The sequence below is a fragment of the Lontra canadensis genome, unplaced genomic scaffold, assembly GCF_010015895.1.
Source record: "Lontra canadensis isolate GAN:19392208 unplaced genomic scaffold, GSC_riverotter_1.0 scaffold210, whole genome shotgun sequence".
Classification (NCBI taxonomy): Eukaryota; Metazoa; Chordata; class Mammalia; order Carnivora; family Mustelidae; genus Lontra; species Lontra canadensis.
This window is the reverse complement of record NW_022631204.1, coordinates 1,053,118-1,179,606: the sequence shown is the minus strand read 5'-3', so window position 1 is coordinate 1,179,606 and position 126,489 is coordinate 1,053,118. Positions and strand designations below refer to the sequence as shown.

The window sequence follows — 126,489 nt, the reverse complement described above, 5'->3', positions numbered from 1 at the left end:
GAGTAAGGTTAAGCATCTTTCTAATGTTTCAAAGTCGCATGTATTTCCTTTGTGTGTCTGTGAATATAGGTGTATATTGCTCATGTCCTCTGCCTAGTTTTCTATTTCTCTTTTTCTTATTGCTTTGTAGAAGCTTTTTGTATACTAAATAGAAAATCAGGCCTTTGTCAGATGGGTTGTAATATATTTTCAGAGTTTCTCCTTTGGCTTTTGACTTTACCTTTATTTTCTATTTTTTTATTTGCATTTATTCTATGCAGCATTTTACTCCCAGGCCATAAGTTTTTGTTTCTTCAGTTTCTTCTGTGATACCTCTTTCTTCTGTGCAACCTCCTCTTCTGGTTTAGGAGCAATCTGCTCTGTTTCAGTAACGATCATCTCGATGTGGCCGTGACAGCTCATGTACAGGTTAATCGGCCATGAGGCCTGTACATTCTACACTGCATCTTGGGGGCTTTGTTCACCTGGATGTGCTCAATGACCAGAGAATCTACATCTAAACCCTTAAGTTCAGTTTTACTCTCTCATTTTCAAGCATGTACAGTAAAAACTCAGCACTCTTCTCGGGCCACTGACTCTGTACCTAGCCCACTCTTTGGCCTGGGCACACCTACCAACTCCACCATTGTAGTGAGGGAATGGCACACACTGCTTCTGCAAAGTGACGTCTTTCAGGTACTTGGTGGCTTTTTGGATATGTATACACTTGCCGGCCTGGGCAGTTCCATGTGTGTTATTAAAGAGAACACAGATTTGAACCTCTTGATTTGCATGATTTCATAGGGTTTTCTGGGTCAAGAAAATAGCAAACCATTTTCAGAGGCCACCTCAGGCTGTTTAGGGGAAGAGGAAGAGCAGTGGCTCCTGGGAGAATTCATGAGAACTCAATCTCCTATTTTCATTTTTTTAAGATTTTGTTTATTTATATATTTGACAGAGAGAGAGAGAGAGATAGCAAGTGAAGGAATACAGGCAGGGGGAATGGGAGAGGGAGAAGCAGGCCTCCCACTGAGCAGGGAGCCTGATGTGGGGCTTGATCCCAGGACCCTAAGATGATGACCTGAGCCGAAGGCAGATGCTTAACAACTGAGCCACCCAGGCACCCCTATTTTTATATTTTTTTAGTGGCCAAATAGGTATAACATGAAATTTACCATTTTATTTTTTTTAAGATTTTATTTATTTATTTGAGAGAGAGAGAAAGCACAAACAGGGGTTGGGGGGGAGGTTGAGGGTAAAGGAAAAGACTCCTTGCTGAACAGGGAGCCCAATGCGGGGCTCAATCCCAGGACTCTGGAATCATGACCTGAGCAGAAGGCAGATGCTTAACTCACTGAGCCACCCAGGTGCCCCATGACTGTGTTATTATTCTTTTTTATGTTAATGTGGTGTATCACATTGATTGATTTTCGTATGTTGAACCATCCTTGCATCCCAGGGATAAATCCCACTCGGACATGGTATATGATCCTTTTAATGTGCTGTTGAAATAAGCTTCCTAGGATTTTGTTGAGGATTTTTACATCCATGTCCATCAGGGATATTGGCCTGTAGTTGTCTTTTCTTGTGGTGTCTTTGTCTGGATTTGGTATCAGAGTGAAGCTGGCCTCATAGAGTGAATTAGGAAGTTTCCTCCTCTTCAGATTTTTTTTTTTTTTTTGGAAGAGTCAGAGAAAGACTGATGTTAATTTTTCTTTAAATATTTGGTTGAATTCACCAGTGAAGCCATCTGGTCCTGAGCTTTTCTTCGTCAGAAAGTCTTTACTGTTTCAAATCCTTACTACTCACAGGTCTTTATGGATTTTCTACTTTTTCCTGGGTTGGTTTTGGTAGATTGTGTGTGAAAGGGACATATTTGTTTCCTCTACCAAGTGAATACTTCTGTATTCCAACTGTGTGGGTGTTTTTCCCACACCAAGCAATTATCCATATCTCTCTGCAGACACCGAGTGTTCTGTAATTTAACTCGATTCTGACACTATCTCCTGGAGATAGCATTGTATCCCACAGGTTAAGGGCTCAGTCCCACAAGTCTCCCCCGACTTCAGATGCCAATTGCAAGTCCAGGTTGTCATCTGTGTTCCTGACTGACTAGCTACATATCGGGGGTCCCCATAACCCTCCTCCTTATATTTGATAATTTGCTGGAACAGCTCAAAAAACCCAGGAAAACAGTTAACTTACTAGATTACCAGTTTATTATAAAAGGATGAAACTCAGGAAGAGCCAGATGGAAAGATACAGAAATGTGTAAGGGAAAGGGTGTGGAGCTTACATGCTTTCTGTGGGTATGTTTCCCTCTCAGCACCTAAACATGTTCACCAGCCTGGGAGCTCTCTGAACCTCTTCAGTTCAGATTTTTATGGAGACTTCATTACATAGACATGATTGATTACATAATTGGCCATTGGTATGTCTCCAGCCTCTCTCCTTTCCATATTCTCTATACACATTGTTGGTTCTCCTGGCTACCATCACTCATCTTGAGGCTATCCAGAAACCATCAGCTACAAGTCTTATGTTTTATGGTTTTGTTCACGTTTTTCGTTTCTGCAATGACCAGTCTGGTCGTACTATCCATTACTGAAAATGGAGTATTGAAGTCTCCAATTTATTATAGAACTGTCTATTTCTCCTTCAGCTTTGTTAATATCTGCTTTATATATTTTAGGGTTCTGTTCTTATGTTTAAAATTGTTATATATTCTTGCTGGATCAAACATTTTATCAATATATAATGTCATTTTTTGTCTTGTAATCTTTTTATATTTAAAGCCTAATTGTCTCACAGTAATATAGTTACCCCTGTGCTGTTTTGGTTACTATTTTCATGGAACATATTTTTAAATCCTTTTAGTTTCAACCTCTTTATGTTCTTATGTTTAAAGTGACTTTCTTATAGGCAGCATATAGATTCTGATCCTCTTTTTAAAATCCAATTTAGGGGCTCCTGGGTGGCTCAGTTGGTTAAGTGTCTGCCTTCAGCTCAGGTCATGATCTCAGGGTCATTTTTAAAAACTCATTATTAAGCATGTGATCGAGCCCTGCATCGGGCTCCCTGCATGGCGTGGAACCTGCTTCTCCCTCTGCTGCGTCCCCTGCTTGTTCTCTCTCTCTGTCAAATAAATAAATAAATAATCTTAAATCAAATCAAATCAAATCTGGCAAGCTCTGCCTTTTACCAGGAGAGTTTAAACCATCTACATTTAATGTGAGTATTGATAAATAGAAATTTACTTCTGTCATTTATCTATTTGTTTTCTTTTTTCACACCTAACCCCCACCACTTTGGTAACTGTAAGTTTGTTCTCTATAACTCAGAGTCTGTATCTTGGTTTGTTTCTCTCTTTTTTTTTCCTTTGCTAGTTTGGTTTGATTCTTAAATTCCACATATGAGTGAAATTGTATGGTGTTTGTCTTTCTCTGACTTATTTCGGTTAGCATTATGTTCTCTAGCTCCATCCTTGTTGTTGCAAATGGCAAGATTTCATTCTTTTTTATGGCTGAATAATATTCCACTGTACATAAAAGGAGGGAAGCTGGTGAAAGAATAGGTGGCCTGCATTTCATCTGTCCCTTGAATTCAGTTAGTTATGTATCAAATCATTCTGAAGACCTGTGAATTCAACCTGAAGTCTAAAAAAAGAATTACTGCAATTCTTCAGATAGAAAAGTGACCACTTTTTGCAAGAGTGGTGAAAGGAGCCTTCAGGAAGCAAAGGCCACATAGAGAAACCTGAAGCAGCTTACACTGAACCTGCACCCCTGGCAAGGGGTGATGCAACTCCACCCAGGCAAAGACAACTGAGAATCAGTGCAACAGGCCCCTCCCCCAGAAGACCAGCATGAACATCAGTCAAATAACAAGTTTATGGATCACTCAGAACTGAAAAACTCCTGCGCTAGGGGAAAATAGTATATAGAATTTAGGGTTTTTTCTTATGAGTCTATTGTCTTTCAGCTTAAAATTTTCTTTTTCTTTTTCAGTTTTTTTCCCTTGGGAACTAGTTTCTCATTTTGTCAACTTTTTAAGTCTTTCTAAATTTTCATTTGTACATTTAATAGATATATTTTTCATTTTGTCTTCCTATATACATATATATATGTACTATATACATATATAGTTTTTCTTTCTTTATAATTTTGGGATTTAGTGTCTTCTAACAAACAGACCAAAATACACCCAGGACCAAGTGGATCACCCTGTTTTGTCCACCTGTGAGATCATAATCTCTTTTTCTCCCTTCTTCTTTCTTTTCTGTTTTGGTTTCTGAACTTTTCAGATTTGTCTACTGTGTATTTCAGTGGTATCATGGTAGATATTTTTTTATTTTGTTCCTTTGTTCATCTATTCTTCTCTGGACAAAATGACTAGAAGGAGAAATTCACAGTAAAAGAAAGAACTGGAAGTAATACTCCCCACCATAGATCTAATTGATATGGATATAAGTGAAATGTCAGAAATTGAATTCAGAATAATGATTATGGAGTTACTAGCTGGGCTTGAAAAAAGCATAAAAGACTAGAGAATCTCATAGTGCAGAAACAAAATCTAATCAGGCTGTAATAAAGAATTATTTAACTGAGATGCAGTCCAAAATGGTTGCTCTAACAGCTCGGGTAGGTGAGGTAGAAGAGAGAGTCAGTGACATAGAAGACAAAATGATGGAAAGGAAGGAAGCTGAGGAAATGATGGAAAGGAAGGAAGCTGAGGGAAGGCTTTGAGAAATCGGTGATACCATAAAGCAAAAGAGTATTAGAATTATTGGGGTCCCAGGTGCATGTGGGTAGCTCAGTCAGTTGGACATCTTCCTTCGGCTCAGGTTGTGGTCCTGAGGTCCTGGGAACAGGCCCTGTGTCCAGCTCCCTGCTTAGTGGGGAGTATTCTTCCTCTCCCCACTCGTGCTCGCTCTCACTCTCTCTCACTTTCTCTCTCAAATAAATAAAATCCTTTTTAAAAAGATGTTATTTATTAATTTGCTTAACAGAAAGAGACAGTGAGAGAGAGAACACAAGCAGGGGGAGTGGAAGAGGGAGAAGCAGGTTCCCCACCCAGCAGGGAGCCTGTTGCAGGGCTTGATCCCAAGGCCCAGGGATCATGACCTGGGCCGTAAGCAGATGCCCAATGACTGAGCCACCCAGGCACCCCAAATAAATAAATAAAATCAATTAAAAATAAAAAAAAGAACTGGGCACCTGTGTAGCTCAGTGTGTTGAGCCTCTGCCTTCGGCTCAGGTCATGATCTTAGGGTCCTGGGATCGAGTCCCACATCAGGCTCTCTGCTCAGCGGGGAGCCTACTTCCTCCTCTCTCTCTCTCTGCCTGCCTCTCTGCCTACTTGTGATCTCTCTCTCTGTCAAATAAATAGAATCTTTAAAAAAAAGAATTATCAGGCTCCCAGAGGAAGAAGAAAGAGAGGGATAGAAGATATATTTGAGCAAATCATAGCTGAGACCTTCTCTAAGCTGGGAAAGGAAACAGGCATTCGGCTCCAGGAGGTACAGAGAACCCCCCTCAAAATCAATAAAAATAGATCAGCATGCCAACATATAATAGTGAAGGTTGCAAATTTCATAGATAAAGAGAAAATCTTCAAAGGAGCTCAAGACAAGAGGTTCTTAACGGATAAGGGTAGGAACTTCAGACTGGCAGCAGACCTATCCACAGAGAACTGGCGAAAGGGCTGGCATGATATATTCAGGGTACTAAATGAGAAAAACATGCAGTCAGGGATACTTCATCCAGCAAATCTGTCATTCAGAATGGAAGGAGAGATAAAGAACTTCCAGGACAAACAGAAATTGAAAGAATTTGTGATTACTAAACCAGCCCCACAAGAAAATTTTTTTAAGATTTTATTTTTATTTATTTGACAGAGAGAGAGAGAGCACGAGCAGGGAGAGCAGCAGGCAGAGGGAGATGGAGAAGCAGACACACCGCTGAGCAAGTAGTCCAATGTGGGGCTCGATCCCAGGACCCCGGGATCATGACGCAAGCCAAAGGCTGTTACTTAACCAACTGAACCACCCAGGCACCCTGCTACAAGAAATATTAAAGGGGATCCTGTAAATGAAGAGAGACTCCAAAAGTAATATATACCCAAAAGAAGCAGAGACAATCTACAGAAACAAGGACTTTACAGGTAATACAATGGCACTAAATTGATCTCTTTCAATAGTTACTCTGAATGTAAATGGGCTACAAGCTCCAATTAAAAGACACAGGATATCAGATTGGATAAAAAAGCAAGACGCATCCATATGCTGTCTACTTGAGACTCATTTTAGACCTAAAGTTACCTCCTGATTGAAAGTGAGGGTATAGAGAACCATTTGTCAGGCATAACTGACAACAAAAGAAAGCTGGGGTAGCAATCCTTATAGCAGACAAATTATATTTTATTTTTTTAAAGATTTTATTTATTAATTTGACAGAGAGAGAGAGAGAGAGCAACCACAAGCAGGGGGAGAAGACAAGTGAGAGGGAGAAGCAGACTCTCCACCGACCAGGGAGCCTGATGCAGGGCTTGATCCCAGGACCCTGGGATCATGACCTGAGCTGAAGGCAGATGCTTAACAGACTGAGCCACCTAGATGCCCCAGATAAATTATATTTTAAACAAAAGACTATACTAAGGGATGAAGAGTGTCATACTTAAAGGGACTATCCAGCAAGAAGATGTAACAATTATAAACATTTATGCTTGTAACTTGGGAGCAGACAAGCATATAAATCCATTAATAACAAATTTAAAGAAACACATTGATGATAATATAATAATAGCAGGGGACGTCAACACCCCACTCACAGCAATGGATAGATCATCTAAGCAGAAGATCAACAAGGAAACAAGGGCTTTGAAAGACACACTGGAGCAGACGGACTTCACTGATATATACAGAGCATTCCATCCTAAACCAACAGAATACACATTCTTCTCTAGTGTACATAGAATATTCTCCAGAATAGATCACATACTGGGTCACAAATCAGGTCTCAACTATTACCAAAAGATTGGGATCATTCCTTGCATATTTTCAGACCACAATGCTTTGAAATGTGAATTCAATCACAAGAGGAAATTTAGAAGGAAATCATACCTGGACGTTAAAGAGTATCCTATTAAAGAATGAATGGGTCAATCAGGAAATAAAAGAAGAATTTTAAAATATCATAGAAACAAATGAAAATGAAAACACAACAGTTCAAAACCTCTGGGATGCAGCAAAGATGGTTCTAAGAGGGAAGTACATAACAGTACAAGCCTTTCTCAAAAAGTGAGAAAAGTTTTAAACACACAACCTAACCTTACACCTAAAGGACCTGGAGAAAGTAGAGCAAATAAAGCCTAAACCAAGCAGGAGACGAGAAATAATAAAGATTAGAGCAGAAATCAATGAAATAGAAACCAAAAGAATAGTAGAACAGATCAATGAAACTAGAAACTGATTCTTGGAAAGAATTAATAAGATCAAGAAAACCCTAACTAGACTTGGACACCTGGTGGCTCAGTCATTAAGTGGCTGCCTTCGGCTCAGGTCATGATCCCAGGGCCCTGGTATCCCAGGATCCCAGGCCCACATTGTGCTCCCTGCTAGGCAGAAAGCCTGCTTCTCCCTCTCCCAGTCCTCCTGCTTGTTTTCTCTTTCTCTGTGTCTCTCTCTGTCAAACAAATAAATAAAATCTTTAAAAAAAAACCCTAGCTAAACTTACCAAAAAGAAAAGATGAAGGACCCAAATTAAGAAAATCATGAATGAAAGAGGAGAGATCATGACAACACCAAGAAATACAAACAATTTTAAGAACATATTATGAACAACTATATGCCAAAATTAAGCAATCTGGAAGAAATGGATGCATTCCTAGAAACTTATAAACTACCAAAACTGAAACAAGAAATAGAAAACCTGAACAGACCCATAAAAAGCAAGAACATTGAAGCAATAATCAAAAATCTCCCAACAAACAGGAGTCTAGGGCCAGATGTCTTCCCAGGGGAATTCTACCAAACATTTAAAGAGGAACTAATACCTATTCTTCTGAAGCTATTTCAAAGAAGGAAAGATGGAAGGAAGGAAGGAAGGAAGAAAGGGAGGAAAGGAAAACCTCCAAACTGGTTCTATGAGACCAGCATTACCTTGATCCCAAAACCAGAAAAAGACCCTACCAAAAAGGAAAATTACAGACCAATATCCCTGATAGACATGGATGCAAAAATTCCTACTAAGATATTAGCCAATAGGATCCAATAGTATATTAAAAGGATTAGAGGCACCTGGGTGGCTGAGTGGGTTAAGCCTCTGTCTTTGGCTCAGGTCATGGTCTCAGGGTCCTGGAATCAAGCACCACATCGGGCTCTCTTCTCAGCAGGGAGCCTGCTTCCCCCTCTCCCTCTGCCTGCCTCGCTGTCTACTTGTGGTCTCTCTCTGTCAAATAAATAAATAAAATCTTTTTTAAAAAAGGATTATTCACCAAGACAAAGTGGGATTTATTCCTGGGCTGCACGGGTGGTTCAGTATTTGCAAATCAACCAATGTGATACATCACGTTAACAAAAGAAAGGACAAGAACCATATGATCCTCTCAATTGATGCAGAAAAAAATTTGACAAAATATAGCATCATTTCTTGATTAAAACTCTCCAAGTGTAGGAATAGAGGGAACATACCTCAAAATCATAAAAGCTATCTACAGAAAGCCCACAGCAGATATCATTCTCTATGGGGAAAACTGAAAGCTTTTCCCCTAAGGTCATGAACACAACAGTGATGCCCACTCTCACCATTGTTGTTCAACATAGTACTAGAAGTCCTAGATTCAGCAATCAGACAACAAAAAGAAATAATAAGCATTCAAATTGTCAAAGAAGAAGTCAAACTCTCACTCTTCACAGAGAACATGATACTTTATGTGGAAAACCCAAGACTCCACTGCAAAATTGCTAGAACTCATACAGGAATTCAGCAGTATGGCAGGATATAAAATCAATGTACAGACATCAGTTGCATTTCTATACACCAACAATGGGACAGAAGAAAGAGATATTAAGGAACCAATCCAATTTACAATAGCTCCAAGAACCCTAAGATACCTACAAATAAACCTAACAAAGAGGTGAAATACCTCTCGACTAGAAACTACAGAAGATGTATGAAAGAGATTGAAGAAGACACAAAGAGATGGAAGAACATTCCATGCTTATGGGTTGGAAGAATAAATATTGTTAAAATGTTTATGCCACTCAGAGCAATCTACACATTCATTGCAATCCCTTTCAAAGTACCATTGACATTTTTCACAGAGCTGGAACAAATAACCCTCAAATTTGTATGGAACAAGAAAAGACCCCAAAGAGCCAGAAGGATGTTGAAAAAGAAAACCAAAGCTGGAGGCATCACAATCCTGGACATCAAGCTGTATTGCAAAGCTGTGATCACCAAGACAGTATGGTTCTGGCACAAAAACAGACACATAGATCAATGGAACAGAATAGAGAACACAGAAATGGACCCTCAACACTATGGTCAACTAATCTTTGACAAAGCAGGAAAGAATATTCAATATTCCACATGCGGAAGAACAAAAATGGATAATTTCTTACACCATACACAAAGATAAACTCAAAATGGGTGAAAGACCTAAATGTGAAATAGAATCCATCAAAATCCTATAGGAGAACACAGGGAGCAATCTCTGTGACCTCAGCCACATCAACTTCTTCTTTTTTTTAAAAAAGATTTTATTTATTTATTTGACAGACAGAGATCACAAGTAGGCAGAGAGGCAGGCAGAGAGGGAGGGGAAAGCAGGCTCCCCACTGAGCAAAGAGCCTGACACAGGGCTCGATCCCAGGACCCTGAGATCATGACCTGAGCCGAAGGCAGAGGCTTAACCAACTGAGCCACCCAGGTGCCCCAGCCACATCAACTTCTTGCTAGACACGTCTCCAAAGGGAAGGGAAACAAGAGCAAAAATGAACTATTAGGACTTCATCAAGATAAAAAGCTTCTGAACAGCAAAGAAGCAGTCAACAATGCTAAAATGCAACCTAAAGAATGGGAGAAGATATTTGCAAATGACATATCAGATAAAAGACTAGTATCCAAGATCTATAAAGAACTTATCAAATTCAACACCCAAAAAACAAATAATCCAGTCAAGAAATGAGCAGAGGACATGAACAGACATTTCTGCAAAGAAGACATACAAATAGCCAACAGACACATGAAAAAATGCTCAATCAACATCACTCGGCATCAGGGAAATACAAATCAAAACCACAATGAGGGGCGCCTGGGTGGCTCAGTGGGTTAAAGCCTCTGCCTTCGGCTCAGGTCATGATTCCAGGGTACTGGGATCGAGCCCCCACATCGGGCTCTCTGCTCAGCAGGGAGCCTGCTTCCTTCCTCTCTCTCTGCCTCTCTGCCTACTGTGATCTCTGTCTGTCAAATAAATAAATAAATAAAATCTTTTAAAAAATCAGCATGTAAAAAGCCACAATGAGTTATCGCCTCACAGCAGTAAGAATGGCTAAAATTAACAAGTCAGGAAACAACAAATGCTGTTGAGGATGCAGGGAAGGTGGAACTCTCTGACACTGTTGGTGGGAATGTAAGCTGGTATAGCCACTCTGGAAATCAGTATGGAAGTTCCTCAAAAAGTTAAAAACAGAGCTACCCTATAACCCAGCATGTGCACTACTAGGTCTTTATGCAAAGGATACAAATGTTGTGATCTGAAGGGAAACCACCCTTGCATCCTGGGAGTAAATCCCACTTGATCATGGTGAATAATTAAAAAAAATTTTTTTTTAGTAATCTCTACACCCAATGTGGGGCTAGAACTCATTATCCCAAGATTAAAAGTCTCATACTCTTCTGACTGAGACAGCAGATGTCCCATGAATGAGCTTTTAATGTATTGTTGGATTCAGTTGGCTAATATTTTTTGAGAATTTTTGCATCTATGTTCATTGGAGATATTGGCCTGTAGTTCTCTTTTTTTGTAGTGTTTTTATCTGGTTTTGGTATCTGGGCTGTGCATGACTTGTAGAATGAATTTTTGAAGTTTTCCTTCCTCTTCTGTTTTTTGGAGTCTATTTATTTTCTTTATGCCTTATCTGCTCTATGCTGCCTTTGTTGGTAGTGTGCCATTGTGATTTCCTTCTTTCCTTTTTGGAGTATTTTAAAGTTATTTTCTTACTAGTTACCTTGAGGATTACAGTTAACATTTTAAATTTATAACAATCTAGTTTGAATAATAGCACCTTAGTGTCTTTTTAAAAAGTTTATTTATTTAAGTAATCTCTACACCCAAATGTGGGACTCGAACTCAAAACCCCAAGATCAACAGTCGCATGATCCACTGACTGAGCCAACCAGACACCCTAAAACCAGTTTAATTTCAATAGTATACAAATACTCTGTTCCCATCCCCATCTCTGCCCCTTCATTATTATTGTCACAAATTACATCTTTATACACTGTAGACCCATTAACATAGATTTCCAATTATGTTTTATGCATTTGCCTATGAGATCATATGGGAAAAATAAGTAATAAACCATACCAAAGTACAATAATACTGTCTTTTGTATTTACTTATATAATTGCATTTTCCAGTGTCCTTTATTATTTCTTTTAGCTTCAAGTTATTGCCCAGTTTCCCTTCAATCCAGCCCAAAATTCTCCCTGTAGCTTCTCGTAGGTTAGGTCTATTGGCAATAAACTCCTTCAGCTTTTGTTTTTCTGGAAATGTTTTCATTCATCCTTCATTTATAAAGGATAGTCTTGCTGGATGTAGAATTCTTGGTTTCCATTTTTTTCCTTCAGAATTTTAAACATATCATCCTACTGCCTTAAGGCCTACATAGTTTCTGAGGCAAAATCAGCCATTAATCTTATTGAGGTTCCCTTGTTCATGATCAGTCACTTCTCTCTTGCTACTTTAAAAATTCTTTTTGGGGCGCCTGGGTGGCTCAGTGGGTTAAGCCTCTGCCTTCAGCTGAGGTCATGATCTCAGGGTCCTGGGATCAAGTTCCGCATCAGGCTCTCTGCTCAGCAGGGAACCTGCTTCCTCCTCTCTCTCTCTCTGCTTGCCTCTCGGCCTACTTGTGATCTCTCTCTGTCAAATAAATAAATAAAATCTTTAAAAAAATTTTTTTTAATTCTTTTTTCGTCTTTGGGTTTCAATGACTTGACAATAATGTGTCTTGATGTTGAAGTTTGAATATGTCCTGTGTGGCATTTGTTCAGCTTCGTAGACATATATATTCATGTGTTTACTCAAATTTGGGACAAATTTGGCTATTTTTTAATGTGTTTATTTTTGCCTTCTCTCTCTTTCTTCCTTCTGGGACTCCTATGTGTACTGTGGTACATTTGATGATGTCCCACAGGTCCCTCAGGCTCTGTTCATTTTTCATCATTCTTTTTTCTTTTTCCTTAGAATAGATGATTTTAGTGGTCTCATCTTATTCTTAATTTTTATATATTTATTTGGCAGAGAGAGAGAGCACGAGAGAGCACAAGCAGGGGGAGCAGCAGAGGGAGAGGGAGAAGCAGGCTCCGAACTGAGCAGGGAGCCCGACATGGGATTCGATCCCAGGACCCTGGAATCACGACCTGAGACAAAGACAGGCACTTAACTGACTGAGCCACCTAGGCACCCCAGTGGTCTCATCTTAAAGTTTGTTGGTCTTCTGCCTTTTCATGTCTTGCCTCTTGTATGTTTCATGTTGGCCCCTGGTGAGTTTTTTCATTTCAGTTATTGCATTTTTCAGATCCAGAATTCCAGTTTAGTTCTTTTTTGTAATTTCTGTCTTTTATTGATATCGTCATTTAAAAAAATACATTGTTAACTTGATTTCATTTAATTCTTATCCATGGTTTCTTTGAGCTTACTGGATATATTTAAGACTGTTTATTTAATATCATTGGCTAGTAATTCCAATGTCTGGGCTTCCTCTTTCAAATCTTCTTTTCCCTGTGACTGGGTCATACTTCCATGTTTATTTGTATATTTTGTAAATTTTTTGAGAACTGGACATTTTGAGTATTACTATTGTGGTAACTCTGACATTTAATTCTCCACTACCCTGGGACTGATGAATCTTGCTTGTTGAGTCTTAGAGCCATCCATTTATGACTTTTGTGAACTCTTTTTGGAAAACGTGTATTATTTGTTGTACATGGGCACTGACGTTTCTGTTCTGTTATCTCTGAGGTCAGCCAGTAACCTGACAAAGATTTCTTTAAATTTCCCTGTCCCTAAAGGCGGAAAAGAAGCAAAACCCCTCCAAAGATCCAAGTACTGTTTCTTTAAATCTCTTGTAAGCTGCTTCAGCCCATGCGGACTGAAACAATGGTCAGCCTCTGTGCCAGCCTCTCAGCCCTCAAAAACAGCAAACCACATAATTCTGATACATGGAGGACAGTGCCTTTATTGCCCACTCAAGCTTCAGGAAGCTGCGCCAGGAACTGTCCCCTTATGTACCTGCCTCAGTGCTGGGGATAGCAACTGCTGGGTAAAAGGCCAACATTTCAAGCAATTTACCAAAACTTTATAAGCCTTTTTATCAAACTCTCCCATGGACTCTGCAGGAATTTAACTAGAGTCCATAGTTCCAAAATTGTTACTTTCAGCCAGTTTCTGCCAACTCAATAATTGTTTAGGAGGATGGCTGGATTCCTAGAGCTTCCTGCTCTGTCATCTTCCATGACATCTGGCTGGTATTATTCTACTCCTTGGAATTTATTACTATTTTCTTGTAGCCTAGTTCATGATCAATTCGGTAAGTGTTCTACAGCCTTTGAGAAGAATGTGTAGTCTATTTTGGGGTGCAAATTTCTACACAAATCTATTAAATCTGACAAATCTACATCCTTACTTAGTTTGGTTCTTTGTATCTGTCAGTCTGAGAATGGTATGTCTCCGGCCATGATTTTGTCTCTGTACTGTCTTGTATTTATAAACAGTTTTTACTTATGTTTCACTACTATCTTGCTCTGTATGAAAACTTCAATGACAGCTATAACTTCCTTGTTGGTCAATTGTGCCCTTTGACCAGTTTAAACAAATGGTGCCTTTCTTGCACCACTTAACACCCTTTGTCTTGAATTCTACTTTATCCTATATTAATATTCCCATTTCTGCTTTTTTAAAGTTTATTTATTTTGTTTATTAATCTTTACACCCGACATGGAGCTTGAACTCAGGACCCTGATATCAAGAGTTTTCTGACTGAGCCAGGCACCCCCTCCATTTCTGCCTTTTAAAAAATCCTATTTGCCTGATGAGTTTTGTTTTTTTTAAAGATTTTATTTTTTTTTTTTTTTTTTTACAGAGAGAGATCACAAGTAGGCAGAGAGGCAGGCAGAGAGAGAGAGAGAGAGAGAGAGCTGAGCAGAGAGCCCGATGCGGGGCTCGATCCCAGGACCCTGAGATCATGACCTGAGCTGAAGGCAGCAGCTTAACCTACTGAGCCACCCAGGCGCCCCTTGCCTGAGTTTTTATCCCTTTATTTTCAACACCCCTGTGTCATTTTGTTTTAAGTTTACCTCCTGTAAATAATAAATAATTGGATTTCTTTTAATTTTATTTAAAAGTTTCTGTTCATTTATTTGAGAGAGAGCGAGAGCAGGAGGATGAGCCAGGGGGAGGGGGAGAAGGACAGAGGGAGAGGGAGAGGCCTGACACAGGGTTCAATCCCAGGACTCTGGGATTGAGATTTGTGTTGAAGCCACCCAGGTACCCCTGGATTTTTTTTAAGTAGGCTTCGATGCCCAATGTGGGGGTTGAACTCATGACCCTGAGATCAAGAGTTGCATGCTCTACCTACTGAGCCAGCCATTGGATTTTTTTTAAAGATTTTATTTATTTATTTGACAGACAGAGATCACAAGTAGGCAGAGAGGCAGGCACAGAGAGAGGAAGGGAAGCAGGCTCCCTGCTGAGCAGAGAGCCCGATGTGGAGCTCGATCCCAGGACCCTGGGATCATGACCTGAGCCGAAGGCAGAGACTTTAAACCACTGAGCCACCCAGGTGCCCCAGCCATTGGTTTTTTTAAAAACTCATTTTTCAGGGGTACCTGGTGGGGCTCAATTGGTTAAGCCACAGACTTTTTTTTTTTAATTTGAATTCAAGTAATTAACATATAGTGTACTACTGGTTTCAGGGCTAGAGTTCAGTGATTCATCAGTCTTACATAATACACAGCGCTCATTACATCACCTGCCCTCCTTAATGTCTATCACCTAGTTACCCCTCCCCCACTCCCTCTCCTCCAGCAACCCTCAGTTTGTTTCCTATAGTTAAGAGTCCCTGGGGCATCTGGGTGTCTCAGTGGATTAAGCCTCTGCCTTTGGCTCAGGTTATGATCCCAGGGTCCTGGGATCCAGCCCCACATCGGGCTCCCTGCTCAGTGGTGAGCCTATTTCTCCTTTTCCCTCTGCCTGCCACTCTGCCTACTTATGCTATCTCTCTGTCAAATAAATAAATAAAATATTAAAAAATAAAAGAGTCTCTAATGGTTTTTCTCCCTCTCTGATTTCATCTTGCTTTATTTTCCCCTCCCTTCCCCTATGATCCTTTGTTTTGTTTCTTAAATTCCACATATGAGGGGTGCCTGGGTGGCTCAGTAGGTTAAAGCCTCTGCTTTCAGCTCAGGTCATGGTCTCAGGGTCCTGAGATTGAGCCCCACATCGGGCTCTCTGCTCAGCAGGGAGCCTGCTTCCCTCTCTCTCTCTCTCTGCCTGCCTTTCTGCCTGCTTGTGATCTATCAAATAAATAAATAAATAAATCTTTAAAAAAAAATTCCACATATGAGTGCAATCATATGATAATTGTCTTTCTCTGATTGACTTATTTCGCTGGGCATAATACCCTCTAGTTCCATCTACATCATTGCAAATGGCACGATTTCATCTGTTTTTGTTGAATGAGTAGTATTCCATTGTATATATATATCACATCATCTTTGTCCATTCATGTTGATGGACATCTGGGCTCTTTCCATAGTTTGGCTATTGTGGACATTGCTGCTATGAACATTGGGGTGCAGGTGCCCCTATCTTTGGGGTAAATACCTAGTAGTGCAATTGCTGGGTCATAAGGTAGCTTTTTTTTTTTTTTAACTTTTTGAGGAACCTCCATACTGTTTTCCAGAGTGGCTGCACCAGCTTGCATTCCCATCAACAGTGTGGGAGGGTTCCCTTTCCCTGCATCCTCTCCAACATCTGTTGTTCCCTGTCTTGTTAATTTGAGCCATTCTGACTGGTGTGAGCTGATATCTCATTGTGGTTTTGATTTGTATTTTCCTGATGCCGAGTGATGTTGAGCACTTTTTCATGTATCTGTTGGCCAATTGTATGTCTTCTTTGGAGAAATGTCTGTTCATGTCTTCTGCCCATTTCTTGATTGGATTATTTGTTCTACAGCTGTTGCGAAGTTTCTAAAGGTGTAAGAGAATATACAAGTTAAAAATTTTCCTCTCGGGGCGCCTGGGTGGCTCAGTGGGTTAAAGCCTCTGCCTTTGGCTCAGGTCATGACCCAGTGTCCTGGGATCGAGCCCCACATCGGGCTCTCTGCTCAGCAGGGAGCCTGCTTCCTTCCTCTCTCTCTGCCTCTCTGCCTACTTGTGATCTCTGTCCGTCAAATAAATAAATAAAATCTTTAAAAATAAATAAATAAATAAAATCTTTAAAAAAAATTTTTTCCTCTCACTGTTACTACCAAGCTATACAGGTTCTTTTTCTAGGAAACAACTAAAGTTATCAGTTTCTTACATATCTTATCAAAGATATTCTTTGCATATACAAACAAGTATTCCTAGCCTTTCCTTTTATTTTTTTCTTATTCAAATGATAGCATACCATTCTTGTGTTCTGAATCTTACTTTTATCTTAACAACGTATCTTTGATGTCATTCCAAACTATCCATTTTTAAGCCTTTTATTGTGGAAATTTTTAAACATATATAAAGGAAAAAGAATAATATAATGAACCCCCATGTACCCATCATCCAGTCCAATAATAATTAACATCCTGTTATTATTATTTTATATATCCCTTTCACTTATTAAGATTTCACTGGCATGTTTTATTTTATTTTAATTAATTATTATTATTGTTTTGCTGGAGCATTTTATTTTTTAAAAAATGATTTTTATTAACATATAATGTATTATGTGCCCCAGGGGCACAGGTCTGTGAATCATCAGGCTTACACATTTCACAGCAGCACTCACGATAGCCCATACCCTCCCCTTGCTGGAGCATTTTAAAGCATATTTTAGGCATCATTTTTAAGAATTTGGGCTCATTTTGGGCTCAGAAGATGAAGGCTTTAAAAAAATACAACCATAATACCATTATCATACTCAGTAAAATATATAATTTCTCAGCATCATCAAATACTTAGTCTGTGCTTAGTTTTCTGTTAGTATCTAAAAAATGTTTTGTTTCATGGTTGCCAATCTAAGGATATTTTTACTGACAATTTCAGAAGATCTGCCACTTCCACTCCTTGTTTCCCTTGAGTTCTTTTTCCTATTTGACACTGTTAACTATTCCTTACAACTTTAAAAGTTAGATATTCTTCTGTTCTAAATCCCTTTTTCAGGGTGCCTGGGTAGCTCAGTGGGTTACAGCCTCTGCCTTCAGCTCAGGTCATGATCCCAGGGTCCTGGAATCGAGCCCCGCATTGGGCTCTCTGCTTAGCGGGGAGCCTGCTTCCTCCGCTCTCTCTCTCTCTGCCTGCCTCTCTGCCTACCTGTGATCTCTGTCTGTCAAATAAATAAAAAAAAATTGAAATCCTTTTCTTCTATTTTCTCTTTTTAAAAAAATTTTATTGACATATAATGTATTATTTGATTCAAGGGTACAGGTCTGTGAATCATTAGTCTTACACAATTCACAGCACTCACCATAGCACATACCCTCCCCAATGTCCATAACCCAGCCACCCTCTCCTTACCCCCAGCATCCCCCATCTATTTTTTTCTTGGTTCCTCTATTTCCTCCTACCTTCATCTTTGAGGCCCAGTGTTAAAACTCTTTTTTCTTTTTCTCTAACGTCCTTTCTTTAAAAAAAAAATAGAGAGAGAGAGAGAGAGAGACCATGAGCAGGGGGAGAGGCAGGGTAGAGGGAGAGGGAGAGGGAGAAGCAGACTCTCCATCGAACAACACTGAGCCTGTTTCGGGGCTTGATCCCAGGACCCTGAGATCGTGACCTGAGCCAAAGTCAGATGCTTAATCAATTGAGCCACCCAGGCACCCCTAACTTCTCTTCTTTTAAGTAATAATCCACATTATTATTTCAGTTATCACCTTTGCTGATGACTCTAAAGTCTTTGTCTCCAGTCCAAGCCTCTCATCCAAACGCAGGTCCTCTAACTGCCTAGAGGACACCTCTGAATAAAAAAACCCTTTGTAAACTCAAAATGAAACTATCTAAAATGGAACTTATCTTTCTCTTCAAATAACTTTCTTCAGGGGCGCCTGGGTGGCTCAGTGGGTTAAGCCGCTGCCTTCGGCTCAGGTCATGATCCCAGGGTCCTGGGATCGAGCCCCGCATCGGGCTCTCTGTACAGCGGGGAGCCTGCTTCCCTTCCTCTCTCTGCCTGCCTCTCTGCCTACTTGTGATCTCTGCCTGTCAAATAAATAAATAAAATCTTTAAAAAAAATAAATAACTTTCTTCATTGTTTGATTTCTGATAATGGCAATTTCATTCTCCCTGTTCCTAATCTTAACATCCAAGTTATTTCTAAACTGTAATTCTCTTTCATCCCCCTTATTCAGTTAGTTAGCAAGTACTATTGAATCTTCCTTTGTAGTGTCTCTAGCTTCTCTCCAGTCTCACTGTTATTCCCTAAAACCTAATCACAGATGTTCACATACATAAATTAGCTACCATTCAGCATTATGCTAGAAATCCTAACCAATGCAGTGAAATGAGAAATCAAAATAAGAGATATAAATATTGGCAACAAAAGCTATAACACATAAAAATACAGGTAATGATCTCTTACACAGGAGAGGACCACAAAAGCACTAAGCATAAAAGAAAAACTTGAATATATCAAAATTAAAAACTTCTGCTATTTCAGAAAATGATACACAAGCCACAGAATGGAAGAAAGTATCATAAGACATATGTTTGACAAAAGATTTTTAAAAAGATTTATTTATTTATTTATTTATTTATTTATCTTAGAGAAAGAGAGCGAGCATGAGCAGGGGCAGGGGTAGAAGGGAGGGAGAAGCAGACTCCCTGATGAGCAGGGATTTCTCTATGTGGGACTCGATCCCAGAACTCTGGGATCATGACCTGAGCCAAAAAGCAGATGCTTAACCAACTGAGCCACCCAGGCGCCCCAACATTGTCAATATACTAAAAAATCATTTAGTTGCACATTTAAAATGGGTGAATTTATGATGTGTAAATTTTTACCCCAATAAAGCTGTTTTAAAAAAATAATTACCCATTTGGGCCAGCAATCACATTCATATTTCCCTAAATGAACTGAAAATTCACGACCACACAAAATCCTGCACTTAGATGTTTATGGCGTTTTATTCGTAATTGCCAAATCTTGGAAGCAACCAAGACGTTCTTCAGAAGGTGAATATATAAATAAATTGTGGTACATCCAGACAATACAATATTATTCACTAAAAAGAAATGAGGCATCAAGCCATAAAAAGACATGGAAGAATTTCAAATGCACATTACTAAAGGGAAACAGCCAATCTGAGAAGTCTACATATTGTATGATTCCAACTATATGGCATTCTGGAAAAGGCAAAACTATGGAGACAATAAAAAGATCCGTGCTTGCCAGCGATTGTAGGGAGAGGGGAATGAATAGGCAGACCACAGGGTTTTTAGGACGGTGTAACTATTTTGTATGCTGTTATAATAGTGGATATATGCCATTGTATATTTCTCAAAACTCATTGGATATACAAAACCAAGAGTGAACTCTAAGATAGACAGTGGACTTTGGATAGTAACAGTGTGTCAACATAGGTTCATCAGTTACAACAAATGTGCTACTCTGCCCAGTGTGGGATTTTGAGATAGCCTAGGCTCTGCCTCTGTGGGGTCAGGAGATAAATGGAAATTCTCTGTAATTCCTGTTTAATTTGCTGTACCTAAAACTGCTCTAAAAAATAAAGTCTATTGGGGTGCCTGGCTGGCTCAGTTGGTAGAGCATGTGATTCTTGATCTTGGGGTCGTGAGTTCAAGTCCCACGCTCTTGACCTTGGGGTCGTGAGTTCAAGTCCCACGCTGGGGGCAGAGCTTACATAAAAAAATTCTGTGGACTCTGAAAAACAATCTGAAGGGTTTGAAGAGGTGGGGAGGTGGGAGGTTGGGGGAACCAGGTGGTGGGTATTAGAGAGGGCACGGATTGCATGGAGCACTGGGTGTGGTACAAAAACAATGAATACTGTTATGCTGAAAATAAATTTAAAAAATGACTATAAAAAAATTCTAAATAAAAGTCTGTTAAAAATGAACCGTTAGGGCACCTGGATGGCTCAGTTGGTTAAGTGTCTGCCTTCGGCTTGGGTCATGATCCCGGGGTTTGGAATTGAGTCCTGCATGGGGCTCCCTGCTCCGTGGGGAGCTTGCTTCTCCCTCTGCCTGCCAATGTCCTGCTTGTGCTCTCTCTGTCAAATAAATACATAAAACCTTGAAAAATTAACTGTTTATAGGGCCTTTGGGTGGCTCAGTTGGTTGAGCATCTGACTCTTGGTTTCGGCTCAGGTCATGATCTCCTGGGTCATGGGATCGAGCCTTGCACCAGGCTCCATGCTCAGGGGAGTCTGATCAAAGATTTTCCCCCTCTGCTCCTCCCCCGACTCACGCACACACACACTCTCTCTTTTTCTAAAATAAATAAATCTTTAAAAAATTTAACTGTTTAGGGGCGCCTGGGTGGCTCAGATGGTTAAGCAGCTGTCTTTGACTCAGGTCATGATCCCAGGGTCATGGGATCAAGCTCCGCATCGGGCTCCCTGCTCAGTGGAGAGCCTGCTTCCCCCTCTCCCTCTGCCTGCTGCTCTGCATACTTGTGCGCGCGCTCTCTCTCTCTCTCTCTCTCTCTCTCTATATATATATATATATATATAAATTTAACTGTTTAAACAAAAAATAGTAACAGTGAATTGTGGGGTAAAAGTAAAATGCATAACAATAGTGTAAAGTCCAAGAAGAGAGAAATGGATGTACACTAATGTAAGTACATAATAACATATAACTCTACATGAAGTGGTATAATAACACTTGAAGATAGACGGGTAGGTTATGGTTGTACATAATAAACCTATAAGATGTAACAAAACAGAGATGTGAAGCTAATAAGCCAATAAGGAGATAAAAGTGAAATTAAAATAATATTGATTAATCCAAAAGAAGGTAGAAAAAAAAGAGGAAAAAGAGAACCAAGAAGAGATGGGACAAATGGAAAACAAGAGAACATAACAATTCTACATATGTGTGCATATAATAATAATACAAGAGCTTCAGAATACATGAATCAAAAACTGACAAACTGCAAGAAAAACTAGACAAATCTGCAGTTCTAGTCAGATTTCAATACCCTTCTCTCAGTAATCAATAGAACGAGGAACCATAAAATTAGTGAGGATACAGAAGAAGTGAACAATACTATCAACCAAATTGACCCCATTGACATTTTTAGAACACTCCACCCAATAACAACAAAATACATATTCTTTTCAAGTGCACGTGGAGTATTTACCAGGGTAGACCATATTCTAGGCCACAAAAAAAGTCTCAATGAATTCAAAACGGTCAAGTCATACCAAGTATATTCTCTAAAAAAATGGAGTCAAATTACACACCAAAAACCAAAAGATCTCTGGAAAATCCTCAAATATTTGAAAATGAAACAATCCACTTCTAGATGTCCCATGGGTCAAAGAAGGAATCAAAAGAAATTAGAAAATATTTTGAACCAGGGGCGCCTGGGTGGCTCAGTGGGTTAAAGCCTCTGCCTTCGGCTTGGGTTGTGATCCCAGGGTCCTGGGATCAAGCCCTGCATCGGGCTCTCTGCTCAGCAGGCAGCCTGCTTCCCTTCCTCTCTTTCTGCCTGCCTCTCCGCCTACTTGTGATCTTTGTCTGTCAAATAAATAAATAAATAAATAAAATCTTTAATTAAAAAAAAAGAAAATACTTTGAACCGAATAAAGATGAAACCACACAATAATTTATGGCATTCTGCTAAAGAAGTATTCAGGGGGTAATTTTTAAAAATATATTTTATTTATTTATTTTGAGAGAGAGAGAGCAGGTGAGGGCTGGAGAGAGCGGCAGAGAGAGAATGAGAGAATCTTAAGCAGGCTCCTCTACCCTCAGCGCAGAGCTTGATGTGGGGCTTGAACTCGTGACCCTGAGATCATGACCTAAGCCAAAATCAAGAGCTTAATCCACTGAGCCACCTGGGTAGGTGCCCCTTAGCAAGCAGTTTTTATACACTAAAAACCTATATTAGAACAGAAGAAATGGGGGCACCTGGGTGGCTTAGCGGGTTAAAGCCTCTGCCTTCGGCTCAGTTCATGATCCCAGGGTCATGGGATCGAGCCCCGCATGGGGCTGTCTGCTCAGCGGGGAGCCTGCTTCCTCCTCTCTGCCTGCCTCTCTGCCTACTTGTAATCTCTGTCTGTGAAATAAATAAATAAATAAAATCTTTAAAAAAAAAAAGAACAGAAGAAATGTCTCAAAAACAATGACTTCAGCTTTCACTTCAGTAAAAAGAAGAGCAAATAAAATTCAAAGGAACAAAAATAATGAAGATCAAAGTGGAAATCTGTGAACTAGAAAATAATAAAGAAAACCAGATTCTTGTAAGCCAGTATTCATAGCACCATTAGTCACAATAGTCAAAAGTTGGAAAAAAAACCCAAAATGTCCATCAATAAATGAATGGTAGCTAGAAAAGTCAAATTCATGGAGACAGAAAGTTGGTTTCCAGGGGCTGGAGGCAGGGGGAAATGAGGAGTTCTTGCTTAATGGGTACAGAGTTTTCTGTTAGAGATGATGAAAAAAGTTTTGGAAATATCAATGGTGATGCTTTGCACAACATTGTGAATGTACTTAATGCCCCTGAATTTTACACTTGAAAATGGGTAAAAGGGCAAATTTTGTTATGCAGTTACCACAATTTAAAAAAATAATAAGGTAACACAAAAAACACATTGAACTGTACGAAAAATGTTTTTTTTAAGATTCTACTTATTTACTTGACAGAGAGAGATCACAAGTAGGCAGAAAGGCGGGCAGAGAGAGTGGAGAAAGCAGGCTCCCTGCAGAGCGGAGAGCCGGAAGTGGCACTCGATCCCAGGACCTGAGCCCAAGGCGGAGGCTTAATCCATTGAGCCACCCAGGCGCCCGAACCGTACAAACATTTTAAATTTTTTATTTTTAAGCAATCTCGACACCCAAGGCAGGGGTGGAAATTACAACCGCGAGATCAGGAGTCACATGCTCTACTGACAGCTAGACAGGGACCCCTGAACAGTACAATTTCAATGAGTGAATTGTGCGGTATATGAATTTATATCTCCATAAAGCCGCTAAAAAAGGAGTGCAGACTGTATGATCCCACTTACAGAAAACTCCAGAAAATGCAAATTAATATGGTGACTGAAAGTAACCCTAATTCGCTCACTCCTTCATTTTCTTTTATCGCCTCCATTTTTTCCTAATACTTCAGTTTCCTGCCTGCCTCCTTACGTCAGGGCTGGTCTTGAGGAGGAAACTGGGGTCTGGGGAGGAAAGGGCGGCCTCACTTTGGCAAGGGAAAGAGGTGCCTTGGGGACCTCTGCACCGGGTAACCGTCTTGGGGGTCCGCACCTGGGGGCCGGATCCAAGTAATCCTCGTTAGTTACTCCAAGGGGTAGTCGGTCTAGAAGCCTGTGAGTCGCAGACAGTGAGGCTGGCGCTAAGACTCCACTTCCCAGGAGGTATCGGGGCACCCAGCGGAGGCTGCGCCTGACGACGGGGGCGGGACTCGGTAGCTGCCCGGATGTGGCGCCGAGCTCGCCGCGCCTGCCCGCCCCCGCCACAGTCGCGCTGGGAGGCTCTGCCCGCTGTAGTCAACAGCGGTGGAAGACGACCGGTTTTGCTTTGCCAGGTAATCTTTATGGAGACTCCCCGCCCCCAGCGCTCCCGCACCGCCCCCCACCTTTATCCCCCACACTTTTCGTGAGTCTGCCCAGCCCCGGAGGCTTGCGTGAGTCTGTGAGCCATTCCTGAGATGGAAGGCATTGGACGGTGGGGTGAGGTGTATGCCTATGGAGGAGACTAAGCCCGCTCCCGCTCTTGCTACTTGCGAATCCCAGGTGGGGCAGCGCTCTGTCCCAGGCTCAGGAGTCCCTAGGAAGTGCTGGAACCAAGTAGGCCTGGTGGTGAAGGATGCGAAGGAAGTGCCGAGCGGGCTTGTGGAGCTATTGCTGGGTCACTACCCCTGCGTCTCTGGTTAAGTTTCCAGTCGCGGGGTAGTCTTCCCCTGGCTCGGATTTGGGGAGTGTTCACATGGCTTCCTTCGGCTTCTAGAGTCCCAAAGCCTTTGGCTGGACCTGAACCAAAGAAGGCAGTCTCCGGTGTGAGAAAGCTGCCAGTGTTTAGTAGAGGAACTAAGTTGTGTGAGAGTAATAGATACAGATTGGGGGGTCTTCTGCTGAATTGTTTTGGTTCCAGAGAGTTACAGCGTGATTTCAAGTGCATTAGACTCAGACTTACCAAGAGGGTGAGACCTGGAGGAGAATGTGCTAGAAACAGTAATCCTTTGAGCTGCATTCTTGTCTTGACTGTTACTGGGTCTTTTACACTGTAAAAAGCTGTAGGTGATCCGTGACAGGACTCCATTGTGCTAGATCCCGAGGCTGAGGTAAACAAGCTTTTCTTATTTGCTTTCTTTTATGACCCCTACCTTCTCTCAGAGCTCCAAACCCTTTAAAAATACTTTTATTTTTAGTATTTTAAACCATTTTAAAATATTCATTACAGTAGTGTTAACTATATATGTATTGCTGTGCAGTAGATCTCTAGAATTTTTCATCTTGGCAAACTAAAACTTTCATTTTAAAGATTTTATTTATTTGAGAGAGTATGTAAGCCTGTGAACATGAGTGGGGGAGGGCCAGAGGGACAAGCAGATGCCCCATTGACTATGGACCCACCCCCCTTAATATGAGCCTCAATCCCAGGACCCTGAGATCATGACCTGAGCAGAAATCAAGAGTCAGATGCTTAACCTACTGAGTCACCCAGGCACCCTGCAAAACTGAAACTTTGTCACCAGTAAACAATTCTCCATTAGGGTGCCTGAGTGGCTCAGTTGGTTAAGTGTCTGACTCTTGATTTTGGCTCAAGTCATGATCTCATGGGTCGTGGGATAGAGCCCTGCGTCAGGCTCCATGCTCAGCAGGGACTCTGCTTGAAGATTCTCTCTCTCTGCCCTTCCTCCTATTCTTTCTTTCTCTCTAAAATAATTTTTTTTTTAAAACCTTCCCCATTTCCCCTCCTCCAGCCCTGGCAACTACCATTCTACTTTCTGTTTTTATGTGTTTGACTACTGTAGATACCTTATGTAAGTGGAATCATGCAGTATATGGCTGTCTATGTGATTTCACTTAGCGTATGTCCTCAAGTTTCATCCATGTTGTAGTGTATGAAGAGTTCCTTCTCTTTCTCTCTCTTTTTTTTAAGTAGGCACCATGCCCAGTGTGGGGCTTGAACTCATGACCCTGAGATCAAGAGTCGCATGCTCTACGATTGAGCCAGCCAGGTGCTCCAAGATTTCCTTCTTTTTAAGGTTGAATAATATACTATATATATATATATATATATATATATATATTTTTTTTTTTTTTTTTAATGTGTTCATCTGTTGATGGTCTTTAGGTTGCTTCCACCTCCTGGCTCTTGTGCATAATGTTGCAATGAACATTGGTGTACAAATACCGCTTTGAGATCCTGTTTTTAATTCTTTTAGATATATTTTTAGTATATTTAAACTTTTTAACTGTGGATAATTCCAAACATACACATAAGTAAATAACATATGCTGAACATGTGGGACATGTGGGCTGAGTAAATGAGTCAGGTGCTTGTACAAAGTAGCCCCCCAAACTTTGATAGAGAGTTTGCTATGGGTGAGGATGTCGTGGGTTTTGTTTCAGACCTGGGATGTTCTAGCTGCCCTTCATCATCTAGTCCCTCAGTGTGGCTTGAGTGCTCATCTGCAGACCATATAACCAGAAGGGTTAGTAGATATAAACAAGCAGAAACGAGTGTAGATGCCTTTTCCTAGTTATCGAGATGAGGAGCTGCGAATTTGGGGTGCGAAGTGGTCTTTGGGTCTAAGAGTTTGGTCTGGTTCGGGAACCCCCTCAGATGCACAGTTGTCCTGAAAGCAGTCACTTTGAACAGAGATGTTGGCTACTGGATGATAAAGGATAGCAGGCTGGGAAGGTGAGTTGTTCATATAGGAATTGCTACAGGAATTCAGAGGAGAAAGAAGTTAATCCAGACTGGGAAAATCAAGGAAGGCTATTCTCAAAGAATGTGCTGGTGACTTTACCCTTTTCTCATTGACCTTGTATGTTTGATCCTTATGCCTCTTCCTAGGTGGAAAAAGATAGGGCTGATGGTCAGTGAATACTAAAGATGAATTACACTCCGGACTTTTAGCTGTGGGACCTGTGCTAATGAAGGCTTTAGGTGGAATGCCTTGTGAGTCAGAATTGGCTCTGTGGGAAGAGAGCTACCTCTAGTGGGCCTGTGTGAAGCATACTCAGAAGGCCAACTTTTCTCTTTCCTTTTTTTTTTTTTTTTTAAGATTTAATTTAATTTATTTCTTAGAGTGAGAGAGAGAGAGACAGAGAGCATAAGCAGAGGGGAGAGGCAGAGGGAGAGGGAGAAGCAGGCTCCCCGCTGAGCAGGGAGCCTGATGCAGGACTTGATGCCAGGACCCCAAGATCATGACCTGAGCCAAAGGCAGACTCTTAACCCACTGAGCCACCCAGGTGCCCTGAAGGCCAACTTCTCTTTACTCTGACTGAAAATAAGATGTTTTGTTTTGTCTGTGATATGGGCCTAATCTAGACCTTAGCTGATATGACAATAGAGGGGCGCCTGGCTGGCTCAGTTAAGCGTCTGCTTTTGGCTCAGGTTGTGATCCTGGAATCTCAAGATGGAGTTCCACATTGGGCTTCCTGCAGGGAGCCTGCTTCTCCCTCTGCCTTTCATACTGCTAGTGCTCTTTCTTGCGCTCGCACATGCTCTCTCTCTCTCTCTCTCTCCCCCTTTCTCTCCAATAAATAAAGAAAGAAAAAGACAACAGGATGAGGGATGTATCTATTCCCCCAAATTCCTAAGGTGAGAAACTAATTGATTCTCAATTTTTAAAAAAGATTTTATTTATTTGAGAGTCGGGGGGAGAGAGAGAGAGCGAGAGCACAAGAGCGGGGAGGGTCAAAGGGAGAAGCAGACTCCCTGCTGAGCTGGGAGCCCAATGTGGGACTGGATCCTGGGACTCTAGGATCATGACCTGAGCCAAAGGCAGTCGCTTAACTGAGCCATCCAGGCGCCCTCATTTTTTTTTTTCCTATAATCAAATACTTATGACAGTTTATCCCCTTTCCTCCATGTTCCGACACGTGAAGTTAATGCTATCAGGATCAGGTCTGAAATTAGTGCAGTAGTTAAGCTAAAGGAAATGGAGTGCTCTGGGGGCACTGACAGGGTAGGGCGGTGATAGGGTTTTAAAATGGGATATAAATGTGGGAGCTCATAGTAAACACGCTTCTTGGAGGTCATCTATGCCTTACCGTTAACTCTCAAATGCTTGATTCCTGAAGAAGTAAAAGAGAAAGTATGGTGGTGGTATGACTAATGGTTTTGCTCAGATAAGGTAGGAAGGGATGAGATCTGTGGTTTGTCTAGCACTGTAATCACATTACAGAACTTTTGCCTTCCCCAGAACAGTACAAGAATTATTACGAAGTCATAGTAGTTTCGAATGCTTAATGAGTACTTTCTGTGTGACAGGCACTAATAAGTACTACACAAACATTCTTTCCCGTAAGCCATGGGTGAAGCGCTTGCTGAAGTCGACAAAGCTTAGAAAAAGAAAGGACTGGTTTTGGACTCCAGGTGGCCTGACATCAGAGCCTGGACTCTTTACTCTGGGAGGCTAAGTCTGACTGGTCTACCTTTCTCCAATTTTAGGACGTCACTGTCAGGAACAGGGATTGCTTTGCTGGGTCTATAGCCACAGACCCAAAGTCAGAGCCATATTTCTTTTGTTTCAACCTTTAGACCCTCCTTTCTACATCAGTGTGTTTTTTAAAAGACATATTTATTTATTTGAGAGGGAGAGGGGGAGAGAGAGAGAACATGTGTACGCATGAGCGGGAGGGGCAGAGGGAGAGAGAATTTCAAGCAGAGTCTGTGCTGAGCACGGAGCCCAATGCAGGGCTCCATACCATGACCCTGAGATCACAGCCTGAGCTGAAACCAAGAGTCAGATGCCTAACCGATTGTGCCACCTGGGTGTACCAACATCAGTGCTATTTTAAAAATTAGTTTCCATTTACTGAGCACCCACTATGTTTTAGCACCTTTGATAGAGTATAGCCAGACCTGACAAAAATAAAACAGAAATACCTATGTATGTGAATGGTTTTTAATCTTTTTGGGCTCACAGCCTTTTTAACAATCTGATGACAGTTTTGGATCTTCTTTCCAGAAAAATTCACTTATGTACCTACACATAATATCGCATACTTCAGAGGCGACTTCTAGGACCTACTGAAGTTTATCCTCTAGCAGTCCATGGACTCCATGGTAAGAACTCTTGTCCTATGTACTCTTTCTCAGCTGACTCTTCTGTGGTATTAAGGGGATGGTCAGTGGGTGGGGGGTCTTACCTCCTCTCTTTCTCCTCAGAGAGAAATGTTGGTAAAGCTTAGGCTCCCCAAATGAACCAAGCATCTGTGAGTGTTCTTTCTTTCTCTATTGCACTTAGGACTCCAAAGAAAGAATGCAGACAATCAAATGTGTGGTTGTAGGAGATGGGGCTGTAGGTAAGACCTGCCTCCTCATCAGTTACACAACGAATGCCTTTCCTGAGGAGTATATCCCCACCGTCTTTGATAACTATAGTGCCCAGACGTCTGTGGATGGCCAGATCGTCAGCCTGAACCTGTGGGACACAGCTGGCCAAGAGGAGTATGACCGACTGCGAACGCTGTCCTACCCCCAGACCAATATCTTTGTCATTTGTTTTTCCATTGGCAACCCATCCTCGTATGCCAATGTGAGGCATAAGTGGCACCCTGAGGTCTCCCATCATTGTCCCAATGTGCCTGTTCTGCTGGTAGGTACCAAGAGAGACCTGCGGGATGACATTGAGACAGTGAAGAAGCTGAAGGAACAGAGCCTAGTGCCCACAACTCCTCAGCAAGGCACTTCCCTGGCTAAGCAGGTGGGGGCTGTGAAGTATCTAGAATGTTCAGCCCTGATGCAGTATGGGGTGCATGAGGTATTTTCAGAAGCTGTCCGGGCTGTGCTTTACCCTGCCACAAAGAAGAACACCAAGAAGTGTGTCCTTTTATAGCTTTTGGGGTGCTATTTGGGGACTGCACCGAAGGGGGAATAAGAGGGATTCCTTTGATAGCATTGAACAATGCCAGCATGAGCCATTTGTCTCTTTTCCTAGAAACCCTAGACTCCAGGTTATCGGGCTTTTGAGGAACAAAGATAGCCTCGTTTGTACATGGTTGCTGTGAAGTTTGGTCTGAACCTTTTGGAGGAAGTTTGGGGGGAAAGGGGGAGAGAGAGAGAGAGAGACTGACTTTTACCTCTGAACTAGCTTTCCTAGCTGTATTTACCATTGAGCAAGTGCCTCACAGAAGGACAAGTTTCTACAGTTTCGAAAGCATTGCCTTAAACTTTCTGATATAGTAATTTTGGAAAATCATTTTATGTGTGACACCTGGGTGTTCCCAGTGTCGACATGTATTCTTCCCATTCTGGAGATGGGACATGTTTGCAAAAACGGTTAAGCAGCATTTCTTGAAGTTCTGGAAGATACTAATTGATGTTCCTTAACAAGGTTCTATGGTCAAGTAAGTCAGGAACCAGTGGGTTTTTTTTAAGTGTTTATTTAAATTCCAGTTAGTTAACAAACTGTGATATTAGTTTCAGGTGTACAATTTAGTGATTCAGCACTTCTGTACAACACGTGGTGCTCATCACAAGTGTCCTTTAATCCTCATCACCTATTTACTCCAGCCTCCCCCCTTTTGGTAACCAGTGATTTAAATAAAGCTGAACAGGTTCCTCTACTGGAGGGATTTATAACTTTTAGTAAGTGGGCAACATTTCTCAAATTTATTTCACTGAATTTTTTTTTTTTTTTTTGCTTCCACGCAACACCTGTTAACCTCTCTAGAAACACAGTTTCAGAGATGTTGGATTAAAAGGAACTAGAAACTCCCAAAGAGGCTGTGAAAAAAAAGCATAATGTGGTCCTGTTCTTTTTGTTATTTCCCTCTTTATGCCTTTGAGAGCAATGTTTATCAGCCATGGACTTGTTACTGGCTCCTCTTCCGCCCTTAGGTGTTGGGTTTGGCACTTAGTCATGGTAGCGCATTGGATGTGGGGTCTGATGGTCAGATCTGTTGTTAGATTATGATAGCACTATGGGCCTTGTGATGTGGAATTAATCCCCCATAAAGCTGTGTCCCTGGGCCTCTGTGAGGCGCCTTTTTTTCTGTCAGCCTCTGCTTTAGGGAAAGACCACTGAAGGTTAACCCCATCAACCAACCAACCAACCAACCAAAATATTCTGCCAGTCGTTATCAGGGAGTTGTGTGATTCTTCTCAGTGTCCTGCCTTGCTCTCTTCCTATTCCTCCCTCCTCTGTATGCGTGTGTGTATGTTTGTGTGTGTTTTCAGTCCTGGTTGCCTTTTGAGGTCTTTTAGTTGCTCAAAGAAAGTTGGAGTATATTGGATTTCCAGACCCTGGGGCTGTCAACATTGGTAGGGATTTTGCCGGAGTTGCTCAGTCTGCCCTGCGGTGGTAGGAGTCACATTCTTTACCCTACTAAGCCTGTTTCTCCTTATTCTTTCTAGTTGTACTTTTTACCTTCCTCCTTTGATATGGAAGGAAAACTTCCTTCTCCACCTGGCAGATAGTGGTTAACGACTCCACTGGGCACATATCCTCCTACCCTGTCAAAATAAGCAGTGGATCTTTGAGAGTTTGGGAAATGGAGTTAAAAGAATCACCTAGCTACTTCTGTGGCAAATGAAGTGTCTGTGCTTTGCTCTGGGGTGGTCTCACTGTTGCTCTTTGACAATATATGATCACATTAGAGCTCAGGTTAACTGAGCCTCCTGGACAGGGTTGCCAGGTAAAAGAGAGTAGTTTTTGTTTGTTTGTTTGTTTGTTTTTTTACAAATAATTTTTTAGTGTAAGTATGTACCATACAGTATTTGGGAATAGATTAAAAAATTATTTGCTCTTTATCTGAAATTCAAATTTAATGGGACATCCTGTATTTCTATTTGCAAAATCTGGCACCCCTATTCTTGGAGGATTGGAAAGCTGGAGGTCAGGCAGATACCAAGTATTGTTAGAAAGTAAAAGGTTACATAAGCTCACTGTTCCTCCTCCTTTTCTTCTGGTTTTCCTTTCCCTCACCATGGGCTAAGGTGTTCTGTTTTGCTTTTCCTGTATCACTGCACTCTCCTCTTCATACAGTAATTCATTGGTGTGTATTTCTACACCATCGTCTAAGGCTGTGGAGGATCCAGGGTGGATAGCATTGTCTGGTAGATGTCTTCTCAGTTTCAATGTACTGTATCTGTTTCTGGTGTGTGACCTAGGGCCTCCTGTTGCGGGGGCTGTAGGAGCTCTGTATGAACAGGGTGTTAACTGGAAGAGGGTGAGGGTGGCCCTCCTTAACTAAGGCCCAATAGCACTTTGGAAAGTGGGGGTCTATTATCATAGTGTGGGGACTGTAAGAGTCAGCTGGCCTGTTGGCAGGTGTACCAACTGCTGTGTTGTAGTCCCTGAGTTTTCTCATGGGCGGCCAGATGAAGCACCTATTGCTTGAGTGTGTTCCGGTCTCAGGATGTTTGGACTGATGCTGCCTGAGGTCCTTACGGACTTCATGGTTGAAAGGGGCTAGAAACATAGCTGTCACCTATGTCTCTGGGAACTTTCCATAGCTACTGAAATCTTTTTAACTGACTTTTAATTTAATAGTGCCTCCTACTCCCGCTTTGTCTGGGAAGATCTCAAATGTAAGCCTGGACTTGGTTTGGTCAAACTCGCATCCTTTAATGAAGGGAGGTGTGAATCATAAGTCTGAGAGTATTGTTTTGTATTGGACTGACTTGATGGTCCTACATACACTGACATCTTGATTTTTATACTTAAAAAGAATTTGTATGACGACTAACATGCTAATATCACTTTTAAATTGTTCATAATGAATGGCAATAAACTTTTCTGATTTCACTGGGTCTGTTGCTTTCTAAAAATCAAAGCAATTCCTCAACCCTCCTCCTTTGTTGAGTGGTTTCTAAATCCCTTTCAACTTGCAAAGGATGAAATAACTATAATTGTATTCCACATCACACCTACATGTAACTGTACTTATTTTTCTACCTCAGACAATCAGGGCAGGGAACTGTCTTCCCTGCTAACATCGATTCTCTTGTTCCTGCTGGTTTTCACTAATGACAGACCAGTTAGTTCCCTGTCGGCGATTTTTCTCACTTAGTACACTACATTCGGTAAACAATTATCACACTCCTATTGTGTTATAGGTATTATAGTAGTAGGGACTAGGGTTGTAAATATAGGATATAACATTTAATGTCCTTTGCCTCTTCAAGTTATTTCAGGAAAATATCTTTCTTCTGTTTGTTATAAAAATGAACTGATACTCTTAATTGTATATAGCACTGGTGCACTATTAAGTGACTAGTAAGGAAGAGCAAAACCATGTTGTTTTGTGTTGCTTTGCAAATAGCTTTATTGAAATATAATTTACATACCAAAAAGTTCACCCATTTCAGGTGTACAGTCTAATGATTTTTGGTAAATTTATTTACACAGCTGTCACCAAAATCCAGTTTTATTTTTTTAAGATTTTATTTTATTTTTTATTTATAGATTTTATTTATTTATTTGAGAGAGAGCAAACGAGCATGAGAGAGAGCACAAGGTGGGGAAAGGGAGAAGCAGGCTCCCCTTCAAGCAGGGAGCCCGATGTGGGACTTGATCCCAGGATGCTGGGATAACTGCCTGAGCTAAAGGTAGACACTTAACCAACTGAGCCACCCAGGTGCCTTAAGATTTTATTTTTAAGTAATCTCTGCACCAAAGGTGGGGCTAAAACTTACAACCCTGAGATCAAGAGTCGCATGCTCTACTGACTGAGCCAGCCAGGCACGTCAGCTAAAATCCAGTTTTAGAACATTTCTGTCACCTCAAAGAGATCCCTCATGCAGTGAATCCCTGTTCCCGGCCCCAACCCTAGGCAACTAGTTATCTACTTTCTTTTTTCTGAACATTTCATGTACATGGAATCAAATAATATGTGGTCTTTTTTTAATCAAGTAAGATCTGCACCCAACGTGGGACTTGAACTCACGACCCTGAGATAAAAAGTTGCAAGCTCTACCAACTGAGCCAGTCAGGATCCCCCAATATGTGGTCATTTGGAACTCACTTTCTCTGTTTGGCATAATGTCTTCAAGGTTTATCTCTTTTGCAGCACATATTGGTACTTTCTTTTGGCGGGGGATCTTTTTTTGACCAAACTTATTTTTATCTTGCAGAGAAGATCAAGAAAGGCTTTCTCCTCCACCCCACCTCCCTAATTATATTTATTGCCTCTCCCATTTTTCCCCTCAGTGAATTCTAGTTTAACTATATCTTTTTTTTTAAGATTTTTATTCATTTGACAGAGAGAGAGAGAGAGTACAAGCAGGGAGAGCAGCAGGCAGAGGGAGAGGGAGAAGCAGGCTCTCTGCAGAGCCAGGAGCCGGATGTGGGACTCGATCCCAAGACCCTGGGATCATGACCTGAGCCGAAGGCAGCCGCTTAACAAACTGAGCCACCCAGGCATCCCTGACTATATCTTTAAGTAAGATAATTGCTCTGTTCCTCAAAGAACCTTGGTCATTTGAAAGCAATCTAAAGTGTTCTTTAAATTCCCATAGTCCTATGTATCTTTTATTTTCTAGAGTACATACTGTTGAAATCAAGTTATATGTATAAAAGTTGTATGTATCTTTTATCCTCTATAGCACATAGTATCAGAAAGAAAAACCACAGGCCCAAAATGGATTCACTAAGGTTAGGAGCCTGAGATAGGTAAAACCAAGACTTAATACCTAATTAACAAGTGTTTCAGTTCCGCCAGGAATAGCCATTCAACATGCATTTTCCTGATCAGCACTAGGAAATTTACTCATAGACCCCTCTGTTCTCCTTTAGAGGGTGACCTTGCCTAAAACAGTGCTTTCTTTACTAATAATTTGGGGGGGGGGTGTTTAAAATTTACTTATAATCTCTACACCCAATGTGGGGCTTGAACTCACAACACCGAGATCGAGTCATGTGCTCCACCAACTGAGCCAGGCAGGCGCCCCTACTTCATTTCTTTTGATTGCTGAATAATATTCCTCTGTATGGATATACCTTATTTTATCTACTTATAATTGAGGGGAATATGGATTGTTTCTACCTTTTAGCTGTTATGAATAGTGCTGTTACGAACCTTTGTGTACAAGTTTTTTTTTTTTAAGGTTTTATTTATCTGACAGAGAACACACAAGCAGGGGGAGAGGCAGGCAGAGGGAGAGGGAGGAGCAGACTCCCCACAGGGACCCTGACGTGGGGCTTGATTCCAAGACCCTGGGTTCATGACCTGAGCCAAAAGCAGTTGCTTAACCAACTGAGCCACCCAGGTGCCCCTGTGTACAAGGTTTTGTATGGACATGTTTTCAGTTTTCTTGGGTATATACTGGAGTGCTGGAAATTGCTGGGTCATGTGGTAAATTTACACAAAACCACGTTTTGAGTCAAGAATAGCATCTTTAGGGGCGCCTGGGTGGCTCAGTGGGTTAAAGCCTCTGCCTTTGGCTCAGGTCATGATCCCAGGGTCCTGGGATCGAGCCCCGCATCGGGCTCTCTACTCAGCAGGGAGCCTGCTTCTCCCCTCTCTCTCTCTGCCTGCCTCTCTGCCTGCTTGTCATCTCTGTCTGTCAAATAAATAAATAAAATCTTAAAAAAAAGAATAGCATCTTTAGTATTTATAGTATGTGAAGTCCCCTTCCCCATTCTTTATTTTTTTAAGAATTATTTTTAAAAATATTTTATTTATTTATTTGACACAGAGAGCGAGCACGAGTAGGGGGAGTGGGAGAGGGAGAAGCTGACTCCCAGTTGAGCCAGGAGCCCGACATGAGGCTCGATCCCCGGACCCTGGGATTGTGACCTGAGCTGAAGTCAGATGCTTAAGTGACTAAGCCGCCCAGGTGCACCGTGCCCCTTCCCCATTCTATAACACTCTATCTACCTCTTGCTGGATCTGCTTTTCCTTAAGCACAAACAACTAAGAAGCAGTGTAAAGTACGTTTAGGGCGCCTGGATGGCCCCGTCAGTTAGGTGTCTACCTTCGGCTCAGGTCATGATCCCAGGAGCCTGCTTCTCCCTCTCCCTCTGCTGCTGCCCTACTTGTGCTCTCTGGCTCTGTCTGTCAAATAAATAAATAAAATCTTTTTAAAAATAAAGTGCATTTAGGGGCGCCTGGGTGGCTCAGTGGGTTAAAACCTCTGCCTTCGGCTCAGGTCATGATCCCAGGACCCTGGGATCGAGCCCCACATTGGGTCTCTGCTCAGCAGGGAGCCTGCTTCCTCCTCTCTCTCTGCCTGCCTCTCTGCCTCCTTGTGATCTCTGTCTGTCAAATAAATAAATAAAATCTTAAAAAAAAAACTCCACAGAGGGAAAAAATGATTCAAGTAATTTTTACACACAGTACATTATATATCCTTAATAGGATATAGTCTAAGGACAAAAATCTGCAAAGAACTTCTGAACTTTACTTAGGTTTATTGTTGGTAGTGGTATCCACCTTGCAATTCTGAAAAGAGTCAACATATGGATGTCGGGAACCAGAATTTTAAGAGAAGCAAGATAGAAATACGAAATGGGGAAAAGTGAGTGAGAACCCTGTGGTGTTGGACTTGAATTGGAAGTATTAGTATAAAACTCATTGTTTTAAAATTTGTTTTTTAAATGTAAGCTCTACACCCAATGTGGGGCTTGAACTCACAGCCCCAAGACCAAGAGTTGCATCCTCTACCGACTCAGCCAGCCAGGTGCCCTTTAAACTCTCTCTCTTTTTTTAAGCTCTCTCCTCTGGAAGGGCCTATAAGCGATGATGCCCCAGTTTCTAAATACCATTCCCCACTAAAAGATATCAGGGCTCCTTGGAGAAATGGCTTATATCACGTCTCGGACAGGGAATATACAGAGTAAGCCTAGAACATCTTGTGTCAAAAATCAAGGAAGTATTTCAAGACTAATAACACAGGAGCCAGAGTGAAGTGGGTCCCTCTGGACAAATTTGGAACAGTTTGAGCATCAAAAAGGATAATGATGGTGCTAGATTATGACACATTAAAATAAAACGGGAGAGGGGAGGTAAGACCAAGTTCTTTACTGAATAAATGCACTTAGTAAGTGTAAAAGGCATTTAAGAATAAGTCACCCTTCTGCACTCTCCCAATATAACTGATTCAGGCAAGAATCATTAAAGGATGCTAAAACTATTGGGCGAACATTCACACAATCTCAACCCCATTTACTAATTACAAAACGAAAAATGTGCCTTTGGGATGGAGAGACCTGGTGCTCAAATACAGCATCACCAAGAGTGACAACCTGACATTTGTGCCTTCTGATGCCTGGTAAAATATTTAACGTAAATCAATTTGAAGAAACAATCAGACGAATTCAGAATATGGAATATTTTCAAGACAACGTGCCAGGATTCTTCAAAAAAAAAATGTAGTATCATGCAACACAAAGAAAAGGCTGCTGTTTCTGGATTAAGACTGAAGGGAGAGTACTAAGTGCAGTGCAAAAACCTTCAGCGGATCCTGGACTGAAGTGTAAAATGCTCCAACTAGGACAACTGGGGAAATTTAAATACGAAATAAAAACTGTATGCTAAATGATAATGATTCAATGTTAATTTTTGAAGATGCAGTAACGATTTTGTGGTTATGTAGAAAACGTCCATTTTTAGGGCTGGAGAATCACATTTGGTTCTGAACCATTTGGTTCTGAACCTTTCAAATGGTTCAGAAATTAAAACAAAAATAAAACCTGTAATAATGTCAACAATTGTGAACCTAGCTTGAAGGGTCGGCTGTTCCTTTTACTCATCTTTTTCACACTTCCCGAAAGAAACCGAGGGGGAAGGGACTCCATTTCCCTGGGGAAATGTCAATTCAAAACAACTTGGATAGGTACTTCCGGCACAGTGCGATTTTTGGCCAGCCTCTCCTTCCGAGGCAGAAGCAAAGCAGCTTCTAATCTTTACTTCCGCGTACCACGGCATGGTGACCCGCGGTAACCAGGACGTAGGCTACGTGACCCAGGCAGCTCCTTCTGATTGGAGGAACAGCCGTGACACCTACCCAATGCACTGGGAATGCTCTTGCGCAGATTAGCAGAAGGGGGCGGGACCAAACATTTTCTTTGACCAACCGCTTTCCACATACCCAACCTCCTGATCCCTTACGGTCGAATCAAATGCCGTTAGTAAAGTAGTTCGCCTTTTTCGTAGGACGGCCGGTCTTTCCGGTTACGTCCCCCCACCCCCTCATTCCGCTTCCGGTAAGGCCTGGTGGGGTCAAGGAACCCTGTAAGTCACTTCTGGGCGACTAATGTTTTTATTTCCGGTCCATGGGACCAGGCTGGGATTTGCTGCTTCCCGTAGCCTCCGGTGACACCACAACCACCATCATGTCAGACACGGACAGCGATGAAGATTCTGCTGGAGGCGGCCCATTTTCTTTAACCGGTTTCCTTTTCGGCAACATCAATGGAGCCGGACAGCTGGAGGGGGAAAGCGTCTTGGATGATGTGAGGGGGCTGGCGTGGGTATAGGGTTGGTGGTTGTCGGACTGAGCGAGGAGAGTAGAGCCCCTGTGAGAGGGCGCGGTTAACGTAAGAGGAGAGGAAATGAGAAGAGGATGCTATCCTAGTAGAGCGTGCAGATCGTAGACTGGAGGCTCCGTTCTGGTTGGGGGTGGGAAGAAAGAACTGTAGGCAAGCCCTCGTAGGTCAGGCGCGCTGGTGTGGGTGGCTTTGGGGATAATGGTCATTCGCACAAGGCAGCCGGAAAATAGCGTAACCTAGTGACATTACATTTAAGCCGTTGCTATGAGGACTTGGGAGATTCTTGAAACTGCCTGTCTGACATCGTTGACTTGAGGTGGCTCTAGAGCAAGAGGACCTGTGACAAATCGTGTGGTTCAGGCCTCAGTTCTTCCAACAGCGAATGTTCAGACTATCTGGGGCAGACCCCTTCTGGTCCAGTGCACTTCTTGGGTAGTTTTCCCTGACATTCATGAAATTGTTTCCTGTGTCCAAATGAACCTTACCTACGTTCATTTAGATTCATTGTAACAAAGAGAAAATATTGATCAATATTTCTCCTCTGCATCACACACAAATACACAAAAGCCAGCAAAAAAAATTTCTTGTCATCCCGTCTCGAATCCCAGTGGCTTCACTTGCCTTAGCCTTTATTCAGAGAACTACTGTTCCATTTGTTTAGTCTTGATGATGGTTCTTTGATCTTTTCTTATTAAAGTATGGTGATGAAATTGGAATTAATATGTTGATAAAGATCTGATCAACGTGGAGTTTAGTGGAAGAGTTACTTTACAGTTCTGGAATGTGATGCTCCTTTTAGCACACTGCAGAGTTATATTTAATATGGATTTATAGCTTTGTGCTGGACCAGGGAAATAAGCCTTGTGGTGTGGGAAGCTTAGATTTAGTTGTTATCTTCAACTCTGGTGCTGTCCCTTTTTCAGGAGTGTAAGAAGCACTTGGCAGGCTTGGGGGCTTTGGGTCTGGGCAGCCTGATCACTGAACTCACCGCAAATGAAGAATTGACTGGGACTGATGGTGCCCTGGTAAATGATGAAGGTGAAGTGTGGGTCATGGGGAGTAAGGAGGGAGGAGGCTAGCCACCTGCTGTGTATGCACTTTTCAATGGGAATTATCTAAGGGAGTGAGAGTTACTTGGCCTTTGTTGAGATATACCTGCCCTCCCCTTTATCTATAGGATGGATCAGGAGTACAGAAGATGCTGTCGACTATTCAGACATCAATGAGGTAGCAGAAGATGAAAGCCGAAGATATCAGCAGACAATGGGGAGCTTGCAGCCGCTTTGCCACTCAGGTGATTCTTTAGTGTCATCAGTAGAGCATTCCAGTCATTTTCTTGCAGTGTAGTCCATTTTGTTTCTGTGTATGCTTTCTGCCATTGTTCCTGCTCTCCATCCTTTCCTTTTCTCTCTTTTTGTCAGCTTAGTCCCATGCAGCTCCTATCTTTTTTGTGTGTGTTCTGGGTCATTGTTACACTCGGGTGTTTATTCCTCATACTGGTTATTCCCAAATTCTTGGTGAATGCCAAGTAAAGATAATGTTTTCCTTATCTGGTATTTGAGGACCTACAGTGTTCATGGCACTGTTTTAGAAATTATTTGAACTCAGGGGCGCCTGGGTGGCTCAGTGGGTTAAAGCCTCTGCCTTCAGCTCGGGTCATGATCCCAGGGTCCTGGGATCGAGCCCTGCATCAGGCTCTCTGCTTAGTGGGGAACTTGCTTCCTCCTCTCTCTCTGCCTGCCTCTCTGCCTCCTTGTGATCTCTGTCTGTCAAATAAATAAATAAAATCTTAAAAAAAAAAGAAATAATTTGAACTCAGTCTTTGCTCTTAAGGACTTGGTAGTTCAAGGAGGATTAAGTATCTGCAATGTCCTATATAAACAAGCACACATATTTACTGGCTTAATGTTTATTAATCACTCACCACCTGTATGCTGACAGAATGCGCTTAGTGCTTGCTCCCAATATAGGTGTCTCTCCCTGGTGTAAGGTGCTACATATAGAATCAGAATCAGAGCTGGAAGGGGTCTTAGTGATTGTCTATTATTAACTTCATCATAGGAAAAGAAAACTTGGACTTTAATAAGATGTGGGACTTTTTAAAAAATTATTTAAGTTAGGTAGTGGCAGACCTTGACTAATTCAATAATTCAGGATATTAGACGTTTGTTGAGCTATAAACTGTGATAGTATGGTTCAAAGGTAGTCCATTTTCTGGTCTTGAGGAGCTTAGTTCTGTGGTCTGGAACCTAGAGCAACTGATCACAGTTCCTTTTTTCTGACTTGTAATTTTTTTATAACTTTTAATTGAGGTATAGTTGACATATATATAATTCATTGTTTCCACTGCCTTACCCTATCTCTCACTGCTTGACACTTTTGTATGAGGTTGCTCATTGTTTGTTCATTGTCCACCTCTTTGAATTAGATTTCAGCACCAGTTAATGGATTTGAGTGCTTATCATAGAGAGAGAATTAACTGTGCCACATACACAGGAGGTAACCCAGAAAAAATAGAAGATACAGTTCTCCCTCTCTGGGATATTATTATCATTTGGGGAAGATGGAATAAACAACACGAAGCATAATTACAACAAAAAGACAAGCCAGCTATAAGCTCATATTTCTGTTTAGAGTATTGTATTTCATTTCAACAGGTTGACAGAATATCTGAGACAAATACTATAACTATTATTTTTGAGCCCCCGACTTAGGCTAAGGGGGAAGTGTTAGCTCTGATTTCCAGGGAGTTTTGGAATTTTCAGGTTTTGGTTTGTTGTCTTGGATAGGAATGTTAAGAAAGAGGATGAGTGGGGTGTCCTATTTCGGTTTTATGAGCTGACCTCCTAGAAAAAGAGGATGCTGCATTTGGTAGTCTTAGTACTCTGGGATGCTCATTTCCAAGTTCTCTTATTCAGTGAGGGTGCCTTTACCTGTGTCCTGACTTCCTCCTTCTCTGCCATTGGCCCCTTCAGGTAGCTTGATTTACTAGGATTCTTCTTTGGAGTAATTAGAAGTGGATGGAGGTCATTAGAGAAGATGTCATGGAGGTGAATTTTGAGCAAAAGTTTGAAAGAGTTTCCTGGAGAGGAAGTAGCAGGGCATTTTGGTTTGAAAACATGGCTTCTCTAAAGGTTTAGATATAGAAATAAGTGAATAGTGCAGGGGGAATTGGCCAGCAGGTTTCCTTGAAAGGAGTGGAAAACATACCAGGGATAGAGCAATTTGATAACACGTGTATGTATGCCTTACTTGGGATTTGATGTCATAAAGGATTGTAAACCAAACATTGTTGAGTAAAGGGCAGGGTGGTATAATGAAAAGATAATGGACTTTGGAGTCAGAATAATAGGTTCAAGCTGCAACTCCATATTTAGTTTGATCCTGGGGAAGTTGCTTAGTTTTTGAAGCTTGGATTTATAATAATGCCTCGGTTTTCTTACCTGCAATAAAGGTGATAATACTTCATTAGTGGGTCTTATGTGGGAATTTAAGTTCAATATCACGGGGTGTGAAGGCACCTACATAGTACAGGGTCATGGTAGATGCTCTGTGTTAGTTGCCTTTCCTTCCTAAATGAAAATGAGAAGTGATACTTGTTGCTTTAGGGTTTTGATTAGAAAAGGGGTAAAGGGGCAGACTAACTTAGAAACTGTTCTTGCAGGCTAGATACAAAGTCATCAAGGTCTCGGGTAGGGTGACAGTTGAGGAAAATGCTAAGCAGAATTCAACTTGAGAGTTGCTGATAAAACTTCAGTAGGACTGGGTAAGTAAGGAAGTGCATTGAAATGAGTATAGGCTTTGTTCAGCCAGCCCGTGAATTCTGACTTTGTCATTTAAAACTGTGTGACCCTGAGTAAGTCATTTCACTGTCTCAGAATAATTCCTACTTTGCTGACATTCTTGGGAGGATTATAGATAAAACCTCTCCCACTTCCCCTGCTTGCATTCCCTCTCTTCCTGTGTCTCTCTCTGTCAAATAAATAAATAAAATCTTAAAAAGAAAAAAATATTTTTAATTTCTTTGTTTGAGAGAGACAGGGACAGAGCATGAGCAGGGGAAGGAGGGGTGCCTGGGTGGCTCAGTGGGTTAAGCCTCTGCCTTCAGCTCAGGTCCTGATCTCAGGGTCCTGGGATCAAGCCCCGCATTGGGCTCTCTGCTTAGCGGGGAGCCTGCTTTCCCCTCTCTCTCTGCCTACCTCTCTGCCTACTTGTGATCTCTCTCTCTGTGTCAAATAAATAAATAAATAAAAATCTTAAAAAAAAAAAAGGAAAGGGGGAAGCAGACTTCCCGCTGAGCAGGGAGCCTGATGTGGGGCTCGATCCCAGGACCCGGAGATCATGACCTGAGCTGAAGGCAGACACTTAACCAACTGAGCCACCCAGGCGCCCCTGAGTGGAAAGGTTCTTTAGGCAGCAGAACATGTGGTGTGATTGTAGAGGGGTAAATCAGGGCCAGACCTTCAGATTTGGGGTTAATCCTGAATAAGGGTGATTCTTGAGTTAGGGAATGGAGCTTGTGTAGAGGAATAAAAGCAGAGTGTTCACTATCAGGTGTGGAGTGATGCCAGAGGTTAAAGGTCAGTGGAAAGAATAACAGACTGTAGAAGGTAGATCAAAAAATGTGTCAAAGATTTGGGAAGTGGGAAGAGAGAAAGTCCAGTCTTAAAGGAAGCTGACAGAGAAGGAAGAATGTTAAATTCAGTTATGAGATTGAGCAGGATGAAAATAAAAAATCAAATAGAAGTTGATCAGGAGAAGGAACAAAGGTTTTAAACAGTTCTTGGGCACTCCCTATATTTCTGTATGAGATATACATAGTATTCTAATATTTGGTGATACTCTGTCATCATCTCTTTCTGAAGGCAGAACCTGCACCTCCTGCATGTTAAGAACACCACTTTCACGGAGTGCTTTAAATTCTTGTGTAACAAAGGAACTCAGGGCTGTTGTATGACATTCTGGATATTCAGAATCATCTTCCCGGTTTCATTAGATTATGATGAAGATGACTATGATGCTGACTGTGAAGACATTGACTGCAAGTTGATGCCGCCTCCACCTCCACCTCCAGGACCAACGAAGAAGGATAAGGACGAGGACGCTCTTACCGGTGGTAAGTAGAGACTATCTTTTTTTGTCCAAGGAACAAGTTCCATTCATAGATCTAGGCTTTTGGCATACTTGTAGGGAGCTATTAAAATTAAGCTGCTAGGAAAGGATACAGCTTCTGGAAGTGATTCATACAGTTTTCAAATGTTAATGTCAAAGGGAAGTTTTACTTTTTAAAATATTTGGCAACAGTATTTTAACAGGTACTCGAGGAAAAGTAGTTGAACTTAGTGGTTCTTAGATCTGGCTGCCCATCACAGTCATCCCAAGCCTGTTAAAAAATACATATTTCTGACTCTCACCCAGAGAGTCTGATTCTGAAGAGCTGGGTCAGAGCCCAGGAATTTCAGAGTGTTCTCCAAGTAATTGCTGATGCAACTGATCGGCATACTGGTATTTGGAAACTCCCTGTCTAGATGACTCTCTTTAAAATAAATGATTGAATGGGGAAGGCATCCTAGAATGTGCATAAATCAGAGAGAGCCAACTACCAGATTCAGAGATTTCCAGGGCAAGGGCTTTAGTGATCCTCTCCACCTTCCCTGTGTCGGCCACAGTAGAAACTCTGTCCTAGGCTAGGAGATTGCGGAATAGTAGTATTTTTGATCTCCTGTATTTTGAGAATTATGTTGACCAGAATTCCTCCTGTTAGAGTTTTAGCCATTTCTGCATTAGCGTGTAGGCTAAATAATATTTGATAACTTGATGTCCTAGATAATTTCATTATCATCCTGTGGGCTTAAAAAAATTCTTCAGTTTATGGGTCCCCAAACTAGAGATGATAAGGCCTGCTTGGTATAAAAAAGTGTCACATAATTTTGCTGTTGATCACATTCCTTTAATACATGTATAGAAAGTAGTAAATGTAGTAATAGTGTTTGTTTTTTCTCATCACAACCCTAGGGTACCGGGTACAAGGTGAGTTGGGGACGGTGGGAGATAATGAGTTGGAATGAGTTTTCTGGGTTGCATACTAGTGATCTGGGTGCTTGGAACTATATCCCCTGCCACTGAGCCATGCATATAGCCTAGAGTGGGTACTGGCTGAATCGGAGGAAGTATGCTCACAGTTACATGCCAAAGGGGTTTCTCTTCCTTGTTGCAGTGTCTGAGGATGGAGAAGGCATCATCTTGCCCTCCATCATTGCCCCTTCCTCTTTGGCCTCAGAGAAAGTGGACTTCAGTAGTTCCTCTGACTCAGAATCTGAGATGGGACCTCAAGAAGCAACACAGGCAGAATCTGAAGACGGGAAGCTGACCCTACCTTTGGCTGGGATTATGCAGCACGATGCCACCAAGCTGTTGCCGAGTGTCACAGAATTGTTCCCGGAATTTCGGCCTGGGAAGGTACTTTCCACGGAGAATGCCCATATTGCAAACCACTGACCTCTCCTAAATTCTGAGTTCTGTTGCTGAGATGTTGGATATAGAAAGGATAAGATGTAAAAGTTTTCTTATTCAGTGACACTGCATTAGGTCTGTTTGAAAAAGCTGTATGCATTGATGACAGTACATGTGATCTACATAGTTCTCATCAGAAATTGTCCTTGTTGTCTTAAAAGAACTAGTCCAAATTTTTAAGGGATGCTTCTTTAGTTTCTTGGTAGATGTTATAACTCTAAGTTGAGCACTCTTTGGTCCCTCCCCCACAGCCGAGTGGATCTCTCAGGGGAGTTTGTAGACCCAGATGCTGCTCTTTTCCTGTCTGATATTGAGTCTTTGAGCCTCTGTGTTGTAGGTATTACGCTTCCTACGTCTTTTTGGACCAGGGAAGAACGTCCCATCTGTTTGGCGGAGTGCTCGGAGAAAGAGGAAAAAGAAGCACCGTGAGCTGATCCAGGAAGAGCAGATCCAGGAGGTGGAGTGCTCGGTAGAGTCAGAAGTCAGCCAGAAGTCTTTGTGGAACTATGACTACGCTCCACCGCCACCTCCAGAGCAATGTCTCTCTGATGATGAAGTAGGCAAAATAGAGACCTGGGCTTGAGACCTACAGGAGGAACAAATGAGTTCTCCCTAGCTTATGTCTCAATGGGAAATGTACTTTAGCAGGCAGAGCCCTGTGCTGATTATGAACGAGAAATCGTGAGTCCAGTCTTAGTGGCCGTCCCTTCCCTATTGTAGTAGAGAAGTACTGTGGGCCAGAAGTGGGTGCTACACATGCTGGTGAATAGGAGTTTGAATGCTTTAGGCAGAGTGTGCCATGATCTAGCCCCATTGTTCCCATTCTAACTCCAGTTCTGTTGAAGAATCATCCTTGTAGTTCCTCTAACTTCCCTTCCTGACTGCGGATTCCCTATAGTCCTAGGACATCTGGGATCAGGAAATCCTCCTCTCCTCCTGCTTTATTCTGTTACAGATTACAATGATGGCTCCTGTTGAGTCCAAGTTTTCCCAGTCAACTGGAGATACGGATAAAGTGGCCGATACCAAACCGAGAGTAGCTGAGTGGCGTTACGGGCCTGCTCGGCTGTGGTATGATATGCTGGGTGTCCCTGAAGATGGCAGTGGGTTTGATTATGGCTTCAAACTGAGAAAAATGGACCTCGAACCCGTGATGAAATGTAGAATGTTGGAGGTAAGTGACACTGGTATGTAAGAAAGGAATCTGCGCCCAGGGCCCTTTCCATTTTACTTAACTTTGCTTTTCTGGGTGGGGAGTTACCGGGTAGGGTGTCTTCGGTAGGTTATAGAGGTTCTAAGCCTTGGGCTTGTTATGGTGTGTCACCCTGGCAGCTAGGCCCCGTCACAAGGATTCTGTCTGGGCAGTGAGTGCTGCGCTAGCCCAGGAGTGTGCAGAGGCAGGCCTCCCTTATCAGGTACTTCTTTCAAGTCAGGGACCATGTTTGATGTGTCTGATGAGGGATCTGGAGTCAGAACTTTGACCAGTGACCATTCAGGGATTTGTTCTTCCGTCTTCGTTTCTGTAGGATTTCAGAAAACTTGAGGAAAGTAGCACTGACCTTCTGGCTGATGAAAACTTCCTGATGGTGACACAGCTGCATTGGGAGGATGATATCATCTGGGATGGAGAGGATGTCAAACACAAAGGAACAAAACCTCAGCGTGCAAGCCTGGCAGGCTGGCTTCCTTCCAGCATGACTAGGAATGCCATGGCCTACAACGTTCAGCAAGGTGTGCTTTTGTGCCAGCCATATCTAGCACACTCCCTTCAGCTCAGTCATCCTAAGTGGGTTTGGCTGTGCTCTTTGTTGCTGCTGAGGGGCAGCAAAATGTTTTGGACCTGAGCTCCGATTCTAGTCCATAATAAGTTGTACACCATTAACAAGCTAGGGTGGACTCTGATTTCTCATCAGAAAACTGGGGAAACCACTTTGAAGTTGATGATATATCCAAACTAGACCAAAGTTTTATCTCTATGATCTACTTCCGTTTTCAGAGCTAGCCCCTTTGTCTTTATCATGCTAGAATTTGCTTTTTCTCGTCTTAAGTACGCAAAAAAACAAAAAGGGTATGGTCATGCTTAATGTAGAAAATTTTGAAAATAGAATACAGTGACAAAAATCACTGATAATCCAGCTATCCAGAGAAGATCGACTATTAACTTTTTGGTGTACTTTGTTTTTGGTTTTCTGTCTTCTCTGTGTGTATGTAGTTGAGTTCATTTCTGTAGGTAGTTTTTTGCATATTGTGCTTTTCGTTTGACATCATTATTTTTCTGTGTCGTTCCAAGTTTTTCATAAAAATGTTTAATGACGTGGGAAACTCAAGTGAGAAAAACAAAGTGGCATATATGATACCCTGTTCATGTAAGTGGGAAAAGAAAAAGCACACTATATAATTACAGAAAGCTGACTGAAAGGAAATGCACTATGGGATTTCACAGTGGTTATTTCTGGTTTGTGGAATCACAGCTTCAGTTTCCTTTACATGTTTCTGTATTTTCCTTCAGTTAACCTGGATTACTTTTATAATCCAGAGGAAAACAAAAATGTTTTAATTTTTAAGTCTAAGAGGTTTTTTTCCTTCTCTCGTTCTATCTAAACACTTTGCTGATTGCATAGTATTCTTATATGGATGTTTTCATAATTGACCAATAGTTACTGTATTTTTAATATATATTTTATTATCATTAATTGTTAGTATGTTTTACCATATCATCTATTACCATGATTTCTTTAGCCAGTCCCTTATTACACACACTTGGTTGTTTAAATTTTGAGTCTTATGAAAAACACTGCAGTGAACATTTTGTCTGCAACTTATTTTAAAATGAGAAATACACTGTGTGCACTAGGTTCCTTTTCAGTAGCCGCATGAATAACTTTACTAACATGTGCTCCTTTGCCCTTTGCTGGAATCATGATTGAAAGGGGCATAGGTATTTTGTCTGTTACTGAGTGTCTCCTCCTCTTCTGAGTAGGTTTTGCAGCCACCCTGGATGATGACAAGCCTTGGTACTCTATCTTTCCCATTGACAATGAGGAGCTGGTGTATGGACGCTGGGAGGACAATATCATTTGGGATGCTCAGGCCATGCCCCGGCTGTTGGAGCCTCCTGTTTTGACACTTGATCCCAATGATGAGAACCTCATTTTGGGTATGGTGTTGGCAGGGACCAGTGTTCCTTCTCTGTAATGGACAGCTTGCTGCTAATGTCAAGGGACGGGGGAAATCAGAAAGGTTGGGAAGGTCAAGACTATAAGCTTCTCGGGGGTGCCTGGCTGGCTCATTCAGTGGAGCAGGTGATTCTTGATCTCAGGGTCGTACGTTCCAGCCTCATATTGGATGTGGAGCCTACTTTAAAAAAATAAGTAAAGAAATGAAAAAGACTAGAACTTTCATGTAGCAGTTGAGAGAGCAGAGTTGTGGCTGTTTCTAGTATTTCTGTTTTGCTTAGGGAAAGCTTACAATGTAGGAATGTTGAAAAGCAGTACCTTTGAAATTCCAGGAGTATAGTGTGTTTAGTTAGAGGGAATCACACCTACTAGAAGTGGTCTGGGGTGGGATGAGAGATCTGATTAGGAAGCGCAAAGATACCTGTAGGAAATGTGAATCTTCAGGGATAGTATCTCCAGAGTGACTTTTGTTTCATCCTTAGAAATTCCTGATGAAAAGGAAGAGGCCACCTCCAACTCCCCGTCCAAGGAAAGTAAGAAGGAATCGTCTCTGAAGAAGAGTCGAATTCTGTTAGGGAAAACAGGGGTCATCAAGGAGGAGCCACAGCAGGTCTGTGGAGGGAAAAGGGACCTAGGGTGTTGAGAAGAGCAGAGAAAGGTAATGGAGGAGGGTAGTCTGACTAAGGTTTATTTGATATCTGTTTGATGTTCCCGTCATTAGAACATGTCTCAGCCAGAAGTGAAAGATCCATGGAATCTCTCCAATGATGAATATTACTACCCCAAGCAGCAGGGTCTTCGAGGCACCTTTGGAGGAAATATTATCCAGGTAAAAGTAACAATTTTTTCTGTGATGGATGGGAATCACTGCCTTGTTTTGATGGAGGATATGGGTAAATCTTGCCTAGGCTGGAGTAATTATTTAATTTGAACCCCGTATTTCCTGTCTTAGCACTCGATTCCTGCTGTGGAATTACGACAACCCTTCTTTCCTACCCACATGGGGCCCATCAAACTTCGGCAGTTCCATCGCCCACCTCTGAAGAAATACTCCTTTGGGGCACTCTCTCAGCCAGGTCCCCACTCAGTCCAGCCCTTGCTAAAACACATCAAAAAGAAGGCTAAGGTATGACTGAACTCTGGGTAGGAAAAAAAAAGCAGCTATAAAAGATGTTAGAGTACACTACACGTTGGGGAAATGGACATGATATTAGAGGATACTAGGGAATTACTTTTTTCTCAGATGTGATAGAATGTTACTATAGTTTATTTAGGAGAATGTTCTTATTCTTAGGGGTTGCATGTGAAAATATTTCAGGTGAAGTGTCATGATGACTGCAGCTTTCAGAAACGATTCAGGGGGCACCTGGGTGGCTCAGTTGGTTAAGCATGTGCCTTTGGCTCAGGTCATGATCCCAGGCTCGTGGAATCGAGCCCCATATTAGGCTCCCTGCTCAGGGGAGCCTGCTTCTCCTTCTGCCTCTGTCTGCCACTCCCCCTACTTGTGCACGTGTGCACTCTCTCTCTCTCTGTCCAATAAAATCTTTTAAAAAATGGTTCCAGCAAAATCTATGGAGATAATTTTAGTTAGATAGGGTAAAATATGAAGTTATATCTAGGCGGTGGGAGTGTAAGTGTTCATAGTTTCAACTTCATGGTTGAATATTTTTGCAATGAAGTTTAAAAAAAGGCAAGGCAAAATCACTTTTGGTGTCATTGTCTCAGAATGAACAGCATCAGTTTGTGGTTCTTGTCCTGTCAGGAGCTGAACTGTGTTCTCTTTGTTCTGGGCAGATGAGAGAACAAGAGAGACAAGCGTCTGGTGGTGGAGAGATGTTTTTTATGCGCACACCTCAGGACCTCACAGGCAAAGATGGAGATCTTATTCTTGCAGAATACAGTGAGGAAAATGGACCATTAATGATGCAGGTTGGCATGGCAACCAAGATAAAAAACTACTATAAGCGGGTGAGTCTCTGAGAAAACTTGTGTGTAATATAGTTGTAATGAACATCTAGCAATAGTCTGCGATTGTATATTATGTCTTTTCCATGCTGAAATGGTGTCTTTTTTGTAGTTAGTAATATTAGTAAAATGCTGTACTCAAGGAATATTTTGTGAAGGTCTATTGATTCTATTCTGTAATAGTAACTGGGTCTTTTGTGTTCCTTCTAGAAACCTGGAAAAGATCCTGGAGCCCCAGATTGTAAATATGGAGAAACTGTTTACTGCCATACATCTCCCTTCCTGGGCTCTCTCCATCCTGGCCAATTACTACAGGTGAGGGATTCTTTCCTGTTAACAACTCTTTCCTAAGGAACTTGACAGGTGAGGAGCTAGTCAGCCCAGAAAGAACTAAATCTAGTTGATTGAGGTACTATTTACATGGCAGGTATGGGAAAGAATCAGTATAATCCCCAAATGATTATAATCCCCAGACTTTCTTTTGATCTTTTTATTAAAACTGGCTCTAGTAATGTTATTTGTAAACTAAATTTGAAATTGTTTTTAGAAAACACACACTGGGGGATGGGACGCCTGGGTGGCTCGGTTGGACGACTGCCTTCAGCTCAGGTCATGATCCCGGGGTCCCGGGATCGAGTCCCACATCGGGCTCCCAGCTCCATGGGGAGTCTGCTTCTCCCTCTGACCTTCTCCTCGCTCATGCTCTCTCTCACTGTCTCGCTCTCAAATAAATAAATAAAATCTTTAAAAAAAAAAAAAAGAAAACACACACTGGTAAGAAGTCCAGCAACATCTGGGTGGCATACAGAAGTCAGCCTGGGATTAATAATTTAGTGAGTTAATTAATGAGTATTTAATTTGTGTCTGCAGAATTGGTATGTTTTCACTTGTTTAAAGTATCTCTGTTTTGTAGATGAGGTCAGTTAAGCTCAGAGATACTAAATGACTAATCTGACATCTTATAGTAAGTAGCAGAGTCAGTGTAATCTGAATCCAAATCCTATAGTTTCCCTACTACTGCCAGTGGGTAAAAAATTATTTTCTAATCCCGTTTGACATTCCATATTCTGATTTATTTATATTATTGGATAGGTTTTAGATGGCATTCTGGGGATGGAGAGCAAACAGGCCTGATTTCCCTTCTCATTAGTTGATGAAATTTCCTAGGGCTTCTCTGTATATAATTTTTGTGTTTTTACTTTTGTTAGGCATTTGAGAACAATCTTTTTCGTGCCCCAATTTACCTTCATAAGATGCCAGAAACTGACTTCCTTATCATTCGGACAAGACAAGGTTACTATATCCGGGAATTAGTGGATATTTTTGTGGTCGGCCAGCAGTGCCCCTTGTTTGAAGTTCCTGGGCCCAACTCCAAAAGGGCTAATACACATATTCGAGACTTTCTCCAGGTAAGAATGACAGATTAGGGAGGTCGGTTAGTTTGCACGTAACAGGGTATTGTGGATTTGGGGACACATCAGGAGAGCTCAAAATACATCAGGGCTTAGTAGGGGAAAGAGCCCTGGCGAGCACTTTTGTCTTCTGTTTTGCCAAATGAAAGACACTTGGTTTGTTGGACAGGTCTTTATTTACCGCCTATTCTGGAAGAGTAAAGATAGGCCACGGCGGATCCGAATGGAAGATATAAAGAAAGCCTTCCCTTCTCACTCAGAAAGTAGCATCCGGAAGAGGCTGAAGCTCTGTGCTGACTTCAAACGCACAGGTCATCATTTGTGACTAATTATTTGTTTCCCCCGTCTCTTTCCAAGAAAGGAATTACAGCTTTTGATGAAACAATAAGTATATTGCTCCCAGATTGAGAGAATGTTAGTCATCAAAAGAGGGAAGTAGTAAATCTTCTAATTATGGAGGCTATGATTGCTTTTTGATTTGTGCCTGCTAGGAAATTTGTTGGATGGTGGATGTCAGGAGGTGCAGGCAACCTAGTAGTGGGGCTTTTCTTCGGCGGGCAGGCTAACTGTGGCTAGACCTTCTGGGACGTTTGCATGGCCTGGTCTCGGTTCATTATCCTTGTTGCTGTTGGTGGAAGGGCCTTTGGAATTTGGAATGATCTCATTCTCTCTGCTTTTTCTAGGGATGGACTCAAACTGGTGGGTGTTGAAGTCTGATTTTCGGTTACCGACTGAAGAGGAGATCAGAGCTATGGTGTCCCCAGAGCAGTGCTGTGCCTACTACAGCATGATAGCCGCAGAGCAGCGACTGAAGGTAAGCACCTTTCCCTTGTGCTTGTGCCTGTGGGTTTGTTGCAGACAGAGGAGGATGTAGACTGGTGGCACTGGCCAAGAAGTGATGGTTCCTGGATTATGAACCAGTTACAGATTCGAGCTCTGAGGTACTCCGTGTCTGTTGGTTCTGAGGACGACTCCGGTCTAGCTAAATAGCAGTGGGAAGGCTTCATGAGGGAATGTAGGGCGTATTGTTCCATCCATTTGGGTGGCGACTTTAATCTTTGTTCTTTACAAGGCAGGTTCATACACAGGGCAAATACTTCTCGGTTGTTTTCCACAGCCTTCCCTGTGGGCTGAGATGGTGGTGCTGGACATGTGCTTTTAGAGAAGTACGATATCCTTCTTAGGCCCAAGCAGGGAAGATCTAGCCGGGATGAGACAGCACAGCTACACCACTAAGTTAGTGAGTCTGCAGTGATGAGCATCTCTACTTAGCTTCCTTTTTGGGCCTTAATAACCTACACATCAGCTGGCAAGTTCCCTGAAATGTAATATATCTTCTGATAGCCTAAGGATATAGAATGGTGACAGAGACAGGAAGACTTTACAGAATCCATTCTCTGTGCGAAAATGTACTTTGATATTCTGTACTTGGTACTTACTGAAACTTGTACTTTGTGTTTTCCAATTTGTTGACTGGTTTATGCTTACGTTTGTGCTCTTCCAGGATGCTGGCTATGGTGAGAAGTCCTTTTTTGCTCCAGAAGAAGAAAATGAGGAAGATTTCCAGATGAAGATTGATGATGAGGTAAGGCTTTACACTAGTTTTTTTGTTAATTAATTAATTATTTTAGAGAGAGAGAGCATGTGAGTGGGGGTGGGGGGACAGGTAGAGGGAGAGAATCTCAAGCAGACTCTGCCCTTAGCGTGGAACCCAGTGTGGGGCTCCATCTCACAGTCCTGAGATAATGACCTGAGCCAGAATCAAGAGTCAGATGCTCAGGGGTGCCTGGGTGTCTCAATGGGTTAAGCCTCTGCCTTCAGCTCAGGTCATGGTATCAGGGTCCTGGGATCGAGCCCCACATCGGGCTCTCTGCTCAGCAGGGAGCCTGCTTCCTCCTTTCTCTCTGCCTGCCTCTCTGCCTACTCGTGATCTCTCTCTCTGTCAAATAAATAAATAAAATCTTAAAAAAAAAGAGTCAGATGCTCAACTAACCAAGCCACCCAGGCACCCTGGCTTTGTGCTAATTTTTATTAGTATATCCCATTTATCCATTTTAATTTTTTTCCATTTATCCTTTAAAAAAAAACAACTTTATTGAGTTAAGATTGACATAAGTAGCACATATTTAAAGTGTACTATTTGATATGTTGTGATATGTGTTTATATCTGTGAATCCTCATAACAAGATAGTGAATGTATCTGTCACCCCCCCCAAAAGATTTTTTGTACCCCCTTTGGAATCTTTTCTCCTTTCTCTTCCCTTTACTCTGGCCTCTTTGTGCCCTGACAACCACACTGATGCTTTCTGTCACTATAGATTAGTTCACATTTTCTACATTTTTTAGATATGTGGGCTCATACAGTATGTACTTTTTTTTTTAACCGTGGTAAAATATACATAACAAAATTTACCATCTAACCTTTAAATGTACAATTTGGTAACGTTAGGTATGTTCACATTGTTATAAAACCAGTTTCCAGAATTCTTTTCATGTTGCAAAACTGAAACTCTGTTACCCATTAAATCACAAGTCCCCATTTCTTCCTCCTCCAGCCTCTGCAACCACCATTCTACTTTCTGTCTCTCTGAATTTTACTACTCTAGGTACTTCCCCTAAGTGGAATCATGAGGTATTGTTTTTATGTGACTGGTTTATTTTATCCAGCACGATATCCTCAAAGTTCATGCATGTTGTAGCATATATCACAGTTTCCTTCCTTTTTTAAGGCTGAATAACATTCCACTGTGTGTATGTACCACATCGTGTTTATCCACCCATCCATCGGTGGTGGTTTGGGGTGCTTCCACCTCTTGCTGTTGGGCGCAGTGCTGCTGTGATCATGGGTGTGCACATATCGCTTCAGGATTCTGTTTTCTGTTCTTCTGCATATAGACCCAGAAGTGGATTACTGGATCACATGATAGTTCTGTTTTTAGTTTTTTGAGCAACTTCCATACTTATTTTCTTCAAAGTAGCTGCAGTATTTTCCGTTCTTGTCAATGGCATATAAGAATTTCAATTTCTCCACACTTACGCCAACACTTGTTATTATTTTTTTGATAGAAACCATCCTAATGGATGTGAGGCAGTATCTCATTGTGATTTTGATTTGCATTTCCCTAATGGTTAGTGATGTTGAGCCATCTTTTCATGTACTTATTGGACATTTGTGTATCTTCTTCTGAGAAGGGTCTATTCAAGTTCTTTGCCCATTTTTGAATCAGGTTGTTTGGTTTTTGTTATTGAGTTGTAGTTCTTTATAAATTCTTGATATTAATCTCTCATCAGATACATGCTGTGCAAATACTTTCTGCCATAGGTTGCCTTTTTATTCTGTTGTGTCCTTTGATGCAGAGAAGTTTTTAATTGAGATACAGTCCAGTGTATCTTATTTTACTTTTGTTGTTTGTGCTTTTTTGGTTCCATATCCAAGATGTCATTGCCAAATCCAGTGTCATGGTTTTTCCTCTGTTTTCTTCTAAGGGTTTTATATTTTTAATTCTTTTTTTAAAACATTTTATTTATTTATTTGACAGACAGAGATCACAAGTAGACAGAGAGGCAGGCAGAGGAGAGGAGGAAGCAGGCTCCCCACTGAGCAGAGAGCCCAATGTGGGGCTTGATCCCAAGACCCTGGGATCATGACCTGAGCCAAAGGCAGAGGCTTTAACGCACTGAGCCACCAAGGCGCCCCTATTTTTAATTCTTATACTTAGGTATGAGACCTAAGATGGTCTTTGCTCCATTGTGAGTTAATTTTTATATATGGTATAAGGTAAAGGTCGAGCTTCATTATTTTGCATGTGGATATTCTATTTTCAGCACCATTTGTTGAAAGTATGTATTCTTTCTTGTCTGTCTTCTTTCAACCCTGTAATTATGTTGAGATTCATCCAGGTTATTGACCGTTTGTTCTTTTGTATTGCCACATAGCACTCCATAATGTGGATATTACCACAGTTTAGGTAATGGCCTATCAAAAGACATTTTGGTTGTTCCCAGTTTTTGGCTATTATGAATAAAGCTGCTATCAATATTCATGTATAAATCTCTGGACACATTTCCTTTTTTCTTGGGTAAATACCTAAAAGTAGAATTATTGGGTCATGTGGTAATTCTCTTTCACATTTTTTTAAAGATTTTATTTATTGGGGAGAGAGAGCATGAATGGGGTGGGGTGGGGAGAGGGAGAAGCAGACTCCCCACTGAGCAGCAAGCCCGACCTGGGGCTCAATACCAGAACCCCAGGATCATGAACTGAAGGCAGACACTTAACCAGTTGAGCCACCCAGGCGCCCCACTTTCAATTTTGAAGGAACTACCTTCCACAGTGACTGTGTTATTTTTACATTCTTACTAGCAATGTATGAGGGTTCTAGTTTTTCCACATCCTTGTCAACACTTGTTATTTTTCTTTTTTTTAATTATTACTACTTTTATGGCCCTCCTGTCAGATGTGAAATGGTCTCTTGCTGCTGTTTTGATTTGCATTTCCCTAGTGGCTAAGGGCGTTGAGCATCTTTTCATGTGCTTAATTTATCATACAGACTTCTTTCGTCAAGTGTCTGTTCATCTTTTTAATCCACTTTTAACTGGTTGCTTGTTTTCTTCTCATTGAGTCTTGAGAGAGCTCTATGTATTCTAGGTCCGACTCCTTTATCAGGTATGTGATTGCCGAAAATTTTCTCCCAGTCTGTGGCTTATCTTTTAATTGTTTTAACAGTGTTTTATGAAGAGCAGAAATCCAGATTTTCAGTTTTCTCTGTTGCTTGTGGTTTTGGTGTTGTATCTAAGAAATTTTTATCTAACTCAGGGATGCAAAGATTTTCTTTTATGTTTTCTTCTAAAAGTTTTGTTGTTCTAGATCTTAAGTTTAGATCCATTTTCAGTTAATTTTTATGTAGGGTGCAAGGTATAGATTAAGGTTCTTTTTTGCATGTGAATGTCCAGTTATTCCAGCACCATTGTTTAAAAAGTTGAATGACCTTTTAAAATAAAAATTTAGAACAAAAATCTGATCATATGATTTTCTAGCCCAAAGACTTCCTTTGGGTCCTCACTTCTTTTAGAAAGAAGTTCTGCACGTGCTTTACAAGGTGCTATGTGATTTGGGCCTTGTATATAACTCTAACCTCCTCTCATCTCCTGTCACTGTCCATCTTGTACTCAAGCTCTAACATACTGAAGTTCATTCAGTCCCCTCAGTTTCTTTCTGTTGCCTTCCAGGATTTTGCAACTGCTTTTCCCTCTGCCTAGGATATTTTCTTGCCACTCTTCTACCATCTTACCTTCACCTATGATTTATATTTCGTGGACGCTTACCCTGACTTCTGCCCTCAATCCCATCATACTGGCTCATTATTCTTCCTTTCTTTATGTACATGTAACACTTTTTACTTTCCTGTCGATGCACTGATTATGCAGTATTGTATTTGGTTGGTTATTTGTCTCTTTCTCACTAATGTGAGGTCCATGACAAAGTAGTGCCTGGCATGTAGTAGGTGTTCAGTAAATATCTATTAAATCAGTGAGTGATTGTAAATGAGGTCAGACAGAATGAGTTAAGAAGCTCATTGTGGTGGTGTTATGAGGATGGAGTGAAAAATGAGTGGATGTCTAAGAATTTCAGAAAGTGAGGATTTGGTCAAATAGCCTTCAAGATTGAATCTTGATTAGAGAATTGACCACTCTTTAGCTAATTGTGTATACTCTTAACTGGTCTGTGTGGACAAGCACATTCCTCTTGTCTTAATTTCCTGGTTATTTTGCGGGGTCAGTAAACACTATATTCAGGGTCCCAGGAGAGGACAGACATTTTTAACCAACCAGTTGCAGAGGTAAAATGGACCTGGGGTTAAAGCCATTACTTTGTAAAATGTGCTTATCATTTAATTACAGAATGTATTGGCTATTCTAAAGCAGCCATTCGAGCAATCGGGCAGTCAGATGCATCATCAACCTCTTTGAGCATCATGAGGGTGGGGCATCACTGTCTTTGAGAACTCTCAGTATATCCCTAGGGATATGGGGCCAAAGGGGACCACTGTTCCACAGTGTTCTCCTTATACTGGCTGAGATCTTGATTTTTGTTTAATATCATAATGTAAGTACTATAGAGGGGAAGAAGAGTAAGCTGAGTACTGGGCAGCTTTATATGCAACTATTGATCTTCGTGGATAATTTAAGAAAGCATCAAATCGTACATTATTGTAATTATTCTGATCTTCTAAGTATGGCTAGACGTAGAGCAAATGTTTCCCATAGCCCTTATAGCCCTTATAATCTTTTTCGTATAATCAGGTTCGTACTGCTCCTTGGAACACCACAAGGGCTTTCATTGCTGCTATGAAGGGCAAGTGTCTCTTGGAGGTGACTGGGGTGGCAGATCCTACAGGGTGTGGCGAAGGATTCTCCTATGTCAAGATTCCAAACAAACCGACACAGCAGAAGGTGAGACTGTCTGAAATCCTGGAAACCAGAAATTAAGGGAGGAAGAAATGGAGGTTAAGGAGTGGAAGTGAAGGGGTTGGGGGATGGAAAACACTTAAGTTGACAGGATGGCTTAGGCACCTACTGTAAGGAGTTCAGCTTATTACAGTTCTTGCCTGTTTTGTTTCATGTTTGAGGTAGGATGATAAGGAGCCTCAGCCAGTAAAGAAGACAGTGACAGGAACAGATGCAGATCTCCGTCGCCTTTCACTGAAAAATGCCAAGCAGCTCCTCCGTAAATTTGGTGTGCCTGAAGAAGAGGTGAGTGTGCAAGAGGAAAACTTAGTGTCCCCTAGGGTAGGGGGCCTTTGATAGAGGGAAAAGCTAGGGGGCAGATGTAAGGAACTATCTGGATAAGTTTGTGGTGTAGGTTGTAGTACCCTGGATCTTGGGCACTTTTTCAGGAGTTAGCTTTCCCCAAGCTTTCTGTTTAACCTGCTTTGGGTGGTGTTTTGGGTTTTGTTTTGTTGGGTTTTTTTTGTTGTTGTTTTGTTTTGTTTTTTTTGTTTTTTGTTTTTTGTTTTTTGTTTTTTGTTTTTTTGGTCTGGCTCTCTAGGTTGTGTGCCTTGGTTTATTTTTTTGAAATCTCTGATGATTTAGGTTGAAATCTCTGATGATTTAGGTGTATGTGTTTATCTCTCTCTCTCTCGTAGATTAAAAAGCTGTCCCGCTGGGAAGTGATTGACGTAGTCCGCACGATGTCCACAGAGCAGGCTCGCTCTGGAGAGGGGCCCATGAGTAAATTTGCCCGTGGGTCAAGGTTTTCTGTGGCTGAGCATCAGGAGCGTTACAAAGAGGAATGTCAGCGCATCTTCGACCTTCAGAACAAGTATGTTGTTCTAGTGCTGTAGAAAATCCAAGCTGGAAAGGGGAGGGGTCCCAGACACCATATATTATAATGAACAGGAGGTCACTTGATAATGTGACTAGTTGCCCAGGTAGCTGAGATTTCAGGGTGGTCTCTGTTCATAATACTGCTGGAACACCTGCTCCTTTCAGAGCAACTTGGCAAAGGTTTTGCATTGGCAAGATGTACTTTAGGTTCCATGGTAACTTTTGTGGCCTGCTTGGGCCTGGCAGTTATTCCAGTGGTGATAAGGGACAGTGAGTGTGGTTTTTTTTTTTTTCTGAAGGCTTACTGTGAGAGGATGGTAACGCTCTATTATTAAAAATGACCAGTGTGCTGTTTTATTTCTCAGGTTTTTTCTAGGAATTCTGAAAGAGTTGCTCTGTTACAGCATATTTCAGACTTGCCTTGTTGACAAAAGTCAAGGAAGACTTTGTAAAGCTGTTCTGTTAAGGCCCCCATGTCTTAGTGGATTTGGGTATTCCTTTTTAAGGTTGATTTTCCAAGTTCCTCCTGTTGCCTAATGCTGTATTTCTTCAGCTCTTTATACACTTTCATGTTTCTCTTCTTAATTTTCAACATCGTTTTTCCTTTTTAGAGTTTTGTCATCAACCGAAGTATTATCAACTGACACAGACAGCAGCTCAGCTGAAGACAGTGACTTTGAAGAAATGGGAAAGAACATTGAGAACATGTTGCAGAATAAGAAAACCAGCTCTCAGCTGTCGCGTGAACGGGAGGAGCAGGAACGGAAGGAACTACAGCGGATGCTACTGGGTGAGGGTAGTGGCTTCATAGACAAGAAAGAGAAGGATCGGAAAAGTGTAAATAACTGCAGACTAAGAACTGAGCCAAAGCTGGAGGCAGAAGAAGTAGCGGATAAGTATAGAAAAGCCTGTAGATGAGGTAGAAAGGTTAATGCAAGCTAAACTTGGAGGTTTTTCTGGGGGGCCCAGATTGAAGAGCTGCCACCGGCCCACTGCTGCCTCTGTCTGTGTCAGGCCTGTCCAAGCCAGGGCTAGCAGTGCCGTACGTCAGGTGACTTTTCAGAAGGTCATTCATCCTAGAGGCTAAGAGTTTTTAAAACTGATTTCATGGATAAATTTGAGGGGCTGCCCTTGAACCCTCTGAAATCATATGTAAAATTCTGTGCAAATGTACCTTTACTGAGAAGATCTGTGACTTTCAGAAGATTCTCAAAGGAGTCCTAGACCCTAAATAGAGTTAAAAATCACCAACCAAAAATTGCAGAAGTTGAGAGTGGGGATGATAAAGGCTTGAACTGATTTGGGGTATGGATTTTGGGAATGAAAAGGGTAAAAAATCAAGGTGACCTTAAGATTTCACTCCGGGTGTGCCAGAAAGATGGTACCTTTGATTAAAGTAATAAACTTCAGAGAAAGAAGCAGGTGTGAGAAGGGAAGTTGTAATATGTGGAGTTTGAGGTCCCCATGACACTTCCCAGTATAGACGTCAAGCAGGCAAATAAAAATTTGGATATAGATACTATCAGAGGGAGGATAAAGGCCCGAAGATGGATATGTTAATGACTGTTCTCACTCCCAGTAGGCTTTTCCTTCATTTCCTGCTCTGTAAAAAGCTTTGTGTAATTTTGTGTTCTGGCTACTTTGTAAAGATGTGATAAAGCCTTTGCACCGGGGCGGTCCTAGACCAGCAGTAGAGACATCACACAGGAGCTTATTAGGAATGCAGATTCTCAGGCCTCACCCCAGACACTACTGAATTGGAATCTAGTGTAATGAGAATTCTCAGGTGATTCCTCTTCATTCGCGTTTGGGTTTGAGAAGCATTCTCATAAGACTCTGGACCTGTGTCTGTGATGCAGTTTTCCCTCTTGGTGCTGGAGTGCTTTTCTTTAATGTGATCATCAACTACTTGCTGCTTGGGCTTTCTTCTCTTGCTCTTGAGAGGAATCAGAATACAGCTGCTATTTTTCTGTCCCCTCTAACAAACGTAGTTCTTTGAGTTCCTTTCAGAATTCCTCATACTTAAAAAATTGGAATGGGGCAGTGGTAAAATGAAGTCAGGAAAGGACAAATCAGTGCATTTGCCGGCTTGATGCTTTCTGTAGAACCATACAATGCTTTTGGTAAACGTACATACTTTTGTGGCCCATTGAACTTCGAGGTCTCCACCCAGTCTCAGGAAAATGACCATTTGGGTGGTAGGGGGAATGCGTGGAAATCTTTTTCTGCCTTGCAGCAGCAGGTTCAGCAGCATCAGGAAACAATCACAGAGATGATGACACAGCTTCTGTGACTAGCCTTAACTCTTCTGCCACCGGCCGTTGTCTAAAGATTTATCGCACATTTCGAGATGAAGAGGGGAAGGAGTACGTTCGCTGTGAGACAGTCCGAAAGCCAGCTGTCATTGATGCCTACGTGCGCATACGAACCACAAAAGATGAGGAATTCATGTGAGTTTGACTCCCCGCTTTCCAGTATAATAAGGAGGACGATGAAAGTGGTGGGGGATGGGGATGAGGGAGGTATGTGCTGGAGTTTTAGTGACAGGATTCTGTACAGCTGGAAGTTGGAAGTCTGTGTTGGTTGGGTACCTTTAGGTCTTGGGGTTTGGACAGAGCCAAATCACAGGGAGATATTTCAAATTTGCTTCAAAATAAAGGCATGTTTTCCATTCCACCTGGGTCCTTTGCTTTGTGGTTGGTTGGCAGAACTCTTAGTGATGACTCAGGACACCTTATTCTGAGAGAGGTGCTGCTCTGCACATGGAAGGCTGATGAGTAGGGGAGATGGGAATATAGGTAGCCCCTTTTATTTCTGTCTGGATGGATTATTTTAGTTCTGATGTGTTTAGCTATCAGGATGATTGTCTTTGGTTTAGCTTTGCTTATGGTCCTGCGATATTTCCCCCCTTGCCCTTCAGTCGAAAGTTTGCCCTTTTTGATGAACAGCATCGAGAAGAGATGCGAAAGGAACGGCGGAGGATTCAGGAGCAACTTAGGCGACTGAAGCGGAACCAGGAAAAGGAGAAGCTTAAGGGTCCTCCTGAGAAGAAGCCCAAAAAAATGAAGGAGCGTCCTGACCTAAAAGTAAATAGAATGTGGCATGATCATAGCTAGAAAGGCGAAGAAAGCATATCTCTGCCCATAGCTTTTGGCGTTGTCCCTGACTGGGAATGGGGGCGGTATTGTGGAAAGCTAGTTGAGTTGGTGTGGCTGCTTAGGTGTTATCATGACTAGTGTGACTGGCACTGACAACCTAATCTGGTGCCATTTGGTGTCATTTTATACTTCACCCGTTGGGAGTATTTCCTAGGGGTTGAAATGGGCTTGGGTGAGAGAGGTGTTTTTTGTTTTGTTTTGTTTTGTTTTGTTTGTTTGTTTTGTTTTTTTGTTTTTTTTTTTATTTGACAGAGAGAGATCACAAGTAGGCAGAGAGGCAGGCAGAGAGAGTGAGAGGGAAGCAGGCTCCTTGCTGAGCAGAGAGCCCGATGCAGGACTCGATCCCAGGACCCTGAGATCATGACCTGAGCCAAAGGCAGCGGCTTAACCCACTGAGCCACCCAGGCGCCCCGAGAGAGGTGTTTTTTACACGCACGCACGCGCACGCATGGGTGTGTGTGTGTACGTACACATACACATATCCTTTAAAAATTGTACATATTAGAAGCAACAGGGGGCGCCTGGGTGGCTCAGGTGTTTAAGTGTCTGCTTTCAGCTCAGGTCATGATCCCAGGGTCCTGGGATCGAGTCCTGCATCGGGCTCCCTGCTCAGTGGGGAGTCTGCTTCAGTGACCCTCCCCTGGTTCCTGCCTTCTCTCTCTCTCCCTCATTCTCTCTCTTGAAGTAAATAAAAACAATATTTAAAAAAGAAAAAAGAAGCAACAGGAAAAAAACTTATCAGTACAGGTTGCCTTCTGTGACTTAGGTAGGGTTCCAGATATTACTGTACATGTAACTGCCATGTACACCATAAAACGAGGCCACTGCTGTATAAAATGATAGTTGTCTCACAGTGTTGTTGGAGTAAGTGATATAATGCCTGGGAAGCACTTTAGAAACTGTAAAGTTCTTAGCAAATATAAACTGCTGGTGACATGTGCTGAGGTCATTATTTTCATGTTTCTTTGTTATATATGATACTCTATAAATGTGATACAGTATTGACCCCATTTTATAGCTGAGACTGAGGTCAGTTGCAAAACTTAGATGGAGACTTGGTATTATTGAGCCTTTTCCTTGGGCCTGGAAGCATTAACCCATGCTGACTGCGTGTGCTGGCGAAGGCAGCCCTGGGCTTCTGATGGACTTTCTCCTGCGCATTTAACATTTTCATACTCTACAACTGAAATCGAGAGTGGAAATCCTCTCTGTTTTCTTCCTTGCTTGTTTTTTTTTTTTTTAAATGTCCAATCTCTGGATTGCATTTTATTTTTAAGATTTTTTTAAAAATTTATTTATTTGACAGATCACAAGCAGGCAGAGAGGCAGGTAGAGAAGGAGGGAAGGGGAAGCAGACTCCCCGCTGAGCAGAGAGCCCAACTTGGGGCTCGATCCCAGGACCCTGGGATCATGACCCGAGCCGAAGGCAGAGGCTTTAACCCACTGAGTTACCCAGGCGCCCCGCATTTTATTTTTAATGTGTCATTTCCATTCAGGTTCTTTTGTCCGATGGCTTCTGGTTGAAAGGTGTCTAACAGTCTACGACAACAGTTCTGCGCCTGCCTTGTATGTGTTATGTAAAGCGAACGTTAAGCCGCCATTTACCTCTGACACATTGATACTTTTCCCTTTTGCAGCTGAAATGTGGGGCTTGTGGTGCCATTGGGCACATGAGGACAAACAAATTCTGCCCCCTCTACTATCAGACAAATGCTCCACCTTCCAATCCTGTTGCCATGACAGAGGAGCAGGAGGAGGAGTTGGAAAAGACAGTCATTCATAATGATAATGAAGAACTTATCAAGGTTGAAGGGACCAAGATTGTCCTGGGGAAACAGCTAATTGAGAGGTAAGAGATAGCAGGCGGGAAGTGCTGTGGGGAGATCTGTTGGAGGTTGATGCTAGCAAAGGGTGGCAGGGGTGGATGTGATATATATATGATATGTGATATGTACTGTGAAGTGGAACTCAGAGCACGGGGACTGGGATGGATTTTCCTCAGTAACTGTTGCCAGTAGTGACACTTACGGTCTTTTGTCGTGAAGCACTCCTCAGGCTTTCCCACTTGCCTTGGGGCATGTGACCTAACTTTTCCGGGTCTCAGTTTCCTTATTTTAACCAAATAAAACCACCCTTACCAGGGTAGTTATGAAGATAAAATGGCAGACTGTATAAACATGTAGTACAGTGCCTGGCATATCATAGGTGCTCTTCCTGTCCTACTTCCTGGCACTCCTCACACTTGTCAAGTCCCTAATCTCTGAGTGTTCCGATAATGGACCATCCCAGAAAGACTAAGGAGACGTACACTGTGCTTATCCCTGTCTCTTGTTCTCAGAGAATTTAAGAGATAATCAAGTGGAGAAGTTTTTAAATTAAAAGACATTTTTCCCTGACTTTTGAGTTTGAAAACTGCAAATCTTATCATTCCTCTAAAGTCACCAGCTTAACATTCGTCACATTTGTTTTGTCTTTATATGTCTGAAACTTTTTTTCTTGGCTGAACTATTTGGAAATAAGTTGTGGGCATCTTGATGTTTCCCTCAGAAGTTCTTGACCACACATTGTCTAAGAGTTGATATATAACAACATGATACTACCATTACACCTAAGAAAATTAGCATCAGTTCAGTAGTATTTAACATTGGTTCTTATTTAAATTTCTCCGGTTATCTTAGTGTCCTTTATGGCCTGTCCCACTCCCAATTCAGGGTCCAATCCCTGTTCAAACATTAAGTATTTTGAGTGTCTTTAAATCGAGAACTGTTCTCTCCACCTATTTTGGTTTTCATGGCATTGACTTTTTGGAAGAATTCAGGCCAGTTGTCTCCTAAAATATCCCATATTTCTGGATTTGTCTGATTGTTTTCTCATTGATTATGTTTAGATTAAATGTTTTTGGCAAGATTACTACATAGGTGATATTATGTACTTACTACACCACATCAAGAAGCACATAATGTCAGGTTTTTTCACTATTTTGATAATCTTGTTTAAGTGGTGATCCCAGAACCCTCTATAATAAAGGTATGTTGTTCCCTTTGTAATTAGCATGTGGGTGAATTTCCTGTTCCCTAGCAGTCTTTCTCTCAGTAATTGTAGCATCCATTGATGATCATTGCCTAACTCCGTTGTTACATCGGGGATTGCAAAATAGCGGTTTTTCTAATTATAGATTTCTTTCTACATTAACTGGTATTCTGTAAAGAAGAGCTTTCCTTTCCTTTCTGTTTGAGTATTTCTGTGGATTCTGAAATTCTTCCTTTTGTGAACTTAATGTAATATGATTTATTAACACCATTTGTAATTGTGATGCCCATATTGTCTTACATTTGACCTCTTAAAGCCAGATCCTGTGTCCTTTTGAAACAATCCTGTAAATCTTCGAGAACGTCTTTGCTTTCTGACACAAGATGTTCTAGGCTGTCCTTGAAATTTTCTTGTTTGAGACCTAGAATCAGCCATTTCTTCAAGGGGCCCTGGTTCCTTTTATCGGGGAATGGCATTTAGAACCAAGACCTAGGTGTTAGGTATGCTCATTGCCACTGAGATGTCATTGCTTCTAGGCTTTTAGTGGACAGAACTAGGAAATAAACACATATTGTAAGTCACATACCAAAACGTTCCTATCAAAACCTCCAGTTCAAATGATATCTACAGATTCTTCCTCCTCTTCCCCCATTCATATCTGCATCCTTTCTATGGTTTCCAGCATTAATATGTTGATTCATTTGCTCTGTCTGTACATCTGTTACACAGAATAGTTTGAGAATTACAATACCAGTACCACTAACAACAAACCCATAAAGTAGATTCAAGGTGTTTTCTGTCATTCGTTGTCCTTAGACTATATGCCACTGCAGTAGAACAGTCAGGGTATTATGTGCAAAGTATATTTGAATTCTCTTTTGTGTGTAACTTTTAATCAATTTGATACATACTTTTGTTTCTTACTGAGGTAAAATTGGTAGATACCATTGTGTAAGCTTCAGAGGTACAGTATTATGTATTGGTATTTATATACATTAGAAAGCGATCCCCACTGTAAGTCTAATTACTACTCATCACCAGATAGTTTGTTTTTGCTTCTATTAAGTTTGGGGCTCTTTTTTCCATTCTTGATGTAATTTATCAATATCCGTAATAGCCATTATATTTTGAGGCACATTAGAAAAGGAAAATTTAGTGTCTTGATCCCATACAATGGAAAGGAAGAAGGTGAATGGCCTTTTAATGACTGAGGGAAACTTAGACTATTTTTTTTTTCAAGCCAGTTTTTCATTTCTTCCTTGTTTCTATTATAAGTTTAGCCTCCTAGCCCTTGAACCCTAAGATAGAATGTTGGAGCTGGAAGCGTTCTTGAAATTCCTTTAGCCTAGTTCCCTTATCTTCCAAATAGGAAACTGAGGTTGTGGCTTGCCTAGTTCTTTATTAATTTGGAGATCCCGTGAGGCCGTGCCTGATCTGAGCCTGAGAGTGTGGATATCTGGCCTTTGGTTTGGCTTTTTCCTCCCCAGGCTCATGCTCAGGTACTTTGGACTTCTTCATTGTAGTTGCTTTTTTTCTGGGGTCTAGAGATAGGGACTGCATGCTATGCAAGTGTTCTTAATTACAGCGCAGATGAGGTTCGCAGAAAATCTCTGGTTCTCAAGTTCCCTAAACAGCAGCTTCCTCCCAAGAAGAAACGGCGAGTTGGAACCACTGTTCACTGTGACTACTTAAACGTGAGTATCTGCATTGCTTCTTTCTGACCAGATGGGGTTCTCATTGGTTCCTCCAACCCTTTGTCCCATGGCTCTGGCACAGCCTTAGATTCTCCCTTTGGCCTTGCCCTAAAAATAATGTGTACTGTTCATTACAAGATTCCTAAGCTATAGCTAGAAAGCATCGTGTGTTTTTCTTATCTAAAGAAGCACTCTGATTTCTTGTTTCTCCTTAGAGACCTCATAAGTCCATCCACCGGCGCCGGACAGACCCAATGGTGACATTGTCCTCCATTTTGGAGTCTATCATCAATGACATGAGAGATCTTCCAAATGTGAGTTCATCACGTTCATGTCTACAGTAGGAATGGCAAAGCCCTTTGTTCTATCTGTGATTTCAGATAGAGGATAGTAGAGTACTCGTAGGTATGTGGAACTCCTGATTCTTTGGGATGTAGTTTTTTGGGTTTATTTATTTATTTTGAATAGTTTAGTAGACGAAACAGACCTACCTGCTTCATCTAGAAAGATTCCTTTGAGAGTTGGTGGCCGGGTAGACAGATAAGATACGAGAGAGTCTTCGGGAGTTGGCTCTGACAAGTGTTCTTTGCTCACGGATAGTGCTGTCCCTTGTTTGCACAGACCTACCCTTTCCATACTCCAGTCAATGCAAAAGTTGTAAAGGACTACTACAAAATCATCACTCGACCAATGGACTTACAAACCCTTCGTGAAAATGTGCGCAAACGCCTCTACCCCTCTCGGGAAGAGTTCAGAGAGCATTTGGAGCTAATCGTGAAAAATAGTGCAACCTATAATGGTAAGAATCCCCTTTCAGATCCTTATTTGTCTCATTAGTCCCAAATTCAGACAAGATTGGACTGACTGGAAGGATCTACGATGTATGCATTTTGGGCTTACAAAAATCAGATAGTGCACGTTTCTGTCATTTAAGGTTGCTTCTTTTTAGTCCCACTTTTTAATGTATCCTTTGGAGAATTCGGAGTCTGCCTGTTGAAATGAAACAGTTGCAGGGAGATAAGTGGGAGGAAGAAGTGGACCTGATCAAATAGAAGGAAGAGACAGTGTGGATGGAACCTATGCAGAGTGTGAGCCTGCGACCATGTTGGCTATGTGTGAATCTTTGATTTGATCTATAGATTTGTTATAGGGGCTCTTATATGTTCACTTTGCTCCAAATCTGCAAGGAAGAAAGAAATCTGCTTTCTGTGTGTTAAAAGGGGAAACAGTACAGCTTCTGCATGTCAGGGATCAAGGTTTCTGATCTCCAATTGTATCCTTGTGCACAGGTTCATGTGTAAGTGTTGGGTTGAAGGGTATGGTTAGAGAAAGAATCCCATCCCTGCCACGTACTGATTAAGTTACCCTGGACAAGTTCTTAGACAGGTTACTGTAGACAGCCTCTCACAGCCTCCTCAGTTTTGTCATCTGTAAATGTGGCAATACCTAGATTCTGAGACCTTTTATAAGCAAGCCTGACCCATTTATCTAGTCTCCTGTCCAATGCCTGACTCCCATACCTACTAGAGACTTCTGCCAGATTCAACATTATATTTCACTAAATATCTTATGCCATTTCACTAAATATCTTATGTCATTTCTTCATGCACCTTGCACAGTCTTTGCCCTGTCTGGAATGCCCTTAGTTCCCACTGAAAAGTGGGAACATGCCCTATGAATTTCCATTCATATTTCCAGACCAATTCATATCATCTCTCCATGAAGACTTACTGCCCAGAATACCCATGAATTTTCTGTTGTTCTCGACAAAATTAAACCAACTTCTATGACTCTTAACTGTGTTGTATGTAATTATTTATGTGTCTGAATCTTCCATCACTTTGCAACTCCTGGAGAGACTATGTCTTATTCGTCTTTGTATTTTCAGGGCCTAGCAGAGTGCTAGACATACAGAAGGGAAGAACACATTTGTTAGGCCCAACTGTCATTCATATTACAAGGATAAATACTTATAAGTCAGACTGGGGGGTGCCTGGGTGGCTCAGTCGTTAAGTGGCCGCCTTTAGCTCAGGTCATGATCCCGGGGTCCTAAGATCGAGCCCCACATTGGGCTCGCACAGTGGGGAGCCTGCTTCTTCCTCTCCTACTCCTCCTACTTATGTTCCCTCTATCTCTGTCAAAAAAATTAAAATCTTTTTAAAAAAAAAAAAGATTGGAAGAGGAATGAGAAGGTGTTGAGAGTCCACTTTGGAAGTATAGAGTTGGGGTACCTGTGGGTCACTTCGGTGGAGATGTTAGCACAAAATTTAAAATCTAGGTTCTGACCTTGTTACAGCCTTATATCCCCCTCTAGCCCAGTCCTCTTTCTTCCTCATATATGTTGCTAGTAATAGCAATAGTAGCAGTACTGCCAGTGGCTCTAAGCATTTTACTTGCATTATTTTCTTTATTTCACCCTAAGAAATCTCTGAAGTGGGTACTGTTATAATCCTCATTTGACAAATGAACTGATAAGCCTGTAGTATTTTAATAACTCGACTAAGGTGGTCACACTGCTAAAAAGCAGCAGAGATGGGAATCCATTCTCACCTCACGACCCTGAAGCTGTCTTCTGCAGAAGTACTGGCTAGCCACCTCCTAATGGTTGGATCAAGGGGCCACATTCCAGAAATACCTGTTTATATAAGCAGCTTCATCTAGGTATAATTCACATACTGCATGATTCACACATTTAGAGCTGTCAGTTTCAATGTGTATTACCCATGTGGTAGCATGTGTCCATACTTCTTTCCTTTTTACTGTCACATAACATTCTGCTGTATAGATATACCCCATTTTAAAAATGGCGTTCATCAACTTATAGACATCTGCGTTATTTGTGCTACTTTTTGGTTAGTACAGCCAAATAATACAAATAATGCTGCTGTGAACATTTGTGTGTAGCTTTTGTGTGGACATTTGTTTTCATTTCTCTTGGATATATACCTAGGGGTGGAGTTGCTGATAACACACGGTATATGCTTTTTTTGAGAGACAGTCAAATTGTTTTCCAGAGCAACTGCAGCATTTTTAATCCTATCAGCAGTGTGTTAAGGGTTCTAATTTCTCCACATCCTTGTCAACACTTGTGTTACTATCCATCTTTTTTATTCTAGCCATCTTGATGGATGTGAAGTGGTATTATGGTTTTGATCTGCATGTCCCTGGTGTTCCACAGAATGGTGTTGAGCATCTTTTCCCCCCAGTTTTACTGAGATAGAATTGATATACAGCACCATATAAGTTTAAGGGGTACAGCATAATGGTTTGGCTTACCGTAGTGTGAAATGATTACCGCGGTAATTTTAGTAAGCCTCTGTCATCTCAGGCACAATAAGAAGAAAAAAAAAACTTTCCTTCTTCTGATGAAAGTCTTAGGATTAACTCTCAGTAGCTTTACTATCTATCATCCAGCAGTGTTAACTATGGTCCTCCTACTGTACAAGTACTCACTTCTCTTATTACAATTGCAAGTTTCTACCTTGTGACCACCTCACCCCAGTTTCCCCCTGCCTCTGATAACCCCAAGTCCAATATCTTTTTCTATGAGTTTGTTTTGTTTTTGTTTTAGTTTTTTTAAAGATTTTATTTATTTATTTGACAGAGAGAAATCACAAGCAGGCAGAGAGGCAGGCAGAGAGAGAGGGGGAAGCAGGCTCCCTGTTGAGCAGAGAGCCCGATGCAGGGCTCAATCCCAGGACCCCAAGTTCATGACCCGAGCCAAAGGCAGAGGCTCAACCCACTGAGCCACCCAGGCACTCTTTTTTTTTTTTTTTTAAGATTCTACACATGAGTGAGATCATAATGTTTTTGTTTTAAAATATTTATTTATTTATTTATTTGACAGAGAGAGACACCATAAGTAGGCAGAGAGGCAGGCAGAGGGAGAGGAGGAAGCAGGCTCCTTACTGAGCAGAGAGCCCGATGCGGGGCTCGATCTCAGGACCCTGCGACCATGATCTGAGCCGAAGGTAGAGGCTTAACCCACTGAGACACCTGGACGCCCCAGTCATACGGTTTTTGTCTTTGATGTTGAACACCTTTGCATGTGCTTAGAAGTCTCTTGAACTCCAGTGTATTTGGCACTCTTGACCACTTGATGCTCCTCGATACTCTCTTCTTTCTTTTCTAGGAGTACTTTCTCTAATTATTTCTGATCTTTTTCATTCTCATGACTTCAGCTACCATGTATCCACTGATAACATTATCTCCAGTCCATACCTCTCTTCGGAGCTCCATGCTCAAGTTTCCAGTTGCCTGCCAGACATGTCCATGTTTCATTGCCCTGCTGGCAACTGTTGATCTGGTTGCTTTATTTAGACTTGATGATATTACCATCCATCTGATTGTACAAACTAGAAATGATGTTCATCGTTAGTTCCACCCACTCTTCCCCACATTCATAGATCACTAATTCCCATAAATAAGTAAGGAAGTAAGCAAAGTCCCTTCTACAGCTTGCTGGAGCACATCCCCTTCCTTTTAATCTCAGTTGCTGCTCTTATTCTTGTTTGACCCCTTGCAACAGCTTCAGAATTTTCCCTTTGCTGTTTGCCTTAATTCACACTGTTGGTAGGGTAATTTTTTCTAAAACACAAATTTGAAAAAATTTTCGAGCATAAAATCGTTAGTGGCTTTCTGTCACCTATGAGACCTTTATAATGTGGCCCCTCCTGCCTTTCCAAGTTCTATTTCCTGTTTCTCCTCCATACATACCTGTGTTGCAGTTGTACCAGACTACTTTTGTTTCTGTTAACTTGCTTACTTTGTATCTTTGTATACTTTTTCTTCCCTCTGGAATGTCTTTCTACTGTATTGCCTACCTGATGGACCTCTACTCTTCATTAATGACACTACTCAAATGTCAGTCACAGCAAGCCTTCCTTGCTTCCCAGTATGCAGATTTAATTGTTGTAAAAATAGCTTACAACATGTTTCGTATGCAACCCTACCATATTTCATAGCAACCAGTGTATCCCCATGTTTGCACTATACTCAGTTTTTAAAAAACTTCATTATGGAAATTGTTAGGTATGTACAGAGGTATAGTAAACCTCAGCACACCTGTTCACCTGGTTCAACAGTTACCCTCATGGCCGATTCTTGCTTATTATTCAGTCTGTATTTCTAGACATATCATTTCATCCATAAATACTGCAAGCACTCATACTCTGTCTTGGCAGTGATATATTTTCATGTCATTTTCTTTGATTGACCCAAGAGCTAAGGTAGGAACTATGTCTTATTTTCTCCTTATTCTCACCATTGAGTACATCACGGACCATCATTAATCATTCATTGAATGAATAAACAAATGAATGCTAAATTAATTAGTTGCAAATAGAGTTGAGGTTTGGGGGTCTGGGGAACACTTACATGGACGAATAGAGGAAGATGGTCAAGCAGAGGATACTGAAAGGAAATAGAATTACTGTCTAGATGAAAATGTTTTAACTATCCCTATAATGAGCTTAAATTAGGGCAGCCATAAGTGAGGGCTGTAAGAAAGAGTTCAAGGATTTTCTGAAGCTCCTGTTACGGATTTCAAGGAAACTAAATAGTCCAAGATGGGATGGAGAATCTTTTATGACAGAGGCTGTGGATTAGCCATATGTTGGGAGTACCTCACAAACCATGAGTTGTGTAAACAAAAATTGCAATCACAGATCTTATATGCTAAGTGTGTAAAGATTATAAATCATGTCTTCATCTCCTAAGCCATCCTTAAACAAGATGTCATTCCCCGTCCATAGTATTACATTCAAGGTATTAAAGGTAGCAGTATCAATAGTAGTACTGTCGGATATGTATAAATAAAGAAGAGAGTTAAATTAGTTTTTTCACCCATACTATATATCTGCCATGTGTTAGCACTGAAAAATGGAGTTAAAACTGGTATATCCGTCTGATCTAGCAGCCAGGCTGGTGCCTGACACTTATTAGGTGTTTAAGTAAATGTGTTAAAAGTCTAAAGAGGTATTGGCAGCTCTCGTCTCCCATTTTTAATGGTCTCATCTCTTATTGTTCCTCTGTAAATTTAGGTCCAAAGCACTCACTGACCCAGATCTCTCAATCCATGCTGGATCTCTGTGATGAAAAACTCAAAGAGGTAAGATATTTAAAATGAAAGAAAGGCAGGGGCAACTGGCTGGCTCAGTTGGAAGAGTATGCGACTCTTAATCCCAGGTCATGAGTTTGAGCCCCATATTGGGTGTAGAGATTACTTGTGAATAAATAAAATGAGAAAGAGGCATGGAATTTGAGGGGGGCTGGTAGCAGGGTTGAGGAAGGAGAGAATGTAACAGAAGGAAGAGTAGCGAAATATAGGAGTAGCAAATCTTTAGTGTGTTAGAGGCTGGAAGGGACCTTAGAAATCTCATAATCCAATTCCTTCTTTTGTAAATGGAAAAACTAACATCCGTAGAAGAAAATTGCTTGCCCTGGACATCATGGTTATTAAATAGTGTGGCTAGGACTGAAATCTAGAACCGACATAACTTTAGAAAGGGCCAAGGAAAGTGAATTCCCAAGAAGTCACCTAGGGCTAAGAGACTGTTTCGGCAGAGAGGAATTTTAATTTTTAAAATTTTTAATTAAATTTAATTAAAATTAAAAATTTTAATTTTTAAAAGATTTACTTTAGAGAGGGAGTCGGGAGAGGAGCAGAGGAGAGAGGGACAGAGAGAATCTTAAGCAGGCTCCATGCCCAGCATAGAGCCTGACATGGGGCTGGATCTCACAACCCTGAGATCATGACGTGAACTGATACCAAGAATCAGACGCTTAACCAACTGAGCCACCAAGGCACCCCTAAAAGATTTTCTATATTCCATTTTCTTTTTCTTTAAAGATTTTATTTATTCATTTATTTGCAGTGGGGGGCGTGGAACACAGGGAGAGGGACAAGCAGATTCTGTGCCGAGCAGGGAGCCTCACATGGGGCTTGATCCCAGGACCCTGAGATCGTGACCTGAGCCAAAGGCAGATGCTTAACTGGCTGAGCCACCCAGGCGCCCCTGAAACAAATTTATTGGGTTAGATTCCCTTATGTAAAAGTCACTAATCAGCAATATGTTCAGTGTTTTTAGCAATAGTTTACAGCAGAAACAGTGTTATATTAAAACCTAACTTGGTGAAAATGTTTTTATTCTGAGACCCAAGTTATCAATTTCCAGGGATGTATATTTTTGGTGATCTACAAGAATAGAAGATAGAAAACTTAAACGAGTGGTTGGTACATCCCTTTGGATCCTTTAACTAGAATATCATTTCTCATTTGGACTTTCTGTCTACAGCTGAAGTTGAGAATTCAAAGTTAGGCTTTTCTGGGCAAGGGCAATAGACAACTGAACCATAAATTATCCATAAGTTTCTGCAGTGGTTACACCTCAGGGAAACCTCTTTTTCCTTTGCTTTGTTTCATATCAGAAAGAAGATAAATTGGCTCGTTTAGAGAAAGCTATTAACCCCTTGCTGGATGATGATGACCAAGTAGCATTTTCTTTCATCCTGGACAACATTGTCACCCAGAAAATGATGGCAGTTCCAGATGTAAGTAGTCTCTGCTAAATATTGTGAAGATAGCAAGGGAAAGAACAGTAGGATGTTCGTGTGTTGGGGAGTCTGGAGGGTAGTGTTTGTAAATTCAGACTGGCATATAATTTTATATATGCCTTTATATATGCCTTTTTACCGTATGACTGTTTGATTATTAAAATCAGAGGCCAGGAACCCGTGGATATAGAGAGATTTCTTTGTTCCTCTTGTTGAAAGCTCCTGAATATCCCTGGAAAGAAATTAGGATGACAGCTAATGGGAGGCTTTGGATTGAGAGGTGCCTCTTGACAAATGGCAGTTTATTTAATTATCCATTGTTTGTTGTCTTTTTTATCTATTTTTGTCTTTTACAACTTTATGGCATGGCTACCATGTTAACTGTATGTATCCGTTTTGGGGAATGATTCTCTCTTAGGAATGCTGGACTGAATTTCCTTTTGTGTTGTAGGCATATGTTATATATGTGTTAATGCTTTAAAATTTCTGGATGGGACTGGGGTATAAGAAGTTTTAATTGTGAGTATAGAGTAGGGGTTCTTCCTTAAAGGAATCTATGAACCGCTTAAGTTATAGACAAAATTTTGTGTGATTATGTGTCTCTGGGAAAAGGGTTTCATAGCTTTTTTGGGGAACCTTAGGAATATTTGTGACTCAGCGAAGGTTGAGAATCTCCAGTATAAAGAATGGTTTCCATTTAATTTCTCACGCTTTCTGTTTTATAGTCTTGGCCATTTCATCACCCAGTTAATAAGAAGTTTGTTCCAGATTATTACAAAGTGATCGTCAGTCCAATGGATTTAGAGACTATACGTAAGGTGAGTGATTTGATCTAAAATGTCTTTTTGGAAGCCAGTAGATTTGTACATATATCTGAGTCCCCTGGTTCTTTTAATCACAGAATATCTCCAAGCACAAGTACCAGAGTCGGGAGAGCTTTCTAGATGATGTCAACCTTATTTTGGCCAACAGTGTTAAGTATAATGGTGGGTATTTCTGCTTTTCTTCTCCTTTCCATCATTCTATTCATCCAGTGTTAGTTAGCATCATTAAAATTTGATTGCATGAAGTATCCTTGAACAGTACTTTGCTTTTTTTTTTAAAGTGGGCACATATTTTAGTGTGTTTTGTAAATTTTGTTAATAACTTTTAATGATAAAAATGCAGTGTGCATTTATTTTCTTATACTTTAGAAAGCACAGAAAAATGAGAAGAGAAATATCAAATGGATATTGCTTTGGGCTTTGAGCCAACACTGCTTCCCATAAGATGTGAAAATTCACCTGTCCTCCAGGCCCTTAGATGGAGCTTAAGGGAATGTGTGACTGTAGACCATAGTGAGCTTCCTCAGAGCATGGAGTTTTGGTCAGTGCACAAAGCGATAATATATGCCAAGCTAGTTACTTAACTTCTGTGCTGACTACTTAATCTACTGGTGGGAAAGACAGTCACTCTACCCACAAAATTCACAATCCAGCTGATGGAGGGAGGCTGTTAAATACAGCTTGACAAGCAAGGGCTGTATTAGAAGGATGTACAAAGTGCACTAAAGGAGATAAAGGAGCACCTTCACCTAAGGGTTAGGGAAGGCTTCATAAATAAGCTAATAAAGATCAGTTTTGGATGACTCACTTGTTGAGTAAACATTGAGCACCTAATACATGCTGGCTCTGATAAATGCTACAAATATAAAATCAATGTAGATATGATTCCTGCCCCCAGATTGGTTTTAGTTTATTTGGGGAAACAGAAAAGAAAATTTACAGAAGTATTATGCAAGATGTACATGTAGAGTGCCAGAGGGGACACAGAGACAGGCTGTTTAAATCAAATCAAATTGAAATTAGAGGAAACTTTCTGTAAGAGAGTTATCTTAAGCTGAATTCTAAAGGATCAGTCAGGGGGTTGCTAGGCAAAGAACGTGGAAGAGAAACATTCTAGGCAGAGAACAGCGAGCAGTATGTAAAGAAACAGAGGCCTGAAATTACATTATAGGCTTAAGAAACAAGTTATTGGGGTTGCAATTATGTGTCCATGTTGGTGAGTGACTCGTTATATGTAGAAGTCTCTAGGAGTCAAATCCTAGAGACCCTTGTGTGTGCTCTGTGTCGTGTTTAAGAGATTTTACTTTATCCTTTTTGGAAAGACAACTGAGGAATTTGGCAGTGAAATGTTGATCTCATATAATTCCTTAAGCAAAACAGAAGAGGGAGCTAATGTGCTATGGTGAGTGCTGTGAATTGTGTAAGACTGATGAATCCCAGACCTGTACCCCTAGCAAATAATACATTATATGTTAATAAAAGAAAAAAGAAAAAAAGAAGCGGGAGCTAAGGGCATTTGAGAGAATTGCCTCGCATACCGAAGTCTCAACTTAAAAATCCACGTGAGTGTGGCTGTACGTTTGCTAGATAGAAGAGACAGAGAATTTGGAGGGAGGTGGTGAAGGAAGGGACAGCCAGAAAGGCAGATGAGGAAGTGGGCATTGAGAAGAGAATGTTTAATGCCATGGAGGAATGAAAGAACAGAGCACTTCAGAGAACGATACTTGGCTAGAACTTATATATATCATTAAGGAAAGGTGGTAAGAAATGAGCCTTCCATTTTTCTTCATCCAAGGTGGTTTAAAAGATTCTGCTTTCTCCCTTGTGCTCTTCTTACTGCTCATCTGAAATTAGAGAGTGGAAGTGCCCTCTGTCAGGTCAGTTATATCTCCATTATTGTCTCCTGAAAAACACCTAAAGCTGTAGCCAGAATTCTGGTAAAAGAAGTATTGGGAGGCTCACACATATCTGAAAATGATTGTAACAAGTGATAAAGCAAGAGTGTTACAGAAAGCCTGCTTGGCCTTGGTGATGGCTGGCGTAAGATATAAGGCAGAGTAAAAGGAGCTAATATAAGGCAATGAGAAAAACCCAGAAGATGCTAAGGGAAAAATGAGCAAAAGGCAGACAGGCAAATCACAGAAGACCAAAATTAAATAGCTAATGAATATGAGTAAATATTCAGTTGTACCCAGTAATCAAAGAACTGCAAATTAAAACAAATAGGTATCTTTTTCCCCACCTATTAGATGAACTCAATTTTTCTTTTTAATGGAAGTATTGAATGCTTGTGAGGCAGGTGCTGTCACATATTGCTGTTGGCAGTATAAACTTGTAAGACATTTCTGGAAAGCTCTTTGGCAGCACTGAGAGACTTAAAAATAGTTAAGTGAACAGACTTTATAATGAAGTAGGCCCCACCACTTAATAGCAGGGTGACTTTGGGCAAGTAACTTAGCCTTTGCTTTCCTGTTTGTAAGATGGGAAAAATAACACTACCCTCCTCAGTGCTGTTGGGAGTATTAAGTAAAATAAGGCACGTAAGTGTTTAATATACATACATGGTATATACAACATGGTAGACTAATCTGCCTTAATCAGATATGTGGACAGATATTCATGATAATCTTATTTATATTAATGAGAACCTGAATGGTTAATGTAGGGGGAATGATCAGTTATTGTGCCATCCGTATGATGGATTATTATATAAAGATTGAGTGCTCTTTTTTAAAAAAATTTAATGACAAAAGTATTCACAATGTTAAGTGAGAAAAGCAGAACACAAAACTTACTTCATCTCCGTTACGCTTTTTTAAAACTGCATATGCATAGAAAAAACTAGAAAGAAACACATCTGTGCGATAAAATAGTGTTTTTTTCTGATATGTAGGGTTAGGATTTTCTTTGTTTTCATCTTTTGCATGCTTTCCAAGTTTCCTACTAGTATGAAAGGCAGGAAGCTCTTTCTAGAGGTTTTTTGAAAAGTTTTTAAAAAGATAGATTTATTTATTTATTTATTTATTTATTTGACATACAGAGATCACAAGTAGGCAGAGAGAGAGGAAGGGAAGCAGGCTTCTTGCTAAGCAGAGAGCCCAATGTGGGGCTCAATCCCAGGACCCTGGGATCATGACCCGAGCCGAAGGCAGAGGCTTAACTCAGCCACCTGGGCGCCCCTACTTATGACTTTCTTAATCACATTTTCTCTGGCTTTATTGTAAGAGTACAGCATATAATACATATACAAAATACATGTTAATTGATTATTAATGTTTTCAGTATGGCTTCTGGTCAGTAGTAGGATCTTTATCAGTCGCTAAGTCTTTGGGGAATCAGAAGTTATAAGTGGATTTTGGATGCACAGGGTGTTGGTGCGCCTAACCCATGCGTTCAAGAGCCAACTATAATTTGCAAAAACATGGGAGTACATGGAATATCCAACAATAGGAAATCAGTTAAATAAATTATGGAACCTATATATGATGGAGTACTGCTTAGCTATCAAAATGGCAGATTAGCTAACAAGGTGTATTCGTATATGCTGATATCAAAACGTATTCAGGATATGTTGTTGAAAACTAGATTACTTGACAGTATGTACAGAAAGGGTTGCAAATTCAGATCTTTTAAAGGCCAGATAGGTATGAGTGAAATGGGCACAATAGAGACTGATGAATTGGAGAGCACATACCCATCTAAAGCAATCAGTCACTGTTTCTTGTTGCCATAGAATAGAGTTACTGAAGGGAGAGCTGGAGGATAATTTTCACTCGTACTTGTTTGTGCTTAGGTGTTTGAATTTTTGTAGTTGAGCGCACAGTACTTTCATAATTAAAAGAAAAAATCCACTTTTGAAAGGATGTATAAATCAAATGACATCCAGAATTCTGACTTGGGTAACTGGTGGTGACATTGACTAATACAGGAAATAGAGGAGTGGTTTTGGAGAAAAAGTGGTCCAAGTTCAGTTTGGGCTGTGTTGTATTGACGTAGAGCATCCAAGTGAAGACTTAGTAGATAGTTGGCTATGTACATGTCCTAAGCTCAGAAGAGAAGTCATTACTGTAAATACAGATATTTTCTCAGACCAGCAGTATGTTACAGTGGAAGTAGATGAGCTCAGATAGGGACTAGGGTATATTCCTTGAACTCCTGATGCTGTATGTAAAATATGGCTGTATGTTTTTCCAGGTAGAAAGGCCATAGTTTTATCAGATTACTAAAGTATGTAACCCAAAAAAGATCCACTGTTTAGTTTAGAGAGAATATAGGAGGAGAATAGACTTGACAAATTCCAACATTAATTTAAGAGATAGGTGGAGGAGAGTACTGTGGAGTGGCCAGAATGAAACAAGGAAAAACCAAAGAGAGTAAGACCTGGACACCAAGAGAAGAGGAAGGTGGTCAACAGATCAAGTGCTACATAGAAAACCAGAGAGAATGGTTGTTAGAAGAGTTGTTTCGGTGAGGCAGTTAGAATCAAAAGCCAGATTGCAGGGGCACCTGGGTGGCTCAGTCCATTAAGTGTCCAACTCTTGATTTCTGCTCAGGTCATGATCTCAGGGTCGTGGCATCAAGCTCTGCCTCAGGCTCCACACTCAGTGCCAAGTCTGCTTGTCCCTCTCCCTCTGCTCCTCCCCCTGCTCACACTCTCTCCTCTCTCAAAGAAAGGAAGAAAGAAAGAAAATCTTCAAAAACCAGACTACAAAGGATACAAATGAATGGGAAGTGAGGAAGTAGAAACTGAAATTTGCCTGTGAAGGGAAGCAGGAAAACTGTACTCAGTATGTGGAAAGGGATGAAGGCATTGGGACAAGGTACCTTCGTATAGGTGAAAGGAAAGAAAATTAAAGATATGAGGAGAGGTCCTTTTGGAAGGTGGGAAGATAGACACCGAGAAAGTTTCTGCTGGGTAGCCTCTTATTTTCTCTCCAAAGTAGGAAATAGGATCTTCTGCTGACAGTGGGTAAGGTGGTGGGAGAAGGAATTTGAAGAGAAATGTTGATAAGGGTTTGAATTATCTGTTGTAGGAAATTTGAAAAGTAGCTGACTAGAGACATTTCAGAACTGTTGAGAAGCCTTTGAGGGTCCAGCTCATGTTGGAGACTGTTCATTTTTATAGCAGCATCAATTGGTACAGTTGTGTAATTGTCAGGGAACTAAGAAGGCAGATGATAGAATTGATTCAGGATTGGGATCTTGTTTTCTGGATGTGTTGGAGAGATTGGGAATTGAAGGTGTCAGCAAGGTGGAAGGCAGCTATGCTCACCACTATACCACCAATGCAGCAAGGTGTGGGAAAGGTTGAAGTTGGAGCTTCTCAGATTTTGTCACCAAAGGACCCTTTTATAGCAGAGGATTGTGATTATATAGTCTCTGGTTTGGGGATATCCCAAAGCGGCTCTGCAAAGGCTTGAAATTTCTTTGCAATTCGTGGTGTTTGTTTGTTTGTTTGTTTCTTTTTAGTAATCTCTATACCCAATGTGGGCTCAAACTTACAAGCCAGAGATCAAGAGTCATGGGTTTTTGGGTTTTTTTTTTTTTTTAAGATTGTATTTGTTTATTTGTTGGGGAGAGAGAGGGAGCACATAAGCAGGGGGAGTGGTAGGTAGGGAGGAGAAGCAGACTCCCTGCCGAGCAAGGACGGTGATGCAGGACTCAATCCCAGGGCTCTGGGATCATGACTTGAGCTGAAGGCAGATGCTTAACCGACTAAGCCACCCAGGCACCCTGGAAATTCATGTTTTATCTTTAAAAGTTAATCTGAGTTTGCATTTGACTTATCTGTACTTTCACACACTTCACATTTCTTACAAATTATTTTATTTTCATTTTTTAAAGATTCATTTATTTGAGAGAAAGCATGAGCTAAGGGAGAGGCAGAAGGAAAGGCACAGCAGACTCCCCACTAAGCAGGGAGCCTGATATGGGGCTCAATCCCAGGATGCTGAGATCGTGACCTGAGCCAAAATCAAGAATCGGATGCTTAATTGACTGAGCCACCCAGGTGCCCCCAAATTATTTTATATACTCCCCCAACCTCCATCTTCAAATACAATTGCTAATCGAGGGAGATGTACCACACTGTGTATACGTTACCTTACTTTTTAAAGCATGGGGGATGATGAGGGCCAAAACTAAAGCCAAGAGAGGCTTAATAGATTGGGAAATAGAAATTAATGGGCTTACAGGCTTTTACATTTCCTTGAGGTCAGAGGGAATGAAAAAAGAGAACAGATACAAGGTTGTGATTAAAAAGTAGGATACCGGGGGGGCGCCTTGGTGGCCCAGTGGGTTAAGCCTCTGCCTTTGGCTCAGGTCATGATCTCAGGGTCCTGGGATTGAGCACCCCCACCCAATGGGGCTCTCTGCTCAGCAGGGGGCCTGCTTCCTCCTCTCCGCCTAACTCTCTACTTGTGATCTCTGTCAAATAAATAAATAAAATCTTTTAAAAAAAAGTAGGATACTGGAATTGAAACTTTCAGAAGTGAATGTGTTTTCAGTTAAAGACAACATTCTGGGTACAGCCTTGGATATGTTTGCTAGAGTGGAGCTGCAAACCATGGGCATGAAATTAGCAAGGATTTTGGATGGGTAGTGCAGGTGAACAGTAGAGTAATCCACCATGATGGGGAGGGATTTGGAGCCAAGAAGGAGACTCTGCCAGGTGTGTAGGTCCTTGGTGAATGTGAGTAGATTCATGATGGTGAGTAGAGATGAAGAGCAGCATCTCAAACTCAGGCAGCTTGCGGGAGGTGAGGCAAGTAATATAAATGAGGTGGGCCAGGTGTGGATTGTAGTGAGTGAGAAGAGTATACATTCCATCTAAAGAGTCCTGTGCTTCATTCTATCATTGTCCTAAGGAAATGAGCATAGTGAGAAACAGAAAATGTAGATATTTGTGTGTGACATTTCCCAATTTTTACGTATTTGCAAATATACTGAAATTTTTTTAAAAAAATTCTGTGAGCCAGTCTAAAAGCCAAGTCTACCTCCCAGGGCAGCTGGTTTTCAGCTGGTTTTCAACTGGTTTCAGCTGGTTTTCAGCACAGTAGAGAACAAGTCTCAAAATAGGGGGGATTTTTTTTTCCAAGGGAGAGTAAATAACTTGATAGCAGCAGCAGTGGACAGCCTAGAAGGCTGACTCTTTCCCCTCTAAACAAGTTTATGAGAGTGTAAGAAACTTCTGACTCGGGCTGTTAAGGGTTTGTAGTGTGCTGTGACACAAAATGTGACATCTTTTGTACTAAAAGGACATCAATCATGGAGTTGAAAGTCACATATGAGATGTTTCCTACATACACAAAATACTACTTTTGTTTAAAATTTTGTTGATTTTGTTGATTTGAACATGCTTCTGTTTTTAATTAATAGTAATAGGGTCCACATAGGGTCTCTGCCCTACCAAAGTTAGTAGAACAGTATATCTGATTAGCATTGCTTCTTGCCATTCTGATCCTTCACACATAGTATCATACTACATATAAACATATTTCTGTAGCATTTTCCTTTTTTTAAAAAAAATATTTTATTTATTTATTTGACAGAGATCACCAGTAGGCAGAGAGGCAGGCAGAGAGAGTGGGGGAAGCACGCTCCCTGCTGAGCAGAGAACCCGATGCAGGGCTCCATCCCAGAGCCCTGGGATTATGACCTGAGCCGAAGGCAGAGGCTTTAACCCACTGAGCCACCCAGGCGCCCTTGTAGCATTTTCTATAACTCTATCAACTTACCCTGCATTATCGTGTGTATATATGTGTGTGCACTGAGGCTGGGCTCTTCAGGCAGTGAGTGGAAGATGAGTACCACTCCCAATACAAGTGCACCCGGAAGGGGGGCAGGACATGTCAGAGAACTGCCTTGTACTCAAGTGGTGGTGTTGGGCTGCACACTCCGAATAGAGTTCACGCACTTTTGCCTTCCAGCTCCCGCATAGGTACCGAGTCCATCTCAGAGCCTCTCTTTATGCTCAAGGAGCATTTGAAAAGAGCATTAATAATCAGGGAAACCTGAAACTTGGGATTGGAGCTATTTGTAGTAGTCTCAGAAGGCACATAACATTTCAAGTCTATGAAAAGAGGGAGGCATGTAGATCAAGAAATCCCTTCTGAAAAATACAACCCAAACTTTTTGTCAGTCTTCACAGAACCGTTAAGGCATAAGTTGGTAAAGATAAGTTAGTACTTAATGTTTGGTTAAATTTGAAGTGAACTGCATCATCTGTACCAGTAGGTGATACCAAGCTATTCATAATATTTCTTTTCCCAAAGAATTTCCTAACAAGTTCCTCCTCTAGTGCTCTTGTTTTTCTTAGAAAAATTTGTTTTATTAATTATATTTATTACAGGTCTGTGAATCGTCAGGCTTACACACTTCACAGCACTCACCATAGCACATACCCTCCCCAGTGTCCATGACCCAGCCACCCTCTCCCTACCCCGTCCCCCCAGCAACCTCTAGTGCTCTTTAAACCAAAAATCAGCTCTGATAAGCCATCTTCAAGGTAGGCCTAGGATAGGTAGATCATGTGTCATTAAACCTGAGAGCCTGAACTTATACAGTGCTCAGTGGGACCCTACAATCTAGATAAAGATACAGAGTAACTTTACGAAAAGTAAAACAACAACAACAACAAAAACCCAAAAAAACTCCTGGGAGGGTTTTTTTTTTCTGCTTTCATTTGAGTAACTCCCAACCCTGTGTGAGCTCTGATAGTTGTTCTGCTTATAGGACCCCTCGTGGAATCTCATTCTAAACATGTGCAGTTTAGTGTTCAGCCAAAGACTCAAAAGGAGCCTGTCTGCAGATCTTAAGTTATTAAGTGGAGTAGAGTTAACATACAGCGTTACGTTAGTTTCAGATGTACAATAGGATTCAAACAGTTCTGTACATTTCTCAGTGTTCTCATCAAGATAAGTGTATTCTTTAATCCTCATCACCTATTTCACCCAACACCAAACCCACCTCTCCTCCGGCAACCACCAGTTTACTCTCTGTATTTAGGAGTCAGTCTTTTTGTCCATCTCTTTTTAGTTCTTTTGTTTTGTTTCTTTTTTTTTTTTTTTAAGATTTTTATTTATTGATTTGACAGACAGAGATCACAAGTAGACAGAGAGGCAGGCAGAGAGAGAGAGAGGGAAGCAGGCTCCCTGCTGAGCAGAGAGCCCGATGCGGGACTCGATCCCAGGACCCTGAGATCATGACCTGAGCCGAAGGCAGCGGCTTAACCCACTGAGCCACCCAGGCGCCCCCTTTTGTTTTGTTTCTTAAATTCTACATGTGAGTGAAATCATTTGGTATTTGTCTTTTCTCTGACCGGCTTATTTCGTTTAGCCTTATACTCTAGCTCCATCCATGTCAGGGCAAATGGCAAGATTTCATTCTTTTTTATGGCTGAGTGGTATTCCGTGCGCGCGCGCGCGAGAGAGAAAGAGAGAGTGTCTGTGTGTGTGTGTGTATGTGACACACACGTCTTTTTTATGCATTCATCTGTGGATGGACACTTGGGCTGCTTCCATATCTTAACTATTTTAAATAATGCTGCAATAAACATAGGGCTGCGTATATCTTTTCAAATTCATGTTTTCATTTTCTTTGGGTCAATAGACACATGAAAAGACATTACTAATCATCAGGGAAATGCAAATCAGAACCACAATGAAACATTGCCCTACACTTTCAGAATAGCTAAAGAGCATTAGAAACAAGTGTTGGTGAGGATGTGGAGGAAAAGGAACCTTTGTGTACTCCTGGTGGGAATGCAAATTGGTGTAGACATTGTGGAGACGTTATGGAGCTTCCTCAACAAATAAAAATAGAAATAACCATATGATCCAATAATTCCACTACTGGGTATGTACCCAGAGAAAATAAGAAACTTCATTTTTTCTGTAGATATTTATCAGTCTTTTCCTTTATGATTTCTGTCTTTCGTATAATTGTTTAAAAGAGCTCTCCTACCCCTAAGATATCCAACTATGTTCTCTTCTAATGCCTATCATATTTTAAATATTTGAATGTTTATCGATTTTTAAAACTAGATCCTATGGTATAAGATAAATATCTAACTTATTTTCTCTTCCAAATGATTAGCCAAAGTGTCCCAAGTTCTATTTATGGAATAGTCTTGTCCTTTCTTACCAAATGAAATGATACCTTTATCATGTACTAAAGTCGTATATATTCCCGAATCTGTTGGGGGGTTTTCTGTTCTCTTTTATTTATCTATTTGTCTAATCTGCACTATTATCACCTAATAGTATCACTGTGCTTATCACTCAGACTTTATAATTTTAAATTCCTTGGCTTTCTTTGCTCAATTATTAAGTAAACTGAGATCGTTTTTGTTAGATTCTAACTTGTTCCCAAATAAATAGTATTGAAATCTTACTTAATGTATGGATTAATTTAGAGAGAGGATATATCTTTATAATATTACATTTCTTCCTCTAGGAGCTTTTTCATTTATTCACATTTTCTTTTACTCAATAAAGGCTACTAGTCTTCTTTGGATAATTTCTAGGTATCTTTAGTCTATTCCTATACATAGATTTTATAGTTTTCGTTGCTTTTGAGCATCTGTCTTTTTGTTACTAAGTTTATTCCAAGGCAGTTTTAAAGTTTTGCTGCTATTATACATGTGCTCTTGTCTTCCCTAACTGGCTATTAAATCTCAGGTTTCCAATCTGTTTGCATATGAGTAGGTGATTCAGTATTATTTGTAGGTAAATATAATGCTTAAACTATTTCCATATGTTCATTTCTAAGTCAGTCTTCTGAGACTATTCTGTAAGTTTGGCCAGTATTATACAATAAGGTTCTTTTTTTAAAATCTGTTAGTGACCTTCCTGAGACTGGGGCCAAGATACACATATTCCCATGTGAAGTTTCAGTCTCTCACATCTTTGAAGAGAATAAAATCTCTCTTAATCCGGCTTCAGCCTCTTGCTGCTGTTCTTGCTCTTTCTCTTCTTCACAGCCAGACTTTTTTTTTTTTTAATTCTGGTAAAATGTACACAGCATAAGCATTCTCCTTTTTAACTGTTTTTAAGTGTATAATTCAGTGACATTAAGTACATTCAAAATGGTGTGCAGCCGTCACCGCCATCCATTTCCAGAACTTCCTCATCATCCCATAACAGAAACTCTACATCCATTAAACAATAAACCCATTCTCCCATTCCCACCAGCCCTCGGCAACTTCTGTTCTTTCTGTAAATTTGCCCCTTCTAGGCACCTCATCTCATGTAAGTGGAATCAGAGTATGTGGAATATTTGTCCTTTGGTGTCAGGCTTATTTCATCTAGCATAATGTTCTCAAGGTTCATCCGTGTTGTAGCATGATCTGAATTCCTTTTTTTTTTTTTTCTAATGAGTAACATCTCCTGTTCTTAACCTGCCATTTGTGCCTCATTCAGCCTTAATTTGGCTTCTTCCTTGTCCAGTACACCAAGTGAATAGGATCACATAATTGCCAGATATGGTTGGCTCTTTTCAGTCGTTATCTTGGCCTCACCCCAGTATTTGACATCACTGACCATTCCTTCCTTGAAACTATATTATGATTGGCTTTGTAACTTTTAGCTCTTATATTCCTCCTACTTGGTAGATGATGCCTTCTCAGTCTCCTTTGCTTAATGTCCTTTAGCCTGTTCCTCTAACTTCAGCAGCCACCTCTTTCCTGATAACTCAGTTTTATTCTGAGCCACGTTTTATTCTGAGCCACGATCAATATCCCCACCCACCTGCTGAACATTTCCTCTCGGATATCCGGGTGGAACTTCAGACATACTTCTCACACTGAGTGTTCTTCTGTCCTTCTCTATCCCAGCTTTCCCCCTCCCTCCTTTACTCAATTCAGTCCTTTACTATTTGCAGTCTGGGTTTAATGGAGGCACTGGTGTTACCCAGTAGCTATACCTAGAAACCTCAAAGTTATTTTTCCTTCTTTCCCTTGAATAAATCTCTGACCTCTGGTAAATCACTAAAGCCCTCATCATATTTTGTCTGGATTTTTACAGTAAATAGTCACCTGGCTAATGTTCCAGCCTCTAGACTTACTAACCTGTCATTCACGTTCCTGTCAGACCTCTTTTGTAAAAAATTTAAAAAATTCATATTTCTTATAAAAAAGTCAAGCAATGGGACGCCTGGGTGGCTCAGTTGGTTGGACGACTGCCTTCGGCTCAGGTCATGATCCCGGGGTCCCGGGATCGAGTCCCACATCGGGCTCCCAGCTCCATGGGGAGTCTGCTTCTCCCTCTGAACTTCTCTCACTGTCTCTCTCAAATAAACAAATAAAATCTTAAAAAAAATAAAATAAATAAAATAAAAAGGTCAAGCAATATGGAAATATGTAAAATTAGAAATTAAAGTTTCTGCCTGTCTTCTGTCCCCATCTCGCATAGTTTCATTCACCACAGGTAATATGTATCCTTGCCATGCTTGTTTCTGTACTAGTATAAAGCATTTAATAATGATGTGGTTTTTTTTAAATTTATTTTTTTCAAGAATTGCCATTTTCGGGGACACCTAGGTGGCTCAGTAGGTTAAAGCCTCTGCCTTCAGCTCAGGTCATAATCCCAGGGTCCTGGGACCGAGCCCCGCATCGGACTCTCTGCTCAGCCGGGAGCCTGCTTCCCCCTTTCTCTCTCTGCCTCTCTGCCTACTTGTGATCTCTCTGTCAAATAAATAAATAAAATCTTAAAAAAAAAAGAATTGCCATTTTCAGAGATAATATTCTGTAACTTGATCTTTGCTCATGACTATATCATGATTGTTTTTGAAATAATTTTAGACTCAAGAAATTACAAAAATAGTACAGAGTCCTGTGTACCCTTCACCCAGCTTTCTCTTATAGTGACATCTTACATAGCTATAGTTCACTATCAAAACCAGGGTAATTGACTTGGTATATTACCATTAACTAGATTACAGACTTCATTCAGTTTGCACTTTTTAAGGAAATCTATATTCATTTTTGTGTGTGTGTGTACAATTTTATGCAGTTTATGCCATCGTTTAGCCCCCACTGCAGTCAAGATTGAGAACTGTTCTGTCACCACAAAAGAACTGTCTGATGCTACGTCTCTGTATCCGCAACCCCCTCCATGCAACTACCACTGTCTTGTCCCTTGACAACCACTTATCTGTTCTTCATCTTCATAGTTTTGACATTTGAGCATTTTTTTGTTTTTTGTTTCTGCTTATTTTTAATTTTATTTACATTCAGTTAACATACAGTGTATTATTGGTTTCAGGGGTAGAGTTCAGTAATTCATCATCTTACATAAGACCCAGTGCTCATTACATCACATGCCCTCCTTAATGCCCATCACCCAGTTACCCCGTCCTTCCACTCCAGCAACCCTTGGTTTGTTTCCTGTGGTTAAGAGTCTGTTTTGGTTTGTCTCCCTCTCTGGTTCTGTCTTGTTTTGTTTTTCATTCCCTTCTTTTATGTTCCTCTGTTTTGTTTCTTAAATTTGACATATGAATGAAATATGGTTTTTGTCTTTCTCTGACTTCTTTCACTTAGCATAATACCCTCTAGTTCAATCCATGTTGTTGCAAATGGCAAGATTTCATTCTCTTTGATGGCTGAGTGGTATTCCATTGTATATATATACCACATCTTCTTTATCCATCTGTTGATGGACATCTGGGCTCTTTCCATAGTTTGGCTATTGTGGACATTGCTGCTATGAACATTGGGGTGTAGATGTCCCTTCAGATTGCTACATTTGTATCTTAGGGGTAAATACCTAGTAGTGCATTGCTGGGTGATAGGGTCGCTCTATTTTTAACTTTTTGAGGAACCTCCATGCTGTTTTCCAGGGTGACTGCACCAGCTTGTATTCCCACCAACAGTGTAAGAGAGTTCCCCTCTCTCCACCCCCTCTGCAACATCTGTCATTTCCTGACTTGTTGACTTCAGTCGTTCTGACCTGTGTGAGGTGGCATCTCCCTGTGGTTTTGATTTCTATTTCCCTGATGCCGATATATGAACATGTTGAGATGCTCAGCATCACTCGGCAATATATTTTTGACATTGATTTTTCACTAAGCATAATTGTCCTGAGATCTGTTCAAATTGTTGTATGTATCAGTAGTTCATTTTTTCCAATTGTTAGTAGCATTCCATTGTGCCCGAGTTTGTTCAGCCATTCACTCAGTGAAGGACTGTCAGGTTTCCGGTACTTTGTATTGTAAATAAAGCTGCTGTGAACATTTGTGTACAGGATTTTGTATGAGTATAAATTCATTTCCCCAGGATTAATGTCCAAGAAGATGATGGTATACATGTTTTGTAAGAAACTGCCAAACTCTTCTCCTGTGTGTCTGTACCATTTTATATTCCTACAAGCAATAGATGAATGATCTAGTTTGTCTATAGTATTTAGTATTATCATTGTTGTTGTTTTTTTTCATTTGAGTCATTCTTTAATCTCATTGTGGCTTTATTTTGCATTTCCCTAATGGCTGTTGATGTTAAACATCTTTTCTTATGTTTATGTGCCATCCATGTATTTTCTTTGTTGAGGTGTCTGTGCATTTCTTTGCTCCAGTTTTAATTGTGCTGCTTTCTTTTTGTGTGTGCATTAATGAGTTTTGAGGGCTCTTTATTTTAGGTACTTGTTCCTTATTATATGTATGATTTTTGAAAAAAAATTTATGAAACCAAAATTTATTGAAGTATAGGTGACATATGTCGTGTTGGTTTCAGGTGTATAACATAGGGACTCAGCAGTTCCATACATTATGCTTTGCTCACCACATAAGTGTAGTTACCACCTCTCATCATAGAGCATTATTACAGTATTATTGATTATGTTCCCAGTGCTATACTTCTTATCTCCATGACTGACTTACTCTATAACTGAATGTTGGCAAGGATGTGGAGAAAAAAGAACCCTCATGCAGTATTACTGGGAATGTAAATTGGTGTAACCACTGTGGAAAACAGTAAAGAGGTTCTTCAAAAAATTAAAAATAGAAATACCATACAATTCGGTAATCCCACTGCCGTTTTTTATCCAAAGAAAATGAAAACACTAATTTGAAAAGATATATGGACCCCTATGTTTATTGTAGCATTATTTACAGTAGCCAAGAAATGGAAGAGATGGAATAGATTAGGTAGATGTATGATTTACAAAGATTTTCTCCCAGTCTTTGTCTTCTTAGTCTTTTGACTGTATCTTTGGAAGAACAGAAATGTTTAATTTTGATAAAGTCCAATTTATAAATTTTTTTCTTTTATGGAGTGCACTTCTGGTACTATCTCTAGGAAGTCTGCTTAACTCCAGGTCACAAAGGTTTTTTTCCTCTTATATTTTCTTCTAAAAGCTTATAGTTTTAGTGTTTCACATTTAAATCCATAATCCATTTTGAATTAATTTTTGTGTATGGTATGAGATTTTGGTTGAGGTTCATTTTGTTTTGCCTGTGGATGTCCAGTTGTTCCATTTCATTTGTTGGGAAGGCTATCCTTTCTCCATTGAATTGCTTCCATCTTTGTCAAGAATCAGTTGAGTGTATGCATCTATTTCCAGGTCTATTTTGTTCCACTGATCTACGTATCTATCCCTCTGCACAGTACAACAATTGTTGTAGCTATGTATAGTAACTCTTGTCATTAGGTAGAATGATTTCCCTCATTTAAATCTTTTTATAAATGGTTTTCTTATTCTTTTTTTTTTAAAGATTTTATTTATTTATGAGAGAGAGAGAGAGAGAGCGCACAGGCAGACAGAATGGCAGGCAGAGGCAGAGGGAGAAGCAGGCTCCCTGCAGAGCAAGGAGCCCGATGTGGGACTCGATCCCAGGACGCTGGGATCATGACCTGAGCCGAAGGCAGCTGCTTAACCAACTGAGCCACCCAGGCGTCCCTGGTTTTCTTATTCTTTTGCCTTTTTTTTTTTTTTAAAGATTTTATTTATTTGACAGAGATCACAAGCAGGCAAGAGAGGCAGGCAGAGAGAGGAAGGGAAGCAGGCTCCCTGTTGAGCAGAGAGCCAGATGCAGGGCTCCATCCCAGGACCCTGAGACCATGACCTGAGCCGAAGGCAGAGGCTTAACCCACTGAGCCACCCAGGCACCCTCCCCCTTTTAAAGATTCTTTTGCCTTTACACATAAATTTTATTATTTTATTTTTTTAAGATTTTATGTATTTGACAGAGTGATAGCACAAGTAGGCAGAGGGAGAGAGGGAAGCAGGCTCTCTGCTGAGCAGGAAGCCCTATATGGGGCTCAATCCCAGGACCCTGGGGTCATGACCCCAGCTGATGGCAGACGCTTAACTGACTGAGCCACCCAGGAGCCCCTGCACGTAAATTTTAGAAGAGTATTTATATCTACAGAAAAGTCTTGCCAGGATTTTGATAAGAATTGAGGTAAATGCATAGAGCAGTTTGGGGGAAAATTGGCATAATTATTGATTCCGTCTTATTATTAGTACATACTGCTCTCTCATTCTTTTTAATGTATTCCATAGCATAGATATATGTATCTTAATTTACTTAAGTATCCCCCTATTGGGTATTTAAAGTATTTCTATAATGCTGGCTTCTGAACAGCTTTTCACTATTTTTATATTTCATTGATATCATTGTACATTTATAGGAGTATTTTTGTAGGAAATTTTGATCTGTGTTCTAAAATTGTGTTCTAGGGACGCCTGGGCGTCTCAGTGGGTTAAAGCTTCTGCCTTTGGCTCAGGTCATGATCTCAGGGTCCTGGAATTGAGACCCGCATCGGGCTCTCTGCTCAGCAGGGAGTCTGCTTCCCCCTCTCTCTCTGCCTGCCTCTCTGCCTACTTGTGATCTCTCTCTCTCTGCCAAATAAATTTTTAAAAATGTTTTAAAAAATTGTGTTCTAAAAATCTGTACACCTATTTATAGTGAAAAACAACAGTGAAGAGAATGCCTGTTTGCCTTCAACCTCTACGACATCGGGAATTAGCAATGTTTAAAAATCTTTGTCGATGAAATTATTTCTGTAAAATTCAAGTATGTAACTTAAACTAAACTTCTCCATCTTAAAAAATTACATGCTTGTTTCAAAAAAAAAAAAATCAAGCCATACAGAATTGTATTAAATGAAAAGGAAAAATCTTCCTGTCTTTCTCCTTTTCCCATTCCATTTCCAGGGTGGCCACTGTCAGGTTTGGGATGAAGCATGGACCTTTTTCTGTATATACCATATACTTTTTTCTTTTTTTGACAAAAGAAATCATATATTTACATTCCGTTCTACAATTTTCTTTTTTTCACTTGATAATGTGTTATGGACAATTTTCATTCATGTATATGATCTTGTTTAAGTAAAATCTGTTCATATGTGACTCAAAAAAGAGCCCAGTGAATGTCATTATGAATGCTTTCTGCAATAAACATCTAGAATGGCTTAACACTTTAAAAAAAATACTATGGCTGAAGTCGAGGGAGATTGCGCAGTGGTAACTGATTTTTCATTTTTATGAGACTGCTGCTTTCTTTGTTCCAGAATTCAGTTTCTACTTATATGTGGTAGGGAGTAGACATCTGATGTCCATAACTTGCTAGCCCTCTTCTCTTATGTACTGTATTGAGCAAGTAGATAGTGATACAGCAACCTGGTATAAGCAGCACCTCACTGAAATCTCATACTTGTATGAGTGAGATAGTGTATTATGCCATTAAGCAAATATGCACCAAAATATATTAAGGCTACAACAAAGTCCACATTTTAAAAATATCACTGGGGAAAATAAAGGTTAAAAAAGGTTAAAAAAGGTTAAAAAAGAAAAAGGAGACAGAAGGAAAAAATGGGCTTTCTTTCAGCTCTGGAGTTTCTATAATATATTTTCAAAGCACCTCTGTGGTGCCAGGAGAAACCAAACAAAACCTTAGCATGAGGGGTACAAATCCGTGTTAACTTCCTCCATGGATATTCTTTATAAGCTGTTGTAGTTGGCATCATGTAAAGTCGGGCCAAGAGTATATAGGAAGAAAAATGGCCACAGGTAGACTTAGTGGCCTACATCTAGTAAGTGATTGTTGTAGCCTTTATGAAGGCAGGAATCGTGTCTGTCTTATATCTTCAGTGTTCAGGGTAGTGTTTGGCACATAGTAGACGCTCAGTATGTATCTGCTGAACGAACTAATGGCTGAGGGTAGAGGTTCAGTACCAGGAAGGAGTGGAGAGTGGTGCTCCAGAGGCCATGGGATTGGAGTTTTAATAGGGAAGAAGCAAATATCAGTTGCAAATATGACACAGGTCTTCTGAGGTCAAGTATGAAAAATGGTCACCGGATTTGGCAGTTAGCATATCACTGTTGACTTGATGAGAACAATTTTAATGAAGTGTTCTTTAATGTGGATCTGTTCTCTGACACATTGCTACTTTGTACAGTCCCTTAGTACTTTGTATGGTATTGAAATTGTGTTTGTATGATCTTCATGAGCCCATAAAAGGCATCAAGTACAAGGACCTGTTTTTCTGTTTTTTTTTGTTTTTTTTTTTTTTTAATTTTTACCTTTGTATCACCAGAGCCTGGTGCTTTACTTGGCTTACAGTAAGAGGCCTATTGTGAATTTTAAATTCTACTCTACAGGAAAAGGTGTTTTGAAGTTGCTCTGTTGTCATTTTTCCAGTGGTTGTACAGACATGAGGTGACTTTGTTTATTTAGCCAAAGCTGTATATGTATTTTTAAGTTGCTGAATGGAATGGTTGGTTATTTGGGAAAGAAAAAATGTTTTCAGGTTTTTTTTAAATTAACATATAGTGTATTACTAGTTTGAGGTAGAACTTAGTGACTCATCAGTTGCGTATAATACCCAGTGCTTGTTCCATTAAGTACCCTCCTTAATGCCCACCACCCAGTAATCCCACACCCCTACTCATCTCCCCTCCAGCAAGCCTCAGTTTGTTTCCTATGGTTAAGAGTCTCTTATGGTTTGTCTCTCTCTGTTTTGGTCTTATTTTAATTTTTCCTTCCCTTCCCTTATATTCATCTGTTTTGTTTCTTAAATTCCACGAATGAATGAAATCATATAGTATTTGTCTTTCTCTGACTTCTTTCGCTTAGTATAATACCCTCTAGTTCCATCCCTGTTGTTGGAAATGGCAAGAGTTCGTTCTTTTTGATGGCTGAGTAATATTTGCGCACGCGCGCGCGCGCGCGTGTGTGTGTACACATACCCACACCACCTCTTTTTCATCCATTCATCTGTCGATGGACATCTGAGATCTTTCCATTTTTGGCTATTGTGGACATTGCTGCTGTAAACATCAGGGTGCCCATGCCCCTTTGATTCACTGTGTATCCTTTGGGTAAATACCTAGTGCAGTTGCTGGGTTGTAGGGTTACTGTATTTTTAACTTTCTGAGGAATCGCCATACTGTTTTCCAGAGTTGCTGCATTTTCAGGTTCTTTAGGACTTTTTGTCAGATAGGTTCTGAATGTAAATCCTACCCTTGTCCAGTGAGATTTATTACCCCAGTTCCCCTCTGGATAGTTTCTAGCTTCTTGAGTTTCTAATCCAGATTCTGAGTATGATTCTGTTACTCTGGTTTGATAGATCAGACCTGTTATCTTAGAAACCAAACATCTTAATTTGCATTCAATCCACATTCTACATAATGTAAAGAGCCTAGCTATAGTCTGAAAGATTAGATTTACTTCTCTTTTTACCTTTCTAGACCTAGTTTGAGATAAATATCTAAGAATTGAGAGTTCAAGCTTACTGTCTTTGGGATCTGCAGACTACATGTAGTTTCTTTAGGAATTAGCTGTGTGGATTTTTTCCCTCTCTTTCTCTTTTTAAATCTGACACTGATTTTTTTAAAGACGCTTTCTACTGATACTGGGGTTTGATTTGATTTTTTTAATTTTAATGATTCACATTGGAACACATAGACGTCCCCCTGCACCATTCACTGTCGAGATAATGCTTTATGCTTGTTTTGGCAGAGTACTCATGTTCTTAGGAGGAAGGTTATTTTTAGTTATGGTGGAAAGACTCTCAAAGGAAATGTGAACTTAAGAGTGATCACAAACATCTTTCTCTTCTTGATTGTGCAGGACCGCTCACCAACTTGACTGGTATTTTTCACTGAAACCTTTCAGATAGCAGTAATACTTGCTTTCCCTTTCTAACTAGAACCGTGAAGCTTGTATCACTAAATCACTAATCACTAAAGAGGTTAATTAACCTAGAAATGACAAAAAGAATGTTCTTGATTTGGGTGGGAAATCAGCGTTCCAAAGCTGTCGTTGGAATTAGCACTATTTAAGGACATTTGGGTTTGAATTCTGTGTGATTCTGTAGGTTACTACTAATCCTAATTTGGAATAAGACAAAGTATAAATTGATTTTCTTGACAAGACATTTGCAGTTGCATTGCTGATTTAATAAGGAGAGAGAAAAAGCAAAGTATATTTGGAAAAATATTTCTTTTTGTAAATGGGTAGCTTATTCTCCTGTAGGGCACAGTGATAATTCATAGAGGGTCTTATCTTTCATATTCGTTTTTGTGTTGTTTTGGAAATCACTTTTTCAAAAATTAATTTTAGTTTTCTGTGTGGAAGTGGTGTGGTTATAGACTCCTTTAAGAGTCTGAGGAAAAGCCATGGATTTTCCACCTTGAAAACTGTTACCACATACAGAATTTTCTTTACAGTTTCAGGACATTCATGGATCTCTTTCTCTCATTACCACCCCATTCAGGAATTCCTGGGATAAGAAAACATCGGGTATCTTTTCCCTTTGTGAGGGGGGTGTACATTTATTTATGTATTTATTGAAGTGTATTGACATACAATGTTACATTAGTTTCAGGTGTACATAGGGGTTTGACAATTACATTATACTGTGCTCACTGCAGTAGGTGTAGTCATGTCTGTCAGCTTATGGTATTACAATATTATTGACTGTATTCTCTGTGCCATATTTTTCATTTCTGTGACTTACTTATTTTATAACTGGAAGTTTGTACCTCTTAATCCCCTTCCTCTCTTTTGCCCATGCTCCCACCTACCTCCCCTCTGGTTCATTCTCTGTATTTAAGAGTCTGTTTTTTGTTTGCTTGTTCATTTGTTTTGTTTTGTTTTGTTTTGTTTTAGGTTCCACATGTAACAAAACAAAAATCTTTTATTAAAAGTACTTCAATTGGGGTACTTGGGTGGCTCAGTGGGTTAAGCCTCTTGCCTTTGGCTCAGGTCATGATCTCAGGGTGATGGGATCGAGCCCTGCATTGGGCTCTCTGCTCAGCAGGGAGCCTGCTTCCCCCTCTTTCTCTTTGCCTACTTGTGATCTCTCTCTCTCTGTCAAATAAATAAAATCTTTAAAAAAAATCATTCAAAAAAAAAGTACTTCAAAACTGCTTTGCATATAGTAGAGTAACAGAGTTAAATAGCCAAACTCTGTAATGCTTGAGGGCACACACTGTTAAAAATGGAGGACACAGGGGTACCTGGACGGCTCGGTGGGTTGAGCCTCTGCCTTCGGCTGAAGTCATGATCTCGGGGTCCTGGGATCGGGCCCCACATCAGGCTCTCTGCTCGTCAGGAAACCTGCTCCCTGCCCCCACCCGCCTGCCTCTCTGCCTACTTGTGTTCTCTCTCTCTGTGTCAAATAAATAAATAAAATCTTTTAAAAAATGGAGGACATAGGGGTGCCTGGGTGGCTCAGTGGGTTAAGCTTCTGCCTTTGGCTCAGGTCATGGTCCCAGGGTCCTGGGATCGAGCCCCACATTGGGCTCTCTACTCAGCAGGGAGCCTGCTTCCCCCTCCCCCTCTGCCTGCTTCTCTGCCTACTTGTGATATCTCTCTCTCTCTCTGTCAAATAAATAAATAAAAGCTTTAAAAAAAGGGAGGACACAAATAACTAGTAATCCAAACACATGAACAGGTAGTATCAGCTTTTGTAAATAGTGTTTTTTTTTAAAGTGTTTTTTCTTAAGATTTTTTATGTGTTTATTTGAGGGAGAGAGAAAGTTGAGAGAGAGCATGAGAGGAGAGAGAGTCAGAGGGAGAGGCAGATTCCCTGCTGAGCAGGGAGCCAGATCTGGTTCTCGATCCTGGGACCCCAGCTTCAATACCTGAGCTGAAGGCAGTTGCTTAACCAACTGAGTCACCCAGGTACCCCAAGTGTGTTTTTTAAAATATATTCTGGGGTTATTATTAGCAGGTGTTTCTCTAGAGTTGCATGTTGCAAAGAAAATGGGGAAGGAAGAGGTCCCATCTTCAAAATGGTTAAGAGAGAAAATTGTGCAGATGTAGAATACACTTTTCCCTGTGTTTTATTTTTTTTTAAGATCTTATTTATTTATTTTGACAGAGATCACAAGCAGGCAGAGAGGCAGGCAGAGAGAGGGGGGGAAGCTTGCTCCCCGCTGAGCAGAGAGCCCAATGCGGGGCTCGATCCCACCACCCTGAGATCATGACCTGAGCCGAAGGCAGAGGCCCAACCCACTGAGCCACCCAGGTGCCCCTTCCCTGTGTTTTAAATGAGAGCAGTGAGATGTTAAAGGGTTAGTTTAGGTTTAGGTTTCAAAACCAATTCAAGTAAGGTCTAAATTCTTCAATTATAGGCTGCAATTATAGCCACACGGCAAGTCCCCATAAGTAGAAGAGTCACTGTACCCGAAGAAGCTGACGTTGTATTGGCTTGATGAGGGAGGCCTGTAGACTGTGTACAGCCTGTTTGCCGTAGTGTCACACGTTACTCTCAACATGAACAAGCTTTCTGATAATGTCTGCAGTCTGTCTCCTATCAGTATTTTGAGGACCAGCCTACTGGTGGCCCTAGGAGATTAGAACTCTGGAAACTTGAGCTGCAGTCTTCTTATCACTCAAACTGTTCTTGATGGTGAGCCAGCTCTGGCTGTCTTTATATGTGTCCTGAATATCTTGATGGTTGACTTTGTTTTCTTTCTGGTTTGTGTTTTCTTTCTAGTTTGTTTGTGTTTGGCATGGTCAGCTTGTGTGAGGATACCATTTTTATTGCCTCTTTGAAAGAATAGATGTCATCTCTGAGGTTTTAACTGAAAGAGACTTTGTTGTTCGTATAATAGCTTGTAATAACCAGATTAGGTCTGGCATGAAAGTGGCACATATATACATAGTATATTTTTTATCCTGTGCATCCTAATAAATAGTAGGTCTAATTCAGGGATCACTTCCTCTGTGAAGCCTTTCCTAAATCCTTTTTCCCTCTCACTTCCCAGAATTGGCCACTTCTTCCTCTGTGCCTCTACTGAACCCTGTATGAATTTTTCCCCTTCATTATATTGCCCTATTTGTTTATAGTCTGTCTCACTGGACGAGACCATAAGCTTCTTGAGGACGTGGTCTATATCGTTCTCCTTTCTGCCTGGCACATAGAAGGTACTCAAAAATGTTTTAAGAATGAATGCATGGTGGGGGCGCCTGGGTGGCTCAGAGGGTTAAAGCCTCTGCCTTCGGCTCAGGTCATGATCCCAGGGTCCTGGGATCGAGCCCCACATCGGGCTCTTTCCTTGGTGGGGAGCCTGCTTCCTCCTCTCTCTCTCTGCCTGCCTCTCTGCCTACTTGTGATCTCTCTCTGTCCAATAAATAAATAAAATCTAAAAAAAAAAAAAAAAAAAGAATGAATGCATGGGGGCGGTGCGCCTGGGTGGCTCAGTGGGTTAAAGCCTCTGCCTTCGGCTCGGGTCATGATCTCAGGGTCCTGGGATCGAGCCCCGCATCCGGCTCTCTGCTCGGCGGGGAGCCTGCTTCTCTGCCTACTTGTGATCTCTGTCTGTCAAATAAATAAATAAAATCTTTAAAAAAAAAAAAGAATGAATGCATGGGTGAGGGGTGCCTGGGTGGCTCAGTGGGTTGGGCCTCTGCCTTTGGCTCAGGTCATGATCCCAGGGTATTGGGATTGAGCCCTGCATCGGGCTCTCTGCTCAGCGGGGAGTCTGCTTCCCCTCTCTCTCTCTGCCTGCCTCTCTGCCTACTTGTGATTTCTGTCTGTCAAATAAATAAAATCTTCAAAAAAAAAAAAAAATGAATGCATGGGTGAATGACCAGAATATTAAAGAACATTAAAGTCAGGGATTAAAAACTCAAATGCTTTCAGGGTCCAGGCAAAAATAAGTTAAGCAGACCTGGTAGGGAGGACGATAGCCTGCAAAACACATGCCTTATCTAAAAGGGGCAGCTGCTCCTCAGTTCCAGCCCATCGGTGCTTTGTGGGGATGATGACTCTGTGTTACCACATCTTTTTTAAGAGAAGCCAGATATTTGGGTTTTTATATGAAATTTCTCAGTTAACTAAATGTTGTCAACTAATGAAGATTTTCCTGAAAATTTTTTATTGAGGTATAATTTATACACAAAAAAGTATATATGTTATGGGTATACTTCTCAGTCTGACTTCACAGACTGCAGTGATCTTTTTATGTGGGCCAGACAAAACTGGATTGACTTGCCAGCCACCCGTCTGCAGCTTATGACAAAGACCATATGGGGAACAGTATTGGCTAGTTAAGAATCACTTGATAGGGGTGCCTGGGTGGCTCAGTGGGTTAAAGCCTCTGCCTTCGGCTCAGGTCATGATCCCGGGGTCCTGGGTTCAAGCCCCGCATTGGGCTCTCTGCTTGGCAGGGAGCCTGCTTCCCCCCCGCCCCCGCCTCTCTGCCTACTTGTGATCTCTGTCTGTCGAATAAATAAATAAAATCTTTTAAAAAAAAAGAATCACTTGGTAGGTAAAAGTGTCTCAGAGCGGTGTGTAGAATTGATTTGGATTATGATTTAAAGAAGGCAGATGTAAAGGAAACTTTATGAAACAATTGGTGAATTTAAATGTTGACTGGCTAATAATATTACACAATTATTGTTAATTCTTTCATATGTAATATAGCTGGTCTGGTGTGAATATATATACACATAATATACATAATAATATATATATATACACACATAATACATATTATGTGTATATATATATATTCAGTTTTTTAGAGCAGTTCAGGGAACAGTCGAGTGGAAGGTACAGAGTTCTTATAGACCCCCCCCACCTCCACACGTGCATAGCCTTTCCCATTATCAACATCCCCTAGCAGGTGGTGCGTTTGTCACATTTGATAAACCTACACTGACACATCATAATGGCCCAAAGCCCATAGTTTACATTAGGGCTCATTCTTGGTGTACGTTCTGTGGGTAGATACGTATAATGATACGTATCTACCATGATCATGTGTAGTTATTTTTTAGAAGAGTCCTCAGAGACACACATAGGTTTTAGAATAATTACGGGTGAGATAAATGAATCAATGCTGGAATTTGCTTCAGAATAATTTGGGAGGAGTGTAAAAGTTGAGGTGTAAGTGAAACAGGATTGACCATGTATTGACAATCATTGAAGCTAGGCAATGGGTACATGGAAGTTCATCATATTGTCTCTGTTTTTGTATGTGTTTGAACTTCTCCACCTCCAAAAGTAGAGCAAGAGTCCAAGATGAAGCCGGGGCACGGTTTTTCGGGTCTAGGATAACATGGGACACTACTGCTGGTGACAGAAGTAAATTTATGGAACTGAAGTCTGAAAAAGTCATGGCATTTTTCTTTTTTCTTTTGTAGGGCCTGAAAGTCAGTATACTAAGACTGCTCAGGAGATTGTAAATGTCTGTTACCAGACACTGACTGAGGTAGGTGGTAAAGAGAAGGTCTTCTTGGGATGTAGCATTCTGGAATATCTTTGTTCCTTTGGGTGTAAGTCTTCCCTGCCTATCTCCTTTTCATATGTAACCTCCCACCCCATATCCCTCAATTCCTTTCCTGCTTTATTTTCCTACCTGGTGCTAAACATTTTTAACAAACTATATGATTATTTACTTTAATTATAATATGTGACCTGTCACTAGAAGAAGCTCCATGAAGACAAGGATTTTTTTGTCTGCTTTGTTTACCTTTATTTTATTTTGTTTACTAAGTAGGCTCCATGCCCATTGTGGGGCTCAGACTCACAACCCTGAGATCAACAGTCGGATGCTCTACTGACAGCCAGCCAGGCACCTTCAGTGCCTAAAACCTACATTCAGTGAATTCACTAATTTTCTTTATTTCTCAGTATGATGAGCATTTGACTCAACTTGAGAAGGATATTTGTACAGCTAAGGAAGCAGCTTTGGAGGAAGCAGAATTAGAAAGCTTGGACCCAATGACCCCAGGGCCTTATACACCTCAGGTAAGTCTGAAGACTAGGAACTGCCTCTTAGAGTTTTCTTATTGGTTTGGGGGAATTGGGAGCATGTTAACAGATATGTTTACTGAGATACCCTTCTTCTCTGTCCTTCCTCTTCATATGCCTTTCGTGTGCTTTCTTGTCTTCTCAAAGGCTAAGGTGAGTGAGGGCCATGGGTCTTGGTGGCCTTGTTGAATCCAGAAGAAGCAGGTGTGGGATGAATGAGTGGGCTGGGGTCTTAGTTGTTTGGGCAGTGTTTAGGAATACCAGATTCCTGACTGCTATGGCCATAGGTATCCTCTTGAGTCTCTGGAGTTCCCTTTCCCATGAATTGGGGTTCTAGGATATCCCTAGAGGATAGAATTCTCAATTAAAGGCATTGGCCACATTGTTCCTGTGCCTCATAGATGTCCAGTTACTCATTTCTTCAGATGTGTCTCAGTGTAGCTCAGATGTCACCCATTTTCCTGGATTGACTCCCTCTACTTGTAGGACAGGTAACACTTATAATGTTCTTAAAGTTACATGTCACAAAAGTAGGGAGCAGGATTAAAAGGAAATTTTTAGTCTTTGTGTTCTGTCACTTGAATATATTGGAACATAAGCATACGTTTCCATATTTGAAGACTAGGACTTAGCAGAATATAGCTGGTGCTTAGTTTCTGTGTTGAAGGCACTATGGTAAAGTGGGAAGTATGAATTTTGGCAATAAAACAGGCCTGGGTTTGAATCTTAGCTCTCCTCTTACCTAGCTTTGTGAACTTGGGAAGTTAGCTTAAATGCTCTCAGTCTCCTTTTCTGTAAAATGTACTTTTCAAGATTATTATAAACATTAAATGAGTTAATTTGCCTGGCACGTAGGAGACGTTCAATAAATGTTTCCTTGTTCTGTATGAAAATTATATGCAAAGTTCTCAGACTTCCTTTCAAATTTCACCAAATATTTTTTTGTTTTTTAATAGTTTTTTTTTTTATTTGACACAGAGAGAGAGAGAGATCACAAATAGGCAGAGAGGCAGGCAGAGAGAGAGGGGGAAGCAGGCTCCCCGCCGAGCGGAGAGCCCGATGCGGGGCTCGATCCCAGGACCCTGAGATCATGACCCAAGCCGAAGGCAGAGGCTTTAACCCACTGAGCCACCCAGGTGCCCCAAATTTCACCAAATATTTTAATGCAGAATTCTCCCAGTTCCCACTGGAAAACTTTTTTTCATTCTGCTCTGAACTGGTACCGCTGCCTGTATGATCTCTGTTGGATTATTGCTGTTTATATTTCATGCACTCTCCCTATCTATCTTTTACTCTCTGTCACCCCAAAACCTAGGTTACTGAGGGGCCAAGTATAAAGAGCCCTAAGATACTACTTCCAGGCCCAGAACAAGGAAAGGCTCTTGGAGTATTTGGGCAGATTGGGTCTGGGGGGCTTGGGTGAATGATGTTGCCCAGAAAGGCCCCTTTTGCTTATACGCCCACAGCTCCCATGAGGTCCTTTCTGGTAAGTTAAAGCCTGGGTTTTAGCCATCACTTCTCAGAAGAGTCTCGCCACTGAGCAGCACCTGCTTAGCTCTAATCTATGACAGCATAAACCTAGTCCTTTGGTGAGTCAACGCCTTAGACCCAGAGGTTATCTTCCTTTCTTTCCTGCTCCTCCCACACTGTCTCAGGTGGCTGAGGAAAGCCTGGCAACTATTCTCCCTTCTGAGCAGTTGCTGTCGTTCGGTACAGTTAGAGGGTCCCCTGCGAAGAGCAGGGTGCAGATAGCGCCTCTTCATTATTCCAGTTCACCCTCATCGTTGCCTTCACTCGTATGTGCACACTGTGAAACAGTAAGCCCCATGTGTTTTCTCTTAGCCTGAGGATGATACCCCTGAGTGATTGTCCTTACTCATCACTACTTTCCAACCCAGTGTTATCAAAGGGTTTGTCATAATTCTGGTTGTATGGAAACATAACAGTAATCTTACTTTACTTCCAGCCCTAAACAGTGGTAGTCAGTACCGCGTTTTCACTCAGCTATTCCCACCAGGCTTGAATTACACCCTACATTGCACCTAACACTTGATCTAAAATTGCTCACTTTGCAGTTTCCCACTAGCTCCTCATTCCCTGATTTTCTCTTCTGTTCAACCACTAGTTTACCTACTCTGTAGTGCTTTAAATTCTGTTACCTCTTTTTCCAAAACCCTCTTCAGTCATCCTTGCTTGTTTGCTTTTAAAAACACCCAACAAAGTAACATATATGTGGGGTTCATTGGGAAATACAAAGGAGAAATAAGGGGCGCCTGGGTGGCTCAGTCATTAAGCGGCTGCCTTCACCTCGGGTCGTCATCCCAGGGTCCTGGGATCGAGCCCCACATCGGGCTCCCTGCTCAGCAGGGATCCTGCTTCTCCCTCTCCCACTCCCCCTGCTTCTGTTCCCTCTCTTGCTGTGTCTGTTAAACAAATAAATAAAATCTTTTAAAAAAATATTTTATTTATTTATTTGACAGATCACAAGTAGGCAGAGAGGCAGGCGGGGGGGGCGGAAGCAGGCTCTCTGCTGATGTGGGGCTCGATCCCAGGACCCCGAGACCATGACCTGAGCCGAAGGCAGTAGCTTAACCCACTGCACCACCCAGGTGCCCCAATAAATAAAATCTTAAAAAAAAGAGAGAAATAAGTTACCTAGAGTTAAGTCCACCAGTCCAAAAGAACCAGCCACTGTGAACATTTTGGTGTGTTTCTTTCAAATCTGTGGGGTATGTGTATGTGTGTGTGTGTGTGTGTGTGTGTATGCGTGCATGCGCGTACACATGTTTACGCACATGCACATGTGCACACCAGGGTATGTAGACACTTTTAAAATGAAATTGGTCAGAATGATTTTGTGTCTTACTGTTTTCACTTCACATTATGTTATGGACATTTTACCTCATACGTCTTTGAAAACATGGTTTTTAATTAGCTACATTATATTTCTACCCCCCAGAGTTTTAGAGAATGCTTTCCTACTTCTCCAGCCTGTTCTTTATTAGTTCCTCCTGCCCTCCTGTCACTGAAAAGTCCATTTTGCTAAATCCCTCATCTCTTCAGGAGAGGGAAAAGGGAAAGGATCTATAATTTTATTGAATTACAAATTATCTTCATTCTCCCAACAGCCAAGAGAGGCAGACATTATCATCCATGTTTTATAATTGAAGAAACCAAGGCTTAGAGTGATTAAATAGTTTGTTGAAGTTACTCAGCTAGCAAGTGGTGGAGCGAGGACTCAAACCCAGGGTATTTTGTTCCAAAGCCCGTATTGTTTTGTTTTGTTTTGTTTTTTACCACACCATTTTGCCTCATAGCATCTTCTGATGAGCTCACAAACTATTAACCCACTACATGCTCTTGTTGGAATTGGAATTCCTTTATGCAATTTCCTATTAGAGGCCTCTAAACCAAACAATGAAAATTGCGCAGGTATGAAGCCCTAGGCCTGCCAACAATAAGACAAGGCTTAGAAGACACTAGGTTATTGACCAGAAAGACTGTCGGGACATAGAATTGTCCCACAGCTTTGATGCTTTTCTGCTTCAGGCTTCTGATCTGAGTCAAACATCAGATTCCTCTCTGCTAGAATGAGCAGACATTTGTAAGATTCCCCAAAACCTGCCCATAAGCTGTGTCAAACTGTTTCTCTTTAAATGGATTGCTCTGCATGACCTCTTTCTGCAGTGAGTGCTCTAAAAGGGAGTTCTGGATTTCTTACTCCCTTTCCTAAACAGAAGCTAAGTTGTACATTTGTGCCGCAGCCTCCTGATTTGTTTGACACCAACACGTCCCTCAGTATGTCTCGAGATGCCTCTGTATTTCAAGATGAGAGCAGTATGTCTGTCCTGGATATTCCCGCTGCCTCTCCAGAGAAGCAGGTGGCGCAGGTAGGATGTTCTCCTTCTCATTGCAGCACTGGTAATTTGCTTTGGTGCGGGGAGTGGGAGAGCGATGATGTTGATACGTGACATGCATCGTGAATGATTGGGCCCCTTTGGCCCTGGGCATGAAGGCTTAGAAGTGGGTTTTCGAGGTGGGTTGGTGGCAGGTCACATGACCGTCTTCTCTCTGTCCCCATGGGCAGAGTCAGGCACAACAGCTCCTCAGGGAAGGCACAAGTATGAAAAGTGTATGAGGCATCAGAGCAACCTCACAGGTGACTAGAAAGACCAACTGCATTCAGAGACAGAGTTCAAAATAATTGGCCCTGCTACCATACTGTATGGATGCTGTAATCTAAGTTAAAATTATTTATAAAATTAAATTAAATTTTTAAAAATTGGCCTGTTCTAGAGTGCCCGAAGATGCTCCTGATCTGAAGCCAAAAATCCTATCAGCTGCTCTCAGTCAGGCTTCCACTGGAGAGTACAAAACCCAGGAGAGTTTTTCTATCCCGAAGAGTCCTAACAGAAGCTAAGGAAAGCTTGGGTTAGGAAGGAAGAGTCTCCTTGTGATGATACAGCAAGAGCAGACCAAGGACCTTCCTATTCGGGTTTTTTGTTTCTTGTTGGTTTGTTGTTTTTGTTTTTGTTTTTTTAACTCTACCAGTGATTTCCAAAGAATGGGAAAAAGCACACATGCCTTGAGCTGTGTAAACAGCCCCCACTAGCTGTGGGGTTGGCTGGGATGTCAGGGAGGAGCATCCGGCCTGGGTAAGAGCCCGTGGTTAACTCCTCCTACAGGCACGTCCCTCAATGATGTGCTGTTTGTGTTCCTTACTCAGATGCACCAGGGCCGAGGTAGGCTGGGCGAGGAAGACTCTGATGTAGATATTGAAGGGTATGATGATGAGGAGGAGGATGGGAAACCTAAGACTCCAGCCCCAGTGAGTATGCTTACAGAAGGCTTATGGTTACGTTACACCCTCGTACAACAGGAGCCCCACTAGCACAGGGCAGGCCAAATCCCAAGCTGATATCAGAGAGTCCGTAGTGAGGCCCAATCAGACTTTAATCCTTGGAAAATTAGCTAAACGAATTCATCCACCACAGTTACTTACCTTGTGAGGCAGCAAGTGGGGGTGCTGGTGGTGGCTTCTGGTCTCTTACTTGGTCGATTGATGGGACTTTGACCCCAACTGGTCCCATTCAGGAAGGCGAAGATGCAGATGGTGATCTTGCTGATGAAGAGGAAGGAGCCGTGCAGCAGCCTCAAGCCAGTGTCCTATACGAAGACTTGCTTATGTCTGAAGGAGAAGATGATGAGGAAGATGCCGGGAGCGACGAAGAAGGAGACAATCCTTTCTCTGGTAAGTCTTGTCCGTGGCTTCTGTTCCAGGTAGCTCACCATAGCACCCTAAGGACTGGATAGGAAACTCTGGGCCACATGTGCTTTTACCAGAAACTGCTCTTTTCTTGAAGTCTCATTAATAGACCCAGAGTCCTGAGTGCTCACAGGATGAGGACCTTCATCAGCCTTTGAGTAGGTAAAGAAATGTAACATAGAAGTTCAAAAGGTGATCGTGGAAGAGGCAATGCCTCAGTAGCATCTTTGACTTGAATATTTGATAAAGAAGAGGAAAGAGATGTTGTGTTTATAATAGGGAAGTTGGGGGGGGATAAGGAAATAAGATCCTGCTTTACTCAGCCGTAAGAAAGAATGAGATCCTGCCATTTGTGGTGACATGGATGGACCTAGAGGGTATAACGTTGAGATAAATAAGTCAGTCAGAGAAAGACAAAATACCACATGATTTCACTCATATGTGGGATCTAAAAAAACTGAACAAAGCAGAAACAGACCCCTAAGTACGGAGAACAAACTGATGGTTTCCAGAGTACAGTGGGGTGGGGGGGTTGGGCAGATGGGTGTGAAGGGGAGGGGGAGATCTAGGCTTCCAGCCACGGGAATAAAAAGCACAGCATATGGAATGTAGTCCGTGATATTGTAATAGTATTGCACGTTGACAGATGGTAGCTACGTTTGCAGTAAGCATAGCATGCAGTGCTGTATGTATTGCCAAACCACTGTGTTGTAATCCTGAAACTAATAACATTGTACGTCAACTATCCTTCAGTTAAAAAAAAAAAGATCCTACTTAGTTTATTTTGTCAATTAATGGCAATGGCAGGGAAAAGTACAGGAGAGGATTGGGGGAAAAACAAGACTGGACTGAGATGAGAAAAGGAAGTGGTTATTTGGGTTCTGTTTCCAAACTGTGGTCTTGCTGATGTTGGTCCGAGGCTCCCCTCCGAGGTGAGGAGTCCAGGCGGGGTGCCTGTGTAGATGGAGGGCAGGAACTGGTTTGGAAAGACCAAGCCAAAGATGGCAGTTCTGTCCAGCTTATCTCAGGACCGTCCTCTTTTCACAGCTATCCAGCTGAGTGAAAGCGGAAGTGACTCTGATGTGGGATCCAGTGGGATAAGACCCAAACAGCCCCGCATGCTTCAGGAAAACACAAGGATGGGCATGGAAAATGAAGAAAGCATGATGTCCTATGAGGGAGATGGTGGGGAGGCTTCTCATGGTTTGGAGGACAGCAACATCAGGTAATCGGCAGCAACACACTCCAGGGCTGTGGCCTCAGGGCCCAGCTGTGATGGCAGAGGGCCCAGCCTCAGATTACTTTCATCCATCAAATGTTTCCACAGCTCCCTCTAGGGCCAGGCATTGTGCCGGGCCCTTGGGGAGACACAGAGGAACAAGCCATATCCTGCCCTCGAGGAGCTTACAGTCCGGTGGAAGAGACCGATAACAAACAAAATCATTGCAAGTACAGTGCGCTGAGTGCAGAGTGCCAAGTTGCCGCTGAGGAGGGGGCCTCTCCCTCTGCTTGGAGGGGGCAGGGAAAGCATGGAAGATGAGGGAACATGGACCTGGCAGTAAGGCCAAATAGGAGTCTGCTAAGTAGAAAAGTGGCAGGAGGTGAGGAGACCCTTAGAGACGGAACAGTAGGTCCAAAGGCACAGAAACCAAAGGATGTTCCAGGGTGAAGGGAGGTTGTGGGGAGTTGTGGATCCGGAAGCAACAAGTCATTTTATCATTGAGGACCTTACATGACATGTTAAGTCACTTGGAGCTTGGGTAATAGGAATCATCACTTCAAGGAGGAAGAAGTAACGTCGGATTTTTATGTTCAGTAAACTTTAGGGTAATGGTAAGGATCTCAAATGGGATCTGTTAGAAGTGGGAGAAAGGAAGGGACGTATTTAAGAGCTATTTAGAGGATAGATCAGTTGGATTTGGGAGATACAGACATAAAATAAATGGGAATGTCACTGAGAGAGGGAAGTGGAAAGAGCAGGTATTCGATGAGGTGGGAAAGGAGGAAAAAATGAATTTGTCTTTGGACATGTTAGATTTAAGGTACATCAGATACATCTAACCACATGTGTCCAACAAGCAGTTAGAGTCTTTATGTACTCCTTAAGCAAATATTTATAACAAGTTCAAAAGCAACTAAGGTGCAGTCCCTTCCTTCAAGGAGCTCAGTGTAGTGGGAAACCTAGAACAGGTTAATAGACGATCATAGTGTGACATGGAAAGTGTTCTGATAGGCAACCACAGGGTTTTTCTGGGACTTGGGTAGGAGTGGGGTGGGGGAGCTACTTGGAGAAGGAAACCGAACTAACTCAGATGAGGAATTAGCTAGACAAAGAAGAAAGCGAAGGGCACTTCGGAGAGCAAGAACAGCGTTATGAAGCACTAAACAGTTCTAGCGTGTGCAGGCAGCTTGGTGTGGCCGGAGCTTTTGATCCGTGATCTGTGTGATAGAGACAATTTACAGAGGTAGGTAAGGACCAAATCATGAAGGGCCTGAAGGTTCAGGGCAGACACTGAAGGAGAGGTATGAGGAGATCTGCATTTTTGCAAAGAGTATTCTGTACCTGCAAAGAAATGCACATGGCCAATAAATATATGAAAAAATAATTCCTCTGGGAATTAAAGGAAGTCAATAAAACAATGAGATGCAGTGTTTTTACCTACAAGATTAACAAAGATTAAAATGAATGATAATGCCCAGTGTTAGGAAGGTGTGAGGAAAAAGACATTCTCCAATGACTGCTGGTGATGTGAATTGATAAAATGAGTGGGTAGGAGAGAGGCATAGCAATTTATCGTTATAAACCAAAAACTTAAAAAATCTGCATCCCCCTTGACCCCCCAAAATTCCATGTCTACGAGATTATTCTGTAGCAGTAATGAAACACCTTCATCAAGACGTTTGTACAAGGAGTTTAATCACAGTATTGTTTTTCAATATGGGGAATATTGGAGACTGCTTCAGTGTCCCAGTGAGAAACAGTTATTATCAATCATGTGATGGCCATATAGTGGAGTACCATATAGCAGTTGAAAGGATGCTATAGATGTGTGTTTATTGACATGGAAGGATGTTCATTATAATCAGTGAAAAAAGCAGAATCCTGAAGTATTCCAATTTTGTAAAGTAAAAAATGTTTAAGCATCTAAATTCAGTGCATAGAAAAAAAAATTAAGATGATCATATACCAGGAGATTATCTCTGGGTAGTGGAGTTACTGGTGATTTTTTTTTTTCTGGCGTATATTTTATTTAAAAAAAACAAAACAGTGAACATGCATTGCGTGTATGGTGGGTTTTGGGGGTTTTTTGTTTTGTTTTGAGGGGGGTTTTAGCAAAATTAAGAATAAAGAAACAAAAAATAAAGAGCACTGTGGCAGAAGTGTGAAGAATGAACTGGAGGAGAGCAGGACTGGAGTCATGGAGATTTATTTCAGTGGTGCAGGCCAGAGATAGCAAAGGACTGAGCTAAGGCAGGCAGAGTAGAGATGGAAAAGAGGGACAGAGACAAGATATATTGAAGTAGCATCTTCAGGACTGTTGACTAATTGGATCTGTAGACGAGTGAGGCTGTAAGTGGGAGAGGAAACTCTGAGGCTGTCTGAGCATTTACGGCCATGCCAGCTGGCAGTGTGGTGTTCAGGGGTTAGGGGAGCTTTTCATTCGGGTTCTTGTGAACGTGACATTAGCAGGTTGGTGTTTTGCACAGGATCATTTTCCTGTCGGGGACCTATAGAACAGTCCAGAATGAGTCATTTTGGTGTCCAGGGGAGATGAGATGGGCTGATCCTGTGGTGGCCCCAAGAACAGGATGGTGCCTGAGCTTGAGAGATGGCCTGTTTCTCTTCTCAGTTATGGGAGCTATGAGGAGCCTGATCCCAAGTCGAACACCCAAGACACAAGCTTCAGCAGCATCGGTGGGTATGAGGTATCAGAGGAGGAAGAAGATGAGGAGGAAGAGCAGCGCTCTGGCCCCAGCGTACTAAGCCAGGTCCACCTGTCAGAGGACGAGGAGGACAGTGAGGATTTCCACTCCATTGCTGGGGACAGTGACTTGGACTCTGATGAATAAGGCTTCCTTTGGGCCTCCCTTTAGCCTTCCCTGTTCTCCAGCCTAGGTGGCTCACATTCCCTAATGTTCATAACTGTATAGAGTCTGATCCTGAAATCTCACGAGATTGACTAACACCTTAGCCTTTAAGAAATAGTATATAAATGGTAATAAATCACCTCCTCTGATCTTCCTGGGGCAGTGTCACACTTTGATTAAAAACCAAGCAACCCCTTTTCCTGTACCACTAACAAAAGGAGAACAGTCTCCTCTTTCTCCAGTGCCCTCCTTTAGCTCCACTTACTGCTCTTGGTATCGCTTTTTTCCCCGAGAAGGAGAAGAAATGATGAAAGGCCTAACAAATTTCTCTTGTTGCCCTCTTGGTATATTAGACATTTTCGAAGCATGTTATCATCTCCGTTTTCTAATTTGCAGGCTGGAACAGGTGACAGCCCCCTTGCTGGGACAGAGAATTGGGTTCTGCTCGACTCTGTGCCCCAGTAACCACATAAACCTATTGGACAAACTGCCCATTACTTTATTTATTTGATTATACAATGCCTTGTCCCTAAATGGATTTGGGGCAAATGGCTATCAGTCCTTCGAGCAGCCTGTATGTCAGAAATGGTATATTGTCATGTGAATGTGTTCTGTGCCCGTCATCCCCAAGGGACAAGGTAGAAAAATGGTAAGGTCCTTAGGGCAAACACTGTGTGTCGTCTTTTGGTTTTTTTTATGCCTAGGATATGGTTCTGTGCATTGTAGATGCTCAGGAAATGTTCCTACAGTCATAACATCCTCGAAAGACTTGTTTTTTGACCATCTGCTCTGTGATAAGCACTCAATCAGATCCTTGGGGTGCAAAAGTAAATAAGACACACAGCTTTTAACTATAGAGCTCACCCTCAATTTGGGAGAGGGGGAATAGAATTAAGAACTTGTTTCTTAAATCATTACCATGGTGCTGTGAGCTAAGCGCAATGAAGATGCTAAATGTAAAATAGAGGGGAAGACAGAGGAGTGACTGTGTCTGAAAAAGTCAGGGAGGTCTTCCTAGAGGTAATTTATAGGCTGACAGTTGAAGAACGAGTAGGAGCTGCCAGATGGAAAAGTCCAGGCAGAGTGTAACCTGCTGTCTCTACTAGAGATAGCACGGTGTGTTCCCGATCTGTGCGTGTGTGCGCCTGCCAGTCTTGTTCCAGAAAGGGGTGGAGGTGGTTTGTGCTCCAGTCCTTTAATGTTGGAGTGCCTGGAGACAAGACGGAAAAGACTGGCAGAAAACATACCCTTGATGCTAACAGGTGTGAACTGTAATTATTATAGGAAATGAGGAGTGCATCAGATTTGTGTGTTAGAAATTTTCTATATGTGGAATGAAAAACATTGAGGAATCCTATGTAACATACAAGTTTGACCCCGCTTTTGTAAAAGACAAAACCACGTGTGTATATTTATATGTGTGTATAAACTTGTATATGCAGAGGAAAAGGTCTGAAGGGATATATGCTGAACTGTTCACAGTGATAACCTCTGGGAAATGGGATCGGAGGGGAGGGAGCTATGCAGTTGTGTGTATATTGGGAATGTATTGTGCTTTTATTTCTATATCGTTTGAAACTTTTTACAAGTATGTACTATTTTTGTAATAAAAAGAATCTTTTTAAAATACCCAGCAATAGTGTGGAGAATGGTTTGGAGGGGAGCATATCTAGTCAGTCTAGGGCTGAGGGGCATGAATTTGAGAGATCTTCAGGGGGTAGAATCAATAGGACTTGACCGGCTGGCATTCGGGGGTGGAAAAGGAGGAATGGGATGGAAGGTGCTTTTAGAATTTGGGTTTGGGAGACTGGGCGGGTGCACGGTATGCATTCATTTGTTCATTCAACTTTCATCAAGCAGTCTGCTGGATACTGATAGAAGAGTAAGGTCTAGTTTCTGATTGCAGGGAGCTTTAAGGGCTGGAATGAGAGGGAGAGACATGTCAATAAGTTTAATAAAATGTACTCTTTGCAATACATACTTGACAAGTATCTGTGGTGAGAGGAAGGAGTTACCAACTCTGCTTATGGAGTAAGGATGTGATGGTTTCACAGGGGAGAACTTTGAGATGGATCTTGAAAAGTAGGTAGTTTGCCAGACAGAGGGAAGGGGAGGGAGGAGGGCCTTCTTGACAGAGGGTGTGGAATTACCCAGCCCCTTCATAGAACGAGTAGTTCTGGATGGGTGGAACAGGTGGATCATATGTCAGATGGTGAGGACCGTACTCACGATCAGTGCTCGTTTTAGAATGTGCTGGCCGCACTTCGAAAACGGGTGGACTGGGGGAAGAGGGTGGTGCCAGATGAGAGGAGACAGACTCAAGCTGGCCGAGGCTTGGGCAGTAGGGACGTGATGAGAGGTACACTTTGGTGACTGACCGATTGGATGATGGAAGGTGAAAGAGTGGACCCTAGGTTTCTGACCTAGGTGACCGGGTCAGTGGTGATGCTGTTCACAGGCTGCGGTTGGAAGGTAGGAGAAATAGCTGCGTTTGGTTGGAAGCATGGAAATTGAAAGGGCGATAGGTGGAAAGCCTAGGATTTGTGTAATCTCAGGAGCAGGTGCGATCGGCCAGAAAATGTGTCGTCAAGAGAACATGGAGGACAGAATCCTGGTGAAAACCAATATTTGGAGGTGGCCAGAATTAGAAGCAAACCCGGAAACGTGGTATTTCTCAAACCAAAGAAGGAGTTTTAAGACAAACCACTCCCCCACCCCCCACAAAAATACAACATGGTTGCCATGGAGCAGTAGAGTAAAAGGAAGCCTGAGGGAGAGAGCCTTGGGTTTTGTCACCTAGGAGGTCCCTGGTGGCCTTAGCTAGCAGAAGCAGTTATAGAAGAGTGAGGTTGAAAGCCAGCCAGCAACAGGGTCCAAGGAGCCCATGGAAGATGAGAGTGACCGTAGAGACCGTAGATTGCTCTCGAGAAGCAAGGCTGTGAGGCTTAAAAGGGGGAGAGTCGTAAACGGGGAGATAAGTAACCATGCCTATATGAGCTTAGGGGAGAAAACAAGAGAGAAAGGGGTTGGGAAAAAAAAAAAACAGGATAACTGTTGGGAAGCCCTGTGTGAGAACAGGCGGGAATGTCAGGAAGCAAAGCCAGCATGCACACCAGCAGGAGAGAAGTCCTTTTCCCTGAGACCCCAAAGGATGGATGTCCCAGATCAGTGTGTAGATATGGGAAGTAGGAAGCTGGAAGAGTTCCCACTTCATAGCTTCGGTTCCCTCTGGGAAGGAGGGAAGAAGATCTTTGGGAGAAAAATGAAAATGGACTGGGATCGTGAATAGAAGTGTGGCGCTACCGGGGGAGGTGTCCCCAACGGTAGCAGGGAGGCGGAATCGTGGCGCATCCATTCGGTGGAAAAGCATGCACCTGTTAAAAATAGAATGAGGAAGAGCAGTGTGTATTCATAGGGAAAGGTGTTCTTGGAAAAAAAGAATAGGCAGTGATGTTTGAGTTCATTTGTTCGGGGGACAAGGAGGATACACATCCATGTTTGCGTACGCACAGAGAGGAGGTGGCAAGGTGCACTTGAAGCTGTTAACACCTCTAGGATTGAAGTAGAACGGGGGAGGGGAGGGAAAGAGGGCTCATCCTTTTCACCCCAACCCCTCTACTCATGTTGAAGTGTTTCTTTTTGGTTTGGTTTTTGGTTTGTTTTATTAATGGTCCCTGAAGGAAATGGGAGCTGGAGCTGACAGGAGCCAAAAAAGGATTGCTGGGTGTTGAACACGCAAATGAGGTTACAGACGTTAATTTGAAACGGCACCAAATTGGGGTGCCTGGGTGGCTCGGTTGGTTAAGTGTCAGACTCTGGATCTCAGCTCAGGTCTTGATCTCAGGGTTACGAGTTCAAGCCCTGCATTGGGCTCCACGCACGCCCACCTACTTAAAAATAAATACATACAAATATACACACATACCTTTAACCAATTTCCTTTATTGTGTGATTTTTTTCCAAGGCTGTGTTGACAGCAACACAGCTGTCAGGGTGTAGAACCAAAGGTAAGCAGTTTGGGGTGAAGACCCAAATATAGGAGAGAAATTGGTGGAATTTCTTTCGGTCACTCTTTGTTGACTACTCTGTACCAAGACCTTGCTGGGTGGCTGTCATTGGCAGATAGGTATCCATGTGTTACTTTGATAAAGTTAAGATGTTTTGTAAAAATCTGGGAAGGTAAGCAATGAAAGAACCACACAAGATGCTTTGAAAGACTGGCCAGAGAAGTGTGAAGAGAACAGGATATACTGTTTTCAGGGAAGCCAAAGGAGAATTTCAAAGGATGGAATTGAGTTCAGCGATGTCTAGTACTTGCAGAAAGGTCAGTCGTGTCCTTTGGACTTGGCAATCTGTGAGCCTAGTGCAGACTGTTTCCTTGGAATGGTGGGTACAGAAACCAGATGGTAAGTGGGCTGAAGAATTAAATGTGAGGAAGTAGACACAGAGCTTGATTTGATTAAGTAATAGCCATCATTCACTGTGCCAGCCTCCGTGCAGAGAGCTCTTCTTACCTAACCTCACTCAGTCCAGAACCATCTATGAGATAGGTGTTATTATTCTCATTTTACAAATGAGGGAACACGTTCAGAGGTACAAAGGGTAGAGGGATTAGTCTTGGATCTCAGAAGGACCCCCCCTTTTTTAAGATCTATTTATTTATTTTAGAAAGTGTGAGCAGGGGATAAGGGGCAGAGGGAGAGGGAGAGAATCTCAAGCAGACTCCCCACTGAGCGTGGATCCGGACCTGGGGCTTGATCTCACAATCTGGAGATCATGGCCCAAGCTGAAATTAAGAGTCACACGTTTAAGTGACTGAGCCACCCAGGTGCCCCAGAAGGACCCCCTTGACCAGAAGAATGAGTGTTGGATATATCTAAGCAGTAGGAAGGGGGCAAACCATGCCTCTGGGCATTGTAGACCCTAGTAAGGAGTTTTGTCTTTATCTGAAAAGTAGTGAGACACTTTTCTATGGCAGAGGAGTGGAGCTGGAGAAGGTTGCCTCAGCTTTGCGTTTCCAAAACTTCGATCCCTTATCAGTATAAAAATAGCCAATTTCTTTCCTATTGGTAGTTTAAGTTTCTTTCCCAATTCCAGGGTCTTAGGTATCACAGGACAGTATTTGCCTAAATATAATAATCTGACTTGATTCCCCCTGACTTTGAAGAGAGACAACTGGTGTGCTTGTTAAAAACCCTGTTTCCCAGGCCCCAATCCAGCCCTCTTGAGTCAGAATGTCTAGGGAAGAGGACTGGTGTTCTGTGTATTTTGCAGATGGCCCAGGTAATTCTTAATCTGAGAGGTTTGGGAAACTGATTCAGCGACATTCCCAAATTACTGCTAGCCTCTATATCAGCTGTTGTTTTTATTTAGTATTTTTAAAAGATTTTATTTATTTACTTGACAGAGAGAGAGATCACAAGTAAGCAAAGAGGCAGGCAGAGAGAGAGCAGGAAGCAGGCTCCCTGCCGACCAGAGACCCCTGTGCAGGGCTCGATCTCTCAAAAGGAGAGAGACAGGCAGACTCCACACTGAGCGTCCACCCAACGCTGGACCCGGTGATCATGACTATAGCCGAAATCAAGAGTCCTTCAACCGAATGAGCCACCCAGGCACCCTCAGCTCTTCTTAAACTAGTATATATCCAAGTGGCACTGGGGTCACTTATTGTAAATTCAAATTCCTGGGCTTGGAATGTGCATTTTTAATATGCCTACCTTACTGTAATAATAGTAACAATATCAATAAGGTTTTTTTGGTAACTATAAATGCTTTCGAAGAAATACACAATCACAGGTTTTTTTAAATTATCAGGTAAATAATGCAAATTTATCTTTTGCTTTTTGGCTCATAAAAATAGTCAAAGGTTCTAAAAATAAGAAGTTACCTTTATTTTTTTAAGATTTTGTTTATTTATTTGAGAGAGAGAGAGAACACAAGTGGGGAGAGGGAGAGAAGCAGGCTCCCTGCTGAGCAGGGAGCCTGATGCAGGACTTGATCCCCGGACCCCGAGATCATAACCTGAACCGAAGACAGACGCTTAACCAAATGAGCCACCCAGGCGCTCCTAAGTTACCTTTAATATTTTGTATCTCACCCATTATTTATAAATGTTATGCAGAAACTGTGATAGTTTATATATAAATTATAAATTCTGCAAGTTGGCTTAAATAGATGTAAGAGTTTCAAAATCATTTCTCTTGAATTTTCCTTACATAGGTTTGGATTTCCTACATTTTGGGGACTTGGAATCCGGTGTTTCCAATCAACTCCATATTACAGCTTTTCGAATTTTTAAAAGATCCATTCACCCTGATTTACAACAAAATAAAAACATGCTTATATCCTATATTTGTGACTCTCTCACTTCTATAGTACAAAAAAGACCTATGAACCAAAAATTTTATTTTTTCCTATCTATAATATATGTAAGAAATGCTCAAATAACAGAAGAAGCAGAATTAAATTGCATTTTAGTAGGCAGAAAGTAAGTAATAAAAAAAAGAGAGTTGGGGTGCCTGGGTGGCTCAGTGGATTGAGCCCCTGCCTTTGGCTCAGGTCATGATCCCAGGATCCTGGGATCGAGCCCCGCATTGGGCTCCCTGGTCATCAGGAATCCTGTTCTCCCCCTCCCACTCACTTTGCTTGTGTTCCCTCTCTTGCTGTGTCTCTGTCAAATAAATAAATGAAAAATATTAAAAAAAGAAGAAGAAGAAAAAGAGTCTCGGGGCACCTGGGTGGTTCAGTCAGTCAAGCGTCTGCCTTTGGCTCGGGTCATGATCCTAGGGTCCTGGGATCCCTGCATCAGGCTCCCTGCTCAGTGGGGAACCTGCTTCTCCCTCTGCCATTCCCCGCAGCCTGCGCTCTCTAGCACATGCACTCTCTCTCTCTGTCAAATGAATAAATAAAATCTTAAAAAAAAAAGAGTCTCTTATGGTTTGTCTTCCTCTCTGGTTTGTTCTGGTTTCATTTTTTGGGAGGAGGATTATTTTTAAAGCCTCCCAAGTAGTAGGGAGGACTGTCCACCTCTTCCCCAATCCCTGATTTAGACAATTAGATGAAATGTCTCCAATTTTGTAAAAATTCTTAGGCCTCAGTACTTAAATTCAAAACCAACTGATTCCTTATCTATAAGAAATTTTCAGCTTTTGGGGCGCCTGGGTGGCTCGGTGGGTTAAGCCACTGCCTTCGGCTCGGGTCATGATCTCAGGGTCCTGGGATTGAGTCCCGCATCGGGCTCTCTGCTCAGTGGGGAGCCTACTTCCCTTTCTCTCTCTCTCTGCCTGCCTCTCTGTCTACTTGTTCTCTCTCTCTCGTCAAATAAATAAATAAATAAATAAAATCTTTAAAAAAGAAAGAAATTTTCAGCTTTTATCTTTGTTCTACTTTATCAAGCAGCTTTCAGTCTGTCAAACAGTGGTTAAAATAGTCTTTTTTTTTGAGATTTGTATTTATTTACTTGACGGAGAGAGAGCACAAGAGGGTGTGGGCCGCAGAGGGAGAGGGAGAAGTAGGCTCCCCGCTGGGCAGGGAGCCTGACACGGGGCTCAATCCCAGGACCCTGAGATCATGACCTGAGCCAAACGCAGACACTTAAGTGACTGAGCCACCCAGGCACCCCTGAAATAATCTTAACTTGCTTGGGGAGGTGGGATATGGACAATTTTGAAAATATAAAAGGGCACCTGGGTGGTTCAGTCGGTTAAGCATCTGACTGGTGATTTCAGTTCAGGTCATGATCTTAGGGTCGTGGGATCAAGCCCCATGTCGGGCTCCATGCAGGGCAGAGCCTGCCTGGGATACTCTCCCTCTCCCACTGCCCTTCACCCCCTTTCCCTCTCAAGAAAAAAAAATGTGGTAAGCACTGAACTCCTCCTCCAGAAAAAAATGTAAATATAGGGGCACCTGGGTGGCTCAGTGGGTTGGGCCGCTGCCTTCGGCTCGGGTCATGATCTCGGGGTCCTGGGATCGAGCCCCGCATCGGGCTCTCTGCTCGGCGGGGAGCCTGCTTCCTCCTCTCTCTCTTCCTGCCTCTCTGCCTGCTTGTGGTCTCTCTCTGTCAAATAAATAAAATCTTTAAAAAAAATGTAAATATATACATAAGGTTCTGTATATAAGATGTTTCTTGGACTCCTGGTTAAGAAGCTAATTTAAAGGGGGTGTGGCCTGAGGTCTAAAGAAATGTTCTCTCCAAAGGTATCTAAATCTCAAACAATAGAGTATAATTTAAATACTCCTAAATCCTAAGAAAGAATCCTAAGCAAGTTACAGGCCGGATTTCGGTCTTAAAAGAGGAAGAAAAGTTGGGACAACATATTTTCATTCTCTTGAGGTAAGTTTACAAGTCATTCCACTTCCTCTAACCTTCTACATGCCAGCTCTGACTCTGCATTCCAAGAGAGTCTGTCTGTGGACAAGGAAAAATGAGCATTCCAACAAGAGCCCTCATTTCAGATCCAAATGTCTTGGAGACAATGTAGTGGTGGCTTGAAATACAGGCTTAAATGTCACACTTAAGGCTTCCATGACTTCCTAGCTGTGTGACCTGGAGCAGTTAGCCAAAGGTCCGTTTTCTCGGCTGTCTGACAGGGCTGTGGAGAAAATGACAGGAGCTGATACATATAAATTACTCAGCACGGTGCCTGCCACATCTTACACAGTCAACATTAGCTGTGGTTTATTATATATTCTGAGTAAATGAGTTCAAACATTGAGAATTACATTCCTTATCAGTGTAACGAATTCTAACTCCTTAAAGTGAGATCTTAAATTCCGAACACCATGTACTCTTAGGGTTTTCAAGACTAAGTAGGAGTCCTCAGGAAAGGATGGTTTGTCAGAATTACCCAAGAGGATTTTCCAAACGCTCATTCTCCCGTGAATCTTCTTCCCCACATTCAGATCTGCTTCCATCAATCACCCTGAGCTATCTTATGCCCTTAGCTGAAAATCAGTGCCTTGGTGAGCCACTGTTACCAGGGAAAATATGAAAAGGTAGGGGGAAGCTGAAAACCTTCAAAACCACATATTGACTTCATCTCCCATTATGGCAGGGCCAGAAAATTGAACTGTTCCATTTACTTGACTCCTCTTTATTGAAAATTAACTCTTGAGGCACCTGGGTGGCTCAGCCCGTTAAACGTCTGCCTTCGGCTCAGGTCATGATCTCAGAGTCCTGTGATCAAGCCTCACATCGGGCTCCTTGCTCAGTGAGGAGCCTGCTTCTCCCTCTGCCTTCTGCTCCCCCTACTTGTGCTCTCTCTCTCTCTTAAATAAATAAATAAATCTTAAAGAAAATGAACACTTTATGACACAATCAAATTGAAAACACAAATATTTGAGGGCTCTAGACATTTCCAAGTACTATAATACACCCAAACTATTGTAGATGTTGAAAAGGCACAAGATTTTCTTCACCACTGTTATTTATTTCTTCATTTCTTTTAAAATTTTTATGTTTAGTAGGCTCTACGCCCAACATGGAGCTTGAACTCACAACCCTGAGATCGAGTGGGACACTCCACCGACTGAGCCAGCCAGGTGCCCTTTTATTTATTTACTTAATTTTTATCTTCAGTGGGTTCACCACTAACTTTGTAATTTCAATTTAATTTTAGCTCTTCTCCAAGTTTCTTGATGTGTTTCCAGTATCCAAGGTTAGAATAAAATTGGGGGTTTTAAAAGGTTTGTTTCTTGTTTCCTCTTCTTACAATTCCTTTTTTTTTTTAACTTTAGAATCAAATTGTAAGTTACTGGATTTAACTCTCAGCTCACCAGTTGAGTATGGCTTCTTCTAACTTTGAGCAATAAATATCAGACTGAACAGAATGTATTTGCCAGAAAATGTAATATAATTCTTAAAAAGGTAAGATGAGGGGGCGCCTGGGTGGCTGGGTTGGTTGGGCATCTGCTTTTGGCTCAGGTCATGATCCTGGGGTCCTGGGACCAAGGCCCACAGAGGAGCCTGCTTCTCCCTCTCCCTCTCCCCCTGCTTGTGCGTGCGCGTGCGCTCTCTCTCTCTCTCTCTATAATAAATAAAATCTTTAAAAAAAATACAAGATGAGGAGATTCTCTTATAATTAAATCAGAAGTTGTTCCCTTTAACTGCATCCTAGCATGATCACTTTTTAAAAAAGATTTATTTATTTGAGAGAGAGAGAGAGAGAGAACTCGCACATGTGCAAGCAGGGGAGAGGCAGAGGGAGAGGGAGAAAGAGAAACCTCAAGCAGACTCCCAGCTGAGTGCAGAGCCTGATGTGGGGCTCAATCTCAGGACCCTGAGATCACGACCTGAACTGAAATCAAGAGTCAGGTGCTTAACCAACTGAGCCACCCAGGCGCCCCACGTGATGACTTTTCAAATGGTTATTTAGAAGTAAGTTATTACATAGTCATACATCCACTTGATTATTACCTACTTTATATCCCAGTTTAGTCCATTGACTTTTAGTTCAAGAGCTCTCTTCATCTCATAACATAAAGTGCAGGTTTTTCCACGCAAACCTCTAATTACTAACATTCAAGCTGTGTTGGTTGGAGTCATGTGACAAGGACTGCCTGGAGCTTTCCCTTGATGTCAAGTCTTAGATCCTCAAGACTGAGAAGATAGTCTCTAAATATATCGGCAAAAGAGGCTAGGCTGCCCTGTCCCCTCCCTCCAGTACTCATTACGAAATAACTGAATTTTCATGACCTCTGCTGTCTTCCAACATATGCTATGCTTATGCATTTTGCCGGGAATGCATTTCCCTACCCAGTCTGTGATATCTTGCTTTGGAGCCTGAAGGCAGTTCAGAGAGACCCACATGCATGATTTACAAAATAACTAGACAAGATGACTTCTGACATATTTTCAAATTAAGATAATACATCACAGTGCCTAAGAACATGGCTATGAAGTCAAACTCCTGTGCTCAAACTCTGGCTTTTAAGGCAAGTCCCCCAACACTGCCCCCGCCTTGGGCCTTAGGTTTCTCTTCTGTAAATGTCAGATCATCATAAAGATGAAATAACATCTGTTAAATTGCTTAGAATGATGTCTGGCACGTAGTAAGTCCTCCATATGTGTTAACTGTTATTTTACTACTCAAGTATTTAACGATTTCAATAACAATAATGCATAGGAGAAGGGAGAGGGACCTTCCTTCATTCTGACTCCATAGCTGATGGATTCCTAAATCACAGCCTACTGGTGGTGAAGTTCAAGTAGAAAAGCAAGGCATGCTGGTAAAACAGTGAGTGCCAAACTGATGAGAGTGAGTAGGTTTACTCAGCGACAACCAGTTCGTCATCTAGTTAGTTGACTATCAGTAGCGTACATCCCAGCCCATGACCTTAGTCTCACCAACCTGATGCTATGTCCAAACCTGAAAGCAATACATGAACACTTACTAAATTATTAATCAGCCGCAAGAAATTTAACAGATAGATGAGGACTCATTTCTGCTCATCAAGGACATTGTCCACTAAATGACAAATTGAGATGAGAAGACATTGCAATCGGAATGTTGCTCAGTGGGGAGAAAATCAGAACCATGACAGTAAGTTGCATTTTACTTCTAACTTTTCACTATAGAAAATTTTAAACGTATTTAAAAATAGAAGAGTATGATGAACCCTAATGAAGCCCGCATCTGGCTTTAACAATTATCAACAATTTTTTCGCCTTTATTTATCTACCCCCCTCTTGGGAGGGCTACTGTAGTGTTTTTTTGAAAATCCCAGACATCATATTTGCCAATAAGGTATTCAGTATGTACCTCATAAGGATAGAAACTTTAAAAATTAATAATTATCTTCATCACACACTATGAATAACAGTAATCCCTGGTACTATCTATTATCAATCTGTGTTCAAATTTCCCACACTATCTCAAAAAATGTTTACATTTGGCTTGTTGAAATCAGGAACAAAACTGCGTTTGGTTCCTCTGTCCTTTTTAAAAGTTTATTTATTTAATCACCTGGTGCTCATCATGACAAATGTGCTCCGTATGCCTGCCACCTTCTTCCCCTGTGGAAACCATCAGTTTGTTCTCTATAGATAAGTATCTTTTTCTTGCTTTCTCTCTCTCTCGCTTTTTCCCATCTGATCATTTGTTCTGTTTTATTTTTTTTAAAGATTTTATTTATTTATTTGACAGACAGGGATCACAAGGAGGCAGAGAGGCAGGCAGAGGGGCGGGGGTGGGGGGAGCAGGCTCCCCGCTGAGCAGAGAGCCTGATGCGGGGCCGATCCCAGGACTCTGGGATCATGACCTGAGCTGAAGGCAGAGGCTTTAACGCACTGAGCCACCCAGGTGCCCTGTTCTGTTTTAAATTCCACATATGAAGGAAATCTTATGGTAATTGTCTTTCTCTGACTGACTTATTTACTTAGCATAATACTCTCTAGCTCGATCCATGTTGTTGTAAAGGTCAAGATTTCATTCTGTTTTATGGCTGAATAACATTCAGTCTTTGGGTAAATACCCAATAGTGTGATGGCTGGGTTGTAGGGTAGCTTTATTTTTAACTCTTCGAGGGAACTCCATACTGTTTTCCAGAGTTGCTGTACTGGTTTCCATTCCCACCAACAGTGTAAGAGGGTTCCCCTTTCTCTGCATCCTCACCAACACCTGTTGTTTCTTGTGGTTTTCATTTTAACGATTATACAGGGGTAAGGTGATACCTCATTGTAGTTTTGGTTTACATTTCCCTGATGGTGATGTGCATGTTTCCATGTGTCTGTTGGCCATGTGGATGTCTTTGGAGAAATGTTTCATGTCTTCTGCTCAGTTTTTAATTGGATTATTTGGTTTGGGGGTGGCTAGTTTTATAAGTTCTTTATATATTTTGGATACTAACCCTTTATCAGGTATGTCATTTGCAAGTATCTTCTCCCATCACATAGGTTGTGGCTTTGTTTTGTTGATGGCTTCCTTCACTGTGCAGAAGCTTTTTTATTTTGATGGAGTCCCAATAGTTTATTTTTGCTTTTATTTCCCTTGCCTCAAGAGACCTATCTAGAAAAAAAAAAGTTGCTACAGCCAGTGTCAGAGAAGTACTGCCTGTACTGTCCTGGGATTTTTATGATTTCAGGTCTCACATTTAGGTCTTTCATCCATTTTGAATTTTTTTCTGTGCCTTGTTTAAGAACGTTGTCCAGTTTCGTTCTTTTGCATGTAGCTGTCCAGTTTTCCCAACACCATTTGTTGAAAAGACTTTTCTTTAAAAAGATTTATTCATATTAGAGAGGGACAGGGAGAGAGTACATGCACACGTGAGCAGTGGGGAGGGGCAGAGGAAGAGGGAGAGGACACCAAGCACACTCCAAGCCGAGCACAGAGCCCAACACAGGGGCCCGAAGTCACCACCCCAATGATGTGGTGTATCACACTGATTGATTTGCGAATATTGAGCCACCCTTGCAACCCAGGAATAAATCCCACTTGATCATGGTGAATGCTTTTTATTAATGTATCGTTGGATCCGGTTTGCAAGTATTTTGTTCAGAATGTTTATATCCATGTTCATCAAGGATATTGGCCTGTTCTATTTTTCAGTAGTGTCTTTATCTGGATTTGATTTCAGGGCAATTCTGGCCTCATAGAGTGAATTTGGAAGGTTTCTTTCTCTTCTGCCTTTTGGAATAGTTTACATGTTTAATAGAATTCGCCTGTGAAGCGTTCTCGTCCTGAACTTTGTTTTTTGATTACTGATTCAATTTATTTCCTGGTAATTGGTCTGTTGAAATTTTCAATTTTTTCCTGTTTCGGTTTTGGTAGGTTATATGTTTCGAAGGAATTTATCCATTTCATCCAGGTTGTTGAATTTGTTGGCATATGGTTTTTCATACTATTATCTTTTAATTGTTTATATTTCTGTGGTGGTTATTTTTCTCTCATTTGTGATTTTATTTGGGTCATTTCTTTTTTTTTCTTGATATGGCTGGCTGGAGGTTTATCAATTTTGTTGATCTTTTCGGAGAACCAGCCCCTGGCTCACTGTTGTGTTCCATTGTTTTTTTAGTTTCTATGTAATTCTGCTCTAGTCTTTATTATTTCCTTCCTTCTGCTGTTTTGGAGTTTTGCTTGTTGTTATTTTTCTAACTCCTCTCAGTGTAAGGTTAGGTGGTTTATTTGAGATCTCTCTTGCTTCTTGAGGTGGGCCCCTTTGCTATAAACTTCTTTCTTAGAACCGCTTTTGCCACATCCCAGAGGTTTTGGACCATTGTGTTCTCGTTTCATTTAATATCCACTCATTTCCATGTACTTTTTTTTAACATTTTATTTATTTGAGAGAGAGAGCACGAGCAGGGTGAAGGGGAAATGTAGAAGCAGACTCTGTGCTGAGCAGAGAGCTGTGTGTGGGACTCGATCCTGGGACTCCAAGATCATGACCTGAGCCGAAAGCATACACTTAACTGACCGAGCCACCCAGGCGCCCTTCCGTGTACTTTTTTTATTTCTTCTTTTTATCTCCTGGTTGGCCCATTCATTGTTTAGTAGCATGTTGTTTAACCTCCATGTATTTGTGGTCTTTCTAGATTTTTTCTTGTGGTTTGGGACTTCAGGTTTCACAGCATTATGGTCAGAAAAGATATATAGTATGACTTGTAACTTTCTGTTATTTGTTGAGGCTTGTTTTGTGGCCTACTAATGTGATCTGTTCTGAAGAACATTCCATGTGCACTTGAGAAGAATGTGTATCTTGCTGTTTTAGAGTGGAATGTTCTGAATATATCTGTTAAATCAGTCTTTCCCAGGGTGTCATTCAGACGTCGTTTCCAGGACACCTGGGTGGCACAGTTGGTTAAGCGTCTGCCTTCAGCTCAGGTCATGATCCCAGGGTCCTGGGATCGAGGCCCTCACCGGACTCCCTGCTCAGTGGGGAGTCTGCTTCTCCCTCTCACTCTTCTTTCTGCTCTCCCTCTCTCTCTCTCTCATATAAATAAATCTTAAAAAGAAGAAAGAAAGACATTGTTTCCTTGTTGATTTTCTGTTTGGATGATCTGTCCATCAATGTAAGTAGGGTGTTCAAGTCCCCTACTATTATTGTATTATTACCGATTAATTCCTTTATGTTTGTTATTTACTGTTTTATGTATTTGGGTGCTTCTGTGTTGGGTGCATAAATATTTACAGTCTTGGGGTGCCTGGGTGGCTCAGGTGGTTAAGTGACTGCCTTTGGCTCAGGTCATGATCCTGGGGTCCCCGCATTGGGCTCCCTGCTCAGCAGGGAGCCTGCTTCTCCCTCTGACTTCCTTCCCTCTCATGCTCTCCCTCTCTCTCATTCTCTCTCTCTCTCTCTCAAGTGAATAAATAAAATCTTTAAGATAAATGAAACACCAGGATTTAAGCCCCACTGGTGGCCAGAGGTCATGAAGTTTGACCCCTCTCACTTTTCGAGCTAGTTGCTATGGGGATTCATTTTCCCCTGCACTCCCCTGTGTGCTAGTCTGTCTGTTGCCCTTCCCTGTGACCCTGGTCCTTTCCCACTGTGATGGCTACAATCTGTTTCTTTCCCAAGCTGGGTCTCTGCATTTCCTACTTTCTTCAGTGTGGCCTCTTCTCTACCTTTAGTTGTGAAGTTTGTTCTGCCAGCCTTCAGGTCAGTTTCTGAGGTATTTAGGATGATATGATAGTTACTTACGTGTATTCCTGGGACGACGCAAGCCTAGGGTCCTCCCACTCTGCTGCAGTCTTCCTGTCCTTGGTCCTGGAATGATAGTTTAAGGTTGTATAGAGAGTTATACAGACAGATGTGCCATGACCCTCAAAGGGACAGAAATGGTTTATTTGTGACTGGTGAACTTCACCATGGGGTGCAAGGAGAAAGCTTCCCTCGTCCTCCCCTCCCCATCTTTGGTATTCAGAGTATGAGATAAGAAGTAGTCTTCTTCTGGAGAAGACCACAGGAAAGAGCCTCAGTTCAGTGAAGGCAGGGGATGAAAGGGAACATGCAGTTAAGAAAACCAGGGTGTAGTGTAATTTGTTTCTCATGAAACAGGGGCTCCAGAGGGCATAGTGGAAAAGGCTCTGAGA

The 126,489-nt window shown here is 41.5% G+C and overlaps 2 protein-coding genes across 12 annotated transcripts; both read left to right on the top strand.

Annotated features, from left to right (window-relative positions):
• The first annotated feature begins 24,070 nt into the window (after window positions 1-24,070).
• On the top strand, window positions 24,071-31,487 carry LOC116861914 (rho-related GTP-binding protein RhoG-like). 2 transcript variants are annotated; one of them, XM_032848810.1, is made up of 3 exons: window positions 24,071-24,163; window positions 28,784-28,881; window positions 29,063-31,487. In XM_032848810.1, the coding sequence occupies exons 2-3, from the start codon at window positions 28,870-28,872 to the stop codon at window positions 29,651-29,653; spliced, it is 603 nt and encodes a 200-aa protein (XP_032704701.1). In that variant the 5' UTR covers window positions 24,071-24,163; window positions 28,784-28,869; the 3' UTR covers window positions 29,654-31,487. The 2 variants fall into 2 exon arrangements, with proteins under 2 accessions (XP_032704701.1, XP_032704702.1); XM_032848811.1 differs by lacking the exon at window positions 24,071-24,163 and adding an exon at window positions 27,372-27,411.
• A 6,468-nt stretch (window positions 31,488-37,955) lies between these two features.
• TAF1 (TATA-box binding protein associated factor 1) lies at window positions 37,956-116,777 on the top strand. Of its 10 annotated transcripts, none has more exons than XM_032848830.1 (40): window positions 37,956-38,215; window positions 39,175-39,289; window positions 39,429-39,545; window positions 43,248-43,367; window positions 44,469-44,710; window positions 45,102-45,320; window positions 45,720-45,938; window positions 46,291-46,495; window positions 47,745-47,921; window positions 48,423-48,550; window positions 48,662-48,769; window positions 48,893-49,066; window positions 49,735-49,908; window positions 50,116-50,220; window positions 51,114-51,314; window positions 51,487-51,628; window positions 52,001-52,131; window positions 52,822-52,902; window positions 57,621-57,770; window positions 57,951-58,070; window positions 58,463-58,638; window positions 59,255-59,433; window positions 60,880-61,093; window positions 61,564-61,729; window positions 63,439-63,650; window positions 66,417-66,525; window positions 66,741-66,839; window positions 67,147-67,324; window positions 72,567-72,634; window positions 73,954-74,076; window positions 74,805-74,897; window positions 74,981-75,065; window positions 100,500-100,567; window positions 100,990-101,106; window positions 101,257-101,262; window positions 104,874-104,999; window positions 105,836-105,937; window positions 106,204-106,360; window positions 107,423-107,600; window positions 116,684-116,777. In XM_032848830.1, exons 1-40 carry the CDS (start codon window positions 38,036-38,038, stop codon window positions 116,760-116,762), a joined length of 5,643 nt encoding a protein of 1,880 aa, XP_032704721.1. In that variant the 5' UTR covers window positions 37,956-38,035; the 3' UTR covers window positions 116,763-116,777. The 10 variants fall into 10 exon arrangements, with proteins under 10 accessions (XP_032704721.1, XP_032704718.1, XP_032704716.1 ...); XM_032848827.1 differs by lacking the exon at window positions 116,684-116,777 and adding an exon at window positions 110,227-112,093 and having other exon boundaries at window positions 44,532-44,710; XM_032848825.1 differs by lacking the exon at window positions 116,684-116,777 and adding an exon at window positions 110,227-112,093 and having other exon boundaries at window positions 60,883-61,093.
• Window positions 116,778-126,489: the final 9,712 nt, after the last annotated feature.

Bases quoted from the DNA above. Each gene is read 5' to 3' on its own strand.
- TAF1 (XM_032848824.1), top strand. From the start codon at position 38,036: ATGGGACCAGGCTGGGATTTGCTGCTTCCCGTAGCCTCCGGTGACACC. The intron at 48,551-48,661 runs GTCTGTGGAGGG...TCCCGTCATTAG, and splicing joins TCAAGGAGGAGCCACAGCAG to AACATGTCTCAGCCAGAAGT. The intron at 49,909-50,115 runs GTGAGTCTCTGA...TGTTCCTTCTAG, and splicing joins TAAAAAACTACTATAAGCGG to AAACCTGGAAAAGATCCTGG.